This window comes from Anabrus simplex, chromosome 13 (genome assembly GCF_040414725.1).
Source record: "Anabrus simplex isolate iqAnaSimp1 chromosome 13, ASM4041472v1, whole genome shotgun sequence".
Classification (NCBI taxonomy): domain Eukaryota; kingdom Metazoa; phylum Arthropoda; class Insecta; order Orthoptera; family Tettigoniidae; genus Anabrus; species Anabrus simplex.
In genome coordinates, this window is record NC_090277.1 from 36032444 (window position 1) to 36176622 (window position 144179).

Here is a 144179-nt window from a genome sequence, read left to right on the forward strand (position 1 = left end):
GGTTTTACCTGTCATATTTCATTCCAGCAACACTCTTCAATATCATTTCATCTGTCATTCATAGATCATTGCCCCAGAGGAGTGCGACAGGCTCCAGCAGCCGGCACAATTCATATCTTAGCCGCTAGACGCGGGTTTCATTCATTCCATTGCTGACCCGGTCGAATGACTTGAAACAGGCTGTGGATTTTTTCAGAAGGTGATTAAAGCCGTGGAGGATAGTAGATTCCTTGTGATAAGAATTGTGACGGACGTTCGCAAAACAAACGTCTTCATATTTAGACATTTTTGGACAACCTCAAATATCCAGACGATAATATCCCAATCAAACTAGAAACAGGAAATCAAATCCTAATTTGGGGGTACTTGGTTCGTGTTGTTGAAGAGAGGATGGAGTGTGACATTTGCGTCAGCAACATCACAATGCCTAGAGGTTCGACACCGCTAAATGGAACTGATTATGGATCAGGGCAGAGGAGGAGTTCGACACCCAAAACCTTGTTTCGTTGCTCTGGTGAAGCATCTGCAGGAGTTCGTTTAAGCTGCTGTGCCTTATTGTCGAAGTCCTTCAAACGCAACAGCGTAATACGATGACTTGCGACGTCTTCTCTTTTAGAATGTACCGTATTTTGTTATAGTGTGAGGTCAAAGAAAATCAGCAAACTGTTAGTGATATTATCCTAACCGTTCGTAAGACCTCTATTAACTGATACTGCGTTGGCAAGAAAATAAAAAGCACGGTACCACTCCAATCCTTCGTCCAGGAAAATGAAGTGTCCAACTGCGACTTCATAAGGTAATATTACCAATATTTAATATTATATTACTGATGTAATTTACGAGCTTCAGTGAGCATGTGACCATACTGCATAGTATTTTGTAGGCTGTCGTAATTAGAATAAGTTTGAAACATTGTGCATCTCTGCCTGCCATGCAGCGGAGAAATTTTGTCGCAGCCTATTTGCAAAAAGTAGTGATGTGCGCGAGTGATGCCTGGAATCGCGGTACTCGACTCTTTCGAGTCCAGGCTCGGGCTCGTTTCGCTTGCGAAGACTCGATGACAGCATGACGTCACACGTTCGCTCTCTTGCCCGCTCTTGGATGGATGGAGCATATGTACAAGTAGTCGCTTAGGTTTAATGGGATTGCAATAGACCGGTACGATATAAATATTCTTAATGAGTGAGCAAAATAAATAATCTGAATTTGATGATGACTTGCGAAAGATAATACTACAACTATATACGCATAATAAAGTATGAAAATATCCGTTCATGGCGTCTCTCACCCATTCCACTGAATATGCCCTATATTCTAATAATGATAGCATAGCTAATCATGATAGCATAGCTTATCTGGCCTTCAGCCCAACTTGGCAGGTTCGATACTGGTTTAGTCCGGTGGTATTTGAAGGTGCTCAGATACGTCAGCCTCGTGTCGGTAGAATTGCTGGCACATGAAAGAACTCCTGGGTGACTAAATTCCGGCACCTCGGCATCTCCGAAAACCATAAAAATGTACGTAGTTGGACGTAAAACTCATAACATTATTATTATTATTATTATTATTATTATTATTATTATTATTATTATTATTATTTAAAATCACCGTCACGGTGTCCGGATCCATGGCTAAATGGTTAGAGTGTTGGCCTTTGGTCACAGGGGCCCGGGTTCGATTCCCGGCAGGGTCGGGAATTTTAACCATCATTGGTTAATTTCCCTGGCACGGGGGCTGGGTGTATGTGTTGCTTCATCATCATTTCATCCTCGTCACGACGCGCAGGTCCCCTACGGGAGTCAAATCAAAATACCTGCACCTGGCGAGCCGAACCCGTCTTGGGATCTCCGGCACTAAAAGCCATACGCCATTTCATTTTTTTCACTGTCACGGTATGCCTACAATCGTCCGAAGGGACAGGTGAGTAGTTTATACTTACGTCATACTTTCTGCAGATGTAATGTAGGGTAATAAGATTAGGCGTCCAGAATGTGATTTATGTACACGAAGCAAATCATCAGACAGAACGTCATTCTGTTCTAGCTAAACAATGAACGCACCGGGCGAGTTGGTCGTGGGCGTAAAGGCGCGCGGCTGTGAGCTCGCATCCGGGAGATAGTGGATTCGAATCGCACTGCCGGCAGCCCTGAAGATGGTTTTCCGTGGTTTTTCCATTTTCACACCAGGCAAATGCTGGGACGGTACCTTAATTAAGGCCACGGCCGCTTCCTTCCAACTCCTAGGCCTTTCCTATCCCATCGTCGCCGTAAGACCAATCTGTGTCGGTGCGACGTAAAGCCCCTAGCAAAAAAAAAAAAAAAAAAAAAAAAAATGAACGCAATGAGCAAAATATCCCTTCCGTTTTGACGTTTATCATTGCAACACATAACTGTGCAAAGGAACAAAACCGAGTATAGTCTTTAGAAGTTGAGTGAAGGTCGAAGAATAGCGGCGGGATGTAAGCAGTCTTACAGCGACGATGGGATAGGAAAGGCCTAGGAAGTGGAAGGAAGCGGCTGTGGCCTTAATTAAGGTACAGCCCCGGCATTTGCCTGGTGTGAAAATGGGAACACACGGAAAGCCATCTTCAAAGCTGCCGACAGTGGGATTCGAATCCACTATCTCCCGGATGCAAGCTCACAGCCGCGCGCCCCTAACCGAACTGCGTGTTTCTGTGGTGATTTGTAGTGTAGTGTGTTGTGTGAATATGAAGAGGAGAGTGTTGGGACGGACACAAACACCCAGTCCCCGAGCCAGGAGAATTAATCAGAAGCGATAAAAATCCCCGAACCGGCCGGAAATCGAACCCGGGACTCGCTGATCCGAAGGCCAGTACTCTGACCATTCAGCCAACGAGTTGGACAATAACAAGTGACACTACAGCACATGTATGTTCCTGAACGCCCTACACATGTATCTTTGCAATAAATTCTCTGGCAGTAATATTGTCATTATTTCGCACAATATTATTACACGTTTTCCTACAAGGACGTCGCGGGAATAATATTTCATAGCTATCAACAAATCCTTGGTGGCTACTTCCAGGCTGCACAGTAATAAAAGTAATAATAATAGTAATAACAATAATAATAGAACGCTGCCGTTATCGACATTAGAAAAGGTCCCCACCACAGTGTGGAAATTGTCCCCATCCCACGCTCATCTTCGGTCCTACGTGCCTATCTTTCAAGTTGACGGTTTGTTAGTAAGTCATAAATATTTTGCCTATGATGATAATAATTATCGTAATAATCAAATTATTGACGACCGATGACTCAATAAAACAAATCATCAGCAGCAAACATATTGCAATCCACATCACAAAAGTATTCTGTGGGTGACCCTGAATGCCGTGCAATCCAGTACAATAGATTATAGTTCTAAGACATGTCCACAGGTAGCGACACTAGTATGCTTGGACTCGAGTCTGGAGTCGAGTATACCGATTCTAAGGGCACATTACTCGATTCTACTCGATTCCGTCGCTAGCCCATCACTAGCAAAAAGCCTCGCATTGAGCAGGTAGTATAGGAGGGCGGAGACGGCTGTGATTCTGAGCCTACAGCGCTGTATTTCCCCGTCCTTAATACTTCACGAAAAATTCGACTATACTCGGTGTTCTTTCCAAAATGTTTTTGGATACTCTGGAGGCGATCCGTTGTTCCACATTCTGGCTGTTAGGAGTGAAGTTTGTTCATCAGATTTCAGTGATAGCAGGGTATAATTTACGTAAATAACGTACATCACCAACATCCGGTTTGGTTTCGAAGTGGCAGGTATGTCTTAGTTAATGTTGATATGCAATTTATTGTTTATCCTGATATGTTGTACAGTTTTATGCCACCTTTAACATTAACGAATTGCGAGATCTATCATTTTACATTGTGTCTGCAGCCTCTAACAAATTGTGGGTACCGGTAACGTTCAAGTATCAGTCATTGACTCTTGCCAATCTTCTGTATCTTAACTTCGTAGATAACTCCATATCTTAGAAATAAGAAATAAATGTTACCGGTAATCTTTTTCAATCAGGTAAAACTTTTTCAGCATTCCACATAATTTGTACTAGCTGTGCTTGGCAGGAATTCAGTAGGCCTAAGTTTTATAACATTATAGTGTATTTGAAATAACTTGTATAGGAGAGATATTTTTTCTGTGACTCCCAAGCACCTAGTCCCCAGAAGTACATTTTATTTTTGTAACTTAAGTCACCTTAACATTTGAAAGATTATTATGTAAATAGCGATAGTCGAAGCATATGTAAATCTACTTTAATTACTCTTTCAATTTTGGACCATAGGCCTTAATCTGCCATTATCTGTGCATCGTTCCTCTCGACAGGGCCCTTGCTCCCTGGAATTCTATTTATCAATAAATCAATCAAACAAAATGTAATTTGGCACCTGCCATTCTTCATTCCTGAAACAGGCAGAGTAGCATTTCATTTGGCTGTGACACAGTCCGATATGACATCATTCTCATCAATCAAGTCAGATGCTTTCTACTGCCACCCTGCGCACGATAAAATTACAGCTAATATATTTGTCACCAGCTAGACCTAAATCTGGATAATCCAGAAAAACTAAAAAATAAATACAGTACATGTTATGTAATCTATTAACATAAGTTGTAAAGTAATATTTTTTTTTCAATTGTAGGCTACAAAAATATCAGAACACTTTTTGTATATTTATGATTTTTTACGCACCAAAATAATTTGAGTTTTCTGTTTTACATTTGTATAGTGTTTGCACGCAGCATGATAATGAAGACGTTTTACATACAACAGTTCTGTCGGAGTGGTTTAGGTCAAGGATTTCAAATAGGCCATCAATTTGTCCAGCTGCCTTGTTGCCTCTCCATGAGTCATTGTATCTTCTGATGGAGCGCAGGTTTCATTTTCAAATTCACTATCAGTGAATTAATAGTCGGTTTCATTCAGAAGAGTGTGGGTTTGTACCCCACTTCAGCCGTCATGGGAATGGTTTTACGCGGTTTCCTACTCTCAATTCCAGGCAAACACCGGGATGGTACCTTTGATAGACCATGGCCAAATTACTTACGATTCCTCTCCTTAACTATCCTTGGCGAAAAAGACATTCAAGTAGAGTCAACACTGTAAAAGAAATACTGTGCAAGTAAAAATACATTTTTATTATTTCCTATCCAGATTAATGAGGGACTGGTAAACAAGGTTCTTGCATAATTCTGTAAAAATTGTTGGTAAATCCATATTGTTTTGGACATTCTTCTGTATCTCTATGAATACATCCTACAGTAGCGTAGCCAGCATCGACTGATGGGGGTAGCTGTTTATAGTTGCATAATGAAGATGCCTGTACGTGTTTGGCGTTTGCATGCATGTGTTTCATAAGGATATTGATACAAGTAAAATTATGCTGATATTCAGATTTAAATACCAGTACATTACCAAACCTTACATTAAAATACAGAACAAAAACAATATGATGAAAGTTTTATCGCAAATGATATGTTTAGATTACGATCTAAAATCTGATTTTCAAGATTTCTTAGAAAGGAGATGTAAGAGATCTGCTTGTTTTACATTTTTTTAAAAATCGGTGAATATTCAAATGAGCCGACTTTCACTTGTTTATTATCAGATTTTGTTAATTTTCTTTTTTTGAAGTTCCATGGGGTGTTTCTAACCCCCCAGTAAACCCCCTCCCTGCCCTTGGCTCCTCTGCAGCCTCCACATTATGTTTATCCAGTTGATAGCTAGCATTCACTCCTCATGAAAGTAGTCTGTCTCTTTTTTCATTTTCATAAGTCATTTCCTGAGAATTATTGGTGGATAGAAGAACTTCTTCAGGACTTGATTCTGGCTTTGAAAACTGTAAAAGGTAGTTATTTCCAATAAATCCAATAAATCTTAATAAGAAAAACCAGTGATGGCCAGAACAAGTAAACCTGGTACCCTTTAGTATTATCTCCCACACTGAATTATGCTCTAAAGTGGTCAGATTTTACCTTTTATTACATATAGGATACTCAGAACTTGCTCAGTTGGTTTTTGAGGGAAATGTAGGGTGTAGACTAGGTATGAATATGACAAGTGGATTAGAGCAGATGTATGAGGCAGCTGTTATACAGTATATATAAATGAATAGGTTTGCTCAGGAAATGGTAGCATACAGAGCTGCATCAAACCGGTCTATGGACTGATGACTCAAACAGCAATAACATCATCATTTGGGAGATATTAAAGTATTCAAAGTCAGTGTATGTACACTTTCCACTTTAGATCCTTGAGAATGCATCCCACTCTTGTGGGGCTCACCCCACATTCACACACCACCCTGGGATGTTGATTTTTGCAGTGATCGTGTATGAAGTTGTGGAAGCACTGGAAGCTGGGCTTGTAGCTGTTCATGATCGGGCGGATCTTGCCTTGTGCACGTCATGCGCTGTTCTGTCAGCTTCAAACTTACAATGAATACGGGTAATTGTACGACATGTTGGTGGATCTGTTCCAAACTTATCCTGCCACCACTTTTGTACCTCCTGAGTGTTCTCATGCTTCCAGTACCAGCTCAGCACAGCCTTGCGTTCAGCAAGTGACAACCTTGCGGCAGTCTTTGTTGCTATTCGACTGTTGTCTGTTGTTCTGGCCACTACCACTCGCACATGTGTGGCCAATTGCCAGTGTCACCTACCTGTAAGGAAAATAAGAGTTACATTATATTTATGCATGAGATTTGTAAGTGTAAGTATTTTTGAACTACTCTGTATATATCATATTATAGTTAGAACAGGATAGTGTTGTGGAGAGCTGCATCAAACCAGGATATGGACCTGGATGTTCGGGATGATAAGTAAGAGGCCTATTAGCTGGAATTTCATGAGGTAGTCTGCAATTTTATTCTGATCAGTAAATATGGTTTAAAAAAATTGAAAGTCATGTCTTCTTCATTTTAGTTGTATGTAAAACTGTATGTGCTTTGGGTATGATCATGATCTGAATCAGAATGTGAATGAATCTGTTGAGAAAACAAACATACTTTACGAGGTCATCCACCCCCTTTCTCTCAAGACATATAGGAAGAACAGCACATCAACAGATCACTCCCCCACTCTCTTGCACCACCTCCACACCACAGCTTCTCCAAAACAAGTCACTGTCCCCTCTTAAAGTCAGCAATAAGCTCCATGCAGACACGGGCGAGCAGTGAACCTCCAGGTTTCCAAAAGGCAGAGTAATGAAATTGAGGAGTAAAGGAGTAAGTACTATCAAACCACTCTCCAATAATTAAAGTCTGAATACTCACATTAATTTTAATTTCTTCTTTTTCTACAGACATCACTTTGCAACTACCATGCCATACATCCAAGGGCGTACCATCATTTAACTTTTTACCTTCAACGACATCAACAGCGGCATTTTCAAAATACAGCAGCTCCTACAAAACAACAAAGGATGTTCCCTCAATTTCTTGGCAAACTGCCTTAGTTGCAAATTGCCGTAACATCAGCACTTTCACAAGATCATAAATTTTGACACTTATTTTATTTTTCTTCAACCATTTGACTGTGAATATATGTACATTTTTAACACATGCTTTTATATCCACAGCAACAACATAAGACTATATACTATTCCTCAACTTCAAGTTTTTATATAGTATTTTAAAACTCTGCTCAGTATTGTACAAATGCACTACAATTATTTGTGAAATGGTCCCTAGGACATTCTTTAAATTTTAATGTGTTTTTATGACATAAAACTCATGTCAACCATTTTAAGTGTGTTTTAAGCCAGATTTGATGTTGAATGAGTGTTAATACCCTTTTGATTCATTTATTTGTTATGAACTGATGATGATTCCAAGGGAATTGAAACTGGTATTCATTTAGTGAATGTTACATAATACATAAAATGTTGAAAGGTGGAATATCCCTCAATTGATTGCTATTATAAAAGTCAAATACCAGCACGGAAATGAAAGTCATAAATTATAATATGATCATGATAATGACTGTCATATAAAACTGTAAGTCTTCTGGGCATGATCACAATATTGGCAGTGTTTTAATACATGAGGTCATATGATTATGATCATGATATTGACAGTCATGTAGAACTGCATGTCCTATGGCTATACAATATCAAAAGTTATGTAATGCTGTATGTTCTATAGCTATGATCACTATATCAGTTGTCGTGTAAAGCTGGTGGTCCTTTGACTATTATTACTGTATCAAAAATCATGTAAAACTAGACATTCTATGGTTGTGATCACTTACCAAGTCTTATAAAATGGAAGGTCCTTGGCTATGATCATGATAACATTCATAGAAAACTTGAGGTCCTGTAACTGTGATCACAATATCAACAATGAAGTAGAACTTGAGGTCTTATTGCTATGAGCATGACGTCGACAGCCATGTAAACGTGCAGGCTTGTTGCTTAGTCTATAGATTACAACCTATATGGGGAAAGAATATTAATAACATGATGAACATTTCTGGCTCATGTTTCAGTGCAAGTTTATTAGAAGCAGTTTACAACCTCAGCACTTTCAAAGTGCACCATTTGCTGTTTGAAATGGATCTGGAAGTAAAGATCAAAGAGGAACCAGTCTTGCATGAAGGAACAGAAACTACTTCACTGGTAAGTGTAATTCCAGATAACTTCATAGTGATAAAATTGTAACTCTTAGTAGTCAAATAAGTTAGGTACATCACAAAGGAAACTCCCTGATGAACGAAGACGTTGAGTGATAGGTTTTGGAGAAGTAAGAGTTTTAATTATATTTCTTTGCTCTGCCTGTTACTACAGTCAATACAGTCCATTGTAATCTTCTGAGTGTGTGGCTTGCAGTTCAGTGGCTCTTCGTCTTGACAGGGCTGATGTCAATCTGAGTGGCTCAGACGCTATAATAATGGCGTGCTTTTTTTTTTTTTTTGCTAGTGGCTTTACGTCCCACCGACACAGACAGGTCTTTGCCGACAATGGGATAGAAAAGGGCTAGGAGTGGGAAGGAAGCGGCAGTTGCCTTAATTAAGGTACAGCCGCAGCATTTGCCTGGTGTGAAAATGGGAAACCACGGAAAACCATCGTCAGGGCTGCTGTCAGTGGGATTCGAACCCCCTATTTCCTGGTTGCATGCTCATAGCTGCGTGCCCCTAACCGCACAACCAACTCGCCTGGTAATGGCATGCTATATTCATGTTGGCAAGCTAGATCCTGGTTCTATCCAGTGGTATGGGATTATGTTGAACTATCCCAGCATATGTGGGTAGTTATTCTGGCATATAAGTGAATTCCTGCACTGCAATGTTCCAGCACTTCAGTGTCTTTCGGAACCTTAAAAGTTGTTCGAAGGATTTTCAACGAATAACTCGGATTTGACAGTAATTATCTACTTCAAAGACTGTGAATTTCTACTTCATAGATGTGGTGTTGCTCAAGAATTGCCACTAACTTAAATTCTTCAATTAATGCACATTGTTCTCAGAATAAATGTATGCTAGAAGAATTCCAAGATATAAGAGCACTGCAAAAGAGAGTGATGCCTAATATATCTTACCTATGAGAGCACTTCTTTTCAAAATCTGTGGCTTTGGTGTTTCTTATTAAATAACCATTTCAAATTTGAATCTGATGTACTAGCCCATGCCTGTTCAACAACTGTAAGTTTGATATTTCTGTTAATGTTGCTTTTCCAACTTGTGCAAATTTTCAAAGTTGTTTTAAAGAAATGAGTGCCAGAGTCTGAGTTAGAATCTTATAAGAAATTACTTTTTTTTTCATAAAGTGCACACAAAGTAATTCTAAATGATTCATTGCATTTTAAAAATCTATAGTTTTTAATGAATTTCATATAAATAATGTTTAGTACATAATAAGACATATGCAGGCATTCAATGCATCTCCCTTTCATCACACAGCACACATCTGGTTGGGTATCATTCATTATTACTGGAAATCTTGAGTCATTGCTGACTTTGGATCATTGATGTTGTGTCCTTTTCCTTCTCACTCTTTCTTGATTTCACTGTTCTCTGCCCAGTATGCTGATAGCCGATGGTTTTGCATATATAGCTGTGTTATAAATACACAGTGTTGTGACTGCGGTGTGTCCAGTATTATTAGTACTTGTGCATGACTCCTCCAGGTGGTGGGGCTATGGGCCCCCTCAATGAACCCAGATGGTTAAACTTAGTGAGAAAATTTAGGTTGGGCTTTGGTTGAACTTTTTTTATACTGTCAGTGTTGAAATTCACAGTCAGTTTTTTGATTGTGCAGTAGAGACCCTTCATGTTACATAGAGGTCCTGAATTTTTTTAATGCTAGTGGCTTTCAGAGGTAAATCTTACGGCGAAGATGGCATAGGCCTAGGAGTTGGAAGGAAGCGGCCGTGGCCTTAATTATGGTACAGGCCCAGCATTTGACTGGTGTGGAAATGGGAAACCACAGAAAACCATCTTCAGGGCTGCCAATGGTGGGATTCGAACCAACTATCTCCCAGATGAAAGTTCAGAGCCGCGTGCCCCTAACCACACGTCCAACTTGGCCGGTGGTTCTGAATTTAATTCTTAGTCAGTACAATGAAATCTCATTCATTTGAAGTCTTTGGGTCACAAAGATTTTACTTAACAAGGGGATGAATACTCTCGCTTTGGTCCGTATTGCAACTCAGGACAGTGACCCTATTCTTATATGATTTCCCGCCATATCACTTGCGTCATGCTGTTTCATTGGCATAGAATTTACTGTTTGTTGCATATGAATTGATGATCTGAGCCATGCTTTTTTGCTAGTGTTCACAATTTCTACAGTATTTTCCACACACTGCTTTCACATGATAGCGTAGTGTTCCTTACATGTTGAGTGTCAGGCAAACATGTTTGGGTATGTGGGAGCACCCAATTTCTTGAACTTCACGTCCCAGTATGTGATCGTATGTTTGTTTGAAATCAGGGAATGTGCAAAACCATTTGCGTGGGCAGTAAGTGTGTGTCTTGAAACTATAAAACCTCTCCCTACCATCTGTTGGCTATTTGTTTAAGTGCCACCTGTTCAATACAAATAATTTACATCTCTAACTCGAGAATATTTTATCTTATAGGTTCTGTTTTGGATTTAGTAGCATTTATTTCAACATCTGTAATGACACATCTGGTTCTACGAGATCCACTTTCCCAGTTACGCCATTAGGCCTACTCCACATTCACGAAGTTTTAATTCAGTGCCATATAAATTTAATAAAAGTTGATATTTCTTGAAGGTTAATAAAAAGAATTCTCTGTCATTTTTATACAGACTATTACTATCAAAATATGACTACAATATTCATGGGCTACATATGATTCAAGTTTCTCTACTTGACTTCAAAGGAACTCTGTCTTTCATATATATTATACTACTACTGAATCATAGCCCCAACTTGCCATATTTATCAAGTAACATGTAATCATTGTATTCATAACATTCAACATTGGTTTTATATGGATAATATCTTTTTAATATATGACTTTCAAGTTCACTATGCCGAAACCTGGTACCCTGCAATGAATGAATAATAATACAGTGAATTAAAAAATTCTGACAAAAAATGTATTGAATAGGTCGATCTCTATATTTTAATTTACTATTTTGTGAATCTTCATTCAGTAGAACCAAACATGAAATACTTATGTTGAATAAGTAAGTGCATTGTCCAACTTTCATTCGTCAATTCCTGTTTAGGCATAACCCCATATGGGTACGTCAGGAGTGCGTTCTAGGCTTACAAAATCATTACAAATCTCACGTGTTGTATATGTAAGTGTGCAGTTCTGTTAGTTTTCTTTTGGTTAGTTTATCCATTAATATCTTTAAATATTTATGAATAAATCAACCAGTAAAAGACTCAGTACAGATAGTCTGGATGATTTATTGAACAAGTCGGACAATGATCATATCGACAAAGAATGGTGTGGAATAATGCAAGGAGTTGTTCTTAGGGGAAGTGAGGTTTAATGATCAGCAAGTCTTAATAATAAGCTTTTAATTAGGTTTAATTAATGAATGGGTGAACAGACCATCAGAATAAATGAGGAAATTCCTCGGTTTATGCTTGTGGATGAATCTTGTCCAATTGCCATCCTTTGCATGTTACTCTGGTGATATGATTGTTTTCTATACGAGTGCCAGGACATTATTGTTTAAGAGTGTACAATTCATGATGACCAATATCACTCCATTTGGGGTTGCACTATTTTACTAAATGTAGAGAACAAGTTAACCTAATATATCATAAATATATCCTAGTTTCAGCAGTATCTTGTATGGTTAAGCCTGTGAATGGTTTGGCACCAGGGAGTAACTTGGTGCTATTAGCTCATGCACTAGGTGGCAATCCTAGGAATCGTGGTCTGGCACTCGGCGTGTTAAAATTTATAAACCAACCATTTGAACACTGGAACTCCAATCCCATCTTCAGCACCAGTTCATTCACATTCCCCCTAACAACCCCACCAACAGTGCAGATATTGTTCACTCGAACATGTCGAAAAAGCTTAATCGTCACACTTCCAAATTGTAGTGTTTTAGGTCCTCAAATGCACGTTTGCTTTGTGATATTTCTACACTCGTTTCTGGAGTGTCTGTGCTCTCAGTATTCTTTAAGAAAAATATTGAAAGATTGGACATGGCAATTCCAAATTATTTATCTATTTCAGTTTTTATTATTTATCCTTTCTTGTTTTATCATTTAGCTTCTCACTCAGTGTCATAGAAGAATATTAACTCTTAATCATCTTGAAACAGAAAAAAAATATGTACACAAGAACTAAAACACCATGACTATGAGTAAATTAAATACAGTATAAATAAAATATAATAACTATGAATAATGTAACTATACACAGAAACTACAGTAAAGGTCAGTAACTGTAAGATTACAAAAGAACAACAATTTCACATTTTTCTTGAACTTAGCAACTTTGCATGCTGTGGGCACACCAAAAGGAAAGTGTGGAAAACTGTACGTTCCAGAGGATGTGTTGTGATGCGACATGGAGAAATTTGGAAAATAAATTATGCTGTAAAAAAAATTAAAGAGAATTCTGAATTAATAATCTGAGTTTCTGTGATGGTGCCAACATTGTTGTTTGAATTACAAATTTTTCTGTGTGAAATTAAGCAATTTAAAAACATGCAATACTATACTTCATGTTTACTAGAATGAAAGATCTTCAAATCAGACAGAATTTTGTATTAACTGGTTTAGAATTATCGAGGTTCTAGGTGTTGTACAGAATGAGCCAAAATATACATTACTGGAAATTATGTTAGTCTTATTGTCATTATCTTACTTATCGAGACGATAGTGTAAATGATCAAAATGTGCTCCATTGCACTGTAGGCAGTGTTCATAACGATCATGCAGATTTTCCAACATATTCTGGAACATAGGTCTGCAGAGTCCCGAAGAACGAGACGATCTTCTGATGTAATGCAGGCACAGGTTTGGATGGGTCTGGACAATTGAATATTTGCTCCTTTAACATTCCCCACACATAAGTATCAAGTGATGTGAGATGGGGGTAATGTGATGGGTAGGGGAACTCAGCCCTGCGGGAAATTACTCATCCTGGAATGGTTTCTTGGGGCATAGCCTTAGTCTGTCGAACGGTGTGGCAGGTCGCCTTGTCTTGTTGGTACCACTGTCTATTTATCTGCATGCTCCTGGCATGACAAAACCTTCTTAGATCCTGAATAAATGGCCTGATCACCATGTTCCTTTGGCGTTCCTGGTTAACAGTATGAGGTGCACCATTATCATTCTCTATGAAATATGGACCTAACACACTGTTTCCTGACACTGCACACCAAATCATCACATGCACACTATGTAGCAGTTTCTGGACTATAGTGTCTGGCCTCTCGAAACCAAGAAAGCGAGTTGTTTGGTGAATGATAAAACCATCCAAGTAAATGTGACTTTTCTCAGAGAACCACTTGTTGAACAAGAAATCTTGATCCTCGTACACCATGGTCAAAAATCATGCACAATATTCCACCCTGACTTGCCTATCATGCTCCGTCAATCATTGCCCAACCTGTATTCAGTACAGAAATCCACCTATGTCTTTAAACAGTCGTCAAAATGACATAGGGCAGATGTTTAATTTCAGGGCTGTTTGCTGAAGAGTTCGCTTTGGAAACTGCAACACCTGATTGAGGACACATCCAATATTTTCATTTGTGGACACAGTTACTGGCCTACCAGACATCTCTTTGCATTGACATAATACACTACCCATACGGCAAAATTTTTTAACAATAGATAGCATAAATGTGGTGCTAGATGTTGGCTTATTGAAGTGTTCACGATATTGTTCCACCACTAACTTTAAACTCGACCCACCTTGATAACCGTTTCCATACGAGCGAAAATAATACTCCACTATAAACACTTTTTCCTCCATCATGAGAACCATTGTCACTTCCATTCACAGAGCACAACGTTCTTTACATAACTAACAATATTCGTCATGGCGATGAAACAACATGCAGATGCTCATGTGTGCGCACGTGCGCACTGCATGAAAATGAGTACTGTATATTTTGGCACATACTGTTTTATCCAAGTCTGAGAACTTGTCTCAGATTGACTCAGCCTACATGAGAAACATTTGGTGCTGTCTGACGTGAAGTTAGGGGCCCTGGTTTAAAAAGCTAAGTATATCGGGCAGGAGGTTGAAATAGCATCACCTTGTAATCTGCAGGCTTTAGACTAAACAGTGGTTGTTTGGTGAAAATTTCAGGTCGTAATATTTACGTTACTGTTATTGAATATTACAGTTGTTTGGTGTATGGATTTCAGTGGGAACAAGCAGTTTGGCTACATGATGTGGATCACATGGTTGTTAGTTTGTATTTGAGATATAATGTCCTTCTACCGGTAGCCCTGAAGTTGCTTTTCTGCGGTTTCACATTTCTTTACCTGATTAAGGCTATGGTTGCTTCTTGCCATTCCCAGCCCTTTCATCTGTCTGTGTCTTTGTGATGTAAAACAAATAGTAAAAGATTATTTGTGATCCTGGCAAACTAATGTGTAATAGCACTGCCTGGTCAGGAGAGGAAAGTAATGGGACATAAACTAGCTATTACATTCTTTAGTGTGTTTCCTTGTTGACACACAAGCTGTGTATGTCAGTTGATTGTAGATCTGTTGAGGACCCAAGTAGTCTAATATAGCTGGAGACTTAATGTACAACACATGAGATAAGAGATATCTTTTATGTTTAGCTGTACTTGCTGGTATAAAATAAATGTTGATTGTATATTTAGAATTATTTTGTTTAGTCGAATAAAACAATTATTATGATTTCTGTAGATTTTTCTTTATGTTACGTTGATATTTTAAAGTTTTATGTATGACAGAATTGTTTCACAATAAAATGTATCCCTGAGCATTCTTCTGACCTGGACCCTTTGGTTTTGAGGCCCCTGTTCATGTAGGAATTTTCATTACATAAGAATGAAAGTCTGAAATAAACTCAGTTACTGGCTGGTAATTAATAGTCATATGTTGGTGTCGTTTTACAGATGTATGTGAAGAGCAAGCCTAATATATATTCTTTTCCACAGGAAAATGTTGAACATTTATCAGAAATGATACCTCTAAAACAAGAAATCAAATCAGAGTCAACTGAGACAGGTTCAACACAGGAAAACTCATTTGAGGTAATGTGCATAACTCTACAAGCCATTGTATGATAATGGAAATACTGGAGAAATCGCTGGACAGATTTCATTACCGACCCTTCATGGCTGAATAACACATTGGACGAAATGAGGAAATTCCTTGGTTTGCACTTTTGAATGGGTCTTGTCCAATTGCCATCCTTTGTATGTTAGTCAAGTGATAACACTGTTTCCCCGTCAAGCATCATCACATTAATTATTGTATAAGTGTGACCCCAAATGGGGGCGTGTGCAAGCACAATTCATAATGACCAATAAAACTACATTTACGGTTGCATGATTTGACCATATATAGATAATAGCTTAGCCTAATACATCAGGAATATATCCTCATTGCAGTGATCACTTGATTGGTTAAACTTGTGAATGTTTTGGCACTAAAGAGTAACTCTGCCCTATTAGCTTGGCACTAGACGACAGTCCTAGTAATTTTTGTCTGGCACTCAACGTGTTAAAAAGTTTAAGTCACCCATTTGAACACTGCAACTCCAATCACATCTATATTGTCCGTTCATTTGCATTCCCCTTGATAACCGTGCCATTGATGAAGATATTGTTCGCTCAAACATGTCCAATCTACTTGATGAATTCCACTTCTGAATTGGAATGTTTTAGCTCCTCTAATGCGCATTCTCTCTACAATATTTGCACCATGAATTTCCTGAATGTCTGTGCTCTCAGAATTTTAAATGTATTGAAAGCATGGACATGGGATTTCCAAATTCTTTGGCTATTTCACGTTTTGTTCTTTTCTTTACCACCCCCCGGTGGCACTACAGCCCTTGAAGGGCCTTGGCCTACCAAGCGACCGCTGCTCAGCCCGAAAGCCTGCAGATTATAAGGTGTCATATGGTTAGAATGATGAATCCTCTCGGCCGTTATTCTTCGCTTTTGAGACCGGGGCCGCTATCTCACTGTCGCTGAGCTCCTCAATTCTAATCACTTAGGCTGAGTGGACCTCGTACCAGCCCTCAGGTCCAGGTAAAAATCACTGACCTGTCCAGGAATCGAACCCGGGGCCTCTGGGTAAAAGGCAGGCAAGCTACCCCTATACCACGGGGCTGGCCATTTTGTTCTTTATCCCTTTTCTTTTTATCTTTTACATTCTCATTCATTGTCCTGGAAGAATATTGACACTAAACCATGGTGCAGAACAGAAACCCACATGTATACTCTGAACTAAAATACCATAACTAACAATCAACTAAAATATTTTATAAATAAAATATAATAAGTATGAACTACATAACTATACACTAATACATAAAAATGAATAACTGCAAGAGTAGAAAAAAAAAAAATTTTACTTCAACTTAGCAACTCTGAAGCACGCTCTAGACACACAGAATTTAAAGTGCAGAATATTGCACATTCTGGAGGATGCATTGTATTGTGATGTGGAGAAATTTTGAAATGAAATTATCCTGCAAAACACTATTTAACAATTAGGCAATTTTGAATTAAAATTCTGAATTTCAGTAATCGGACTGGCATTGTTCTTTGAATTGCAAAATTATCCTATTTCAAATTAAATGATTTAACCCTTCCCGTGTGTTTTCTGGAATATTCCACGCCTACAATTTTTCCTTGTATGTCATTAACGATATATTCCGCAGTATAATTACGCAGGCTGGGATAAATTTACAGATAATTGCAGAAGGTTGCTGGAATGTATCATATGACATTTATGAACACACCTGGAAGTGGAAATGACAACATAAATCATTTCGTTCATTTTGTTCACGATTGGTTTCATAGGTACTTTATTTTGATACTATCAGCTGATGTAAATAAACAGTGTAATGGCAGGCTCGTACGACAAAAATGTGGCTATGATTTCAAGGTTTTGGGACAAATTGGACAATGAATACAGTGATTTTGAAGACAGTTTTGAAAAGATTGAAGTTCAGTATCAAGTGACGGTAAAATTGATGGAGATGGGGGCAGTAGTGATGCAGACACATGTCCAGTATATCAAGGCATGCCTGCTTTCCATGAAGTTTCTCAGTATCTTGCTGGACCTATTTATATATTGCCTTTCAATGTATCCATTCATCATTCCATAAATGTTACAAATAATTTTGATGCCGACACACCACCTATTGTTTACTTTAACCTTTTGTTGGTGATGAAATTATAATGCACTTACAAAATGAAACTAACCTGTATGATGACCGGAAAATGGCAGGAGAAACATCGGCACATTCTCGGTAAAGGAAGTGGGAGCATATTAAAAAGAGTGATATCGAGGCCCTACTGGGCATGATTATAAGTATGGGTCTACATCCTAGATGTGATATAAAGTATTATTTTACAAAGGAGTGGCACAAGTGCATGCCATTTTTTTTTGGAAATGTTTTCCCTTGTGATAAAGTCGTGAGTTTGCATCTAAATCATGATCATGACTAAGGTGACACAGAGATCATAAAGTAAGACCAGTGCTTGAATATATTTCTGAAAGGTCAAAACCTACAGAAAGGACAATTTTATGGGTTTAGCATGGAAGGGCAGGAGGGTTGAGGTAATGTGTACAAAACATAATGGTGGTAGCATTGATGAAGCTCCAAGTAAAATCCCTGGCAAGCCACCAATTGAGAAACCGTTGGTTGTTCATCATTATACAAAGAAAATGGGAGGTGTAGATCGAAGTGGTCACTTGATTTCTAATTACCAGTTTATGCGCAGGACACTAGTTTCGTGGAGAAAACTGTTCGTTTGGTTAATAGAAGTGTGCATCATAAACTCCTACATTCTCTTCATCCAACACCAGAGGAAACAACTGTCACATCTTGCTTACCATGAATCACTCATGGCGTTACTAGTTGCAAATCGCCTGAGGAAAATGGGAGACATCCTGCAAAAAGAAGAGAGTGAGAACCCAGAACGGGCCAGAAGATGAAAGACGAAATGGAAGACCTCACTAAATGGTGAAGGAGGAAAATGGATCTGTCAGGTGTGTTGTTTTCATCAACAGGAACCAAAGAAAAGAGACTATTTACTACAGCAAGACCTGCACGGACAAGTCATGTCTTCATCCAGTGGGGTGTTTTGATTATAACCATAGCAAGAAACAATACTGATAACCTACAGTGTGAGCCTCACTCATCATTGTGTTACAGTCTGTGTTTCTTGTTGCTTCTTTTGTCAATTGTTAAGTCTTGTAAGGACTGTGCTTTTATTGAATGCAAAAGGAACTTATTTGCAGACTGAATTTGATGTGTGTAAATATCATGGTTTCCCTGAATTGATTCATAATCTGTTCTAATTTTCTCTTTTAAAGTGTATTTATGAATTATATTCAAAATTTAAAAAAAAGTTTATGTTTAGGAAATTTTCCTTAAGAAAAGTAAACATTCAGGAAAAGTACATAATGTTTCAGCAACAGTGGAAGGGTTAAATAACATGCACAGCCATGCTTCTTTTTTTTAGGAGAATAAAAAAATCTTCCAATTAGGCTGCATTTTGTATGAACCATTTTTTAATTAATGAGGTACTATTGTGTTCTACTACCGAAGTCTGAAAGTTGGTTTGAGATTCACTCAGCCTACTTGAGAACAATTCAGGGCTATCTGACATGAAGACGGGGGCCCCAGTTTAAAAAGCTAAGTATATCAGACAAGAGGTTGAAATAGCATCACCTTGTAATCTACAGACCTCAGGCTAAACAGCGGCCATTTGGTAGACAAGGGCCTGCCGTATTTGTAGCATGATGTATTTTTTGTTTTTTTTTGTTTAGTGAACATTTCTGGTAGGAACATTTAGGTCATTGTTACTGAATATTAAGGTTTTTGATGTATGAATTTCAGTGCAACATGCATTTTGGCTACATGGTTTGAATTATATAGCTTTCACCTTGTGTTTGATATATAGGGTCTTTCTGTTGGCAGCCGTGAAGTTACTTTTTTGTGGTTTTGCATTTCTGTACCCGATTAATGCTATGGTTGCTTCTTGCCATTCCCAGTCCTTTCATGTTCCATCATTGCCATAATGCATGTCCTGTTAGTGTGATGTGAAACAAATATTGGAAGAACATTTGTGAACTTGGCAAACTAAAGTGTAATAGCCCTGCCTGGCCAACTGTTTAGCATGTCTCCTTGTTGACACACAGGCTGTCTTTGGCAGTTGATTGTAGAGCTTTTGAGGAACCAACTAGTCTTCTATAGCTGGGGGACTTAACGTACAACAGGTGAGGTGGTATAAAATAAATGTTGATGGTTTGTATTTTTAAGAATTATGTTGTTTGTCGAATGAAACATTTATCACTATTTCTGTAAAATTTTCTTGATGTTACAGTGATATTTTAATGTTTTTTATGTATGTCATAATTTGTTCACAATAACCTGTATCATGAGCATTCAAATAGTATGCTTTTCTGCTTTACCGCACACTTTGGTTTTAATGATCCTGTATATGTAGGAATCTGCCCTATATAATAATGGAAGTCTGAAATAAACTCACTCACTGTCTGGTAATTAATAATCATATCCATATCTTGGTGATGATTTACAGATGTATGCAAAGAGCAATCCTAATTTTCCACAGGAAAATGTTGAACATTTATCAGAAATGATACCTGTGAAGCAAGAAACCAAATCAGAGTTAACCGAGCCAGGTTCAACACAGGAAAACACACTTGAGGTAATGTACTTCATTTGATAAGCCATTGTGCAATAATGGAAATAGTGAGGAAAAGGGCTGAACAGATTTCAGTAGGTGACCTTTCATTTCATTGCATGTGATTTGAAGATCGTATTTAAAATTTAAATATTTATAAGATTCACTGACTTGATTTGGTGCTTCCAAGACCTCGCACAGGATATCATGGCAGATTGTATAGTTCATACAACCTCCACTTCATACCGTGTGGGAGCTTGTACAATTGCTACTAATACTGTTGACTGTGTAAATATATTTAAACACAGAGTTCTGATGAGCAGGTAGTAGTTCAGGACCATCTTCAGAGGCAGGTCTGTCCAGGGAGTGGTTTCCCTGCCTATGTGAGTCCCTGAGCACCCTGACCCCTTGTGTATCATCTGCTGAGGGTCCCAGCTCAGGGTTAATAGTGAAAACCTCAATGGGATCTTCAGTGGAGATGATGGATTTTGGAACTGTGGAGATTGCGGAAGACAAAACCCTGCGCTTCGGAATAGTAAAAGTACACTATTCATCAGTAGTGTTTGTTACCCATATTAGGGCGGCTGCAATGGCATCTCTTCCCTATATAAGGGGCTGTCTGAATAATTGCTGATAAAAGCTCAAAAATGCCTTTGTGAATGGTGACTCTGTCATAACAATAGCCTTAAAATGTGTGATTGTAATTACTATTAACACCCTGACCTGGCAGGAGCTGGACAGGGGGAAATGAAAATTATGATGATTTAGATGATGATGACAGACTTTTAATGAGTTGTTATTCCTTTGTTGCTGTTATTGTGTGGAATAATGTGAGAGAACTAATTACCATATTTCACCACATAATTGTCACACTTTATATACCAAATTTTTTTTAAATTATAGGGTGCGACCATTACGCGAAGAATATTTAATACCAATATTTGTATTCCTCATAAAATAATTTATAACTAAATTGTATTTAATACATGTGTAAAGTGCACATAATACTTGCGTATTCTAACAGTCCATGGGTCGATTCAGTTAGGGGTTCGAAGATAATGTGAATACGCCTCAGGTGGAGTCAGTGGAGATACACGAGTCTCCACTCATGGCATGGACATTCAACAAGCACTGGTTTTATTTTATTGTCTACTTAACAATGGGCTTTTATTTCTATAGCAAGGAATTGCTCAATTAATTATGTAGGGCTAATAGCTGGGTGGACTCAGGATATCTTATTCATAAGTTAGAAGTAACAGACTTGAAAGTAACAAGAATGATTGCTGGTACAAACAGGTGGGAACAATGACAGTAGGGTACTTGGAATGGGTATATAAACGCTAATTTAGGAATGAACTCGATTGATGAAGCTGTACGCATAAACTGTATTTGGTGGTGGGTCATGTGAGGCGAATGGAGGAGGATAGGTTACCTAGGAGAATAATGGACTCTGTTATGGAGGGTATGAGAAGTACAGGTAGACCAAGACGAAGATGGTTAGACTCTGTTTCTAACGATTTAAAGATAAGAGGTATAGAACTAAATGAGGCCACAACACTAGTTGCAAATCGAGGATTGTGGCGAAGTTTAGTAAATTCACAGAGGCTTGCAGACTGAATGCTGAAAGGCATAACAGTCTATAATAATAATAATGTATGTATGTAATATAATTTCTAATTTAATAAATGAAAATATCAAGAATTTTAGTTTCTTGAAAGGATTTTTCCAGTTTAATTAATCAACGTAAGTAGAATTAAATAATAATCTTATATCACAACATGACTAGAAATTATGAAAATAAAATTGATATTGAATGCTTTGTTCATTGATATTATCACATAATTACATGTTGATAATATTTAATTTAAATTCAAAATTGAATTGTAATAAAACTCAAACATGGAACTTGCTGAAGGCTTAATATCTCAGTCCATAAAAATTATTCTGTTATCTTTTAATTGTCTGCCAATCATAGAATTATAATGAGAAAAGTTCAGTCATTTCACTCGTCATCACCACTCACTAATCCAAGATTTCATCCTTCTATATTCTATCACTGTTATCATTTCTCGCATGATTTAACTATATACCTATCGACTTGAGTTTCCTAATAACTAGAGGCACAATTTTTTTGCATTAATTTTTGACTGATTTCGTGAGAAGGATACTAAATTTTGTGTTATTTCGCGAAATAGATATTGCCGTATCGCTTTAACTTCACTTCAATAAAATTCTAAAATTAATCATTAAAGGTTTCATTACTATCACTGATCGTTAATTGTGGAGGTTTAATTGATAGACTGTACATACCTGGTACATATTTTTGAAGCCATTTCCGGACTGCAGGGTCGTCTACCTTCTCCAGAGGGATGTTGGCTTTGAGAAGTGTTGCTGTTGTTTCATGAATATTTTTTCATTCTTAGCTTTCTTTTCTAATGAGAGTTCTATTGTTGCCTGCCGTTTCACTGTTCTAGTGCTAAATTTACGTTCTGACTGTTCCTTATTTTTAAAACATTGTTCTCAGACAGCTTTTTCTCCCAGTCAATACGAACATTACAAAATTTACACATTAAAATATTGCTTTCCGAAACGTATAAACCTTCACTCGCAAACTGTTTAGCTCTGCTGTGCACCGTAACACTTGTCGAGCGACCCATCTTCGCTACTTTCTGTGATCATTTTCTTAATTTTACCTGACCACGAAGCCGAAATACACCAGTTAATTGTGCTGCTTGTAGACGTCATTAGGGATTCCAGGATTGCACAATGCCGTGAGGAGACAGGCTGGGGTGGGGTTACCAGGCACCACAAGAACCACATTCCAAACATTTCGTTTGGCAAGAACCATGGAGCCAACCCCTTTTCTCTTAAAGAGATTTTCCAGAACATTAATGATAACATATTTATTTCCTGTTGATGAATCTTTCTTTGCTCTTGCTTTCCTACATACATAATCTTGGACCAAAATGTCAAATTCGTTATTCACTACCGATTTCGCTGTAATATCGCGCTTATTGCAAAATAATTGAATTTTTCTTTAAAATTGCTTTAATTTGCTTTATTTCGCGAACATAATATCCATATTTTCTTAACCAGAAACATATGATTCATAAAGTTATCACAAAATCGCTTCTAAATATTTTTTCGCGTTTATCGTTGATGTGAAAAAATCATGCCTCTAGTTCTAACCTATGTCCATTGCTGCCATTACTTACACAACTAACCATGTATCATTCGGAGACATTGCAATTAGATCTGACAAATAAATTCAGAACAGGAACAGCATCTCCTGGAACCTCATATCTGCTGCTCCTAAAATGTACAATATCTAGCTGATACCATCATAAATAAATAAGAAGATCTGGAAATGATGCACAGCTTTGGTCTTCGCCAGAATTATCATCCTGAAAATATGTAGATCTACTATAACTTACGAAAAATCAATACTATAAAGTAACTACTCAAATGAATACAAGTTCATGCACTGCTTCAGGTGACAACAACCATGCTTAAATATGATATGCTTCACTACATTCATATTAGTGTTATTTATTGTCAAAGGTGCTCTATCAATGATTATTCATTCAAATGTTTAATATTCACATCTTGTCGTGCTATAAATTAACATTTTGATGACCGTATACATGTCTCAATACTTATAATCTTCGGGAACATTACGTGAAAACATTAACCTCAAACCTTATTGCATGTCTATCTCTGGGGTCACTTAACTTTTCATGATGAACACTTTAATCAATCCTTCTCAACCTTAAATTCATTGAAAATCTTGAAGACTACATTACACTCCCGTAATGCCTATTTTCAACAAATCTTATATCACAGCAACCTCATTTTACCATATAAACACTTTATCGATGATCCTATCATTTATAATTAATAATACCTTACATGCCTATTCATAATTCTCCATCCGAAAGAAATACAGAATCATCTTTATTCAAAGAACCATTTCATTATCCAAAATCATGTCATAATCATCATGATATTAATCTGACAAAACACTTGCAACTGCACAACGCACGCATATACAAAATTATCATATAAGAAAACCTTAAAATCAACATTTATATCACATTACCTCAAGATCATCTAGGCAGTACTAGTATATAATTTGAATTATGAAGAAAACATTTCCTTTAACCCTCGAACCGGTAGTTGAAATAACTCTAACCGGTGAGTGTGCACCACACATTTGCAGTACCTGATGTATGTCACGCTGACAGATGTATTATTCACAGATTATGCACATATAATACACCAAAATTTTCATCATGAACTGGACTATTTGAAAAGTGGTTTTTATTTATGCTTAACGTAATATTTTTTAAAATTTTCCATCCCTTAAATGCCCCCTCAAAAATATCAGAAATATTTTTTTAATTACACATCAAATATAAATGACCAATCAGTTTTTCTGAAACTTTTTAAAATATACATTTTGTAGAGTAATTAATTCTGATGATAGGCATGCAAATTTTAAGTGAATAGTGTTAATACTTTAGGAATTATTCAATAGAAAGTATGTTACTTGATAGAGTTCTAACCTTATAAGTTAAGGACTCCATTTTCCCGTATTGAACTGTTCAGCCTATCATATGTATTTTGCAATGCATATATTATCTATACAACTTTTATGATATGTACTCTGCCCACTTTGTGATTTCTAGCTGATGATGATGCCATTAAGTGTCGAAACCGGTACTAGCAATAATAAATAATATGTTGTGAACACCTTGCACAACACTATTTGTATTGAATATTTTGAACCTTCTTTAATTCTAATTCAGAGTTCTAACCGGCGGGTGTTCATAACCTACCTCAGGTGGCACAACACTTATCCATTATGATGCAGTAGGCCTTGAATTTACACATGCATTTAATTCTATTAAAATATCTTCATCATTTAAATCCGAAAATGTAGCCATCGTTTGTGCTTAACACACAGTAAACAATGAAAGCAAGTCACAACAAAATCAACACGTGTTTCAAAGCTGTATGAAATGCGACCTTCATTTGTTTCAAAGATATCACACATAAATGGATGTATTGAACACCGGAACATTCTACATTCCAAGGAGAAAACATGCATGATGAATTCTGCCATCTAACGTGAATATTCACAACTGCTTCTACCTGTATATACTGGTAAAGTAGACCTGACGATCTATCGTCAGCGGTGGTTGAGATAGGTGCACATCTGCCGATCTATCGTCAGTTACCGGTTCGAGGGATATTCATGAACGACCATAAAGAAATCTTGGAATAATTTATGACAAAATGCATGCTGTACAAGTTGAATATTGCATGGGACAAATAACTCCAATGTCTCCTTATTAAAACTTAACCGCAATTATGGATATCACTGAATGTTTACGATGATCACATTAGGTTACTCAAGTTATCTTAATTATGTCACCTCATGACAAATAAAAGAGAAATCTACTGCTATGCATTCTACATGATAGAATAATGAAAGACAGTATCTTGGTAGAAGGCAGTTCGGTTTTAGGAAAGGTTATTCCACTGAAGCCAACTTGTAGAATTCCAGCAAGATATAGCAGATATCTTGGATTCAGGAGGTCAAATGGACTGTATTGCGCTTGACCAGTCTAATGCATTTGATAGGGCAGATCATGAGAGACTACTGACAAAAATGAGTGCAATTGGACTATACAAAATAGTGACTGAATGGGTTGCTATATTTTTAGAAAATGGATCTCAGATAATTAGAGTAGGTGAAGCTTTATCTGTAATAATTGAGAGGGAAATTCCTCAGGGCAGTATGATTCGACCTTTATGTTTTCTTATATATATAAATGACACGAGTTAAGAAGTGGAATCAGAGGTAAGGCTTTTTGCAGATGATGTTCTTCTGTATAGAGTAATAAATAAGTTACAAAATTATGAACAACTGCAACGTGACCTCGATAATGTTGTGAGATGGACAGCAGGCAATGGTATGTTGATAAACGGGGTTAAAAGTCAGGTTGCAAGTTTCACAAATAGGAAAAGTTTTCTCAGTTTTAATTACTGTGTTGATGGGGTGAAAGTTCCTTTTGGGGATCATTGTAAGTATCTAGTAGAAATGGGAGTTACATATTGTAATATGATACTGTATCCTAATCCATAACAGTAAGCTGTTCTAGAAATATTATGTTCCTCCGGAGACTCTTATACTAAAGTAACTGTCTCAGTGAAACCAAGGGTAGGGTAGGGAGTTTCTGATTGGCTAACGGGTATTAGGAAGTACAGCACCTCATTTTAAGCGTGCACTCCTGAGCAGGCGCGAGCGATACTTTAGCAACAGTTTAGTGGTAATACTGATATTCCTATCCTGTTACTTGCTGGTAGGTTACATATATTCTTTAGTTATTCGAAGTGCTTTGTATTGGGATTTTTGGTGGTAATACATACAGTAGTTTAGTTCCTCGGAACAATTAAGCGTGGTCTTTCCACCTTGCATCTCGAGTTTCACTCAGTGTTCTGGACAAAAACTCAATTACAGGGAAAACGGTTTCTTAGAAATGCATTGAAATAAGGTACCCAATAATAATAAAAATATTAATAATAATATTAATAATAATAATATTAATTTTTTTAAATTAAAAATTATACCGGTTCATATAGTTCTGATAATGTGCATGGTACTCAAATATTAGGTCCTGAAAAGCTATCGCAAGTCCCATCATGTGAATCTGTGCATCCTGAAATTTTGTCATCGGCTGCAACCTGTGAGGCAGTGCAGCAGAAGCTGGTATCATAATTTTTACGAGAAAAAAAGAGGAGTGATATATAGTCCCCGACTAGGTCTATCAGTGAGCTAGAGACACCCCAGGGGTGCTCAGTTCGATGACCGTAAGCTCAGAAAAATATATGAAAAGTGGCAGGATTTGCATAGGGTTTGGAAATAAGCATGTTCAAAATGTAGAACAAATATTACACATTTATTGATGAAAATGAAATATTAGCCATCCTAACGGCTACGATAATGGAAATGATCGCTACTTTACGTAATTACTGTGGCTCTCGATGTAACAAAGAAAATGCAAACAAATGGCATGGTACACGTAACTTATCTTCCCTACCATTCTAACAGTGTTTTAACATCATATTGTATTTCCTCGTTTCAGAATTATTAATTTAGTAATTTAAAGTTGAATTCAATTTTTAATGAAAAAAAATGAGGTCTTCACTATCATTCCACGAACAATCTGAAAAATTTAACTAATTATAATTAAGTGTATGATTAAGAAATATTTGAGATTAATTAATTTTACATCATGACAATAAGAATGAAATCCTGTCTATCAAAAAAAAAATTTGACATAAAAATGAAAAGTTGAATTTGCCTTTATTTTCTACAAGTTAACTCGAGACGTCGGATATATCTGTTCATGTCTTCCTACATATCTCCTTGTGAGAACTAATAATAAACTTATAATCACTTGGTCATTAACTGGACAAAAATAATTAACATCATGACCTACGAAAATCGACAAATGAAGAAAATATCCTCAATGTGAACATCCCGTCTGCAATCATTTAACACTATCAAATTGTTGCATATCAACACACAATAAGTACATAGAAAATAAGTGTCTTACAACTAGAAAATCTCTACATCTACTACTAACTACTGATAATATCAAAGAAGAAAATATCTACAATATTTACACATCGTAAAGTGTCAATTAAACTTGCCACTCTCCTATAACATGTTCCCTTGCGTTCAGAAAATAAAGTCACCACGTGAGTACAAAATAATACCTTGAAGAATGAGCATGCCTGGGTTCGAACTGAATATTATTAGAATATTGAACTGAGGATCTGTTCACAAGAACTAAGGTCTTTCAATAAATTTCCATGTACCTTAACTCGGAATTATTGACTTTTACGAACACTATTAGGATATTTTCTCGAATTATGGAGTACACGATTAACATGGACTTGTCTTTATCATCAGAAGATACTATAATCTTAACTAGGCCTCATAACATCTCAAAGATTCCATATTTTCCTCATATCCTGATCAATATCAGGCACAACAATATTGCAACATTAACATGTGAAAAACTCAGTTTCACAAAGATTCATATTGTACGTACAAAATTCTCACAAATTACACGCACAGTGTATCATAACGACGACCCTAACTCGTCGTAACCATTATCACTCACGTGTAGCCATGAAAATCATAAGGGCCTATCATCGTCCTAAAAATACGTAATATACTCCTGAAATTTATCCCGATGATTAACTAATCCATCAGTTATCACATACAATTATGCAAGTACTCTAAATAAATTCTTACACACGATACGGTATTAATATCCTGATGACACGCTATCATAAATTTAAGGTACAAGTAAAAGTCCTAATTCCATGAAAATGTGAAAAATATCATCTTAATAAATTCATCAGGCATGTATCAGCTCATTATCATAATGAAATTCGTACTATAAGAAAGGATGGTTTCGATAACACATGGATCGCTTTAAATGAACCATCATCGTCAAGCTCGTTAACACGTGGTCATGAACTAAGTAAGTCTGCAAAGTAAGCAGCATGTCCCTTACATCTAGAAAACAATCAGTGAAAAGTCGAGAAATAAATCTACTAGATATTTTAGAACAAAAATCTAAGGAAAGATAAGAGTGGAAATAAATAGCTACATAGAACAGATATAGATAAGACGTAGTCGACTTAACTTATGCAGATGCCTTCATATCTTGAAGTCTGGGTCCCCAATCAGCCATGCTAAGGTGAAAATCTCTGCATTTCGTCGCTGCTGACGGTGGTCGATGGCTTAAAACTTCATGGTGAAACACATGGAGTCCATGACACGAAATTCCATCTTCTCCAGGCGATGATAACGAAGAGGTCCTCTTCCACGCTCACTCGTGAGGTAGCTGAAACTTGTACAGATGAGTTAAAATAAATCCTAAACACACACATAATTTTAGGTTGAAAATAAATCGTACTTTATAAATTTTATCTGCACTTTCGACATCTGTTCACTGCACGAACTCTGGTTGTAGATTAATATCATTGTAGGAAGCGTCGAACACAGGAATGGATTCACTATCCCTGATGATAGTATTGCACAGCTGTCCTAAGTAGAAATCCTATAACGATGTCCACGAAGTAACAGTAGATTGCAGGTCAAGAGCATTTCAGCATGTGAGCATGGGTACTTGTAAGCATGTGAGAGCTTGTACTAATATGACTTGCCTTAAATATTGTGCATGGACCTCGTGGACAGAAGTGAAGTCAACTCAAGTACTAAATTCTTCTACGGTTAGACTACATAATTTTTACCATCATTCTAGCCGAAATACCATTAAAATTAAATAAAAATTCAATCTTTGATTTTCATGCTTCACACGTGATATTACTAACACGGTTCAGTAAAATATGATCCATGAGCACTTTCATAATTATGCATATCATGCCATCAATGATATTATAAATATTTCATTTCTCTCCGATCAAATGTAATTGCAGGTGACACACACTGGTTACTTTTTTCTCTCGTCCACTTTTATTTTTATTATTTTTTGTCGATTGTCCAGCCACCCTCTTCATGTCAGAAACTGGTTTCCTATCACTGATCCAAGGCCGCGCATGCCCCTCGCCGACAAGGGGACCTTAGTAGCACACAAACCCATATCCAGTCAGCTGTGACGGTCTCAATATATAGAAAACAAAAAAAACGACATTGGGCAAGCCACTTACACTGTTGTTTACCAAATATCCACAACCTTCTCTATATGGAGAAATATGATTTTGAAGCATTTTATTCTGGATTTACAGAGCAAGTTGGCTGCACGGTTAGTTACATAGCTCTTAGCTTGTATTGGGGAGATGGTGGATTCGAACCCCACTGCTGGCAGTCCTCAAAATGGTTTTCGGTGGTTTCCTATTTCCACATCAAGCAATTGCTGGAACTGTTCCTCAGTTAAGGCCACGGTTTCTTCCGTCCTAGTACTGTCCTATCCCATCGTCATTGTAAGATCAGTCTGTGTCGTTGTAATTTAAAAAACAAATAACAAAAAATACTCGATTAAACTCTGCTTACGTCTTGCCTAGTAAGATTATTACCTCATGACCCATTCCGGCAGCATCTGAAGTGTATATGGCACTCGTTCATCAACATATTTTATAAAGTCTGGTCCTAGTGCAGATCCTTGGACATCCACGAATGCACATAGCAGCCATGGCGCTTTTCATACATGAAAGATTCGAGGTATTGGTTCTCGGAATGTAAATGGGTCATTGTAAACATTTTTCTAGGAATGGTTAAGAATGCAAAGGACGAGCTGGTGAAAGGGACAGTTGCAGAGAAGGAAGCGAGATGAAGATATAGTATTGCTATTTATGAGTACTTACTAAGGTGCGGTTAGGGGCTAAAAAAGTCAACAGGTATAGGGAATGTTCCTTCCAAAAATTGACTTGCAACTTGTATTATGTTACTTTTATATCTTAATACTTCAACCTAATACTACAGTGTAAGGGATACACAGGAACATGATACTGGAAAGTAACCATTTCTCCCATCCCTAGTATCTAGATATTAATAAAAGGAAAGATCTTCATTGGGGTAATCAAATAAATTGGATTGTAAATAAAGGGTACAGATCTCTGCACATGGTTATGAGGGTGTATAGGGGTCGTAGTAAGGATGTAAAGGAGAGGGCATATAAGTCTCTGGAAAGACCCCAACTAGAGTATGGTTCCAGTGTATGGGATACTCACAGGGATTACATGATTCAAGAACTGAAAAAATTCAAAGAAAAGCAGCTCGATTTGTTCTGGGTGATTTCCGACAAACGAGTAGTGTTACAAAAATGTTGCAAAGTTTGGGCTGGGAAGAATTGGGAGAAAGAAAGCGAGCTGCTCGACTAAGTGGTATTTTAAGATAATAACAATAGGTTAATTTATTAATTTGTCCAACTAATCAATACAATAAATCTTGTCTTTGATGAATTACATTGACATGTTAATCAAAGTGGTACGTGTTTCGCCTTACATATAGGCATCATCAGCCATGGGTTTAACCTGATTTACACATGTATGCATGTTCAGTCATCAGCCCTAAGGCTGGTTGGATCCTCAAGAGCTCCGCCATCAGCTGTCATAGATGGCCTTGGCATCACGGAAGGGGCGTACTAGGGAAATGAGGAGTGAGGTAGTTTCCCGTTGCTTTCCTCACTGAGCCAGAAGTTGCTATTACATATCAGTCTGCCAAGCCCGCTGAAAGGCATGCACCAACCGACCCTGTGAGCAACATTTTCACACCATTCATAGCAGGGACTGGCTGCAAAAGGAATGGCATTACTAGCATCGCTCATACCTCTGCCACTTTCATATTGTCAAAGCCAAGGGTGAGACAGAGACATATCAATGAAAGTAACAAATTGCTCTAGCCTATACCAGAAGACTTAGTGCACTGTAAACAATAGGTCCTGCCAGCAAAGGCAGGATTTCAACATAAATAAGATAAAACTGATTTATAAAAATCCTTGTAGAGAGTTGAAAGAAAATTAACATATAGTAAAAGACTAGTACAATATTAATTTTAAAACCAATAATGAGAATGACGATCAGAATTGTATTTTTATACATAATGTTGAATAAAATAAAGTTGAGAGATGGTCAAGTGACCTGTGATAATTTGTTTATGTAAGTTAAAAGTCAATAGCATATGGTGATGATGTGGTTCACTTTTGATGCAGAAGTACAAGGTTGTCGTTGAAGGTTAATATATGATGTTTATATTTGACCTCTATGGACCATCTCATTTGATATGATATGACGTTGTTGAGAATATGGGTTTGTTGACAAGCTGGTCGAAAAGGTAATGTCAGTACTCTGTTAATGTAACTACAATGTGTTGTTCCTGATAGTGATCAGTGTGAAAGTGGATTTTCTGTGTATTTTGAAAGAAAATCCTTTTTTTCTCATGACTATGTCTAGAAAATTCAGTGATCTTTCTTCTTTCTCTAAAGTGAATTTTATATTGGAATACAAATTATTCAATATATTAAGAATATGTACTGTACCTCTTTACTCTCTTTTCTTAATGGACTTTCCTTATTTCTTATAGCCTTCTGCAGACATTAAGGAGGAAGTGTTCATAGAACAACGTGCAGTTCATCAGCTGGTCCCACTCATCAAAGGGGAAAACAAGTACGTACACCACAAACCCTACACTGATTACAGTATTTTGTTTTCCTATTTGTTGCCTTACTCAGAAGTATTTTGTCTCCACGAATTTGTCATTTTCACCTGTTCAATTCCATTCTTCTCAAGGTTATATTTAATCTTGAATACCTTAAGAACTAGTTGCTAGATTTAAGCAAAATTTTCAGGAACTTTAAGAAAATCTTTTATCTATTTATCTACATAGTTTTATTGAATACATATCTACAAAAAATATATGTGGCAGATCAAAAGTATTTCTGAAGTAAGATTGCCTATAATACCTTTATGCAACTGTAAAACATTTTGTAATTATTTTACTGTCACTGCATCATTTGTCATCTCATTGTTATCATCTGAAATGTCATCTGCAACTGTTTTTCTCCAAAGCTTCTGATTTTCCCCAGAAATGTTGTACCTCTTGTACTACCTATTATCAAACAAGGTAATTATTTCTGAGCATCGTAACTAAGCACGCAAGTACGTAAACTAAAGTTTCATTGAACGGTACAGTGTTATTGTAAATGACTTGGTTTTAGAAACAATGGAATCGTCATCATCACAATCGTATAATGTATCCAGCTGTTCGTTAGAAACAATGGAATACACACTATTATTATTGTTCAGCGAAGGTTAGATAAACTCTCAGTGTTTTGCTCTGCATCGATTATTGTGACATCAGTTTCCGTTAGATGGCTGCCACAGCAGTGTTTACAAAATGGCAGTAAATGGTAAGGAGAAAGTATTTTGTACACTTGAATATCATCTATATCAGTCCCTGACCTTATTCCATTGCCATTTTCAACAACTATTTGCAGACAATGTGCTCTATTTGCGGACACTGCTTGTTTGTGTAAAGGGGAAAGCGGTGGGCATCCCACTGTGTCAGAAGTGCGAGTGAATCCTATCAGGAGTGCTTATCTCTGCATCCCTAAGAAAAAGACTACAAGAGACAGCAGGAAACTGAACGTACCTCAAATCAGTGTTTGTTCCTCCTCTACCAGTGAATATTCTGGAAATGAAGCAGCGTATTGAAACAGTCTTCCTAAACATCACCACTGACATGTTGGGGCAAGTGTTGGAAGAGGTGGACTGTCAAATAGATGTGTGCAGAGGGAGAAATGGTGCACATATTGAGCATTTGTAGTGTATGTAGAAAAAATGTATGCATTACAGTACACAGTAAAACAAGCTTTATATTTCTTTGTTATTTCCACTGTGTATTGTGACTTTTTTCAAATCCCAACAATCATTTGGAAGAACCCTGTGTATTTGTTTTATTGATTTATTCAATGTGGCTTCCTTCAAGTGTCAAAATTAGGGCAGTGTCCATCGTTATCTACAGATATATTAAGGGATGGAATATCAGTAATACTGCACATTAATATGAATATCAAGTAACTTGCTCCCACATGCCCACACAATCATCATCGGCAATCACTCACGAACGAGTATGATAATCATCCTGTTGTTCCTAGGGATGTGTCTTCAGAAAGCTGATTGGTCCTACCTGTAAAATACATACTCTTCCACAATTGCTGCACATAATGTTTATACATAGTACTTAACTGTCAATGAGGCACATATATATAAACTCTGTATGCTTTGTTATTCACACACTTAGCTGCATGAAACATGCATCAATCGGTAGGTTTCAACAGGAATACTCAACCATATTATTTGAATTTAGGTGATGCATCACTGTCCCAACTTTGATTGGTAATGAATTCCAAAGTCTGGAGCCAGTCACAGTAAAATAATTGTTATGCATAAGTGAAAGGTAAAGCATAATAGTATTGGTTGAGTCAGTGCTTGTGTTACTATAAGATACAGAGAAAAGTGAGATTTAGAGGAAAGGTACTAAGGCAGCGTGCTCTGTAAGGTGTTCATGTATTAACTCTATACAGGCAAGAGCAATATTTATCTGTACATGAACCAAAAATATGGCAAACTAAAACTCACTCAGAATTATCAAACACTAGCTATAAGCATGTACTGTATATTTACATAGTATTAATTGCCTAACTTGAATATTGGATGTACTCTGCAGCACATGCTCTCTAATGAATATCACCACTTTGCACTCTGTACTCAACTGTGAGCTTGTTACAGTCTATTGGTGCATGTTTCCCACAGCACAGAAGATTCTTGACATGCTCAGTTGGTGTTGAGTGCTAGCATCAGAATCATATTTTTGTGGCACCCTAGCCACATGGATGTATTATGAACAAGGTAGCTGATATCTTGTAGCTATTACTTTTAATACCATATATGCCTGCCTTTGGGGTGCACCTGGTGTGAGTAGTGAAGTGACACACTGCTGTTGATGCAGCAGAGAGACCGGGGACCTTTGCCATATAATTGGCAGCTGTTCATATATTGGGTTACTTATTAACTCTCTCCATCATATACTTAAATAAAATGAGGAACTAGCTGTTAACAAAGATTTTGACTGCTAAAAGGTATTCATTGCATTGGGTTGTGATGGATACTGCTGGTTCATTGATATCATATATTTTCACAAAAATGTCTGTGAAACTCTCAATGTGGACCCAACTGTCAGTTTTGGAAACAATGATCCTGAACATTATATTTCAATTGAAAGACAGCAGTATATGTGCAACGTGAAGACTGTTGCAACAAAAAATTCTCTCATGGATATAAAAAGTTCGAAGTTTATGGTTTCTTCACAATTTGCTTTATGTTGTGCTGAAATGGACAGTTCTTAAGGGAAAAATGGGGTGGCAAAAGTCTGAGTAACAAGTGAGCAGCGTTGGCCTTAAGGAACTGATGTGAAAATGGGAAACCACACAAAAACCATCCTCATTGCTGCTGGCAGTGGGTTTTTTAATTCACCATCTTCTGAAAACAATTGCACTGCCACGTGCCCCTAATTGCATGGCCAACTTGCGCAATATGGTCTTGTTTTGCAAGGAATGGGAAGAGTCTTACGTGCGGTTCTTAATTTCATAAACAAGTTTAGACTAGATGCACAGGAATTGATTAGCACCTGTGAAATAATCATAATAGAATCTATCAAAACCCACAGTCACCATACATTCCGGACTAGAGTCCTAATGTAAACCTATCTGTATTCATGAACTATTAGAAATGTATATACAGTTTAGTTCTCTATTTTTTTGGCTTGTTAACTGATCAGTAAGCTACCCATGATTGCATTTCAAGAATGGAACTGCCTCTCTTTTTTATGCAGATTTTTTTTTACTTTTTGCTCTTTATTCCACCGACGCAGATAGCTCCTATGTTGACAGTGGAATAAGAAGGGATTATTTTCCATGGTTTCCCATTTTAATACCAGACCTACCCTTGGGGTGTTCCTTAGTTAAGGTCATGGCAGCTTCCTTCTCACTCCTAGCCCTTACCAATCTTTTATTGCCATTGGACTTATCTGTGACAATGCAATCTAAAGCAAGTATACTATGATATCAATGAACCAGCAGTATCTATCACAACCCAATGCAATGAATACCTTTTAGCTGTCAAAATCTTTGTTAACAGCTAGTTCCTCATTTCTTTTAAGTATATGATGGAGAGAGTTAATGTGTAACCCAATATATGAACAGCTGCCAATTATATGGCAAAGGTCCCCAGTCTCTCTGCTGCATCAAGAGCAGTGTGTCACTTCATTACTCACACCAGGTGCACCCCAAAGGCTGGCATATATGGTGTTAAAAGCAATAGCAACAATAGCGCAGTGTATCTGAGTTGTATTGTTTTTTCTTTCATTGCAGAGTGGTAATACCTCTTGTATCTGAGAGTACCTCATGTTCAATTTGTGGGAAGAGTTTCAAGACTCGAAAAGGATTGTGGTCACACAAAATTGTACACAGTGATGATAGGCCTTTCTCCTGTGTCGTTTGTGGAATGACTTTTAAAACTGAAGCAGTCCTCAGAAGACACAGCATTCGGCATAGCAATGATCGGACTTACTCCTGTTCTATTTGTGGAAGAGCCTTTATATGCGCAAGTGAACTTCGAGCACACAATATTACACATAGTGACAAGAGACCATTCCCGTGTAATATTTGTATTATGAGTTTCAAGAAAAGCTCAGCACTCAAAAGACACATTGCCCGTCACAGCAAAAACGGGTCATACTCATGCTCAATTTGCGGAAGGGCTTTTATATGTCCAAGTGACCTTCGAGCACACGGAATCGCTCACAGTGATGAAAGGCCCTTTTCCTGTAATATTTGTGGAGTGTCCTTCAAAAGTAATAAATATCTACGAATGCATAGCATCAGACATGGCGACGAGCGTCCGTTTTCATGTTCTTTTTGCGAAAAGACTTTTGTGTGTGAACGTGACCTTCGAGGACACAGTATTATACACAGTGAAAGTCGTCCATTTAACTGTAAAATTTGTGGGAAGAGCTTTAAAACACTCTCCGTTCTTAAAACTCACGAAATGATACATAGTAATCATCGTCCCATTTCCTGTACGGTATGTGGGAAGACGTTTAAGACTCCTGGCGTGCTAATGCGTCACAGTGTTATCCATAGCGAAAATCGGCCATTCTCCTGTGTAATATGCGGAATGGCTTTTAAAACATCGGCTAACTTTAAGAGACACAGTTTTAAACATACTGAAAATCGTCCGTTCTCATGTCCTATATGTACAAAGCAATTTAAGACTATGTACCATCTTAGAAAGCACGGTAGAATTCACAGGGGTAGAATTTATGTAGGGCCCGTTTTAGCAACAAACGTCATCAAGGGAAATGTAACCGTTAGTGATTAATTGTCATCAAGATGTTCAGCATGAAATAGTTTAAATACTAATCATAGTAAATTACTATTAATCATACATGGTCTTAGTTCGATAGTCAAAGTGGTTGTCAAATATGTTGGAGTGAATTGGGAGGTGATTGTATATCCTGACGTCTATTTAATACAATTATCTGACTTCTACTGGTCAATTTAGTAATAACACCATGGTATTAATAAATGAAGGCATAAATATAAGTAATAATTGCGAGTGTTGTAAGTTGGTTCAGAAGTAGTAGCTACGGTACGAATCAACTGTTACATTTGAAGGTTCCAGAGAATTAAGATGCGACGGTCAAGATCCCGCCAGAATGATTCCAACACCTTGTAGAGTCGATGCCTTCCCATATTGTTGACGTATTTACGGCTTACGGAGGAGCAACTCGTTATTAATATCCATTCATTGTCTTCCCATTACTTTTGGCTACTCAGTGTAAATTGTAATACTACTGTATGTTAAGTGAAATTAGAACTTCAACAAGTTGGAATATCAACAGAGAAAAAAGTATTGAGGCATTTTAAATTAATTCATAATTAGGGAGTAGAAAGCAGTTAGATATTCAGTAATAATAATAATAACCTCACACAATATTTCCGCGTACACACGAACTGTTGCTGTGGGAACATAGTGGTGTTACGTGCATCGCTGCTGGGGACAACAGTGGGGCATGTTTGCTCTTTATGGTGAAGATTGCTCTCGTAGTTACTGTTGTACTCGTGTGCGACATCTAAATGACTCGTATTTTGAAAGGTTTTCCAAGTTATTTGAACTAGGACAGTTTCCAGAGGTTCCTTGTTCAACAGGAGACTGTCTTTCATTGAGGTTTTCCTCTACTGCCCAACAGAACCTATCCTAAATGCCATTTGAACAATCTTATGTTAATTCTGTGTTGACGTTCCTTCAACTATTAATAAGTTTTTTAAAGCTAATTCCAGTTCGTTTGTGTTGAATGATCCAACTACCATATCTTCTGCATATAGGGTAAGTGTAGTTCCCACCATGTTATATTGGATATCCATGGTGTTTGCATTGGCGATATTGAACATGAGATGGGTGGTTTATAGGATTGCCGTGATAATTGTGACTCCATCATCAGTTTGTTCAAATGTGATTGATAGATTTACTAGTGGTTTGATTAGATTATATGTGTTCCCCATCAAGCTTTTGATCTTCGTTGTTAAGATTTTTCCTGTTTTGAGACCTCAAGTGCCATCCTGTAGTCACTGAAAATGAACAATGTCTTGGTCTCGGGTATCTTAGTGCCTCATCTAAATTTTATAACGGAGATTGGAAAGTTGAATAGCAGCACTGCTGTGGGAAGGGACAGGGCGGGTTTGTTCTTTAAGATTCATCTTGTAGTTACTGCTGTTACTGAATGTATAGTACACTTGCCAGATGTAGATCGAATTTGGCATTGTGGTATATTTCCTTCTGTTTGGCCTTCATTATTTTTATGAATATCAAATATTTCGTGTCGTTTGATGTGTCACATTTAAATTTTTTCGAGTGCATTCCTTTAAAAAAAAATTATGATCTGTAATATTTCTGAATAAGTTACCTGAATGTTGATTTCCTCTACTGACCTCTGTAAGGAAAGGTTATTGTGGGCTTCTGACTTTTTATATGTACTGAGTGTTCACGCCTTGTTTTTTGCACAGAATAACGTTGAAGTAGTTTTTCCATTCCTCCGGTGGGATTTCCTTAGGTCTTTGAGCTAATGTTTTTCAGAGGGCTGCAAAAGTATCAGCATTAGCAGGTTCTGGTAATTTCCTTGCCCCTGCTTCCAATGCAGACCGATCCTTTTGATTCCAGGAGTTTTTTATATTCTCTCTTGTGTAGTGCATAAATTTGCAGTTCTTTTGTGCATAGTGTTATTTCCTGGTGTAAAGATACGAGTTCTCTTTCTTTCAGAACAACATTCACTATCAAACAAAATTTGGGATAATCTTCTATTCTTTTGATTGAAATGGTTGCTTCTTTTAACATATCTGTTGAGGTATCTGACTGCTCGGTATATAAGTCCTTGTGAGAGATGATCTGCTTTGTTTAATTGCTCTTTGTTGAGTTTTTCTAGAAGATTGTCTTCTCCCGCCTGAAGGCTTGTAGGTTAGCCAGGGTCATTCATCGTGATATCAAATATACTGGAATGTGCTTTCTCATGGGCACTGTGCATGATGCTCAGAGTCCTTCTAGGTTATGAATAGTAATTCCTGTTCCATTTTTAAAACAATATCCGTCTGTGCTTGTTGTATTGTATGTGTTTTTGTCTGTCCTATTGATCAGGGTGAAGCTTTATTCTGCTAACATTTCTAGTATTAACTTGGTCATTTGATTTTTTTATTGATTCAGCAGTTTATTTCTTCAGCTGTGATACTTTTTGTGACCTTTGTACTAATTTTCATTTTGACTGTTTAGAGTCTCTCTCTGATGTTTTCTTTGCAGGTTATCAACCTTCATATATAGACATAGACTGCCTGATTGATAGCTGATGTCTGGACTGAATGTGTGTATTCCTCTTCATTAATTCCTTTCACTTTAACTCTCGTGGTTCTCAAGAGAACATTATCCCTATTTGTGGTCTGGCCGTTGTAGGTTTGCAGACTTGTGTTCATCAGTGTATCTCGAATTCCAGTTACTTCAAGTTGAAATGTTCTTGTTTCTACCAGTAGGCCTACCATGTCTATTGGATGGTTTCTTGCAGTAGCGGCAATTGGAAATTAAAAGTAGGGGGGCATAAAAATGTATATAAAGAAAAGTTCCTGGGTCCAATGGATATCACAGAGGGGGGAGTAGACATCAAAATTGAAGGAAATTGCTATAAAATATTACTGTAAGTAATACATGTGTATTACAATTAAATAGAAGTACGGCATGATTATACAATTCAAGAATAATTAAGTATTTGACTATAAACTAAGTAACAGGCACTAGGTAGAATGAACAGACACTGGCTGAGGGAGAATACCAGATTGACGAAGGCAAGTGGGTGACCTTGGCAAAAATATACCCCTGCTACCCTCCGTCGCAGAACATGTGCTACACTTTGCTCCGTGTGTTGAAAAGACAACAGGGTTTGTACAAATTGCTTTTATTTTAATAATTCCCAGTTTCGCGCGGCTGAAAATGGAATGAAAGTTTATTTTTCTCCAAACAGTGTGGGGGAGACTGCACCCCCTCCCCCTACTCTTTCTTGTGGGAAATAATTCTGTTGATTCTTTAGTCTTTCTGTGTTCCATAACATTATCTTGATGGTCTTAGTCTTATTTGAGAGAAACTTCTTTGTTCCCCTCATGATGTGGTAATTATTTATTAGAAATTTTCAATTTAGTAGATTATTTCTGGAAATATTATTATGTAATTTCAGAGAATTCATTCTGTAAAGGTTTCAGAAATGAAACAATTCCACAACAAACAAAGAAAAGGAAGACCTGAGTGAAGTGGACAACTAAGGAGAAAGGAAAAGGCAGTGAACACTTTCGTTTATGCCTGACACTGTTAGCGAAACATGGACGACAGACTTATTGCAGATTTTATCTGCGATTCTTCAATGCCTCTTTTTCCATTGTTGAAGAAGAACCTTTTTTCAATCAATCATCAATGATCTGTATTTAGGGCTGACGCCCAGGTGGCAGATTCCCTATCAGTTGCTTGCCTAGCTTTTTCTTAAATATTTTCAAAGAACTTGGAAATATATTTAGTATTTTCCTTGATAATTTATTCCAATCCCTTTCTCCTCGTCCTGTAAATGATTACTTGCCCCAATCTGTCCTCAGTTCCATCTTTATCTTCATGTTATGAACTTTGATAACTTTACAAGCTCCACTCAAATGTATTCTTCTACTTATGTCATCCCACGCCTACTCTCCACTGATATCTCAAAACAAATTAACGAAGGGAGTAGCTCCAAACAGGACAGTCATGTGCAGAAAGACTGTTGTTTCTCTTAGAATTAAGAAAAGGTATATTAAGGTAAGTTGCGGTAATAAGGCCCAGCAGGTATTGTGCCTGTTTACATCTCGTAGACAGCTTTCAAAATGGCGCCGAAGGAATGTATGGCCCATCTGATCTATGAGATACAAGGAATATATATGTAGTGCGATATTATAGAAGGCCATGCATGTCTGGGAACGGACAAATATTGAAGGCACTACGGGACAGTAGAGAGTCAAGTGAATTGTTTTACAAAAAAATAGAAGCAAAGGGATTGTTAAAAAACTTCACTTAAAAATCTGCATCGCAAGAGTGAAGACATAACCGGTAAACGAGCTATATACTGAAGGAAGATACAAGAATGTAGAGGAGATTCTTGAAGAAAAGGGATCGTCGTTGTAAAACAAATAATATAATTCACCGGCCGACGAACCAGAGTTAATTGAAGTATATAAAAAAGATAATTAGCAAGATATAGTGATATACGCCTAGAAGGATCCCAAGAGCAATCGCGTCGCATTCTGTAAGGAGGGATCAATTGAAACCCAAGAGAAATACTTTCATACGACAAGAAGACTACCTTGGTCTAATTCAAGAAGGAAGAAGAATAAATTTTTGAGATTTTCCCAGAAAGTGCCGATATAGATATATATGTATCTACGGAGAACTTAATCCCGACGAGATCAAAGTTATATCTCAGAGGGCAAGAAAAAGGAATAACAACTGGGGAATTATTATTGTGAGATGGATTATATCATGACAATTTTCTGCTCCAAAATGTATATTTTTGTTTCCACCAGAAGTAATATGATGTGTGCCTGCTAAACATGCATGATGGACCAAATTGGGGAGAGGCACATCCCAACCAGATGACCAACCCATGATGAGGAAGGCAACGGCCAACCAGATGACCAATCCATGATGAGGAAGGCAACAGCCAACCAGATGACCAACCCATGATGAGGAAGGCAACGGCCAACCAGATGACCAACCCATAGTGAGGAAGGCAACGGCCAACCAGTTGACCAACCCACATCCTGACCGCAGAGCTAACGACATCCGAGTAGAGGAGGAACAACTGGACCAGATGTAACAACAAGCGAGCTCAGTCTTTACATTTTTAGTTACGTAGTTTTTGATTTGCGTATACATTTACTTTTGGCATGTGTTGATAAGTTGGTGATATAAACCATCTAATTAAGAGTGCAAATGAATAATGGAAGTGAAGTGTGAGATATTTAACGATCAAGCAGTGTAGAATGAGATTCTAGTACATTGCATATACGCCACCGCATTTTTGGTCAGAATAACTAGTGAGTTACGAGAATTTGAAGGAAGTGTCTTTTATAACAGCTGATAGCAATGATTTAACACATTGTGGAATTTCGATAAATATCGTACTGGTTATACTAAATGTTAACGTCATGTTTAGTCCGCGCGTTTTAGATGAATGTGTAGAATCACGTACTCTTTGCTCCGCGACATAAGAGTATTGAATTTAGTTTGGGGTTTTGATATATAACGTTATTGAGATGCGTTTACAAGAAAGGCAACTGTGACATATTTGGCATGGTAATATAAGAGTAATCGCGACATGTTGTAGTGAAGGTTATGATAATGAAGTTGTTAGTTGAATGTTGAAATCATGTTACAGTATTGGTAACTCGGCGAAATAAGTCAATGTATAATGAAATGCGGATGTTTATTTATGTGTTACGGAGAAGGCAAGGATTGCCTGAATCTAAGGAAATACCATGTCACATTTATAAGAGGTAAGGATTTGTGTGAAATGATACATGTACCTGAAACTGAGCACACCGCGGCAATGACATAAACTAAGGTATGAGTGATATACATTGAAGTAGAATTGAGATTTTAATGAGATTAAATGCAGTAGTAGATGCTGTATTTCAAGTACGAGAATATTATGATATATTCTATAACGGTGTTCATGGCCAAATGCAAATATGATATTTATAGATGCAGTAATATATTTCCGAGCATAAATATGTAGTATTTACATTCTGACTGCCCTAGTGAATTGAGTAACTTACGAAGATCAGTAATATTATGGAATATGACGAAAGGAGAGCACATTGAGCCTGAAATAGATGTGTATGTGAACCAAAAATTATGTGGAAAGCTAGATAGATAACTTGTTCATTCTGACACAGAGTTTATTCGGATTTACATTCTTTAAGAGAATAATGGATAGGGAAATGGTAAGCTAGGAAACAGATTTAACAGGCATTAGGGAAATATGCCTTAGCCCGTAAGTCGTTACCGAAGCACACCTAAGAAGAAAGACCAAATTAAATGAGTTCAGATTATGTTCAAATTTATGTTCAGATTTGTGATCAGATTTATATTTATATTCATATTCAAACTTAGATCTATTTCTTTATTTTACGTTTCATTCTGCTAAACTATACATTATATTCAGATTTAATTAGCCTAATTATGATGATAATAAGCAATGTAAACATCATAACGATATTTGCGTCAACTTAATGACTTGTTTTCAATGAAGACTGTGGATGCCCAGTGATCAATTGTAAATATTAATATCCATTTTTGACTTCATTTCGGAATTGGTGTAAATAGCTTAACATTGCATTTATTTTTCTTTTCTACGAGCCACCGGTGACTCTGAATTATTATCTGTACATAGTAACAAAGCAAATACTGCCCTAAATCACATTACTTTTTCTTGGGGCAATCTTTTATTCAAATAAATATTATTATTATGTTTTCTAGAATTCTTGTGTGATGAGTTCTTTCCCTTTTACGTAGTTGATAAGCTAGTTGGTAAGCTAAGGAAGTAATTGACTGAGTTGATGCCTGACTGGAATTTATCAAGGACTTACATTCTTGGTACTTTAGTCAGGTGAATTAATTATTTGGTATTACATTCTCGGTGAACCGGCATTCTCTTCGAATTCACGTTAAGCGTGACCTAATGTAAAATCTTCAGAGTTTACTCGAGAAATGGATACCCTGAGAAGAAATTGAGCCGCTGGGAAAATAATCTGCTTACCGTTTTCCAAATGGGGGCACAGTTTTAAGGCCCACTGTTTGATTTCCGTATTTGCCGCTTCTTTAGTCGGTAGTGAACCTATGTAATAGACAAGAAAAATGTTCCACCGATCAATACATTTATTGTGAATGAATTATTGCACTAGTACCGGTTTCGGCCTATCTTGGCCATCATCAGCTAGCACACAAATTTACAGTCATTAGACAAAATTACAAAGATGTTACGTTAGAGCATCCGGATGTCTAATGAAAAATGGAAGTAAAATATATTGCAGAATTTTGCGTTAAAATATCTCTGATTAAAAGTGGTGATGGTTAGAATAAACTAAAACCTATTGATTGAGCCTGGACATGAGTACGTAAACACATTAAAATATATATGCCACATCATAAGACACTAAAAATATAGCATATTAAACACATTAAAACATGGTATATTTTAAAAACGTCTATTAAAATTTGAGTTCATGTTGCGTTGCATTCATTCTTCATTCTCGTCTATTACATTGAATCCAATCAATACGGAATACGAAACTTATAAATAATAATACGGAAGCCAACCAGGCAAAACGTAATGTATACAAATACCAAAACCTAAAAATCAAGCTAATGAACGCAACCAAAAGCATTGCCTTCTTGAAGGAATGCCTTTCAAACAACTTAACACCGAAATTTCTCCAGAAATACAATAACAAACATAGACGAACTGCTCAGACACGCAAAACACTAAACAAGACTAATGAAATTTGGTTAAAAGAAGAAATAAAATTCCTATATCGTAAGAAACAACATCTCAATAATGAACTTTATTCAACACATCTCAAAGTATCCCATGAACTCCCACATAGCTATTGGTATTACTTTCAACAAATTTCTAGAAATAAAATAGAAGATTTAGCCATAAAAAAACAAAACACATTAAACAAAAAACTGGAAACACTGAAACAACAAAGCAAACCGAAACCATTAACCATAACTGAAAATAAAGATCCTTCTCATCTTAACAAGAATTCCCAAGATAAATTCCACCCACCCGTAAAAAATCTCACACTAACCGTATTTGACGATGTAGAGACGGCTATGTTGAGCAGGGGGCCCAAACATAACTGGGGTAATGCATCATCCTATCAGAATATTATAACTGCCGTTACCGAAACAGAACTCGCTTTACAGAAAATTCCGTACGATATACGAGACGAAGTTAGACACGAAATCAGTAGAAAGATCCCGCAATATATTTATAATGTTCACAATAATAACCTAAAGGTGAATACCACCAATAAATCGAACCTAAACAAACTCAAAAACAAAATAAAACAGAACAATCTACTAATAACAAAAGCCGACAAAGACAACACTACGGTCATTAAGGATAAGAATGAATACACAACAAAGACTAAAGAATGTTTCCAGTACAACACTTTTTCAATTTAACGCCGAGATCCAACCAATAATATACAAAGGAATTTAAAAAATCTGCTCAAGAACACACACTTTATTCTCACCGAAACAGAATGTGCTAAACTTATAACTATGAACCCCCAATTACCATCCGCAAGGGCCTACCCTAAAATGCACATAGAAAATGTACCCATGAGACCGATTATAAACTATAAAGCCAGTCCAACCTATAAGTTATCACAATTCATTCAGAAATTTTTGAAAAAGCATTATTCATTTTTAGCAAACAAAACAATACAAAACTCAATAGATTTTTGCAACAGAACCAAAGAACTAAAGATCGAAAAACATCATACCCTTACTTCATTTGATATGACAAACATGTACCCTAACATTCCTATTAAACAAACAGTCAAAATAATTGAATCTAACCTAAAAAGAACATAGTAACTTGAGCACCTTAGAAATAGAAGAATTCGTGATTCTCCTTATATTCGCCTTAAACAATAACTACTTCAAATTTCATGATACCAAGGATTACCTATGGGATCTCCTGCTTCCGGAATATTAGCAGAAATATATATCGACTACCTAGAACACACGTCAATTAATAAAATAGATAATATATATTTTTGGTGTAGATTTGTCGACGATATTTTCGTAATTATAGATAATGGATTCACTGATGCAGATACTATATTAGACAAACTTAACAATTTAGACCCCCAAATTAAATACACTAAAGAAACAGAAAATAACCGTACCTTAAATTACTTGGACTTAACAATAACCAGGCATGACACTTATCTTACAAGATCTATAGGAAACCCACACACACTTTAAATACCATAAAAATGACTCCGTTCATCCTAACACACATAAAAGAGCAGCCTAATTTAGTATGATACATAGAGCTTTCAATATCCCAATGACAATAGAAGATCGAAATAATGAATTAAAATTAATCCACGACATAGCCAAATACAATGGATACAGCAAAGAAATGATCAACAAAATCATCCACAAAATAAAATCCCAACCTAAAAATAAATTAATCAAAACAGCCAAACCGAAAAAAGAGTATGTCCTATTTACCTTCAACAACACCAATATATATATATACTATAACTAATATCTTTAAGAAGCACAACCTGAAAATAGCATTCAAAACCACACACAACAGCACCAACACTATACACAACACCAAAACAGTCAATAATAATAAATACAACCAATCAGGTGTCTACCGTATCAAATGTAACAACTGTGACACAAGCTACATTGGACGTACAGGCAGAAACTTCACCGTCCGTTATAATGAACATATAAAAGCAGTAAAGCACAACCATTTCTCATCAATAGGCCAACATGTAGAATAATCTAAGCACAACTTCACAGACATCAACAATGACATGATGATATTAAACATAAACTCTAAGGGCCCCCTGCTCAACATAACCGAAGATTTCTATATTTCTTTGGATCAATACGCTAACCCCAATCATAACATTAACGACATTACAGAGAAAACCAGTATCATCTTTGACAAAGTCATTCCTGCAGTAAAAAATTACTATCTCAAATTAGTAAACACACGTCATAACAAACCGACGAATCACAAACCTAACCCCGCCCCTACCTTCACAATAGCCACTCCTCCATCCCCTCCACCAACATCCCTCCACACAGCTAACATGAGCCCCAGACGTACTCGTAGCAGAACACAACAAATCTCCAAACATATCGGTACACAACCTCCATAGCAACAACAGTAAGTACTCTTTTCATTTCACACATACATCCAGGCATTCCTTCATACATACGCTATACTCATATTAGCTTTTCTTTACAGATAACAACCATATAACGTGCATAGACGAGAGAAGTGTCATCACCAACTGCTCTAAAATTAAAACCTATCTTGCTGTATATATAAATCTTACCTGACTACATCAACAGTTGAACTGCACAGTACTCAATTTTCAAATTTTAATGACAAGAGTTCTTATAACATACCAATACAAAGTATATCAGCCATAGAACATTCTCGACATTCACCTAATCCAACTTAATCAACACAAGAACCACAAGAGGATTGAAGAATGAATGCAACGCAACATGAACTCAAATTTTAATGACGTTTTTAAAATACACCATGTTTTAATGTGTTTAATGTGCTATATTTTTTAGTGTCTTATGATGTGGCATATATTTTAATGTGTTTATGTACTCATGTCCATGCTCAATCAATAGGTTTTAGTTTATTCTAACCATCACCACATTTAATCAGAGATATTTTAACGCAACATACTGCAATATATTTTGCTTCCATTTTTCATTAGACATCCGGATGCTCTAACGTAACATCTTTGTAATTTTGTCTAATGACTGTAAATTTGTGTGCTAGCTGATGATGGCCAAGATAGGCCGAAACCGGTACTAGTGCAATAATTCATTCACAATAAATGTATTGATCGGTGGAACATTTTTCTTGTCTATTACATTGAATCCAATCAATACGGAATATGAAACTTATAAATAATAAAATGGTAGTGAACATATACGCCTGCTTACTTTCTATGGCTGCTACATGTTGGAGAAAGTGAGAACTCGGCCCTCCTCAGTATTTGGTTTCTAGGCCAGAGTCAAGACGCAGGAAGGTGAGTTGATCTCATTTTAATAACTTTTCTTTGGAAAGGGAAGTACAAAAAGGGAATGTTAGTGCTAGGATAGCATTAAAATAATAATGTATCTACTAATGCATTAAATAAGTAATGAGGCGGTGTATATTTTATTGAATTTGGTTAAGAACACAATATGATTCAATCGAAAACCTTCAAGGTCACGATGCAGGAAATAAGGCCCACGCTTTGCAACATGTGGCCCTTATTTCCTGCAGCTGCTATGAAAGATTTAGTTTCAATTTAATACAAAATATGCTAACCCAATGTTATTTTAGGTCGTAAAGTTTCACAAATATACTAAATAGACTAAAATTATTTTAAATAAGCGAACAATTTTAAATTTTTCATCCAGTGTGCACATTGGTATTGATCTGAATTTGAAGTCGAAGACATGTTATTTCACATGACTTTTGTATTAAAGACTACCGCTGTGATCTCAGGGTAGCCTGGATTCGATTCCCAGTATTGGCACGTAAATTATAAAAGCCAGGAGATCTGGAATGGCGTTATCCCAGCGTCGTGAGAACAATTGTAAGTAGCGGCATCGGTCAAACAACCAAGGGAAGCGTTATGCTGACCATATGACCTCTCCTTCTGTAGGCTACAAGCCGAGCAGCATTTCTCTTGGAAGCTTTCAGTTTTATATTAAAAACAACCCAAGATATAAGCTGGTTTTGTGTTGCATGCCAGGAAGAATACGTGGTGGACAGGCGAGCTTGCAGAACTTGTCGAGTTTGCGTGCATGAAATGTGTGTTGGACTGACTATAAACGACAAGGAAGAATATGTTTGTCCTGATTGCTCATAAGTTTTTGTGTTTTCAAACTTCGTTTTCAAAATGTCAAAGGCTCTTATTTCATACAGAATTAAATGTTACCTTAAAGTAAATTGACTTAGTTTTTTAAATAAGGGAAAAGAAAGATTAAAAATGACTGTCTGAAAATTAAGTGTTTTTTGAATGTTTGTGTGATTTCAATTTCAAGAATTTTATATTTAGTGGTTATGATAATTTTTAAAGCACATTAGCTTGGTTTTTCGAAGTAAGATGAGAGTAAATTATGCTTCCTGTAACTTTTAAAGAAGAAAATTCAGGTCTCCTTAACTTAGCAAGGTGAAATGTTTCATATTATATTTTCAATTTTAAAATTTCAATATAAATATTTTTGAATTAATGATCATGTCTTTTAACACTTCTTATCAACAAAACATGTTATTTCCTCTTCCAATTTGACGTCGTAATTGCCCATAGAGATGAGGTTAAGGTACTCTTCCACTGTGGGCAGGAAATAAGGCCCAGTTACATTAATTACATAATTGTGCTATGTGGGAACCACGGATACATTTACAATTATTTATTTGTGATATCTGGTGAAAAGATACATCAAGGAACATTTTTATTTGAAACTAATTCTTGTATCTCTGTTACTTTAAGAGCAATCTGTAAGTGGGCCTTATTTGCCTCACCTACCTTACTTTGAGAAAAAGGCCGTTGGCTGAATTAAGAAAATTAAGTGCAGTTTCTACAACAGCAGATTGCTGGTCTCATTTTAGTAGAGTGTAGCTGGTTTTCACTGCAAATTGGGTCGATACGGAAACATTAGAGAGAGAGGCTTTCGGGACAAAACACATACGATGTGTAAGCAGGTGCAATCGAGAAGACACTCAGGATTACATTATCCAGCATAAGGCAATATCTTGTGTCACAGGCAAGGGCAGTAAATTTGTTAAAATCTTTCACTTAATTACTTAAACTCAGTTATGATTGATTTATTTTTGAATTTTTATGTTGCCTCCCACTGTAGTTCTCAGATCCTTGGTTATTCTTTTCAGAATGTTTGGGATGAAATAGAAGGAGAAGAAGAAAAAGTTAATGAAGAAAGATAATCAGATGTGGAATTTGTTGAAGGATCTTCAATTCTTCATAAGGATAGCAATGAATTTCATTACAATCTGCCCCCTATGGCTCCGTGCAGTTTTGCGCCATCAGGTAGTAATACACCTCAAACAAGTCTACATATTTTCTTTTGTGACTTTCTCCATTAGGATGGAAGTCATGAATTTTCCATTTTTTAAATATTCGGATGTCTCTAAGTGGAATGTTCTTTTACGGGGACCGACCCCTGAATAAATTTTAAAAGTCATTTTTTCGGCTTAAAATTAGTGCCGAATATCCTGATTAATTTTATATATCATTTGTACGGAATATTCTTCTCAAAACGTTCAAAATTAATTTTGAACTGCATACTGCAAGCAATGAGTGCGGTGGGTGGACGACATATTTGATAGATGAAGGTAATATATCACTGACTTTGAATCTGCCACCCAAGTAAGCATCTCAGAGTTGTGGGGAAAGTTTGGTGTAGTGGACAGCTCATCTGTTGGGAGATTTTGTGTAGTGGCCGACCTGTTCACGGCAAATAACTGTGGAAAATGTAGTATTCCTTTTGTTTGTTTACACATATAGTTTGGTGCTGTGTTTCACTATCTCCTCTGTTTATTGAAACAAATATGGACAGAAATACTGGTAAGGTCTTTAAGAAACGTATATATGTCGGAAAACCTAACGCTATTCTAATTCCAGAAACGAATTTCCAACTACAAGTGCTGTGTGGGCTATTTATTATCATTCTATTTCAACAGATGAGAAACCAAACCACGGACTCTCCCCATCCTCTCTGAACACATGGTGTAAATAAAACAGATACAAAGGAACAGATTAAGTATGTAATCATGTCCACAGTTTACCACCTGCTGTTATGGAAGAAGTAAGACCGACTTTCAAGGACTTATCCGATTCTGTTCTCTTGGGGAAATGCAGGCATGGAAAAACGCAAAATCCAATGAGAGTGTGAATAAAGTAACATAGAGCCGTGTTCCAAAAAGTATATTTGTCGGCATTAAAACTCTTCACTTTGGTGTCTATGATGCTATAGCATCCAACAAAAAGGGGCATACAGTGAAATGTAAAATTCTGAGGAATGTGCGTTTCTAACCTGGAAGGAATGCTGTGACAGCATTTATGAAGGTCGACATGGAAAGTCTTCGAGGTTCGAAAAGTGCTGCAAGAGAGTTAGGGAAGAGTGATAGGAGCAAGAGAAGGAGTGTCAAAAGAAATCTAGGTGATGACATTGAGGAGGGTCCAGATAACCCATCATATGGGCCAGAGATGAACTAAAATATAGTTCTTTTCTTTGAAATAATTTTCCTGAATGTGTGATTTTTTATTCAGTGCACCTTTTCCCAGAAAATATCAGTGATAGAAGCATGAAACTTTTATCACATATTAGATTTTAACACGGTATCTTTTAATTTTCATTATTTGTTCATAAGTTACATATTAAAATGTGTGGAAAGTTTGCAAATATAACTATGCTGTTGAAAACAATTATATTTTAGGAAATAAACTATATAATCCAAAACAGCAGTGTTAAAGCAGCCATTTGTATTCACATGGCAAAGTGAAAAAAATAGAATTGTAGCACCTATAATTTTTCGAATTTAACATTACTAAGATAGACAAGGCCGGTTCTCCTTAAGGTATTATATTTGCTTTACGTCACACCGAAACAGGCAAGTCATATGGTGGTAACGGGATAGGACACGACAAAGAATAGAAAGGAAACATCCATGGCCTTCACCATTAAATGTGCAACGGCCCAGGGACACAAGAAATGAACACAACAAAACAACAAGGAACAACATTAAAGTACTACAAAAGTACCTACATTGGGGCAATAGCATACAATATAAAATGTGGAAGAGGACCCAAAATAAAAAAGGGGATTAAAGGCCAGGATCATAATATAACACTTGAGTGGTTGCCAGGTCAAAGCAACTAAGACTACCAAATAAGATACACAATTAAAGATTAAATCATAACATTTACTAAATGATAGAGACAATCTCATGAATGGTACTTAAATAACAAGATTCAGAATTTCTTGCAATGTATTGAAAATTAAGAAAAGTTAGGAACTAATTATTTAATTGTAAATAAATTCGTTAAAATAGGAGTTAAATATCTAGTTTTAAAATAATTAAAAGTTATGAAGTCACTCTCAGATAGCAAGCTACTCTATTTCTTACAATGTATAAAAAAATAAGCTAAGTCAAGAATTGATATTTTTAAAAATAATGTTTAACTGGATCCATTCCTTAAAAGGTTATAATACTACTGGCCAATAACTTCAACTAGGTAGGCTACAATTAATCTGGTTAACTTGAAATTTGTTTCCAGTCCCTCTACATAAATATTTGAACCATCCCCGAAACACGGTCATACGCAAAATTCTAAATGAAACAACAACAGCAATTAAAAATGTACACGCGTAAATAATTAAATGAGCAGACAAGTAAGTCGCAGAAAGGTAAAACTCCCCAAAGAAGTTACAGATTACAAAAGAGAAAACAATATTAATGTGTCACAATTAACAGAACGACGACACACACAGGACCCTACAGCTACCCAAACCAAGCTATCATAATTCATTAACAACTGGCAAGGCCAGCCAAAATATAGCGTACACGGGATATAAGATAAGGGAATGTGACCCAACAAACTAAGAAAAGAAAAAGAAACCAAAACACATACATGAATTAGACTGAGGAGCGTAAACAAAAGAATACTTAAGGAACGGGAGAAACAAATTTCAATTCGCTCACCGCGGTATTCCAATAATAATAATACCGGTAATAATAATAATAATAATAATAATAATAATAATAATAATAATAATAATAATAACAATAATACATCTGATTGAATTTAACATTTCACTTAACAAATATTTAATAGAGGACCAAAATGCTGTTATTAAATATAAAGTTAGGAGGTCTTGGAAATACGGTAATGTGCGTATGAGTCAGAATATTAACCTATCCCAGAAGGGCAGAAACGAACAATCCCATTACGAAAAATAAACCAGCACATGGCATCATACAATAAATAACCGTGCAATAGAGACCACAAAACAAGAACCAGGAAATATAGGAAGAAATCACCAATCAAAATTATCAATAATAATAAATCCCAACAAAATTAAGAAGCAGAAAATCTAACACAACGATAATCTCAATTAAATAAAACTAATAGAATAATTTTATTCCTCATAGGCACATATACCGAGTTTCCGAATTACCCCGATAATTCTATTACAATTCCCAGGTGGAATTGGATAAAATCTTATTACATTTTAAAAATCTTGACTATGCAGATTATGTTCTAAAAATATCGGATGCAGAAGTGATCCCATTTTAATTTAATAAATAAACCGTTGCCGAATGCTCCATGAATTACAGTTGCAAGGTTGGCTTGACACAACCTTGACAATGTTGCCGAAATTTCCCACGATATCAATACTGTCACGTGATTAAGCTTGTTACTCAGATTCATTTTACGGTAATATCTTCTTCTACAAATAATCCGCAGCAGAAGAACAATTTCGAAACAATTAAAAGGTATCAGTACTTACATCTTTAAGTATCCAAATTAATGTACCAACTCCAATAGCTTACGTCCTTAGGTCATGTTTAAAATCGAACACACGCTCCCTGCCATTCAGAGGTCACCCACTTCACAAAACTACAAATGTAATATCAAATAGAAAACTAAATCACAAGAATTTTAGGCAAAAGCCTTAGTTTACATGGCCATTATCCAGGAGTGTCAGACTCTATCGCACCAACACTCAAGCGCGTTTTCTGCAACACAGGACAATCTACCTCCATCTTGTACAACGGCTCGAGAACAAGTCCTCGGCTATCCGGAAGCAGCCTCAGCTCACAGTGCAGAAGTGAGTTATGCGCATGCGCGCAGTTATCCACTTGCTTATTGAACGAATGGGAAGATCGCAGCTAGTGTAATAATTGCAGTATAACCGTTTAAAATATATAGACACTGTCAGTCACACCAATTAACAGCAGTTCCAAACAATGGATGATAATGGGAGATAAAATCTCAATACACAAAGAAATATGTCCAAATAATTGTGGTTGCCCATATTCATGTCACAAAATGCACGATGTTATTGGTATGCTGTGTATCATACGTTTCCTTAAATGCATTGTTTCGCTACTTTTGTACATAAGTCATTACCGATTCCTTACGAAAGTGTATAGATAGCAGAATCGTTGCGATGTAATCTATTTTTTATGTACCACATATGTTATTACGTTCATCTCGTTGTTCTGTATACATTTCTTCTGATAAAATGGTCTCCAAATTTACGAAGGTATCTAGATATGAGTTCAACGATATACACAGTTCAAAAAATTAGGAGAAGATGTCTTGTATCGTCTGGTATGTGAACATTAATATGGTAGATGGAATTCCAATGGTCGTACAGCATATCTTGAGACCTTAGATACTCAGGGTGTGTCTAATCGAAGTTCTACTCCATCTGTAGGCGTTGCCATGCATTCAACTGTCAGGTGACCCCTCAAAACAAAGTGAATAGCGGTGCGTCCGTCTGTCGTTGTGAGGTATACAGACTACTGCGTACGTAAACTTTGCACGTAAACCAGCACATCCCAGGAGACTTCTTTACGAGGTTCAAGTCGCAAGGGCCGTTACATTGAACCAGGAAGATGGACTTTCTTCGTGTTGTTTTGGATCTCAATGTGTCTCCGTCAGTTATTCAACGCTTGTGGAATCGCTACAATAAGACAGGCCAGTTCACAAGTTCACAAGTTCGTGCACGTATGACAGCCCCACAGGATGACCGATATCTGACAATCTGTGCGTTGCGGCGTCGTTCAGCAGCTGCAGGGAACTGCAACAAACCCTCGGGAAGGTCACTGGAGTCACGGTGTCTGACTAGACAGTAAGCAGCAGGCTAAGAGAAGTGTCCTCGTGACCCAGACGTCCCATCCAGAATGTGTGGGGTAGGCGTGACAGAAGTGTTCGTGGGCGTCCTGTTCCACCACACACTCTCGGAGACCTCGAACAGGCTGTAATTGAAGAATTGGACCTGATACTGCAACGTGACCTACGTTGACTTATACGGAACATGCCACGTAGGTGCCAAGCTATGATAAATGCTCAAAGAGGACATACACAGTACTGAAGCTCTCCAACTGTAGTAAAAATCCACCCTGGAAGACTGTTATCACTTTCTCTTCGCCCCTATTTGGACATTTCCGTCTATGTTATGAAAATGAACGCGAATCCAACGATGTTATTTTATATACTTCAACGGTGAAGAATAAATGTTTAGTTGGCAATATACGTGGTTGTGAGGTATTGTTTTGTGGGGCATGGCATACGTTCAAAAGCATGTTCCCCTAAATTTTTTGAACTGTGTATTTCCATTTTACTCCCTCGTAAACGATATAAACCGTGAAATATTGTTTGTATTTTATCGGATACATCGTGCATTTCAGGACAAAATGTAACATAACAGAAATACTGTATGTCTGGATACAACTGAATGGCACTACTTTAGCATGGCTAGAAATACCAGAAGGGCGTGAATATGACCTGGTCTTATCCTCTGACGATTCTTCCCCGGATATGACATTAATTTCGAAGGAATTATTTTAAGTTAACCATTAATTATTCATTTCAATTGTTTCCCTGGTTTATTATTAATAATTGTTAGTAGTTATTATTTTAATCTTCTATTCTATTTTGGCCATTTAGGGACCACGGAAAGTAACCCTGTTCATCCATCTTGGCCCGTCTTTTCTTTAAAGTAGCGGCGATTTGGAATTAAAAGTGCGGGGGAAAAAGAAAGTGTACAGACAGTATACAGTCCTCGGCTTTATGGGATAGTGCAGACTGGGGGAAAGGGGATTATGCACATAAAAACTGAAAAGAAAGCTACAAAATGGTAAGTTTTTTAATATTTTCTGATTGAATTTCAGCAGAGAGGTAAAGATTGACAGTTTACCAACTTGAGTGCGGTAATAATTGCTTTGAGATTTTGATTCAGTACAATACAAGAAAACTTTCACCGCCGGGCTTAGTGGCTCAGACAGTTGAGGCGCTGTCCTTCTGACCCCAGCTTGGCTCAGTCCGGTGGTATTTGAAAGTGCTCAAATACGTCAGCATCGTGTCGATAGATTTACTGGCACATTAAAGAACTCCTGCGGGACTAAATTTCGGCACCTCGACGTCTCCGGAAACCGTACAAATAGTTAGTGGGATGTAAAGCCAAAATCATTATTGAAACTTTCACCCAAGAAACAATATTACAGATTTATTACAATTAAGTAGAAGCACGGCGTGATTTCACAGTTAAACATCATTTAGTATTTGACTACATTAAAGAGACTGCCAGTGTCCATGACCTTGGCAAAAAAAATAACCTGCTACCCTTCCTCACAGCACATGCATACTGCGGCGCTACACAAATGGGTTAGCCGGGAGGAACGATATTTTGTGCGTATTTCCGTTAATAATTTTGTTAATAGTTAAAGAAAATAAAGGGAATAATTAGCTGATAAGACAATAGGGCTTGTACAAATTGCTTATTTTTAATAATTACTAGTTTCAGCTGGCTAAAATGGAATTAAAATATAACTTTTTCTTCACAAAGTGTGGGGGGGGGGCTACTTCCACCACCTCACCCCCATAATCGTCGCTACTGTTTCTTTATTTCAAATAGCCCTTTATCCTTGCACTTTGCTGCTTTCTCCTCTCTTCTTCTTCTGGAAACTTTTGAAATTTTTAACTTATTTTAATCATCAATGAAGTTTTATTGTTATTTCATTTAAATTAACAGGGCGTCCATGAAGCTGATATTTCAAATTTCATTTTCTTCAGTTCACTAATTCATTGACGATTATTTTGAAAACATGTTTCCTCAAAAATTAAATTGATATTGCATTTTGATATATGCCAGTGATGCAAGTTCAAATCGAAATGTAATATGTGCATCATTCCTTGTAGCTGGGTATGATGTTGTTACCTTTATATTATTTAATTTGGGGTTAAACCCAGGAATAATGTTTTCATTTTCTTAATTTGTTATTTTATAATATTTACTACCGCACGTTCTTTTATTAGGTACTTTTATTTTTCAATTACGTTATCCCTTTTTTAACATTATGCAGGAAAATCATAGGAGCACTTCACACTTGAGTTGCTTCGTGTTCCGAGTTTATTGATTGGTGGATAGGGGATAAGGTAATCATAACACCCAACATATGGGGTTTCGATTATTTAAACACCGCAGTAGCTTATAGCTCGGTTATCTTACTGGATTATAAAGTGGAGCTTATGCCATTTTATAACGTTATCTGATTTGCGAGGTTGAACATCGATTCGCTGTTAGATGTTTTCTGGTCGAGTTATTTTGAGATCATAGAGTAATTCGTGTTGTGTATAGAAAACTATGTAATCAAGCAGAAGCTAATCCTGAGGAATAAATAAAAAATTTATGGAGAGTTGAAAGATAGTCAAGAACAATAGACAGATCAAGAAGAAATTAAGGAAAACCAAGAAGGCACTAATTAATACATTATGTGGTTGAAATATTTCCTCATTGTTCAGGTTTGCTTCGGTGTTTTGCATATCTTCTACAAGGATAGGGGCAGTTTATTTTGAATTCCTTCGCAGGTTTACATGGTGGAGTTATTTATCGAGGTCTTAACGTCCTTTATTTGGAACAGACTACCAACTTACAGGATGATATCGAACTCATTAATGGAAAAAATGCATCTCTAAAGTGTGAGGCTATGATCCTCAAAGTAAACTTCGACAAAGTGAACGCGGATATTAAGCATGTGAAGCTAGAGGTCACGGTATCATTTACAAAAGCATCTAACGAGTTCAGTGAAAGATTAGTTGAGGTAAAGCAAGATTTTCTTCATGGAATGGAACTTACTAAAACAAAGTTAATGAAGACTTCAAAGGAATTCAAATTAAAATAAGGCACCAACTCGGAAGTGTCGGCCTTAACGCTTGATGGGGCGGAGCAGTTTAGAAGAACGTGTGACGATAGATTACAGGCAGATTGAGGTTTCAACATGAAGTTACCCAAGTACATGAGAAGATATCAGAAAGACTTGATGATATAAAGACAATTGATGTTAATAAATATCTGGACAATAATTCTGAAGCAGTCAAAGACATGGAAAATGAGATGAGAAATCTCAAACTACAACATGATAGTGGAAGAGTCGTAATAACATTTATTATTGAGGGGCAGAGTAATGTGGACGAAGCTCTTAAACATTGTCATGATACATCCGCACTTGTCGAAAAACGTACCAAAAGTATGAAAGGAGATGTAATGAACAAGACTACGAGGGACACTGCAGAAACTTCAACAACCTACCAATCACAGTCCCTAGGTTCACCTCAAATTCTCAGTATAATAAAATTACGTGAGGACCAGCTAAAGAAATTTAATTGTAATCATAGTAAAGGGATTTGTTAATGAATTATAGGAACAGATCAGGGATGCAAAAGTCACCGCAGATGGATAGACAGATAGATAGATAGATAGATAGATAGATAGATAGATAGATAGCTCTGCGTCGTAGAAGAATAGACGGAAGTCACGTTTCTAGGTTTAAGGCTTTCAAGTAAATCTTTGATGTCTTTGACAGATTCCAAGGAGTATTTTGGAGAAATGCTGTAGTCCTGACCTCAAAAACAAAATTTAAAACAATAACTAGTCCAGAAAATGTGCATCCTTGACATCATACGTAATATGCATATTATTTCATCAATCATTTGCATACGTTGAGTGAATTAGAAAACATCTATCAGTTTACCGATCAGGCAAATTTGAAGCTATTATAATTTCATTTTGCATCTAATGGTATCACTCCCAACAAAATATACGACTGCTTATAAAAATCATCACATGTGAATGTATCACTTTGCTATAGTGCAACGGTGACCTATAAATCTAACATAAATATCAAGAAGATGTCGCAAGCAATAATTCAAATTATTTACAGCAACAACATGTACTTTAATAATTACAAGAGATGGATGAGTAGAATGTTGAGTTGGCTGCGCCTCAGCCTTCACAATGTAAGGCAGAAATTGCCTCGGTAGCCTATGAGATAAGCATCCCAATATCTCAAAAGTAAATATAAGCGGGATAAAACAGCATATTCTCCAATGCGTTCGAATTTCCTGAGTATGACATGTTGACTCAAAGCTTGTGCTGACAATATATATTTTTATGACTGCTTTCCATAGACTGCGGCTGCATGGAAACTCATCATTAATGTTGGGATTCCCATATTTTACTTATTAACTGCATTCCTAACCCTACGAATACATCTCTTTCATTCTGAAACTGATGAAACTGATTCATAACTGTCACTAATCAACATTGTAAAAGTACGAAAATAATGCAACAAAAGGACATGAATATTGATCATGGTTATGATCGAATCACTTCTGATGAAGGGAATGAAATATAAAGAATTCCTATGGTACAATCTAAAGGAAAACCTGTATCTCTTATAACAAACTTGGTATAAAACATATTTTATGCACACAGAAATAATACCAGTCGTTCAAAACGTTGACGGTGTTTTATCCTAGCCCATCTTCCATTAACGATTAGCCATAAGGAAATCCAAACGTTGTTTTATTGGCACATTCATAATTAGATTGACAACCAGATACTCAACATTTGTGCTCTTTTACACTTTTTTAATTCCCCCACAAGAAAGATAGCGACAGAACTGTAAAGATACAGTTGCTGTAAATTCTGAATGCCATGTAATCGAATGTATCACTAGCGCAACAGGAGAACCCAGATAGCGAATAAAAGAAACCATCTTATTATCGATAAAATACAGAATAACCAGCGGATAATTAAATAGCATATTTAAGCAACAAAATAACCTCTTCCTCTCGTAACGAAGACTGGACTCAATACCCTCGCAACGCATGGCCCAAAGTCATCACGCACTCATCAATGAACTGTAATTAGGGATGTCACCCGGGTGCCAGATTCTACATTAACTGTGTACATGGACTTTTCTTTAATATGTTCACAGAACTTGGAAATTTATAGAACATTTTCCTTGATAAGTTATTCCAATCCTTTACTCCTCGTCATATAAATGAATATTTGCCCCATTTTGTCCTCTTGGATTTCAGCTTGATTTTTATAGACCTATTATGATCTTTCCTACCTTTATAAGCTCCACTGAAATTTATTCGTTTGCTATTGTCAAAACACGCCACCTCTCCATTGGCAGCTCGGAACACACCACTTAGTCAGCTTTTGTGGCTAAATGGATAGAATGCTTGCCTTTGTTCCGATGGCCCCGGTTCAATTCTCGGAATCAACCCCCTCATACTGTTAATTCCTCTGGCTTGGGGACTGGGTGTTTATGACGTCTTCGCTATTCATATACAGATGCCATGCGCCAACATTATTATCATTAATATTAATAATTATTATTAGTATATTAAAATTTTGAATAACACAGCATTACCAGCGGTCGCATCCATGGTTCACTGGTTTATCAGCTTCCTAGGGAGATCAGAGATAGCGTCCGACTAATCATCACGGGTTCGAATTCAACCAACGAAAGACAGCACTAAATATGGAAGGCTGCATTTCATTTTAGCAGCGACATTACTCCTATAACAGCACCCCAGCAGTGATTTCCTACAAGGTTGTGTCTCGGTTATCTATATTAAGTAAGATGTTTGTGTTGGGGAGCGAGCGACGCTTGGTTGTTAGTTAGCGGTGGTGATCTGACGGAGCGAAGCCCAGCACACCAATCCCTCCGGTCCCTCCACCTATTGGACACTCAGCACCATGCCGCGGGAGGTTTAAATTTAATTTAATTTAATTTCGTGTGGCTATTTCTAGCCGAGTGCAGCCCTTGTAAGGCAGACCCTCCGATGAGGGTGGGCGGCATCTGCCATGTGTAGGTAACTGCGTGTTATTGTGGTGGAGGATAGTGTTATGTGTGGTGTGTGAGTTGCAGGGATGTTGGAGACAGCACAAACACCCAACCCCCGGGCCATTGGAATTAACCAATGAAGGTTAAAATCCCCGACCCGGCCGGGAATCGAACCCGGGACCCTCTGAACCGAAGGCCAGTACGCTGACCATTCAGCCAACGAGTCGGACGCCGCGGGAGGTGAATCGAGGGGAGAGGGACGCAGAGTCTTTACTGCGAGATCTGTCTCCGATGCCTTACTCCTAGAAATACGCGCGACGTTATTTCTCATTGCTTTCAAATTTTGTATATGTAACAACGGGTCAGATGCTTGCATTGCGATGTGCTTCAGGTTACCATAGTCCTCATTTGAGGTCTGGGCTTCCCCAGTAGCAGTGGTAGCCCTCAGTATACACCACTTACCTTACCGTTTGTTTATAGTTGAAAATTATTTATGTATTTCAGTAGTATTATTGTTCTGAGAACAACTTTAGTGTATTTGGAGATGCCGTATATATATATATATATATATATATATATATATATATATATATATATATATATATATAACAGGCCATGATCATAGGTCGGAGACCAACACTGATCTGCCGCTGAAGCTAATAATAAGCCAGTGAACGACGAGTCCGATCGCTGGTAATGCTGTAAAAATCTAAATTGTATGTAATAATAATAATAATAATAATAATAATAATAATAATAATAATAATAATAATAATAATAATGTTGGGTCAGTGACTTTCTTATATGTCGATTTGTACATTTTTTCTTATTGTGTCTGTTGGTATTTGCATTGTTGAAGTGATTTTTTTTGTGTTCCGCTTGGCTGCTCTGTTGGACGCCCTTAACAGTGGGCTGGAGAGACTTTTGGACTTGTCTTGGCATCAATGGTCGATTGTAGATTTGAACTTGAGCTACTATGCTTCCACTTATTGCACAGTTAGCAATGAAATGTCGTATGGCTTTTAGTGCCGGGATATCCCAGGACGGGTTCGGCTCGCCAGGTGCAGGTCTTCCTATTTGACGCCTGTAGGCGACCTGCGCGTCGTGATGAGGATGAAATGATGATGAAGACAACACATACACCCAGCCCCCGGGCCATTGGAATTAACCAATTAAGTTTAAAATCCCCGACCCGACCGGGTATCGAACTCGGGACCCCAGTACGCTGACCGTTAAGCCGACGAGTCGGACACAGTTAGCAATGATCGCCGGGCACTATTGTGTGTCTGAACTTCTTATGTATGCTTTATTTGCTTAAATATGGTTAATAATACAAATGTGTGTGCAAAATTATGAGTGTAATAAATGACGATCTGGCGGAAGTGATAGTGTTCAATCCCCTAAATAGGATGAAAAGTGTATTCGGTAAAAATGACAAAGATGTGTGAAAAATTGATGCCTCTGAAATAGAATTGAGGTTTCCTAAACCTCTAGTGTTTGGGCTCGATGATCGCTGCCAATTTCCGATGAGCACTGATATAGACTGACAGTTACTAATAGTGCCAAAAGTAACAATGCTTCTTTTAAGCTGTGCTTGTTCGCAAAGTTTCATGTTTGTATTCAATCAGAATAATGTAACAAATAAGTTAGCTCCTTGAATAAAGTTATATTCTTTATGCTTTATGTTTTCATTTCATACTGATACTTCAAGTATTTATTCATTTATTTGTCATATGTAAATATCAGAACTTAAGTTATATGAGTTTTGTGTAGAATAAGCGATTTATTAATTAATGTATTAATTTTATATACATTTTCCACTACTAAATATCTAAAAATACTCGGTGTTCACTATTGATACATTTTCAGCCTCAAGAATAAATTGTATTTAAATATGTTCCATTATGCAGTTGTGATTACAAAGCAAGAAATTAATAGGGGATAGGTCTGTGTATAAGGATAATTATTTTTTAAATTATATAATATACAAATAACAGCACACTAAACAATTACCTGAAAAAATTCCTTAAAGTGTCCACTACTGGTGCGATTACAGGTAAACGCACCGGTAGTGGACACGGCGTTAGTAGTGGACATTTTGAACTTAAAATACGTATAATAAGTCTGGAGACTGCTCCACTGCCCAAACACTAAGTTCAATTAGTAGACAGAGGAGATACCCACCACTTACCCATTTCCAGTGCACCATGGGAGGCTTTCCCGCGCTTGTTGGTAATGGCGTCTCAGTTGAACTGGTATCACATGTGACTCGGCTGTACATTTCATTAAGGTAGTTGGTAAGTACTAATCACAATTACTCTATTATCAGTTGGTTATACTAAATTGTTTTCATGAATTATTATTAGCATAGGCTTGAATGATGCATTTCAAGACATTTATTTAATGTTTATAAGTTTCCCAAGCCCATTAAATGAAGTCTCCACTACTGAAACAAAATAATGGCATATGTTTAGTAGTGGACAAGAGGTGGCCACTACTAGCGAAAATAAATTTTTTATGTTTACCCAGTGTCGAATTAAAAATCAAATCTCCTATTATTGATTGGCAGACTGTGTTTTTTCTGATGATTTTTAGTTACCGTGTCTAGTCGTGCACAGTGGGTGCCCACTACTAAACGACGAGTGGCCAAGTAGTGAAATGTGGTGTTTCAATAGCGGACAACACATGATATTTCGTACAAATGTCGTTTTTATCCACTATAAGTTATTAAGTTATCACTTATAAACATAGGTCTTCATTAACTTTCTGTATTTGTCTAGGTTGAGAAACATGCCATAGACATAAACACTACGTTATATGAATTGTTTTCATATGTACAATCATATCACTCAAATATTAAAGGTTGTTTGAACCAATTACAAATGTTACAACTGAGGAGCATCATTTCAAAACGTATTAAATGCAGTCGGGGTCGGAGTACCTTTTGATGCGGTTTCCCACAAATTACGGCATGCTCTTTAATGCTGTTGAGTTAGATTGGGTCATTTCGTATTCTTTCCCATAGGAATTCAGTGCTGACAAACATGATTCAGAACAAATCGTATTATGTGCACCACGGCGAAGGATCAAAATGTATTATCTTCACGATAATATCTCCCAGCCTGCATTTATCCCGCTCTTTTGTTTGCCTGTTACCGCTATTTTTATGTCGTATTTAAGAGTGTGTAACTCCTTGCATGCCCTTTCACTTTCAATCACCATGGAAAGCTAGTTATCCGTTTCTTCCAGAATATTTTCCGTACACAGTTCAACACTGGGTTTGGGACACTATCCATGGATGCCTGCAGTTACTGCGCTCGAATGCTTTTTCAGATTAAATCTGAAAAAGACAGTGCTATAAAGAACCGTTTACTAGCTGATTTGGGAGCGGATAAAATTCGCTCACAGGTTTTTCACGAACTCATCATGGAACGACCTGCTGACACAATGTCCTTCTGCTTTTATTTACAAAAGGTACAACCACTTCCTAAATTATCAATTGGTGAAGCGTTCTATTCGCGCCAAATATCATTTTATCCACTGTGTGTTAGAGTTGTCAGTATTCAGAATCCAAAATTGTATGTATGGAATGAGACTGTGGCTGGGAGATGGGCCAAACAAGGTATAATCAGCTGTTACTTCGTTTTTATATGAGGTACATTTCGATAAATCGATCACCTGTATGAGGCTCTTCGCAGACGGATGTGGAGGCCAAAACAAGAACATGCATGTTATTCATGCTCTAGTTTACAGAATACAAACCAAAGCTCCTGCTAAAATTTCCATGATTGTTGTCATCTTTCCTGTCAGAGGACATTCTGTTTTACCCGCAGACAAGGTTTTTGGCGATGTAGACAAGTTTCTTCTTAAGTACTCTGTCATTGCTACTCCCGAGTAATACCGAGAGATCTATCAGTCTGTGGGGACTGTAAAACATCTAGGAAAATAATGGCTTATAAGGGACTACAAGATGCTCGTCAAGCATTTAAAGTAATTGGACAGGATTAAAGAAACGAAGACGGTGATTCCGAAGAAAAGCGACAAAAGTGGTCAGTATCACGTTACAGTAAAGATGGAACCGACGTACAGGTTTGATGACCCCTCAAAGCCATACGTAACCCTTCTGAAATGAGGCATAAGGTGGGGCCAGGAACATGAACCTCCCGTAATCGATAAACCGAGAGCATTACCTGACGCTAAAAAACTGGATGTCGAGAACCTGCTTAAGGCCAGATTTGGAGACAACAGGAAGGAGTTCGACAGGTTTCAGCACTAAACATCGGTTCAAAGTCAGATACTGGTAGGCCGACACATGATGACGACTGTGACTGTTTGCATGATGAAGAAGTGTTACTTGCAAGACTGTAAACATCCGTATAGCATTAGCAATGTGTTAATAATAACATAATTTACTATACATGATGCGCTGTAGCTAACAATAAAGTCAATAAAAATCGTTGGAATAAATGAACATTTCAAACCGTATTATGTGATTAAAAGGCTGTATCAAAACGTATTTTGTTCAGTGAATTGGTTCAAAACGTATTAAATGAAATTTTATAATTAGAAGTATGCCTTCAAATATTGAGAAATGATTTGAATCATGACTGATTTGGGAATATAATCTCAATACCAAGATTTTGCCATTTAGAATTTTGACATGTCTTATTTTGTTAGAAAGTAAAACTTTTTTCATTTCCTGCAAATTATAATCTGTGCACTTAATACGTTTTGAAATGATGCTCCTCAACTGTTTTAAATCATTTTTTGTTCTCAGCATAGAGTTTGTTTGCAGACAGACTAAAATACATTGAAACTTTGGAATCACATTCTCTACTCTGGTTTTGACGAGCTCACAGAGGCTACATAAAGCATTAAGACAGTTCTGTTTCAAACAGGTAGGTATGTTCGTGGTACTCCATGATTCTTGGCAGCTGTATTAAGCGGAACCCCGTGATGGACATCATTTTACTGACCCTCTGATTATACCTTCTTCATAAGACCACCATTTTTTTCTTTTGTGATGCCATGTTTCTCAACCTACTCTTATTCGTTTGCAGACAGATTTCTTTTTTCTCTATCCTAGGCCTAGATATACTTACTTCACTACAGGTCAGATAGTGGTCTGTATAATCGAAAAATCCCCAAAGAACTCGTAGATTCCTAACAGACTTCCTGAATTCGAAGTCGGTTAAGATATGGTCTATTATGGATCTGGTACCCCTAGCCTCCCATGTGTAGAGGTGAATAGCCTTATACTCGAAGAATGTATTTGTAACTGCTAAACACTGGCACAGAAGTGCAGCAAAAGTTTCCCATTCCCATTAGCTTCCATGTCTTCGCAACATTTGCCAATCACCCCTTCGAATCCTTTAGTTCTATTTCCAACTCTCGCATTGATATCGCCCGTTAGCACTATCCTTTACTTGCTGTTGACCCTGACTATGATGGCACTCGATTGTTTCATAAAACTTGTCAACTACACCCTCATCTGCACCCTCACATGATGAATACACTGAGACAATTCTCGTCCTAACTCCACCAGCTGCCAAATCTACCCACATTATTCGCTCATTTACCTGCCTAACAGAAACTATGTTGCGTGCAGTGGTATTCCTGATAAACAGCTCTACCCCACAATCTGCCCTTCTGTTTCTAACACCAGTCAAGTACACTTTATAATCTCCTATCTCTTTCTCGTTATCTCTTCTTACTCGAATATCACTTACCCCTTGTACATCCAGATGCATCCTCTTTGCTGACTCAGCCAGTTTACTTTATTTCTTCCGTAGGCCTCATTCATATTGATAGCTCCCCATCGAATTCCATTTTGTTCACCAAGTTGTTTTCAAGGATTGCCTCCCCTGTTAAATGAGAGTGGGACTCCATTATTACCATAGGTCCGAGGATTGGTTAAAACGTTCTGAGCTCGGTAAATTCATGAAGCAGGATACTACCCCACTTAGACATAGTCCAAGTGAGGATCTCTCTTCTAACGGTTAGGGACTATCGGTGGATTGTGTAGTCCTAGCCGCCTGATCACAAGAAGGACCATGCCTCAGAGTAGGTCCGAGAACCCATTCCTGTTCCATAGCAACTGGTATCCCGACATTCAGGACCACTTACTAGGCCACTCAGCAATTGCCCATTGTTCACGAACTGCGACATGACTACAGTAACCCACGCCATGAACCATCAGTTATTATTATTATTATTATTATTATTATTATTATTATTATTATTATTATTATTATTATTATTATTATTATTATTATTATTAAGGAAATTTCGTGGATCAGAGAGGTGTAAGAAGGTGGTGGGCTGAATGGATGGAAAAGGAAACTGACAAGAGCTTAATTTAATGCAATATATTTTGAAATGTTATTTCTTCCTTCTTGTTTCTCTTATTTAAAATTTGGTAAACAGAAGATCTGAATAAACAATATCAATATAATACTGAGCTCATTAGCTCCAACAACAAGGACTTAAAGTCCAAAATCAGGTACAAAAGTAGAGGGAATTATCAGCATGATAATATACGAGGGATGAATATTATATCTCTGAAACAAGTACACTATTTTATAAAAACAGGTTTGCTCCAATAACTTCCATAGCCTAAGAGTCTGACACCGAGCTCGATAGCTTCAGTCGCTTAAGTGCGGCCAGCCTCCAGTATTCGGGAGATAGTGGGTTCGAATCCCACTGTCGGCAACCCTGAAGATGGTTTTCCGTGGTTTCCAATTTTCACACCAGGCAAATGCTGGGGCTGTACCTTAACCCTTGTCTAGTCGCGTGAAAATTATTACATTACTGGTCGCGCACGGAGGTAACCTCCGGGGTTAAAAATGCTCGTCATTTTCGTCCTTTGGAATGTTGTTTTGGAATGTTCGTTTGCAATATTCTTCAGTATAATTAAAAGAAACCATTTTAAGTACTTGTAGGTTATTTCTACACAGTTTGTTTGTTCTAAAAGCAGAATACTGTAGACCTTAACACTGTGGGATGATCTTATGATATTAAATTCGTGAGACTCGCCATTACCTACGACGATCCCATCATATGAAATATGAAATAATATTTTTCTAAAATAAGTGTAGCAGAACAATACAAGGTTATCGACCTCCAAAATAAAAATAATATGCACTAAAATATAAGGTAATTTACTTACTCGTACACGGAGGAAACGCCAAGGCGATGTCACTCGTCACAACAACAATGATCCCACACTCGCACACAGGAGGCGCGATCACGCCAAAATGCTGACAGGACGAGTACAAATGAACGAGGAGAAAGGTATAGGGATGGGGAGACCCACAGTTCAACTGGGAAATTCAGTACCGTGCAAAATGTAATCGGCACGTAGGAAACCTCCGTGAGCGACTAATTAAAGGTTAATTAAGGCCACGCCCGCTTTCTTCCTACTCCTAGCCCCTCCGGCCCATCGTCGCCATAAGACTTATCTGTGTCTGTGCGACGTAAAAGCAACTTGCAAAAAAGAAAATCTGAGTTGCAAACTGTAATACAGTCCAGCCTCTCAGAGGCATACATTTTTTATACAATGGCAATCTTCAAATGAGGTATTTACAGTCACTTCTGCTCAGTTACTTTCCCAGAAACATAAAGAGGGGCAATGAGTGCCCATACTAAATAGCCATAATGTAAACAGGAAAAGGTTGTAATGATCGGGGAAGAACCAAGTGCAGGGAAGCGAAAACCTGCATTCCTTCTAGAAAACTCTTAAAACCTTAAGTGGACTTACGGCCCAAAGATACAGAGGCTAAGCCTATTCTGGGTCGGGGCGACTAAATGATAAACATTAAATACCATAAACTGTTAATAATTTTAGAGGATAAGAAACTTTAGTCACCCCATACCGAGTCGAATGGTAGTCAACAGAGGGTAATCACTCTTGTTCCTTACATTACATACTGTATTTTCCAGTAGGGATTAAAACAGAGTCCTTAGACTGGTGAAAATGTTACATTTAAAATAGAAATATACATGAAATAAAAGAGCTTTGCAATTTTTCCCTCAAGCTATCTGCCGGAGCTATCACATGTTAAGAAACTTCTACCATTACCTTGAGTTGCTGGGCCTTCCGAAGACCGATCTGCGACCCCTGCCACTTTAGTATACGCACACAATAAACTGGAGCCATGACAATGAACATACGGCCTGAAAACGCCCAGCGTTTACAGTATCTCGACGGGAAGTTACAGAACTATTTACAGATAGGCTGGTTGCTTGTACAGACCCCAAATTTTATTTGGCTAGAGAAATTAAAATTTCGAATTGATTGATAGATACAGGAGGTTGAGGGGGTGGGGCAGAAATATTGACAACCTTGACAAAACAACAAAACAATCTTCAAAACTAAGGTTAGTCACCATTGAAAATTAGCTTTCTCTTAGGAATTAATTGTCCTTAATCCCGCCAGAGGGGGCATATAGGCCGATGGTGGAGACATATATTAGTGGAAAATCGAAGTGTCTTGCATAACAGTATTTCAAGTTCAATTACATAGATGGCCTTATAGAAGGCACGCAGTTTATTTATTTATTTATTTATTTATTTATTTACTTTGCTATTTGCTTTACTTCGCACCGACACAGATAGGTTTTATAGTGACGATTGGAGAGTAAAGGCCTAGGCATGGGAAGGAAGCGTCCGTGGCCATAACTAAAGTACAGCCCCAGCATTTGTGAGGTGCGAAATTGGGAAACCACGGAAAAACCATGAACCACTGTCTCCCGGATGTGAGCTCACAGCTGCACACCCTAACCGCATCGCCAACTCACCCGGTACGTGCAGTTTAACTGGACGGTGAAGTTTTACCACCGGTACAGACCGCCACCCCCCTAAGGTTTTACTACAGTATGAACAGCTTTGAAATCTTGAATCTTGCCATACATAATTTTTGAGAAAACGTATACATGTTGTTGTATCACTTGATAGAGAGTCCTTTCTTGTTTATTTGCTGAAGTAAAGTTTGCGAAGTAGTGGAAGTTTGGGCTGTTGCGCCCAGAGTCGATGGCAAGAGCGGCCGCAGCTGATGCTGTTGCCCAGAAGAAAGTGTTTCCACAATAGGAGCATGCACCGGATCTTCACGTTAGTATTTGGCTATATTGTGAAATAACAAAAGGGCATCAGTCAAAATGGCACTTATGCTAGATGGTTTGAAAATGGAAGGCGAATGTCTTTCCTCCGGATCAACCGAATTAGAATCGCCGGAAAACATTCGGCTTAAGCCACCTGCGACTATATTCTCAGACCCTCGAATGTGTTGCACGTCAAACTGAAATTCTAGTTACCAATCGGGCGATGCGTCCGGTATGACAGAGCCTAGGCAAAACCCAGCTCATAGCCTGATTATCGGTCTCCAATTCAAATTTAATATGCTCAAGGTAAAGAGGGAATTTTTCTAAGGCAACTAGGACGTCCAGTCCTTTTTAACTCATAGTACTTGGCCTACTGTGGCTCTAGATATAAAGGCAATTGACCTCCTTCCGAGTTCATATTCCTGAAGAAGAACAGCCGCGACCGCAGACGAAGGGGCGTCTGTCTCTAAAATTAACTTCTTGCAGAAATTATGCGATACCAAGCCCGGGGCGTCACACAGAGCTAATTTTAGATCCTCAAACGCAGGTTGCTGCGACGGCTCCAATTCAAACTTGACACCTTTCCTGCGGAGAAGGTTTAGGTGTGCTGTCCTATTAGTGAAGTGTAGGAAATCACCATATTGATGAATCTGGCAACCCCTTTAATATCTTTGGGAGGCTTGAAGTTACTGATTGCGTGAGTTCTGGAATGATCGACCGAAACTCCACCAGTGGACACAATATGCCCCAAGAAAAACATAGATGGTTTAGCAAAGCGTACCTTTGACAACTTGACCGTCAATCCAGCTATACGAAGGCGTTTCAGGCTTCCTCTAGTTGAGCGAAGTTTTCCTCAAAGGTCTAGAAGAAAATTACATCATACAGATAATGGTACAGATATTCAAATTTAATATCGGTGAAGAATCTAGTAACCTAGTAAGAAACCCCTCGTCCTTAGGGAGCCCGGAAAGCATCCAGTTGTTTTCATACAGGTTCCAATCAGTAGGGAAAGCAGTCAGATATTTTGATTCTTCTGCCAGAGGTATCTGGTTATAGGCTTGGTTATGATCTAAGATGGTGAAGAAACCAAAAAACATGAATGCAGGTCTGGAAGAGGAACTGATTTTAGAACTATCTTACGATTTAATACCCTCTAATTACTGGCCTGAAGCCGCCTTAAGGTCTCGGAACCAGAAAAATGGGTTAAGAATACGCCAACTTGGAGGGTCGAATTATACCATCCCTCAGCATTTGGTTTATGATTTCCTTAAGGGTCTCCATTTTAGGTGGAGATAGCCTGTATGGAGGAAATATTACGGGGTCCGAATCCGTAAACTCGATCTTGTATTCAGTTAAGCCATTCAGACCAATATTTTCCAAAAAACGTCGAAAAATGTCTGACATAATTTACGAATGCAATTCGACTGATCCTGAGGTAGATGGCTAAGGTCTAATGACATCTCACTCAGGGTAGGCAAAATCATAGAAAATAATTCAGAATTACATTTTATACGAGGTATATGGATATTACCCTATATTTGAATGTGCAGGATTTATAGTCCTGAGCACGTAAGGCAATACCCTAAGGGTGCAACGTTACTCTTTCTACCCTGTAATGTTAAGGTAGCGATTTATAGTTACTATTCTTGCTGTTGGATATTTTGCAGTTCTTTATCAGTGTCGGTAACCTTACAGTTTAGGGACCCTATTCACCGATACGGCGTCTTACATTTCCCGTTAATCCGGCACGTTGGCAACGTTCAGTCGCTGTTCTAGCGTGAATTACGTATTACCATTGCATTACTCTTAAAATCACTAGCGATACATTTGCGAGAATATTTAACGCATATTTTCTTTTTATGTGGGATTGTAAATCTATTTGGCTAATACCAGGTTAGTAGAACTGTGGCATTCTCGGATAATGCATTTAATAACATAGTTTGTGTGAAATGATGAACACATAATTTTTTTAATTACGTTCCTATTTCGTCCTATACTTACGTACAGAATTCGATTGGGATGTATAATATGGAAGAAAAATCTACAAGACCTTCTCCGAAAAGGAAAGCAACGTTACGTCCTGTGACATTTCACTTTCTGTATCTGCATAAATAGGAACAAAAATGGAGTTCAAGCTAGTAAAACGGCGATCTAGAAAGGAATAACGCCGATATACCGAAATGATATATCTTTTCAACAGGCAATTACCGAAAGAACCACGTTTAGAAGGCGGTAAGAAAAGAATGACAAATGCAGATTATTCAAATCTATTATTAAAAAAAGGAACCTCCATTAGAAAATTTCGTCAATCTACATTACTAAGCTTAACTGGCACGAGCAAGAGAAGAAAGAAGCAGCTTTTTATTTCGAAAGCAACATATTTGTTGGCTATAGAGTTCGAAATACCAAGTAATATACGTCGCTTTACTAACTGAAGCAATAAGGAAACACCAGAAGAGTGTAATAGCAATTACGTCACGACTCGACTCAGTGGACGGATATTTTGCATGATACTGCTTGTTATGAGAAGCACTGACCAACTAGTTACTACGTATTCTTCGATAAGGGAACCAGAAAAACATATTTACCCGATTACCAAATTTATTATCCTCAACAGTTAGCAGTTTTGAAACCATACTAAAACTGATTATTCCAAACAGAATCATTTTTAATATTGCAAGTATTATAGAGATAAAACCCTAACCATAAGATGACGACACTAAACCCTGTATTGCAATTTTCTTTTCCGAGAGTTCAACACGTTACCATGATGGTGTGAGCAGCTGAGAGGCACGACCACTTAGACTTGGCGGAGCTATGCTGTGACGACCCAATACGGATGAAAGTCAGCTGAGAGAGGAACACATGGACCCGTTGACCTAAACAAAACCGAGGAGCCAGACCTACTAGTTCCGATGACCTGAGGGAGAACAACAGGAAGAGTCCAAATAAGCAAGTTAAGTTCTCTTTAAGTCGTATATACGTAAGTACCGTAATGTATTTTAACCTTCGGATATATATTAATATTTTGTGCTGTGATAATGTGTGCGTGCGTGTTAACGTAATGAAATATGGTTATGTGGATACAGGTATTCATCTGTAATCAATATTAATTCCATATGTAGGCGCAACTCACCAGTGAAACTCGTTCGCAATATTATCCAATGCGGTGTTTAAAAGGCAATAAGCATGTTTATTTTGTTATCAGTGAAGTGGTAAGGTGCGAGTGGTAATGTTTATATTATGTGTGATGGCTTTATTCATAATATCAGATGAAGAGATCGTATGTAGGGAATGTATATGACAAGATATGAAATAGCACAGCTTAGGATTGCGATATATTATGATTTAATACTATGACAGAAGGAAAGACGGCAAAGATGAGAAGGCTATGGTAGATATGTTATGTATTTATGGAAATGGAGTGCCTAATGAGTTTTGATACGGTTGCTACGCGAAATATAGAAGGTTAATGGTTGAATAGTAGTACCGGCAGGCACGTGTTAGTAGATGATGATGATGATTATTTTATTTGAGAGATTGGTCATAATAGTCTTCTGTGCGATGTTATTATGTGTTGGATATGCATTATGCGGTATATATGAAGTGTACCGTTTTCAAATGATTGTTTTATCCCATTGATATGTAGAGTAGCATAGGATACGATCTCGAAGCCATCAGTATAACCTGGTTTTGGAGTACTTAAGGTCATCTAAAGTGCCATGAAGCTAGTTATGCTAATAAATAGGCCGTCAATGAAATATATTTAACCACATTAGAGAATTCTCGCACATAATAAGTTAATTGCCGAATTTATAAGAACAAATTGGTATACCACTGGTGAATTAGTCATTCATATTTGAGTTTCTAAGTGAGGGTAGAGTCTTCTAACATAGAGATTTTTCTGCCTATGGATAAATTTGTTAAAAATTGGATGAAATACATATGGTAACGTAATATTCAGCCAGAAGCACACTTAAATTGAATCTTTAACCTAATATTGAGATGCTAATTTTTCATATTAACCGTATTAGCCATACAAATGTTATGATATAAACCATTACCACATACAGCGGACTTAATGTTGCTTATTTTGAGACCAAGTAAGATGAAACGTGAAGATCTGAATGACAAAGTAAAATGAAACTGTAATTGATAATGAGAACACCTTTTAATCTCATTGAATAACTGTTGTTTTTCTGAGTGAGTTAAATCGTTTCCCACATTTTTCACTGTGTATACTGACACAGATACTAAATTTAGGACAAGGTGACGTTCATTTTATTAGTCACATTTGAGCTTGTAATTAAAGCATTGGACTTTGAATTATTTTAAGGAAGCATTATAGCTACAGAGAAAGAGATTCCAAAACTTAATCAAATATTTATCTGAACAAACTTTGCGTTTTTCAATCTGATATGATGTGACACTGTATGATAGTAAATGTAATTCTACTTTTATTCATAATCGATTAGATGCATCTAATACCTTTATCTCTAGCGAATTTATATTTTTTCTTTATTAACATTTCTACTCATTTCAACCAATTATTTTAATTTTACTTGATGTTAATTGAATTACCAACGAGGCCAAAGCACTAATATGGACATTCATGGCCAGGATTTTGTCATTATCGGCAAGTTCTTAAGAGGAATACTTTTTTTTTTTACTTTCATTTCAATGACGAGGGGAAGAACCCATATATGGTTGTATAATGTCAACAGGACAGTGTGGAACATCCTAATGTGATCATAGTGAATTAATTCATTTATTATTCAGGGTAATTATTTAATAAATGTGAAACAAAAAAACATTTTTTTATGTCTACTTAGCATAAGAGCTAGATGTAAGAATATTTTAAGCTTTTTATTCTACTTGCGAATGCGATAGCGACTTGTAAGAACCAGTCATGGTACTACATTGGCAATATTCATTAGCGATTACTTCGGCAACACAGAGGTACTTAGAAATTCGATTGATAGCGTGTAGGAGACGTCCTTCAGCCTAGGTTGATTTGAACTTTAACCCGTCGGCACACTTTCTCAAGCGGAACTCACAACCCGAATTGTTACAGAGGCCAGACCATTTACACTTCAGAGCTAGTCAGGAAACTAATGTATCCCCACCTGGACGCGGGAGCGGTGCAGTCCTTTACAAAAAATCGATTCAGAGACTGCTACTAGGTATCGAAAAAGGAAGACGAGTTATCACTCGTAGTGATATGGACCTTATGACAAGAGTTTCACAATTAGATTAATTGGGGGTAAGTGTTCATTTAAATTTTAATTTTGTTTCTATGATAAGATTCTGAGAGTGAGAATCAGTTGAACTAGAAAATATTTCGTTATGAACCTATCCTAACCAAACATGTCTTGTCCGACGTCGATACGGTTTATAGACCCAGCCTTCGTGTATTCTTATTGACTTACGACATATGTGTATGAAATATATTTGCTCATGTGTATTATTACAACGTGGTTTCATGTCAGATTTCTAATCTGTTTACTAGATAATATCTGCCACCTGGGGAACTGTCCTAAATGCAGATCAGTGATGATTGATTGAAATCGACTGGCATGATGTAGGAAGTGGCATTTTAACTTACAGCTTCAATCTGCATTTAGGGCAGTGGCAGATTCCCTATCTGTTGTTTCACTGCGTTCTATCAGTGGTTCTTGAATTTGACTACCCCACTGTTAAGGGGTCAGGGATCCTTCAACCGAATCTGGGCAAAAGGCTAGCCTCCGTCATATTGATGGGTACTATACATGAGTACTGTAAACCATACTGATCCTCCAACAGACACATGGTATTCTACATTTTGTGATACTAATCACAAGGATAATGGAACTAAACGCGTGTAATATGGTTCAAAATTCAGCATCCCTTGGTCTCGTTCCAGACCCACAGACGATTGTATGATTGGTCCTCGAGAGCTATTTTATTTCGCTCAAGTCGGCCGGCAAATCAGGTAGGACCCATCTACCCGCTACCTGGGACGCAGCACGTAGGAGTAATACCTCTCCCCCTGCTACGACAGCATAGTTGGTTCCTGGTTAATCTGCTGTAATCCGATGTCATCGATTACTCCTGGCTTACCGCTCTTACAACTTTCAATGTCTGCCATGCAGAAGAGTAGCATAAGATGACTAGACCCTAATTCTTCTGACCGTAAAATGTTGAAGTCTGTTATATTAGCATGACCCTCTCTACCTGTTGGATCATAACTCAGACGCTTAAGAAACCTCCAGGCTTTCTGGCTACTCTTCCTTCGATCAATCTCCTCAATCGCTCCTGTTATTAGATATCGCTTTTAAGAAATCTTCCCCAGCTTGGACGGCATCGGAGCTCAAAGGATCATTGTCAAAGAGATCACGGTAGTTTCACAATATTTCCCTAGTTTCTGTATATAGTGTGCAACCTCAGGGAATTGAGATACGCGAACAATGCTTCACGATATTTACATAATCATCATATGATTCAGGAAACGGCTTTATATTCAGGACAATCACGTCCAGTGAAATGGTACATTTCTTCCAATCAGCCTTATTAAAATCATATGTTTTTCGAAAAGGAAATCAGATTCTAAAGATTTAAAGATAAGACGTATAGAACTAAGACAAGGCCACAGAACTATTTGCAAATAGACTGTGGTGGCATTTAGTAAATTCACAGAGGGTTGCAGACTGAACGTTGAAAGGCACAACAGTTTGTAATGAAAATATATGTATGAAAAGGAACTGTCTGTGGTCAGATTCCAGCATATATCTGGATATAACAGGATGATGGATTGCTTGCCCCACTGATTTTGCTGATAAGTGAGATATGTGTCTGCTTGCGCAGATACTGTTAAGTTAATATCTGGATTATATCCATGCCTCCATCCTGCACTGTTGAATGATGCTTGAAATTTGTTAGCATGCTGTAGAATTAGATCACATGAATCTGCCCATTCTACCCCAGCCTCTCCACTTTTGTCAGTATCTGGGTAGCCCCATGTTGTATTATGACTGTTGAAATCACCAACTACAAACTTCACATATTGATGCTGGAAGGCTCCACAAATATAAATACCGTACCTGGTGGCTAATTAATTGAGCTCTACTGTGAGAGTTTCTGTGCCATCACGGGAAAGGATCTGGATGCTGGATAGCACTGAGGGTGTTCAACATTAAAGGCATGCCCTTGATATTTGGACGGCGAAGATTCTAGTTTTGGTGAGTTTCCTGCATGCATATTATTAGCAGGTGGAGAAAATTGCGACGGTAAATATTTTGTGCTGTCTTTCAGATTCTTAGAATTAAGTCACTAATAGAAATAAAATAATAAAAATGCAAAATATTATTATGCAAACTTGCGTAAAATAAACCAGTTAAGCCATACATACAGAGGACGACGATGAGCAGAAAATGGGTGCTGATAAGTGTTAAATAAGGTCCGTGTAATCCAGTAAATTCTTCAATGTAGTCCGGTGTATTTTGCTATGTGTAGAGCTCATTTGACCTTGTATTATTTTAGTGAAAGTTTATCACAGTTTCAACTATTAATTTTTGTGCTAAGAAGACACAAGGCAAAATTTACGATGCTTGCATGTGTCAGAAGTGTCACTTTGTTATGAGAAAAATTTTGTCATATTTTCCCTCAGAATGGGATGTTTAATTTAATGCAATTCTCATCGAATTTGTTCAGACGTAATGAAGAACGTGTTTGCAGTAGAGCAGTGAAATTTAGAGGAATATTAAGTACGTAAATTTGCAAGATTTTATGTCCACAGACATAGAATTAGTTGTGTATGCAAATTGGAAAGTTTTGGTCAACTTGTAATTTGTAAATGTCAATAATTATAATTTTACCAGAAGCTACACCCACCCTGTACATTTCAATGAAGCACCTTTGAAAATCCAATCTTAAATCTAAAGCTTGCAACAATGAGCACAATGAGTTTGAACTTTTGTCAACAGATGTCTCTACTACAAACCGTCTCATGCCCTCCGGTGTGATGATGGACTGTTAAAGTAGTTAAGTAATTTTGTATTCCCAAGTTTCCTAAACTGAGTTGATTATTCTTTGTTTCTGGTGTGTCAAAGTTTAGAACACTTCTACCTCTTCCCGCCAACTTAAGATGCTGACCAATAGAAATTTTTTAAATATTCCTTTGTTAGCCAATAGGCATTGTCTTGTATCTATTTAATTATCCAATGAAAATTGGGGGTGTGTCAGGCCTTAGCCCAGAGTTTTCTGGATCCTTCCTCCAGTGTATAAAAGTTGGCGTATTTTTCGACCCAGTTGTCTTATTCATCGCTCCAGTCCAGTGTGTGATAGCGAAGGGAGCAAGGGTGCCACTTCCATGGCAAGAAGTCCATAAGCTCAAGGTAATGGCAGTCCTGGTTTTATTAAGTAATAGTGTGTGACAGCTAGCTCGAGGGGGAAGTTTTCAATCCTAATAATGTAGATTTAAAATATAAGTTCCATGCTTTTAATGAAAACTTCAGGCAAGCCACAGGAACTTAACTGTAATCAGGGAATAGAGATTGTGATACCCTCTCGAATCCCCTTCAATTGGGTTTCGAGGTGACTATGAATATGTAACTTTTTTCAGTTTGTAATTTGCATAACTTAAATTTCCTCTCCATCCAGTCACTTCAGTAGTATAGGCTTTGCCCCTGTATCTTTGGGCCATAAGCCCAAATAGGGTTTTATTCAGCCAATTGTAAACTTGTAGGAGTGCAAGTGTGTGCCTCCAAAATTTTGGGGCAGTAATTGAACCTTTTTTTCACAATGGCCTGGTAGAATGGGTAATATACACCCCTGTTAAACTTTATTTCATACCTTTAATGTAAATATATCAGACTGTTGAACATCGAGGACTGTTATTTGGTTTTGTTAAATGTAGGTTGTGCCTTTGATAGGCCCAGACATTTCTAGAAATAGGTTCATTCATAAGTGTACATTTTTATTGAGCAATGTTGCTCTGGGTATGAATGTAAAAGTTGAATATTTTCTTTAAAAGGCTGTAAAGTTATAAGGTTCAGAGTGCAGGCTCCTAGATAAATTTGTAGAGCAAGATGCTCTGATTATGATGGAAAAGGTACTGGGAGATCCATCTATATCTTAACTTGTTTTCTTGAAAGGAGCCGCAGTGTTCTTGGAGAATGTATAATCAGGGAGCTTCAAGCTCAAAGCTGTTGTTATTCGACCTTCTAAAGTTGTTACCTAGCTTGTAAGTGAAATATTGGTACCTGAATTTATAAAGTTTGTCTTTGAAAAGAAAAATGATGGCTGAGAAAGAAATAGAACCATAATTTTGAAGTTTTAGATCAATCTTCTGATTGCTTCATATAGACCCATTCAGGCCCGCACCTTATTTCACCTCTGTGACCCACAGAATCCTGGTAACAATAATAATAATAATAATTTATTTATATGGCATATGGGTACATCACTAAAATCAATTAATATTTACAATAACTATCTCATACTAATAACAGTAATGATTGATTCCAACACGCTAGTAAATCGAAGACAGGGGAGACTTCGATTTTAATCTATCTCAGCAGTACAACTAAGGTATTTGTTATTAGAGGTTGCCTCAAGATATTTTCTGGTAAGCAAGTTAATCATACAATTCATATCAAATGTTTGGCCTTCACAGATGGTCTAGTTATTCTATCCAACAATAGGCAAGAATGGATTCAGTCCCTGGTAAAACTTCATGCAATTGCATTTAAAACGAATCCAAATCTCATGTAAGAAAACCTGATACATTGAAGGATCTACTTGATACTTACACAAACAAAATCTGGTAACTAAGTTTGGCAAAATTCCTCAGGTAAATAATTTTGAATACTTGGGGAAATCATGCAACCATCTGCATTAAATCATGAGGCAAACAGAGAGAGATTTCTACATTACAAGTTGGCCATACAATCATATGGAAAAGGTACAACAAAAAATCAATATCCCAGAATGCTAAATTTAAACATTGTAACACCATTATTAAGCCTGAAGCATTACACACGTCAGAAACCTTAATCATTGGAGAGAGATCACTATCTACAACTATCGAAAAACAGGAAAGAGAAGCCCTCAGGGAAATCTTCGCCCCAGTATGCATAGAAGGCATGTGGATGAATAGGAGGTCTCCAAAAGTATACCAACATACTGAGAAAATATCAGATACAACTGGAAAAAAGGCAATTGAAATTTGATGGCCATATTCAAAGAATGGATGATAAAACTCACAAAAAAGATATTTAATACAATGCCTCCTCACTAAAAGTCAAGAATAACTGGATAATCAAAAATTAAAAGAACTTCAAGAAATCAGCATACCATTAAAATTATATGGGTCATGGCTAGCTATACAACGCTGGTGAACAAATATGATTCTGCTAAAAACCCAAATTAGAACACCACTGCATGGACTGAAGAACAGATGAAAAACACAGTGAGGGAAGAAGAGAATCAGGGAAGAGAAGAAAGCACACTCATCTGCAAAATAAGTACAATCATCCTCCTTAGTTCGGCACAACATTTTGAAATTATAATAAGTAATGGAATAAGTAATAGTTACGATCCAGGTGGTATGCTTTGTTTTGTAAAAGGTCAGTCTGCAATAAATTTGACAGGAGGTGACAGCACGGGGTTCGGTCTAATGAGATTTGGGGCCGATGTTGAAGTCAGTGTCAACGTGTCTGAAGTACTGTATTTCCAAGAGAAGTGAGAAACTTTGTAACTGTCCATAACTGTTGGTGGTAGATATGTTCTAATTGTCTATGTAGTTATGAAACCTTGTGACTCAGTGAGACATGTTCCTAGTAGATATTGCAGAGTTAACAGTGTAGATAATGCCGAGGTTTCTTTGTAAAAAGGCCTGAGGGAAAATCGTCAGGAGAGAATGTTTTGAAATATGGTAAGGTCCATGGTTTGAACACTGAATAGGACCCTATATCCGGAGGGATCCTTTCTTCATCTAATAACTCCATTAATACCGGTGAAACGCATATCATATTCCACAGAGCTCATTAGACTCGAGTTCATTCGTGATGGCAATAATGTTGACTGAAAAATTGTCTGATAATACAAGGATTTGGACATAGATTTGTGCTGTAGTAAAGGGCCATCTGTGGCAAGATTTGTTTGCTCACTTGTAAAGACAGTGAAGAGTGGCAGGTATAAACCTGTTAGATGAGACAACAGGTGTTCATAATTATATCAGACAGACCCTGTTCGGAAATAGAAGGGCGTGTTACAACATTATTGATGTTAAAATAAACGGGGAGTTATTTGAATTTCAATTCTGTTGCACACGAAAATGATAGAGTGGATTCTCAGTAACAGTTCCGAACATTTGACACTGTATTCCAGTTTCGATGTTTCCATAACACAGTCATAGTTCATATTCCCACTGAGCATTTAAATAATTATTTTGGTGTCAGAAGTATGTCCTTAGATATTTAGGATTTCCACTTCTCGATAGTTTGTAGTGCAGCTATTTGTTAAGGATTGTCAATGGCGTGTCCTCCAGTGGAAATGTAGGATGGTGGTTGAAGTGCATGGAAGGGATACTTGGGATTTGCTCAACCATGCTAGGACCTGTAAATGACGTAGCTAGCACACTGCTCCTAGATGAGAGACGAGAATTCTAGTCTGACACAGAGTCAGTACCACAGGGTATTCCATAAGATGTAGTAGCACTCTGCCATTAGTCCATGCGATACCCGTGATTTATGGCCATGTTGTTCATAGAAGTGCTGTAATATTTTGAATGTTTATACCTTAGTAGGACCATATAAGTGAATGCCGGTCTAGAAAGCCGAGAGGATTCGTCGTGCTGACCACACAACACCTCATAATCTGCAGGCCTTCGTGCTGAGCAGCGGTCGCTTGGTAGACCGAGGCCCTTCAAGGGCTGTAGTGACATATGGGGGTATATAAGTGAACGTAGTTGAACTTTGTGACCAATAATATTTAAGGGTTGCCCATGGGTCGAGTTTATGTTGGGGTTTGATTAAACCTTATAAGATACAATAGCATGGGTAAAATCCTAGTAGTATAGGGTTCCTTTTCAGAGGTTTTCATGGATTTATTTCAATCACCAACTTCAACCTGTTGTTTTGGTTCGTGATATAAATTCATACACTTAATATAAACAATACTATTTTATGTTGTGTAATATTACACCATTAATTCACTGGCACTTGAAGTCCTCTTATTTTGAAGGCTCACTTTGGTCATAAGGCAGGTTTAATTAACTTGAGTGAAGGGTCAGTGTGGTCATCAGGCATGTTTCCTTAACCTTAAATACTAATTTTATTGGATGACAATGATGGCCCAGTGATGTGAATTGGAGGTTACTCAAATTCAATTGGGAGTCCACGTAACTTGTCCTATGCTGACGGTCAGTTAGTGGACAGCCTAAATTAAAAACGGTCCGAAGATCACTACCTGATATATAGATGATTGAGAAATCGGAGGCATAATGCAAATTTCTTTACAGAGCTGAGCAAATTGAATCTCATGTTGTTTTCTAGTTAACCACAAAGTGGTTTTCTGTAAATAGCCCTTCAGGCTTTATTTTGTGGTGGATATTAATTTCATCCTGAAATCATCCAACCGCAGCATTATATTAATGACATTGACTGCAGACCACTGTTTATGGCCATATTTGTAAACACACTTGCCATCATATTTCATTGTTTTTCTTTGAATTAACATAGTCAGATTATGTAAATTTTAATTTCAGTAAGCAGGCCTTCCTAGTCATGTCTGGAAGTGACAAAGAGCCATTAACACCCCCTGAGACACAAGATTTAACAATTCATACTGAAGACCTGGAATAAGCAAATATCAGTTTGAGACGATGAAAAGTGTACAGTACTCGGTATATCTCTTTAACACTTGCAACATTGAGATATAAGGGATTTTAGTGACTTATTTGAGGTTTCATTAGAGAAAAGCGAGGGGCCAATTCTCTCCCACCGGTAAACAAAAATGGAGAAAGTTATGAACAAGTATGCTGCAGCTATCGACATACGACTCCTTACTCACAGATGACTGCTCGAGAATTACATTATCTTCATGAATAGCATCGGCCACTGAAGTTAAATTTTCTATTTGAATTCGTAACAGGTTGACGGACACAGTGTTATCATACAAGAGCCGGGGTTGCAGGTACAGTTTAGAGCTTCTGGTCTTCTCATTATTAAAGGAACACACTAATGACATGTAAGAAGGGGAGCACAGCTGTGCTCAGTCTTCAGCAACAATTTCTTCTACTACATACCCTAGGATGACTTGATTCGGCACTTCCCTTGAATTGTTTATTCAATGTTTGAATATTTTATCCTGCTCTTCTAATCTTTTACCACTTGTCTTTATCATAAGATATTTCTGTGTGCATCCGGATTACTTCTTATCCCGCAATTGGACGGCTCCTCACTGAGAACACTTCTACTGAAGCCCGAAAACAGAAATAGAGTCATCCACCGCTGAGAACTAGCAGATGTCATATCTGTGATTGATGAGGAGAAAACTCATGAAATGTCCTTTGCTTCTTTCACAAATGCACCTTGCAAAATTTTACCTTAAAATTGTCTCTCAGAGAAAATGGCAGAAAAGGATGGACCCTCTCTGGGTACATCATGAGGCGTGCTTAAAAGGTGCCGTTCTGGCAAAAGATATTAATACTTCTCTGCTGTGTGCTATCGCATGTGCATGACTACAACTCTAGAATCGGAGGTCTTGTGAATTTCGGAACTCTCGTACAGATATTAGTGGGACGTAAAGCAAAATAACGTTACTTAATATCCTGCGGCTTCATCCCGGCGTGAAGCCGGAGTGTACTGCAGCGTGCGAACAATTTGTCACAAAACACAGAGCAGTCTGACTTCTCTCCAGTGTGATTCACATGGGCATGGTTAAGTTACATGATTCATCGAACATTTTATCCTATCACTGAGCAGTCGTGTACCAAACACCTGCATGCATTCGAATGAGAAATGTTGGATAGCCTTTTTAGATGAAGTTTTGCCACAGATATTTCACCAGTATGACTTGCCGTCTGTATGTGTTTCGTGAATGCAATTATCGCAGAGAAGTACAATACTGCAGCGGTGTGGCTACTCGACTGTGATCTGCTAGGCCACAACGTCGCATCATTTCGGCTTGTGACCTGCGTGGGAATGCTCGTGACGTGCAAGGTGGGATTTCCTGCTGAATGTCTTGCTACACACATTGCATTAATATAGCTCCTCACTTATGTGAGTCCGCACGTGAGATGATAGGCTGCTTTTGCGGATGAAGATTTTCCGACAAACCTTGCAACAGTATGGCCTCTCACCTGTGTGGGTTCGCATGTGATGAGTAAGACTTTTTTTCTGGGTGAAAGACTTCCCACACGCATTGCAGGGGTAAGGCTTTACGCCTGTGCGAGTCCACATGTGCTGCAAAAGTATATTTTTTTTTTTGTGAAGGATTTCCCACAGTCATTGCAACAGTACAGCTTTTTGTGAGTCAACATATGTTGTGATAGGTGAACCTCTCGGCTGAAGCAGTTGCCGCAGACACTACACGAGTGAGGCTTGTCACCTGTGTGAGACGACATATGTCTCGATAACATATATTTAGTTCCGAATCGAACACCACAAAAATTGCAACAGTACGGCTTCTCGCTTCTGTGAGACCGCATGTGGAGTGCCAAATTGTGACTCAGGCTAAAGGATTTTGTACAAACATTGCACCAATACGGCTTTTCGCCGGTGTGAGAGAGCATGTGGCGTAGAAGGCCAAATTTTCTGCTGAATGACCTACCACATACATTACAGCAATATGGTTTCTCGCCTTTGTGGGTCCGAGCATGATATACAAGGTGTATTTTTTGCATGAAGGATTTGCCACAGACATTGCAAAAATGTGGCCTTTCGCCTATGTGAGACAGCACGTGACGTAGTAGGAGGTGTTTCCTGCTGAATGACTTGCCGCACACATTGCAGCAGTATTGCTTCTTACCTGTGTGAGTCCGAATATGATTAGCTAGGCTTGATATCCGAATAAAGGATTTTCCACAGACATTGCAGGTATTCGGCTTGTCGCCCGTGTGGTTACTTCTATGCAACCGCATGTGCTCTGTCAGCATGATCCTGTTCCTAAGGCATTTATCACAAAATTCGCACACTAGGAGGGGGTGGGTACTAAGGTGTTCGCTCAAGCTGCTTCCGCTGCCAAAGAGCTTTCCACAGTGATCGCACTTGAAGGGACAATAATCTTTGTGTCTCTTCAGATGTCGCAAGAAGTCCAACTTCCCAGCCAGGAATTTACTGCACACATTGCACCTAAAGCAAGGTGCTCTGCCTTCTGGAGGTTGATGATCTGCGTTGCTCATCTCGGGTCTTGATCTACAGTGACAAATTAAACCCATGTTATCAATAGCTCAACAGAAAACTCCACTGCAACTCTCACACAAAGGAATTGCTACTGCACATTCCAGTCACTGATATCGCATTCAGAGATCTCGTTACACATGAACATCACACTCCTGAGGGTAAACATCATCTGAGGACAAATTTAGAGTGTAGCCTTAAATTTCAAAAGCTTTCAACTATTACAAGGATGTGGTGTGTCTTATATCTCGAATAACGATATCATGTGCAAGAAACGTCCGACGATTTAAGAATGTATGAGCTCATAGAAAAAAAGAATGCAGAAGTGGTCCACCCTAAAAGAGAAATACAAGCTCTTTAATCTGGCACACATTTATCTGTTGAAATCGGAATTTATCTGTATTGCTACATAAAGGACAGTATATGCTTTGGAGTTTTGATCTTGTTCAACCACTCTGTGCTTTGTGGCAGGCAAATAATAAGAATTTTTGTAAAAGCCTTTTGTTGTTGAGGTTGTCTGAGAGAATCTGTTGTAAATGTTAATGAGTTGAGGATATTATTTGCTCAGTCAGCAAGATCTGCTGAACCATGGCTAATCTTTTATGAATGTTATTCACTGTCATGCAAACATACCTATTGTATTTGTACATTGTTGCCATATCAGTGTAGCATTCTATTATGTCACAGTGTGGTTATTTCTAATTACATAGTTTTGATATGCAATCAAACAGAACCGACCTGCATACCAGACGGCAGGTTTATACAAGGAAGTTCATACTTACTGCCATGTATTACATCAGTCTATCTTAATTGCTGTCTTTAATGGAGGCCGTATGCAACATGGAAAATACTAATCCTGATGAAATCCTGGAAAAGCTGGAATATGACAAGCAGATGACAGCTCCTTCCCTATCACTGCCACTTTCTTTCCCCTCCAGATACTGCTGTCATAGACATTATGACAGCAGCAAAGAGCATGGCTTTGGTAGTAATGTTTTATTACAATGTTCTGATATCCTGAATTTGAACCCTAATGCAAGCTATCATGTCCTTGAATATTCTAATAGTGTTCCTTTAACACTACAGCTAGAAGGAGCTTGAAAATCAAGGTGTGAGCCAAAATTCGAGATGACAGGACATTGAATTTCACCATCATAGATATTGCTGCTATGTAAAAGAAGGAATGAGATTCCTTTTATTTCAAAAGATCACAGACAAAGTGATTAGTGGAATGATAACATCACTGGATAGCATCCAAGTCTGTGCCTGTCTCCCCACCACAGAGTGGTTCTGCATATTCTAGAAAGAAGAGCGAGAAATACAAATTTCTTGGTCAAAGGTCAGATCAGGCACATGGGAAAAGTCAATCACACAGGCCAAAATACATAGTAACATGAAGCGGCACTCCTCAATTCATGCTCTATGCACTGAATTCATATGGCCCAGTCAAGTGCATGACTTCCTCACTAGCAAAGTAGTGGAAGACTCGACCACATGTTGTTGCTGCGCTCTTAGGAGAAAATAAGTTAATGAATAGAAGGGGGACACTGATTCCAGATATGACAAGCTAGACCTCCTGACCATCACACAAGACATTGATGTTGATACCACTGGACAACAGGGGCAGAAAATACAACAGTGGATTTTGTGTCATACAATATTTGTGGCATATCACACCAATCAAAATGTGCAGAAGTCTGTGGTCATTCTTCTTCATGTAATTATGTGATTTGTGTCACAAGTAATTTATCAGGTTAATTAGCTTTTCAGTAAAATGGTATTTCATTTTGAACTGATAAATATTCTGCACGAACCAGCTACATTCAGTAACACGTGGCGCGTTCCAGGTGACGGATACAGGTTCCACACTGGCCTGCCAGCAGACTTGAGCAAAATATAATACCTCTCGTGGACCAAATGCACACAAAGTCTTTAATGGCAACTTTGGCCGAGATTGAGATGTTCGGTACGAAGCACTTCGTACTCTATCTTTCTGGAAGTTAATGCAGAAACGAGCATAGCATTTCTTCTCTAGAGGAGCAGCTGCAGAAGGCGCCTGTTCTCCATATCCAGAGCAGTGTAACTACCTGCTGTTGTGAGCTCTAAAATGTTTCAAGATAAGCTGGCCATAAAATAATAACGCCACATGATTACAGAAACATGTCTCATGGAATCAGAATCAAGGTTAGGGCGTCCTCATGAAGGGACACGCGTTGGCAGGGCCTAGATAGCATGAAAAGTATGCAAGAGTTACCGTCGCACATGATGTGACAGCTAAGGAAGCGAGTATCCCCTCTCTGTAACGCATCACAGAACTGTCTGGAGGAAGCAGCAAATTAGCCACAACACTTGAGAGAAGGCATACAGGCATCTGTGAGGTGCAGGAAACAGATGGAGTGGAGAAAACTCATGTGAAATGGGGTGCGGTTAGTGGTGGGCACTATCGAACACTTTTAACAATTGAATACTATTCGATTCTACAAGAAAACTATCAAATATTCATTCGATTGTTTTCATTTGGTTTTTCGCTAGCCTTGCATTCAGTTTCTGTAAGTTGTTTACGGCTTTAAGGAGCATTACATTTTATAGTTTCCAGTTACTTTTCCTGTTATTTTCATTCGTTTTACTTATTTGTGAGTCCAGAAGAAAATGACTAACGTGATCGAGTAAACAATGAAATAAACCCATTGAACACATAATATTTCAGTGAAGTTTCAAATATATACCTATGATATACCGCAAAATAGTAATATATTCACAATTGACACTTAAGAATTAGGTTTAAACACAGGACATTTTCTGTAATAATGTAAAAGTAGCCCATTTTAGTTGCATTATTACATTTAATTTGTGATATTTCATAACCTAAAATTCTTACATGAAGATTGCAAGTAGTAACTGTTAGGTTACGACAAAATCGACTGCATTGTACAATTTTTAGATGGATCATAAAATAAATAGGTTACTATGGCGGACAAAACCAAGAATTCTGTGGAAAACGAACGGTTAACAAATCATGTCATACAACACAAATTTTCACGCAGCTTATAAGATTGTCATATGGAAAATGGAAAAGTACAAAATAATTTTGCAACTGTACCAATTACCTATACCCTTGATACTTACATTCCACACAGTAATTATATAGGCCTATATTTGGAAGTAATACCTATATTTTTAAGTGTACCAAACAGTATGATATAGATGGTGATTCCCATAGGGAAAGTGAAATATTTGTCCCGAATGAGTACATTTTCCAGGTAATTAATTTCTGGTTGCCAACATTTCACCCCAGTGTGCTAAGTTGTGCTCATCAGTTGGTAAATAGCACACCAACCAAGACGCATGGCTAGTGCATACCGTGAAGGCCGCTGTGTAGGCTATTTGGAGCCACCGGCAGCCGGCAGTGCCAATGCACTATGAGAGACTGTCTCATTACGAAAAAGTGATGCCTGCCAGGCCATATGTCTACACACTGGCCTAGCACATGCACTAGCCATGTGTCTTGGTGGGTGTGCTATTTACCAACTGATGAGCCCAACGTAGCACACTGGGGCGAAATGCTGGCAACCAGGAATGAGTTAGCTGGAAAATTTATAATGTCCAATAACGGACCATTTATATTGGTATTATAAATTTACTCATTCGGGACAAATATTCCAGGTTCCTTATGGGAATTAACATCTATATCATCTGATGGCCAGGCAGACATCAATTTTTGGTAATGAGACAGTCTCTCATAGTGCACTGGCACTGCCAGTGGCTCCAAGTAGCCTACGCAGTGGCCTCCACGGTATGCACTGGCCATGTGTCTTGGTGGGTGTGCTATTTACCGACTGATGAGCCCAACTTAGCACACTGGGGTGAAACATTGGCAACCAGGAATGAGTTACCTGGAAAATTTATAATGTCCAATAACGAACCATTTATATTGGTATTACCTAACAGTAGCCACTTTGAAATGTCATTGTGCCATTTTCTGTAGGCCTACTTCATCACAATTCACATAAACAACTGAAAATAAAGTATAAAATCAAGTACCTTTACATTATACACAGTAATTGCATATATTTGGAGGTAATATTTAACGGTAACAGTGGACACTTTAAAGTACAATGATATTGCTGCACTTCCTGTAGGCCTACTTTATGAGAATTTACATAACCATCTGATAATAAAGTAGAAAATTAAGTACCTGGGCATTGTACACAGTTATTACTAGGGCTCGGATGTTTAAGACCTAATATTAGCCCAAATAAGCAAGCAAATATGACCTCAAGAGTGGAGAAATATGATGTAAATATTACAAAATATGACCCAAAAATGATTAACCTAAATGTGGACATTTTTAATACATAATAAAACAAAAGGGCAATTCCTTCGATACATATTTGTTAACTAAATTATTTATTCTTACTTTCATATTAATTTTCTGAATATACATGTTTAGCAGTTATTCACAGTCTATTGTCCTCGATTCACTTATCGAAAATTTGTGAATAAATAGCTATAAAGTACCGGTACTAGGTTCGATAAGATTATCAGATCGCACAATATTTTAAAAGTCAAAACATGTTTGCACCCTGTAGTGATGGTTTAAAATAAGAGAAAACTAGAATTCAATCTATTTTTTAAATATTTTGGAACATTCAAGCCCAGATTTCATTAATATTATTAAATGCGTTAAAGTTTAAATTGAGCACCACGAAACGAATTAAGTAGATGTCTTTCATTATATTATGGTAGGGCGGCAGAGCCTACAGTGCAAATTGACATATCTTTTTCATTCTTCTCTGTGGGTGGAATTGAAGTGTATGACAAGATTCATCTTCAAATCATCAGGCGCGAAAGAACTCTGATTAAAACTTAATGCATTATTATAAGAAGAGGAGCTCGTTTCTACATTAGAGAGTTATTGGTGCATATTTAAATCATGTGAAAGGTGCAGTGAAGTCTATACTCATTCTATATAAATGGCATTCCACTTGTATTAACTGCAGATGTGATACCGAGAAGCAGTTTTGTGAACACTGGTTCGCATTCGATAAATTGATTGATTTTGCACAGCTACAGCTGTCGTCAGATCGCTGAAATATGACAGAAATATGACGTTTCTACGAAAATAGCTCAAAATATGACCTTACGACAAAAAATACTCAAAATATGCATGTATATGACAAATAAAAATGGCTTAATTGTGACGATAACCACCTGATTTGCACCAAAATACAATCAGGAAAAGAAAATAGAGACAAAGAAAAAATATGACTTTTCCTAAACATCCGAGCCCTAGTTATTACATATATCTGGAAAATATTGCATTTGTAAGTGTACCTATCAGTACTGGTAGCAACTTTTAAGTACAATATTAACTTATTGCTCTACTTTTCATATGACCACTTTATCAAAACTCACATGACCAACTGAAAATAAAGTATAAAATCAAGTACCTTTACGTTATGCACAGTAATTACATATATTCGGAAGTAATATTTACACCAACTTCGATGGAGAAACAGAAGCCATTTGTCTTGACCTACAACATCTAATTAATAGAGTCAATTTATTTCAAAAAGCAGTCCTACTCACAGATTCTCTAGCTGCCATACAAGCAGTATCCTCAAATATCAAAACTCATTCATCAAGAATTCATGACATTAAACACCTACTAACAAAATTAAAAATTTTTAAGTGAAACATCTCTTTACAATGGATCCCCACACATGTAGAAGTAGAAGGCAATGAACTGGCAGCTAACTCAATCAAGATGATAATCACAAATAAAAAACTTGAATATTGGAAGGAAGAAACTACCCAACTTACTGCAATGAAGAAATGGAAAAAAAATAAATGACCTCTCGGACAAATATAAAAGCAAGCTGAGGAAAGAAGCAGTGGCGATTTTTAGATTGGAAGCAGGACATGACTGCTTAGCTGCACATCTAGATAGAATCAAAATTTACCCGACAGAAAAGTGTACCATCTGCAAAATTACTGGGTCAATGATGGACTCGAAACACCTACTGCAGAACACAGGACTCAATCCAACCCAGCTCTATACTGGACGGCCAGGAACAAGATGAAACAAGAGTCTGTTTCCTAATACATCTGTACATTATTAATGTTATCTGTATATTACTGCTGTTTAGAGATATCAATTTTGTATTGGAAATATTTCCCAATAAAACCATAGGTTACAACAACATTTACGTGTTTAAAGGTAACAGCGGGCACTTTGAAGTACAATGATATTGCTGCATTTTTTGTACGTCTACTTTATGACAATTTACTAGACCTAGACAATCTCTAAATAAATTAGAAAATTAGGTACCTGTGCACTGTAAACAGTTATTACATATATTTGGAAAAATAATACCTATAATTTTAAGTCTACCTAACAGTAGCCACTTTTAAGTACAATGTTAAATTATTGCTGTATTTTCTGTAGGCCTATTTTATCACAATTCACATGGCCAACTGAAAATAAAATAAAAAATCAAGTACCTGTACATTATACACAGTAATTACATTTGGGAGTAATATCTCATTTTTAAGTGTACCTCACAGTAGCCTCCTTAAAGTACAATGTCAACTAATTGCTGTATTTTTGTAGGCCTACTTTATCACAGTTCACACAACCAAACTACAAAATAAAATATATCTATGGATATTACGAAGACACAAATACACCTAAGAAGTCATCTTTATATCTAGATACATTGAGAAATATCAAAAATCAATCAATCACCAATGATTTGAATTTAGGGTTTTTTCAGGGGACAGATTTCCAGTTAGTTGTTAGCCTCATCTTTCTTAAATTATTTTAAATTATTTGGAAATTTATTGAACATCTCCCTTGGTAAATTATTTCAATCCTTAATTATACTTCCTATTAAGGAATATTACATATTTGCACCAACTTAAATTAGAAATGTCTTTGAATGATCAAGCAACATGTATGAAACTACAAACATTGCAACGGTATCAATAAAGCAAAATGTATGTACTGATAAGTGTGAAAGAACAAATACTGCAGCAATACCAATAAACCAAAGGATTTGTAAGTATTGCAAATGCACCAGAATACATGTGTAGTAATTTACCATATACATTTTCAAACAGTTTGCACTACCAATTAATGCCCTACTTATGGTCATTCATATTCTAAAAGAATTGCACTAAAATGTACACAATCATCTACACATCAATGAATTAATAAAAATGAAAAGGTATCATCACTGGATAGCTACGCTTGAAAAAAAAAAGAAAAAGAATATTTATTACTGCTATACATTACAGCAAACATATTAATATTAAAAATATAACATCAATTTCACTAATGTTTTGTCTTCAGATTAATTGACAGGCTGAATCTTTTTGGTTTCCTTTATAAAGAACAGCTGCCTACCTCTTGAGGATGTCTCTCTTTGTCACATTTACAAATTCATGTTTAGAAACAGCAACATATCCAGATTCTTCCCGTTTAGCCTGTTCCTCCTCTAACTCATGATATGGCCTGCTTTTGAAAATACCCTTTCAGATGGGACAGAAGTTGCAGGAATACACAAATACTTCTCAGCTAATCTGCTTGAGTTCTTCCATCACCAACATTTTACTCTTCCAGAAAGCAAGTGGGGTTTTCTTCTGTCCTCATTTATTTATTTATTTATTTATTAATGCCTTTATTTCAGTGGCGAATTTAGGGCTCGAGGCCCTCTCTTCCACTTAACCACATACTAATAAAAATCATAAATAAAATTATGAGATTTAAAATAGTTAAAACCAAACAAAAAATTAATAGAATTGAGAACAAATTTAAATACATTACTAAGTTAATGATAAAACTAATTAATAGTAAGAACTCTTAATAATGACTAATCCTCAGGCGCGCACACATTCATACTTCAGCCGTTCAGTTAGCTATCCTCAGCAGGTAGTCTCGGCAGGTGACCTTAAACCTTTGTAAAGAGCTAGTTTCTCTGACCTGAGCTGACAGGGAATTCCATAATCTGGCGCCGGTCACTACAAACGATCTATTAATTTTATTTGTGCGGTGCACTGGAATAGAAAGAGTGGATCTGGAACGTGTATTTAAGTTGTGAAATGATGATAAAAAGGTGAATTTAGAAGAAATATACAGTGGCTGACTTTCCGCTAGTACTCTAAACACTATCGTTAAAATGTGTAGCTGCCGACGTTTATCAGGTTTCAGCCATGAGAGAGCCTTATAGTATGGGGTAATGTGAACATCGTACCCGACATTGTAAATAAATCGCAGGCAGGAATTCAGTGCTCGTTGAAGTTTAAGTGTTTCTTCTCTTGTCATATCAACTAGAACAATGTCACAATAATCACGAATAGGGAGAACCAGTGTCTGTATTAGTTTGACCTTAAGCTCAAATGGAAATACATCCCTTTGCCGTTTAAGAGGGTGAAGCGCTCTAAAAATCTTTTTACAGATGATTTTCGTGTGATCAGACCAATCAAGTGTTTCATTCATAATTATGCCAAGATTTTTAACTGTTTTATTGTAGGGAATAATATTACCATTCAGTACAATAGGTGGGATTGCAATATTGTTTGAGCAGTTCAGTAATTTTCGTGTTCCAATTATGATTGCCTGAGATTTTGTGGAGTTTAGTATAAGAGAATTTCGTTGTGCATATATACTGAGTCGTCGGAGGTCATTGTTAATATCTCGTATTGTTTCATCTAAGTCTGAAGTCTTGCAGTGTCGATAAATCTGAAGATCGTCAGCATAGAGGTGGTGTGTATTATTTCCTGTCACAGATGGTATGTCATTGATATAAATACAGAAAAGTAAGGGCCCTAGAATACTGCCCTGTGGGGCACCACTAAGTTTCATTTTCCATTTAGAGACCTTGTCGTTTACTGTTACACGCTGTTGATGGTTACTCAAACAAGAACTAAAAAACTTAAGCGCAGCCAGGTCAAAATTTAGTAGTTCCATTTTCTTTATCATAGTCTGAATGTCTATAGTGTCAAAGGCGCTCCTGAAGTCAAGAAGGTTAAGTATAGTAAGCAGTCGTTTGTCCATAGCATTTCTAATGTCTTCAGTAACCTTCAAAAGTGCTGTCGCGGTACTGTGCCCCTTCTTAAATCCAGACTGCAAAGGGTCCAAAAGAGCATTTTTATTTAGGTACTCCAGAACCTGCTCGTATACTAAACGTTCGAAGGCTTTAGAAAGCGCAGGGAGTATGGACACCGGACAATAGTCAGAGGGTGATTGTGGGTCTAAACTCTTAGGTACCGGTATAATATTGGCTGTTTTCCAGACAGTTGGGAAAGTTCCGTTTAGTAAACAAAAGTTCAGTATGTGCGTCAGTATAGGCAGGACAACACCCATAATGTTATGAATAAAAGCAATAGGAATTTCGTCTACACCTGTGGCCTTTGATTTAATCGAGTACAAAGCCTTTTAAACTTGATTTTCTGTGACACTGTGAAATGTGAATGGTGGATTGGCTAGAGGGGAGGGCGGTGAGTCGGTGCAGTTAATTGGGGTAGGTTGAATATTTATTCTACTAAAGTAATCATTCAGTTCGTCAAGTGGAATGTCCGGAGTTGTCGGTCTCTGTTGATGTTTTCCTATTCCCAGAGCTCTAAGTTGGTCCCATGCACGATGAGAATTTATGTTGTTAGCTAAATTCCGGTAATATGCACATTTTTTATTTCTGATTAATTACTTTGTGCGATTTCTTAAGATGCGGTAAGATTTGAAGTCTGCGTCATCTAGGGTTTGCTTATAATGTCGAAATAAAGAGTCACGGTGGGCCATCATTCTCTTGGTTTCATCATCTAGCCATGGACAAGAAGGGCGAGAAACCTTTATTCGACGTTTGGGGGCATGTCTGTCATATAAGTTCTTTACCATCGTATTAAACAAGTTAACTTTAGCGTCAGTATCATTTAGACTCCGTATATCATCCCACGGTAGTTGATAAGCGTCATATTTCAAGTAATCCAAGTTCAAGTCTTTCGTATTTCTAACAGTTACGTACTTTGGTTTGTATTTAGGCACTTTGAGGGAATACGATAAATATATAAGGTCGTGGGTCGAAATGGATGGTACAGGGATTTGTCCATGGGTTATTACTTTACCTGGGTTGTTCGTTATAATGAGATCTATGAGTGTGTGTGATGAACGGTTTGTTGCATACACATGGTTCGTGGGTTGTAGCGGGAGAATAGTCATGTTACAAGTTGTAAACAAATCTACTAATCGTTTACTGTCATGAGTCGTATTAAGTAGGTTACAGTTAAAGTCACCCATAATGATTATGTGTTCATATATAGCCTGGAAGTCTAGTAAAGACGTTTCAAATTCGGTCATAGCAGTTACACCAGGCGGTTTGTATATGACAGAAAACATCACTTTTGGTCTGTTGATATTTACTTCAACGAACATGAATTCCGGCCATGTTCGTACACCCTGGGAAGAAGTACATATCACTCAGCTCTTTAGATCGTTTCTACAGTAAATCGCTGTCCCGCCACCATGCCTTCCATCCGACCGATCGAAGCGTATTAGATCATATCGATCAATATCAACCATGGAGGAAGGGATGCTAGGAGTCAGCCAGGTTTCAGAGATGCAAAGTATATGTAAATTATTTTCCGTTAGTACTGCTTGAATTTCATCGTAATGCGCCGGAAGAGAAAGAGCATTTACATGGCAACACTGTAGGCTGTAAGAAGAGGACGACAATGCTTGTTTCAGCAGAGTACCGGTACTTGCTGGGAAGGGAGAGACCGGGAGTGAGGGATTATTGATACTGACACTGCCAAGGTCAGGTCCAGGTGCACAATAATTGTCTAGCTGAATACTAAGAATTCCAACAAGTAGATTATAAGATAACAATGCATGCTATTTAGAAGAAGGAAAATCACCTCAACTTCCTGGAGAATGAGACAGCTAACAATCACTTGCAGGCACTTCCACACACATTCACACTTTTTTAAAAACACTATAATAATAACAACAATAATAATTACAAGAAACATAATTGTTAACGTTTATCCCACTAAAACTTTAAATATTTCAAATCCGCATTCGTGGTAATAATCTTCTTAGTGCTGTCTGGAAGCAGAACTACAATACGACCATCTAGTGTCCACACATTTCTCATGCCGAATATGTCCCGTGCAGAATTTAAAATTGCCTTACGTGTTCTAGTCAGCGATTCAGTGATCAGGATTTTCGTGCCTTTTAGCTTGCGCTTAGCACCCCACACGCATTCACGTTCCCAGTAGTGAGTGAACTTGACGATAATCGGCCACTTACCTGCTGTTAGTACCTCTGCTGCTGTCCTCTGAGGCTTTCCAATTCGGTGGATTCTATCGATCCCTTCCATGGGCAATTCCAACTCTAGATGTTTGGAGAATACGTCCTTCACTTTTCTATAAATGTCTTCATTTGGCTCCTCGGCGATACCATGTATGAGCAAGCAGTTTCTTCTACTGTACTGCTCTGCCTCATCCAGTAGCTCGTCTTGTTCCTCCAGTTTATGTTGAAGACCATTTAGTTCATCTCTAAGCGACTTGAGTTCATTGGTTATCGCTGACCTAAATTCCATGAATTCCTGCCTCAAGGAAGCTAGGGAATTACCAGCAGGGTTGCTTGTGCTGGAGCCTTGGGAGCCATCAACAAGTTCTAGGCGTGCCTCGAACCTGTTCATAGCTGCTTCAAATTTATCCAGTCTTTCGTGTGCACCTTTGACTGAAGGCATCTTCCAACGTACACTAGTTACTAGTTACAACTTAACACCACTTTTCACACAACTTACGGACTATATATGCTGTTTTAAATGCAGTTAGCGCGGGATAAACCGGAGCACACTCACAGAGTCACCTCAAAGTCCACCATATTACTTATATGGTTGGTCAAGATATTGCCTAAAAATGATAATGGCATTACTCACTGGATTCTCATTTTTCACATAATCTGCTACTTTAGCATCCAAATAACCATGGAGACATTCACTGTCAGCAGGATACACATCTGTTGCAACAGTATCTTGAATGTCTTGGTCAGTAGGGCACTGGGTATTCATTCTCATTCTTGATTGGAAGAGAGCAGCTAAATCATCTGTTATAAATTTTTTTGCATTTTCTGCATTACTGTCTACTCCAAATCCTGCTTTCTTGAAATGGGGATCTAACTTTGTGGCAGCAGGTGGTAGATCCATTTTCTCAACTTTCCCCAACCTCTTATTTATTTCAAACAGTAATGTTTCTTGTAGGGATCTGCCGATAGCTGTACTTGCAGTTTTTCCTGTAATGCTTATTTGGATCCCTCTTACTGAAGGGATGATCGAGGATAGGGTTGGGTACTTTTGGCCAGACAATTCTGTAGTCATACGTTCCATAGGTTTCAATAGCAAGACACAGTCTTCAATTACTTTCCACTGATCTGTTGTTAATGCCATTGAACTACCTGGCAATGATACCAATGCTGCAGATAAAGCCTCTTTTATTTGAAGCAGCCTCTGAAGCAAGTAATAGACAGAGTTCCACCATGTTATTACATCTTACTTTCAAATCAGTCCGTCCCATTTGAAGTTGAAATGATTTGAGTTTGTCACAAGCAAGAACACTAGATTTAAAAGATGATACTATTGCTCTGCTTGCTTGAAGGATACTATCTAGTTCCTCAGTATCTGTCAATGCATGCTGGATAACTAAATTAAGCTGATGTGCTACACAAAGACAGTCCTAGAATGCTCACAGCAGATTTGATATTGGCTCCACCATCAGTTACCACTGCCACCAACTTAGACATTATATTCCACTGCTCAAATATATCTCTAAGAACAGCTGCTAAGTAAGTGCCAGTACGGTTGGTTGTGAGCTGAACTGTAGACAAAACATAACATTATTAATAAAATGAGCTGTTATTGCTGTTACTGCACATATTGCATTAACAATTATATCTAGAAATTATGTCATTTATTTCTGTTTTTAAAAATCTATATTATTGTAGTATTTCATTTATAAAATGTATTTATTAATGAAGTTGTGAATAGAGGGCAGCACCTTGCTTCCGGAACTGTTTTCTGGCACGAGTGACTGGCTAGGGACGCGAGGAGAAGCGCGTCAGACATGTCGCGAGTAACATGTGGAGACAACAGTCTCATAAAATAATGTAATTGCACAACAGTGCTAACATTTTTAAAGTGCAACCAAACCATTGGCAAAATAACAATTACGTCCTTTCAAGTGTAAAGAATATTTCTAGTGTTTTTTAGTGTCAGTGCGTACCTCATGTGTAAATATATAATTGTATATGTCGAAGAAGTACTTACAGTACTAGTGTGTTTTTAGTTCACGTACAACTGAATAAATAAGTGACTTGTGTGCTCTTTATGTTTTACATACTGTATTTTCTTAATAACATCTAAGTGGTCCTCCAAAAGTACTTTATTATGTAGTTATCGTATGCGACCACCAGAGGTAAGGTTAGATCGGAAACGAAACAACAGTTCCACCTCGGTCAAACAACTGTCTTGTGTGAAGTGTTACTTGAAGACGTCCAAATATCAGTTGTTGCAGTCACATAACGTGCTGTATTAAGTTCAACTTGAACAGACTGTTGGATGTTCTGATAGAGGTCTGGAAGTAGTGAACAACTCAAAACTCTACGACTTGGAAGTGAATATCTGGGTTTGAATTCCTTAATTAATTTCTTAAAACCTTTCTTGTCGACTACAGATAATGGTTGCAAATCTGTTGCAATCATTTCAGACAGGGCCATATTCATTCTACTTAGTTTTTCTTCAGACAGTTCTCTTGAATGAACACTTCCAGCAAGTGTTAACTGAAGAGCAGGAACTCTTCTAACCATGCCTGTTGATCCTGCTGATGAAGATGGAATTACTGGTGCACACGGAACATGTTCTGTCCTTGTAATGTGACTAGGAGTTGATCATCTTGATCTCCTGCTCCTTCTCGTTCACTTCTGAATACACTTACATGTTTGCACTTCAGATGATCTCAAGTTTGAAGTATTATTTTTATACTTAAATTCACTCTTACACAGTAAACATAATGCTGTGCCTGGAGTTCTTTTCTCAAAATGGTCCCACACTAAAGATCTATTTTTTCTGTTCATGTTGTATGTTTATTTTAGCAACAAAGAAAAACTAACAAAACCAAGTATAAAGTAAGAAAACGAGAAGAAACCTATAAAACCGAGTAATAAGTAAGAAAACTATAAAACTAAGTACGTAAAAGCTATTTATTTTAAAGTGCACTCTTATTAATAATCAATATTTTGCAAAGACCTATTCACTGAAACAGAGCAAGACATTCATTTCCATCTAAGAATAAGGGGTATAATCAGGATGTGCGCATTGTTTTGAGTAATAATACATTTCAATTGGTTAATGTGCAGTGTTATGATTAGCATGCATTTCAACTGGTTCTTATATCCTGCCGTTTCCTCACAGATATCATGTGTTTGGGTTTGAGAAAGAGAGAGAGAGATTTCTTCCGATATCATACGAACTGAATCGGCTGCCAATCGGTAGAAGTCGTAAATTCATTCACTTACTGAGTGAAGGGAAGTGGAAGGGAACAGCTGCATTCGCTTTCCGAAAATCGAATGAATCATTCAAATACCGTTTAAAACAATAGAATATTTTGATAGTATAAAACTATCGAATACTTCGATAGTGCACATTCGATAGTGCCCATCACTAAGTGCAGTTACTAAGTGATGTGCAACAGAAACCAAAGAAGAGTTAAGGGTGTTGGCAGTGTTATATAAGCAAAATTTCACAGCTCAGGCTCCGAGGTTCGAAAGTATAATTGCATGATGTAACTCATCTACATTGCGGAGCGAAGGAAATTATATTTTTTCAGTGGAATGCTCCAAAATTGCCCAGGCCACGGAAACCAAAGATGCCTTCTTGGCACTGCTTGACAAGAAGACCACCAACTATTTTATCATTGCTGGTGATATGACATGGTTCATGGTTGTGGGTTACTGTAGTCACGTCCTAGTTCGTGAACCATGGGCAACGGCTGAGTGGCCTAGTAAGTGGTCCTGAGAGTCGGGATACCAGTTGCTATGGAATGGGAGTGGGCATCTCGGACATAATCTGAGTCGTGGCCCTTCTTGTGCTCAGGCGGCTAGGACTATACAATTCACCGGTGGTCCATAACCCGTTAGAGCAGAGATCCTCACTTGGACTATGTGCAAGTAGGGTAGCATCCTGCTTCATGAATTTACCGAGCTCAGAACATTTTAAGCAAGCCTTGGACCTAAGGGAGTAACGAAGTCCCACCCCCATTTGACAGGCGAGGGACTCCTTGGAAACAACTTGGCGAACGAAATGGAATTCGATGGGGAGCTATCAATATTAATGGGGCTTATGGAAGAAAGAAAGTAGAACTGGCTGAATCAGCAAAGAGGATGCATCTGGATGTGCTAGGAGTAAGTGATATTCGGGTAAGGGGAGATAACGAGGAAGAAATAGGAGATTATAAAGTGTACTTGACAGGTGTTAGAAATAGAAGGGCAGAGTCTGGGGTAGGACTCTTTATCAGGAATACTACTGCATGCAACATAGTTTCTGTTAGGCGTGTAAATGAGCGAATGATGTGGGTAGATTTGTCAGTCAGAGGAATTAGGACAAGAATTGTCTCCGTGTATTCACCATGTGAGGGTGCAGATGAGGATGAAGTTGACAAGTTTTATGAAGCATTGAGTGACATTGTGGTCAGGGTCAACAGCAAGGACAGAATAGTGCCAATGGGCGATTTCAATGCGAGAGTTGGGAATAGAACTGAAGGACATGAAAGGGTGATTGGTAAGTGTGGGGAAGATATGGAAGCTAATGGGAATGGGAAGCGTTTGCTGGACTTCTGTGCTAGTATGGGTTTAGCAGTTACGAATACATTCTTCAAGCATAAGGCTATTCACCGCTACACATGGGAGGCTAGGGGTACCAGATCCATAACAGACTATATCTTAACCGACTTCGAATTCAGGAAAGCTGTTAGGAATGTACGAGTTTTCCGGGGATTTTTCGATGATACAGACCACTATCTGATATGTAGTGAACTAAGTATATCTAGGCCTAGGGTAAAGAAATTGAAATCTGTCCGCAAACGAATAAGGGTAGACAATCTCCGGGATGAGGAAATTAGACAGACCTACATGGATATGATTAGTGATAAGTTTCGAATAGTAGACAGTAAGCAGGTTCAGGATATAGAAAGTGAATGGGTGGCATACAGAGATGCTGTAGTGGAAACAGCAAGGGAATGCCTAGGAACAACTGTGTGTAAAGATGGGAAAAGGCGAACATCTTGGTGGAATGATGAAGTGAGAGCAGCTTGTAAACGTAAAAAGAAGGCTTATCAGAAATGGCTCCAAACAAGGACCGAGGCAGACAGGGATTTGTACGTAGATGAAAGAAACAGGGCGAAACAAATAGTTGTTGAATCCAAAAAGAAGTCGTGGGAAGATTTTGGTAATAACCTGGAAAGACTAGGTCAAGCAGCAGGGAAACCTTTCTGGACAGTAATAAAGAATCTTAGGAAGGGAGGGAAAAAGGAAATGAACAGTGTTTTGAGTAATTCAGGTGAACTCATTATAGATCCCAGGGAATCCTTGGAGAGGTGGAGGGAATATTTTGAACATCTTCTCAATGTAAATGAAAATCATTCTGGTGGTATTGCGAACAGCCAAGCTCATGAGGAGGAGGAAAATGATGTTGGTGAAATTATGCTTGAGGAAGTGGAAAGGATGGTAAATAAACTCCATTGTCATAAGGCAGCAGGAATAGATGAAATTAGACCTGAAATGGTGAAGTATAGTGGGAAGGCAGGGATGAAATGGCTTCATAGAGTAGTAAAATTAGCATGGAGTGTTGGTAAGGTACCTTCAGATTGGACAAAAGCAGTAATTGCACCTATCTATAAGCAAGGGAACAGGAAGGATTGCAACAACTATCGAGGTATCTCACTGATTAGTATACCAGGCAAAGTATTCACTGGCATCTTAGAAGGGAGAGAGCGGTCAATCGTTGAGAGGAAGTTGGATGAAAACCAGTGTGGTTTCAGACCACAGAGAGGCTGTCAGGATCAGATTTTTAGTATGCGTCAGGTAATTGAAAAAAGGCAGTTGTGTTTATGTTTCTTAGATCTAGAGAAAGCATATGACAGGGTACCGAGGGAAAAGTTGTTCGCCATACTAGGGGACTATGGAATTAAGGGTAGATTATTGAAATCAATCAAAGGCATTTATGTTGACAATTGGGCTTCAGTGAGAATTGATGGGAGAATGAGTTCTTGGTTCAGGGTACTTACAGGGGTTAGACAAGGCTGTAATCTTTCACCTTTGTGGTTCGTAGTTTACATGGATCATCTGCTGATAGGTATAAAATGGCAGGGAGGGATTCAGTTAGGTGGAAATGTAGTAAGCAGTCTGGCCTACGCTGACGACTTGGTCTTAATGGCAGATTGTGCCAAAAGCCTGCAGTCTAATATCTTGGTACTTAAAGATAGGTGCATTGAGTATGGTAAGAAAATTAGCCTCTCAAAGACTAAATTGGTGTCAGTAGGTAAGAAATTCAACAGAATTGAATGTCAGATTGGTGATACAAAGCTAGAACAGATTGATAATTTCAAGTATTTAGGTTGTGTATTCTCCCAGGATGGTAATATAGTAAGCGAGATTGAATCAAGGTGTCGTAAAGCAAATGCAGTGAGCTCGCAGTTGCGATCGACAGTATTCTGTAAAAAGGAAGTCAGCTCCCGGACGAAAATATCTTTACATCGGTCTGTTTTCAGACCAACTTTGCTTTACGGGAGCGAAAGCTGGGTGGACTCAGAATATCTTATTCATAAGTTGGAAGTAACAGACATGAAAGTAGCAAGAATGATTGCTGGTACAAACAGGTGGGAACAATGGCAGGAGGGTACTCAGAATGAGAAGATAAAGGCTCATTTAGGAATGAACTCGATGGATGAAGCTGTACGCATAAACCGGCTTCGGTGGTGGGGCCATGTGAGGCGAATGGAGGAGGATAGGTTACCTAGGAGAATAATGGACTCTGTTATGGAGGGTAAGAGAAGTAGAGGTAGACCAAAACGACGATGGTTAGACTCGGTTTCTAACGATTTAAAGATAAGAGGAATAGAACTAAAGGAGGCCACAACACTAGTTGCAAATCGAGGATTGTGGCGACGTTTAGTAAATTCACAGAGGCTTGCAGACTGAACGCTGAAAGGCATAACAGCTGAGCACCATGTGACACTCGACACTTTACATGTGGAAGGAAACTGAATCACTAAGTTGTTAGTTCAGGACCATGTGTCTCTAAACAAGCAGAAATTAGCCTCATCACTATTTATTTACCTCAGGGTGATATGTCTCTCCACAAATGGAAGGTAATCTCATCACTAATTGGTAAGCTCAGAAATATGTGTCTTTCCACAAGTACACGATTAGGAAATTTTATAAATCTTAAAACCTGTTCCTATATAATTCATTACCAAAGTGACATGACAAATCTTATAAGAAATCATTTAAGTTGCTGAATGATATTTGTAGACTGCTGAAATGAGAGTCACGATAACATAGTGCCTGAGGTAAGATATAAAACAAAGTGGGAAGCAGTAGATAAGATCCGGTCGACTGAATCCTTCAGAAACATTTCAAATCTATGATATACAATGGACTAAGCTATATAGACAATGGACTGTCCTCTGCCTTATATACCATGAAAAAAGAACACACATAAAAAGCTTGTTGCTTTGCTGGTTCAAGAGTACTTCTGCACAAGATATGTTTAGGAAGAAGAAAGCTAATATCAACTCCATCTAAAAATAGAAATATGCATTTTGTGTGTATTCATAAGCAACATTTAATTGTGCATTGGAGAAGGTTATGCGTGAATGGAACAAGAAATGCCAACCAACTATCAAGATCGGTAGAAATATTAAACTCAACTGCCTTGCTTTTGCGGACGATTTAGCATTACTTGCAAATACAATAGAAGAGGCTAAATTTCAAATTGAACAACTAGAAATTATAGCTAAAAAAATGGGATTACAAATTTCATTTGAAAAAACAGAAATGATGCCAACTTTTAAAGTTGATTTACCAGTTATTCAGCTGAACAGTAATAAAGAGATTAAAATTGTTCAGAAATTCAAATATCTTGGGGAAATAATAACATGGAACACAAATGAAAAAGAAGCAATAGAACACAGAACAACTAAATTTAAACAAGCACAAAGACTTACCTGGCCAACCTATAAAAAAAAATCTCTTTCGATAAACGCTAAGCTGAAACACTATAATTCCATAGTTAAACCAGAGGCAACCTATGCTAGTGAAACTTTATTCAAATTAAATGTAAAATCTACAACAGACAAATTACAGAAAACTGAGAGAAGAATTCTTAGAACAATTATTAATAAAAAACACCAAGTTGATGGACAGTGGAGATTGTTGCCTAACAACATTGTCTATCGTGAATGTGAATCAATAATATCTACAATGCGTAAAAGAAGAATTTCCTTTTTCTGTCACATATCAAGATTAGCAGACACCAGGATATTGAAACAACTATTCGATTACTTTTTGAAGAATAAAATCAATAATAATTGGTTCAAAGAAGTTCAGGACGATTTGGAAGAATTGGGTATAACTCGGCAACAAATCAAAGACAGAAAAGAGAAGAGGATTTTGAAGAACAAAAGCATAAGTCTCAAACTAAAAGCAGTTGAACGGAAACAATATACTATATCGGACACACAAAGGGCTTCCAGGTCGGAGAGGATGAAAAAGTTCTGGGAGAAGAAGAAGAAGAAATTAACTCAAATGTATTGATTTCAGTGCTCCAATGTGGGCGTAAAATATGTAAATAAATAAATAATAATAAGATTGTTCTCTAACGTAGCCTATTGTGTCCTGTAACACAAGAATTACAAAGCAAGAGCAGAATTTCAACCTCGAAGAGTTGACGTATTTGGGCGATCTTCAGTTGTGTGCATGGCTCTACCCTGACTAGTGAGAATGTAGGCTGGTACTGGGCAGTTCTGAGGACTAAAATGAATATTTCTTGCCACTAGTTGTGAATGTACAGTAGGAACAAGTCAATAGATCACATAACAGTCGAAAAGACTCTACTGACCCACAAAATCAAATAAAGCTTTGAGAATTTGTAGTTTCCATCAATAATCTGGTATGAAGTGAAACCTTAGGCTATGACTAGCCATTGGAGGACCTGCCAATATAAGGGCTCAGTTAAGAGCACCAATCCGTGATTATACAATAATTTCCGAGGGATTATCAAAGATCATTTCTTACTGTAACCAACAAAGGTGTGAGAGCAAAAAATGAATTACCAAGTAGTCCAACGGCACACCTACAGTTCAAAAAAACACTACTGCATTAAATGTTTGAAAACAGGATATACACTTGTGCTACTTTGTAACGTCAGTGATAAAAATTACAATTTTGAAATAATATTATATCATTACATTATTATTTACCTACTTTTACAAGATAATAAATTCACTTACTTGAATTCTGAAATTTTTTTAGGCAAGCTGAGTAAATTTAAAACTTCACTTGCAGCTGTCCATTTTATTAGTTAATACTAATTGTGTAAATGTTTTTGCAATCAACACACTATAAGCACTTGACTGATAATGAGCACTAAAATGAATAGTGGGAATTGGCGACAGACAACAAGTGTGACCACAACACTGGAACAAACATAAATTCAATACCACAAGATTTTCCTTACACTTACAACAATGTAGAAGTTTTATTTGAAACCTATGATATCTACTCACTGATAGTTTCATTTCTACAACACATTATCTGCTCTGGTGCACACAAATGGAGGAATCTTACCTAACACACAAGAGAACAGAAAAGATCATAAAGAAAAGAATCTAACCAAACAAATAATTTAAAATTACATTTTTTCACTTATCACACTATTGAACTCAGCCATCATAATATTGATTAATGAACCTAATTATGTTAGTTTGATATTATTATATTGTTTACAATGTACATAAAACCCAACAATTTTGAATTTGTAGATTTAATTTATATTCTACAAACATGGCTTTTTCTGTGTGTCACTGTTGTTACAAACATACAGAATTACTGAGAATATCTGCAGGTAATAGTTGCAGATGGCATTACAGATGATAAAATGTGATGAACAAATGATGCAGTGACAGTGATATTTCCACAATCATTAGCTATTTTCTTTACTCCCCTGTTCCCATCTTTCTATACATGACTTGACTTGTCACCTCTTTGTTCATTTTTCATGGTTGCTTAAAGGTATTGTAAACAAATACACTTCAAAAATAACTAGCTCTACCAGAAATTCTTTTTGTAGATATTTATTCGATAAAACTATATGACAGAACATTAAATATGATCTTCAAGTTCCTGAATATTTTAGACAATTTTAACCAATAGAATTTTAAGATCATAGTGTTTAAATGTAACCTTGTAAAGAAAGGATTAAACTGATGAAAATGGCCACATTTTGGAGATAAACCAACCAATCCTGAACACAACTGAATAGGTACAACCTATTCCATACAGTATAGGATTTGCAGTGTACGTACTTTGTTTCTTCTTTGATGTATGGCAACAGCTGATTATCAGTATGTTCTTCTATGAATATTTCCTCCTTAATATCTTCGGACAGCTATAAGTAAGAAATAATAAGAGGAGTACAATAAAGAAGGGAATAAAAATATATAGGCATAAACAAGAAACAGCTGAGAAAATAAATTTCATAGTGGCACAAGAAGAGAATATTTAATTTATCTCCCATTTAAAAAATATAAGACTAGAAAGGAACAATCAAATCAAAATTGCTCTAAATGCAAAAGAGGTGTCTGCACTGGTGGCAAATGGTACACAAAAATGTATTATCATCAAGCACGAAATGTTAAATGAACAGGGAAGAAGACAATTCCCTAAAATACAGTCTTATACAATTTTCACTAATATTTTTTCTAATATACACACAGCTCATCCTTAATAAATTTATATTATTTACAAAATTCTACTCATAAATCTTCTGTATTTACAAACATAATCAACTCATGTAAAACATGTGTAATTACTTCAAATAATACAACTGTTATTAGATTAAAATTTACATTGCATTCATTTTATTTTTTTATCCTTTTCGGAATCTAACTTCCATAATGACCTGCTGCATCTTAACCCAAAGTCCCTTTTGCCACTGCTTTTCAGACAACTGATAAGAGACACAAGACCATGAAAAGGAACACACTGTAGTAGGATAGCAGTAGACAAGGTACCAATAGAAAAGTGGGGACATTTGTAAATATGAAAATTTAAAATTGCCTACATATTTGTGAATATTCAGCAGAGTATATGTACACATTCATGTGGGGATGGAAGCACTTCCATGTATGTGTACATGTACAATTTAAGGAAAAAAAATAATAAATTTATTCAATTAGTTTTCAAGTCCATGTTACATCCAATGATTCTACGCATTTGTATACACACTTCTTGCACACCATTTAAGGTAACAGGACCGCCTCCATCTGGTCCATCATTCTCTGTAAGTCCTCCGTCCACAACTCATAATCCAAGTTGCCTCGTCTGAAGTCGATTAGCACACTCTCACACGTTCTTTTTAGTACGATGGTCTGTAGGTAGGCCTGTAGCTGTTTGCTCACCTCCAATTTGTCCATGTGCTTCTTGAACAAGTTGGTTACTAGCCCGTCCCACGTTATTACCACAGGGACCATCGTCACCTTGGCTCCATTGTACATATGTGAGAGTTCGTTGGCTAGAATCTCGTACTTTCTTCCTTTAGTGGTTTCGGTCTGTTTCAGGACATTTTTGTTTGTGATTCCAACTTCAGTTAATAGGATGTCATTCTTTACAAGGTCATGTATCATCAGATCCGGTTTATTGTGTTCAATGCGAAGCTCAGTCTGTATGATGACGTCTGACTTTATTCTAATCCACTGATTGGATATTACATTTTCAACTTTATAGTTCTTTATTTTCTTAGAATTATTCAGCCCATACTTTTTTGGTGAACATGAAATGCAAGCATCTGACAATGTCATTGTGGCATTTCTTGTAGTCCAAATTAAGCATTCATCCACATTGTGTTGCCAGATGATCTAGTGTCTTGTTGCCCTGGTTGCAGTGTGGGCACCTCTGGAATATACTCCCATGACTAAGGAAGATGTTTCTGTCTTGTATCTTACAGAACATTCCTTCTTCCTGTGGAGATATATTCCCCCTCATTAGCCATAACGATGACTGTTTTACATCAACAAATTTCTCCTGCTGTTTACGGAACAATGTGGAATGCATTGACTTAGCCATGACTGGATCCATTCACATCCGTTTTTGTTTCTGCTTAACTACTTTTACCGTGACATCATTTCCTTCCTCAATTAGGTACTTCCGTTTCAAATGTTCTTCAATCAGTCCAAGATGGGTTGCATTTCTTCTTTCATTTTCTGCGATAAACATCGTTCTTGTGTTTGTTGCCAAATATTTACGTAGTTCAAGTAAAATCAATTCGGCCTTCTCAGAAATATTTTGTAGTCCTCTTCCTAACTCATGTCTTTTCAGGTACAGTTGTTCCATATTACCTGCTGTTCTGACGATATTATGCTCTCTCAAGATTCCTCTCACCTTCAGATCAATGTTGTTAAATTCTTCGTGCTCGTACGGGATCAGGCCAATATAATAGTTAATAGTTGACAACACATACTCATTTATTGCTGCAAACAGGTTTCTCGCGTTCAACTTTGTTTGGCATACATTTGTTACCCGTGATTCGGTCTTGTTGGCTATGATAACTTTATTCTCGGGTTTAATTACATTTCTCAAGTCTTCTAATATTCCTAGGTATTTGTATTCTTCCACGTCATTTACCTTCTCTCCAAAGATATGGTTCGAATTGATATTGTTCGCTGACTTTTGCTGATTGATTGTAAAACCCAAGTTGTTGAGACATTGATTCGTCCACTGGCTCAGCTCGTTCAATGTCTGCACATCTTTGGTGAACAATTTGATGTCATCGATGAAAATGAGGTAGTTGCACTCAATTCTTCCATGTTCATCTGCTTGAATCTTCTCGCAGTTCTTATTTAACGATGAAAATGAGGTGGTTGCACTCAATTCTTCCATGTTCATCTGCTTGAATCTTCTCGCAGTTCTTATTTAAAATTCTGCTTAACGATTCCATAGCAATTACGAACAACTTGGGTGATAGAGCATCTCCTCGTAATATTCCTCTATTTATTTTCACGTCACCGACCACTTTATTTTCACATATTAATGTTGTTCTCTGTTTGTCAAGTGTTCTATTGACAAATTTAATGATGTTTTCTGGCATATGTATCTTCCGTAGGCATTCAATTAGATATTCATGTGACAACGAATCATATGCTTTCTGAATGTCCATCCAAGCAGTACACAATTTATTGTTGTACTTTTCGTTTATGGTTTTGCTTATAAGTGCCTTTTCCTTAGCGCCTTGACATCGGTTGTGTGTTCCCATTTGATTACTTGAGATAATATTGTTCATGTCACAGAAATCATTGACTATTACTGCGAACACTTTGCTGATTAGTTTGAATAAATTCGAAAGGCATGTAATTGGCCTCAGGAGCTGCGGTATGTTTGCATTCGGGACTTTGGGAATCAAATATGTTATCCCAGCATAAAGCTCTTCATCGATCAAGTCTGGGTTTTGAATTATTTTGTAGATTAGTTGTTCTAACCTCTCATGTAGTGCATACATCCTCTTAATAAAGTAATTATATACAAAATCAGGTCCTGTTGCTTTCCAGTTCCCTAGGTACTTTATACACCTGGATGTGACTTCTTTTATCTTATCTCTATCCATGTCTACCTCCACTTCCGCTAGTTCTTGGATCAGTTGTTCATAATCTTGTCTTTCATCATATTGCCAAATTGTAGTCCAAAAGCGTTTGGTTTCCTCAAGATTAATATCTTCACTTACTGTAAATATGTCGCCTTCAAGGTCACGATAGAAGGTCTTCCTATTAAACCCAAACTTTCGGTTTATGTTCCTAGATGCTATACGATTTTCAGCTATCGCTATCTTCTTCTTGTAAATAGCTATTTTCTCAAGAATCATATCACACATCTTCTGAATATCACTACTCTTGTTTGAATGAATTTGAATTTCTCTACACATTCTAATCAACTCTTTACTTGCTCTTTCATTTGGGTGGTGGGCATAAATTATTTCCAATTTTCTATTCAATTTGTTGATCTTGGCTTCGATAGAGTTTTCCAGCCAGATACCTTCTTTCTTTAGCTGTCACCATCTCATACGTCTGTTGGTATGCACACAACACATCATTCATTTCGGCGATCGTGGTTATTTTGCTGTTCTACTCATTCCGATTTTATGATTACATTCATCATTTCGAATATTTCTTGATTTATTTCCTGGCTAAGTATTTTCTTAGTTCTTGTTTCTGCCTCTTTCTTCTTACAGTATTCATCAATATTTGTCAAAAACGTTCGTTTCACTTTGAGGAACAACTCTGTATTCTTCACCATAGATGGCATTTGTATTGCATTATTTTCTTTGAGGTTATCCGTTTCACATGCGTTAATATTCTCACTCAACGACCCACATTAGCACTAGGTGTATAACTGCGCTCTAGTGTTGTTTCCTCACAACTCAAGTGATAGTACCACAAAATTATTGCTCCAATACGCCTTTAGCTGTGATTACATAAAATAAACTTCATTATAAAGCCCGTATTGTCGTGAGTATACTTTGAAGGTTAGGTCAAATGTTCCACCTTTACAATACCAAGATTCTTTATTAACTAAATATTTACATGATTTTTAATTATATTGCGACATGTTTCGTCTACCTTGTAGACATCATCAGCCATAAAAACTTTTGAGAAAAGCTACAAGGACAAGGACAAAGTAACACATTAAAATAATTCGGATAACCGAATATGTCATTTAAAATGGTGAAGAATTCAGAACTGTTTTGAGCACAGCACTTAAGAATACCGTTGACATTAAAATTAAAATTGTCCACATGGGATGATTCAGTAAAAACTTTGCGTTAAAATTCTTCCTTTTTGTGTGATGTGTTAATATATAATATTCCGTTATGACGTAAAGGCTTGATAATGAATTGCACAATGTTCATTCCAATAGGATAATAACGATGTATAAGAAATCCAGCGAGCAGATGTTAAAGCCGTCTTATTGGTGTAGTGTTGGCATTTCTTGTTGAGAAGTTAGGTGGAAAATTTGAACGTGATAACGTAATGTGGAATGTGCAGTAGAGGGCCCTAGAATAAGGCTTCCACACTGAACTAGTCGCTGTCAGACAGGCGAGAACGTAAGTAATCAGATGTGCCGCACTTCTTATTTTTCATTTTTTCATTACTTTACATCTCAAGACACAAAAACTTACCTATTTTAACACTAACAACAGCTATCTTTCTTATTCTAGGGCCCTCTACTGCACATTCCACATTACGTTATCACGTTCAAATTTTCCACCTAACTTCTCAACAAGAAATGCCAACACTACACCAATAAGACGGCTTTAACATCTGCTCGCTGGATTTCTTATACATCGTTATTATCCTATTGGAATGAACATTGTGCAATTCATTATCAAGCCTTCACGACATAACAGAATATTATATATTAACACATCACACAAAAAGGAAGAATTTTAACGCAAAGTTTTTACTGAATCATCCCATGTGGACAATTTTAATTTTAATGTCAACGGTATTCTTAAGTGCTGTGCTCAAAACAGTTCTGAATTCTTCACCATTTTAAATGACATATTCGGTTATCCGAATTATTTTAATGTGTTACTTTGTCCTTGTCCTTGTAGCTTTTTCTCAAAAGTTTTTATGGCTGATGATGTCTACAAGGTAGACGAAACATGTCCCGATATAATTAAAAATCATGTAAATATTTAGTTAATAAAGAATCTTGGTATTGTAAAGGTGGAACATTTGACCTAACCTTCAACGGTTAGCTGTGATATTGTGAACTACTTATTACATTTCGATGTTGTCTAAGCTTTGATCCTAACTCTTATTCGTTTAGGTTAAGTACCTTCATGCAACTGTAGATCGTAATTTTTAACGACACTAAGCATTTCACACAGACTCACCGTAACGTCTGTTGATCAGTGTTTGCTCCTTACACTCTTCACAACTAATACAGTCTGTATTGTGCAATATTGCTTTTATAAGTACCAATTCACTATCATTTAAAGATAAAAATTTCATTGTTCCGTATTGAAATTATTAACATTAAAAATTAAATAACTGAAGTTCAACCAATTCAATACATAAAAGAAAGAAATGTAGTAATTACATTCTTATTTAAATGGGACCGGTTTCGACCCTAGTCCAGGTCATCGTCAGCCGTAAAAACAAGTAGGCGAAATCACACAATGTTTATGAATATTGGAGAAATGGGTCAGTTTCCAATATTCATGAACATTGTGTGATTTCGCCTACTTGTTTTTACGGCTGACGATGACCTGGACTAGGGTCGAAACCGGTCCCATTTAAATAAGAATGTAATAACTACATTTCTTTCTTTTATGTATTGAATTGGTTGAACTTCAATTATTTAATTTTTAATGTCAATTCACTATCACTCGCAAACGATACGTCCTATCACACAGCCGCCATCATTGAATAATAGGAAAAATAATAATGATGATAATAATAATAATAATAATAATAATAATAATAATAATAAATGCTACCTCCAAATCATTACCCAATACCATTCCTTGCTTCTCTTTCTGTTGATCCGTATTTCCACAATGACTAGCTGTTTTCTTTATCCTCTCGTATTCACATATCCCTGTTCCCATCTTCCTACACATGACTTGACTCATCACCTCTTTGTTCATTTTAATGTTCCTATATACATCAAGCTCGATAGCTGCAGTCGCTCAAGTGCGGCCAGTATCCAGTATTTGGGAGATAGTAGGTTCGAACCCCACTGTCGGCAGCCCTGAAAATGGTTTTCCATAAGACCTATCTGCGTCAGTGCGACGTAAAGCAACTAGCAAAAAAAAAAAAGTTCCTATATTCTTTCTTTCCCAAAACACTTCACTGTAATACCAAATAATCCTGCATTACTCCTACCACTTTCTCAACAAGTGCACAATGCTTAAATACAACCATAGAAAAATCCATCATCCCCCTCTGTACATAACATTAAGACCAAAAAGTGTAAATCAATCAATCAATCAATCAATCAATCAATCAAACAGCACTTAGGACTGTTGGTTGTTTATGTAGAAAAAATTGTGGACATGTATGAAACAACTTCCTTGGTAAATTATTTCAATCATTAAATCATCTTCCTGTAAGTGAATATTTGCAAAAAATTTGTTCCCTTGAATTCCAACTTATCTTCATGTTGAAACCTTTCCTACATTTAAAGAACATGACTTAAATTTATTCATCAACTGATGTCATTCCAAGCCATCTCTCCAATGACATTTCAGAATATACTGCTTAAATGAACAGCTTGTCTCCTTTCTCCAGTCTTCCCAGCCAAAACTTTGCAACATGTCTGTAACACAACTCTTTTGTTAAAAATCACACTCAGAAAATGGAGCTGTTTCTGTGGATTATTTCCTATTCTCTGATCAAGTAACACTGTGACGGTCTCATACTCTCATTGTGGCCTTATATGCCTTCTCTTTACAATGCCTAAATAACCTCATAATCATATTAAGAGATCTGTAAATTTTATTTTCAATCCTGTTTATGTGAATACCACGAGGAAGATCTAAACGTATTGTGAATATCTAGGTACTTACAGAGATCCCCATGAGGAACTTTCACCCCATCAACACAATGAAACCAGAGAGGACTCTATTTGTGAAACATAGAACTTGACTTTTCACCCTGTTTACCAATAAAACATTTCCCGATGTCGATCTTACAATATTGTCAAGGTTTTCCGCAGTCACACACAATCCTGAAACTCATTTATTACAAAGAGCTTTATCTCTCATTAACCCCTATGCACCTGTAAGCGAACTGGTACGCGCTCGAGCGCCTGGGCCAGGACTCCACAAGCGGACTGGTACGCCGGGATGCAAGGTCGCATATTGGAGACATTTGTGACATCTGTTTACATTTTCCGGAAATATTTCTAATTGAAATCTGTTCTTGGTGTCTCAAAGTGTCACCAGAGTGCTCTGGTATGCACCTTTGGCAAAGAGAATTGATTAAAATATCGATCGAGAAATCTGTATTCTGTTGTTGACAAGATGGCTGACTGAGAAAGAAGTTGCTTGCTCGTGCGAAATGCTCAGTAATAGTGAAATTCAAAGCATATTTGATGTTTTACACTCTGATTTCAGCAGTATTACTGAGGAAGAAGTTATTAGTGATCCTGTGTATGAATGAAAACGAAATATATCACCAGAGATCTTTCGCGTAGTAATATCGTACGACATGGAATGCCGAATGACCTTTCTCCTGCCCCTCAAGATCCGATTGCGACTGCTGGATTTGAGCCTACAATCTTGGTACCTGGATGTGAACACTTTACCACTGATCCTCAGACTGAATCTTAATGATAACAATAATATTAATAATAATAATACACCGAGAGAGACATACGGCTGTAAGTTCGAATTTGGGATATAGGTTCGAATCTCTTCATTCACTTACTCGTGATTTGTTTCCCATTAATTCCTTATTTCCAAATCAGGAAAATGTTAGGTTCATGTCATATTGGTTTCCTATTATTTCCTTATTTCAAATCAGGCAAACGTTAGGCTCGTGCCGTACAATTAAGGCCATAAGACACACTAAAGAACTTCCGAGGTGAGATAAGGTAATGAAAAATTTAAGATTTCAAAGGGATTTTTTATGTGTTATATTTCTGTAAAGTTCTGTTTTTGGTGTCATGAGCAATAGTGTGGAATTTCTCAATAATATACAACAGGTCCCGTGATAATACGCGCAGTCGATCACCCACTATACTGTTTTAACCGAAAGCTTGCAACACCCAGGTTGCATACTAAAACGTTGGCGGATTCCTAGCAATGTCAGAGCAAAGGGCGGGTGGATGCATATGGGTTAAAGTTCATTATTCGTACTGTTTATGTATCAGGAAATAAAGGTCTCATAATATTGCCGACCCAATCCCATAATTGTTATAGGATCAAATAAAGCTTCACCTACTCTAATGCTCTGAGTTCTATTTTCTAGAAATACACCAGATGTGGCCTAATTATTAGGGTAAAAAGGAATATTTCTATCTTTATGTAAATTATCGACCTTGACAACCTACTCCTTCAACATGTTTGGTGGTAAAGTTACCCCTTGGGATATCCTTGACCTCAGTAATGTATTTGTTTCATATAGTGGCTGCAGTGAGAACCACAATGCAATTTCATTTCTCAGATGGTTTTGCATAATTTTTGTTGGTGCTCATGTTCTGTTGATTATCATCTACACCTGTATACTGTTGTTGTATGGGAGTAAATAATGTGACCTATTGTTAAAACTGTGCATTCTGTAAGTTACCTGCATTATTGATAATATTCATGAGTTCAGCTGATATTTTTTAAGACTGGTCCTAGAGAACTGTTCAAATTTTGAGGTCATGGGGAGACAAAAGGACCTTTCGGCAAGAAGGATAGGCATTGTCAAAGAGCTACTTGTTGAGAAACATTATTCACAGCAAGAAATAGCTTCTAGATTACAAATATCACAGCATAATGTTAGCAGAATTTAAAAATTTGAAGACAAGAAGAAGACAAAATATCAACAACGTGTTGGAAACTGTGGGCAAAAGAAGAAACTAACCCCAAGGAGTAAGAAAAAACTGGTTCATTTGTCAGTAAACAATCACAAGGCTACGAGTTAACATTTACATAAGAAATTAGAAGAGTATGGGTCATTCGTATCAGCCAGGACTGTGAGACAAGAGCTGTTTAATGCCGGAATGAAAGCAAGACAAACTTGAAGGAAAGCAAAGATTATGCCTGCTATGGCTGCAAAGAGGTTCCAGTGAGCCAAGAATCTCCAGAATTGGTCATCTGATGACTGGAAACAGGCAAGTCCATGAGAATACCTGTAATTCCTAAATTATCATTCATTATTCAATTTTTAACACAATCTAACTGATGTAACCATACAGAACAAGTATGAAATTTTTCTTTGAAACTGTACAGCTTATTGCATTTACTGCTAGGCTTATTTGTTTAATTAATTTAAGGCTTGTTTTAGTGACAAATCAGTATTTAGTGTCAATATGTCAGAAGAAAAGACGGAGAAATATTTCATCCAATTGTTTGAAGCAGAGAGTGAAGCATCCAACTTCAGTGATGGTCTGGAGTGTGTTTCTTTGGTACGCCTGTGCACTATTTTATATGTCATACATTATATGTTATATGTTACTATTATACGTGACCGAAGGAACTACGAGACTTGAACAGTATACTCATGACGAATAGAACAACAAGTGTGAGGACTCATCGAGTTCAAGCGCGCCACACCAAGCAGCGCTAGTGTTTGGTAGGTCCACAGTACTGATCAGCTGGTCTTAGGAATGGTGAGACAGGAAACATATTACTCCATAACTGGTAAGTATATACACTGCATTTATTTTATAAATGAGAGATTAAAATTTAAGTACCCTGGCAGAGGACAATGGAAAAATATCATACGTGGAAATAAGAGCTACGACCTTCATCACATGTTGCAAAACACACAAGTTACTTGAGTGTACATATACATAAATAACACAACTCCCAGCATATTAAAACAAACACCCATGAACTGTGGTGTGATTGGGGGTGTGTGACGTGACGGTTGGTATGGGTTGGTCTGTGTCGTATTTTAGGTAAAGTATGTACGCTCAGAATATGATCTCGCCATGCACCAGAATGGGGAATGGTAAGACAATACATCAAGAAAAACACCAGGCATAAACTAAGATACTGATCCAACTGACGCAGTACCAATCAACGCACGTGATGGCGTAGCGAAAGGGGTGTAACAACTCTCCAAAAAAAAATATATATATATGTCCGTCCGTGCACAAGTTCTCAGGTAGTTTTCAATTTTCAAGGTGAAAGGTTTTCAGCAGAGCGCATAATGGAAGCATTTTCACTGAGTCCATATATTCAGAGGAACTGAGGTAGGTACAAAATTTTTGAGGGCAAGGTAAGGCATACGACAACAAAAAAAGGGCAAAGAAGAAATAGTTTTTTCATAATAACAATATATTAGCAAAAAACACCCAGAAGAAACATTTACAAGCCAAAGAAAACAACAATCATCCAAAGGTCAGTTAGTTCTGACTTCCAAAAGAGAAAAAACAGATGGGACGACCATATTAATTTTCTGATTTGTTTTTCAAAGAGAACAGCTAGACTCAAAACCTTCAATAATAATACAACCTCTTTTACATGAGGAGTGTCCTACACAAGGAAAACAGAAGTTTACGTATGAACACGAAAAAACATTAAAATTTAGAAAGACATATGGGCCACTGCACAATAATACATGTAGAAAAAAAAAGGGGCGGAAGGGATGCGGAATAGGAAGGTGGGGAAAGGGGAGAGACGTGAAAGAAAACGGTACCAATGGCTGCCAACAGGGATTTGGAAAATAGGATCAGCCAGTATCGATGAAATTCCAAATAGCAAACAGAAGCTAGGTGATAGATCAATTGATTCTATTCATGCGTTTGCTCGGGAAAACGGTTGAACTTCAATGGTCCATATCTCAGCAATCACTTGACGTATCACAAAGTCCAACTTCGGAGTGGGATGTTAATGTAATTCCAAAGTAAGGTACCGCTATCAATAGCTGCAGTTAGCTTATTATCAACATGAACTGTCATTGGTAGCCAGTAACGGCAATTTGAAAATTAAGGAAGTGCAGCATTAAAAGAAAGTTCAAAGTACAACATGGAAAAATAAATTAAAGTTTTCGCTCACCCGTCCAGCAGTCGTAGCCTTTCAATGGTAAACAAAAGCACATTTTAAAAGAAACATTGCACACAGTCCAGCTGGTAGCAAAATAAAACCAAGTCCTCCCTCCACACAAATCGTCGTGTTCATCCCAACTCGCTGCTCAAGCCCAGAGCAGGCCAATTTATATTCAGGTAGAAGCGTCCAGAAAGGACGAGAGCATACAGTACCCAATGCGCAGCGAAACAGTAGGGGAAGGAAAGAGGGAGGGTAAGCAGCACGAGCAGTTGAAACTGGACGGGCGAAGAGAGCACAGGCAGGTTAGTAACGGCATATGCAGCGTAGTAAACGTAGAATCCATAAAACAGTAGAAAAATTCGGAGCACGTTATATACTCCCAGCAGCCGGAGAAATCCGAAGGATTGGGTGTAGAAGCGAGGAAAGTCCATTGATGCTCCAGAGGGGCGCCGAACTCAGGAACACGAAGAGTGTGTCGTCGTCGAGGAGGCAAAAACAAAAAGCAAGAACAGGCATGAGTTACAAGTAAGAAGAGAAGAGAAAAAAAGGGAGGGGCAGAGGGGAAGGGAATAAAAGAGAAAGAACGATCCGGATCGGAAAAAAAGGGGAGGGATGAGACGAGAAAAGGAGAGGGGTTACAAAAAAGGTTTACAATAAAAGTTACAATATGTATATATAAGTGGCCGTACAAAAATTTTACAAAAAACTAAAAAAGTTAAGTAAATGAAAGTAAAATGACAGAGGAGTATTTAGTAAGATGGTGTCCCATAAAAAAAAGAAACCCATCAGGGGAAATGATCGATGGGGGAGCCGGAGGAAGTGACGAAGTGTGTGGAGGGAGCATGACCGGGTGAGCGAAAGAAAAAAGCAAAGATATGAACCACAGAAAAAGAAGGGAAAGAAAAAAAGGGGGGGGAAACAAGGGTGAACAAACGCAAGTAAAGAAAAAACAATAGTACACTAGGAAAAAAAGATGAAATAAAGTATGAATTGTCCATCCCTGCGGCAAGCCAAGGGTTTAAGCGGAGAACTTTTTGAAGAGGGAAAAATGAGGCTTACGAATATCATTAGGATTGTCCAAGGATTGCAACAAAGCTGTAACAGGGGACGGAAAGGAAAGAATGCGAAAGGGCCCAAGCCAACGGGGAGAAAGCTTAGCAGATAAGTGTTGAGAGGAGGAACTGATGGGATGGTTTTTGAAGAGAACTAAATCCAAAGGTTTGAAGGTGGGAGAGCGAACGCGAGAATTGTAAGTTTTTTTATGGAGGTCTCTGGCTTGAAACAACTTTTTGAGAGCATCTTGCAAATGATCAGGGGTGAGAAGATGAGGTGGTGTGTTCAACAAAGAGGACAAATCCCATGTCAAAGAGAGAGGGGTGTGTAATTCACGGCCTAAAAATAATTTAGCCGGAGTATAAGAGGTTGAATTATGAACAGTAGCGTTTGATGCCAAGGCAAAATAAGGCAATTCGGCATCCCAAGTCCGGTGATCATGTGAATGAAAAATAGATAGAAGGGATTTTAGATTACGATGATACCGCTCAACGATGTTAGCTTGAGGGTGGTAGGGGGAAATATTGATTTTCTTGATCCCATGAGAAAAACAAAAATTATAGAAGAGTTTAGAAGTGAAAACAGTAGCATTATCAGACACCAACATTTTAGGAATTCCAGTGATGGGGAAAATTTGGGTAGATAATAAGTTAATAATTATCTGGGAAGAAATAGTTCGTAAAGGACGAAGAACAATAAATTTAGAAAAACCATCGAGTAAGGTGAAAATATAAGAGTTAGATTTCGAAGACTTTACAAGAGGTCCCACAATATCAACATAGAATTTCTCAGCAGGGTAAGTAGGGGGGGAGGCAGCATAATTACCATAGGGCTGATGATTGGGGGGCTTATGTTTCTGACACAAGTCACATAAGCGGACCCACGAATATACCTCTTTCCGCATCTGAGGCCAAAAGAACTGAGAAGCAAGACGAGCATAAGTTTTAGACATGCCAAAGTGACCCCCAACAGGGGATCCATGGAAATATTGAAAAACCATTTGTCGGAGACTGGAAGGGAGAACGAGACGAGGAGTGGCGCGCGGAGTAGGTTTGAAAATTAAAAGCTGATTGTGAAGACGAAAGGGTCCAGAATAATCGGGAGAAGAAAGATCTTGACAAAGTTGTTGACAATAAGGATCAAGTTTTTGATGATCAAGACATGATTGAAAGGAAAGGGGAAAATTAATAAGGGAAGAAATAGAAGTAACAGAGTTGATAGGAAGTTGATTAAGCTCAGAAAGATGAGATGAAGTATCATCAAAAAGCCGAGATAGCGCGTCAGCAACAGAATTATGATACCCGGAAACGAACTTAAGAGAAAATTTGAAACGGGATAGGCGAAGCAACCATCTACCGGTACGTCCAATTTTGGGGGCATTATGTAATAACCAAGAAAGGGCCTGGTTATCAGTACTAACTAAAAATTCGCGATGGTCTAAGTACTCCGCAAAATGCTCAATGGAAAGAATGAGAGCTAAAGCCTCCCTTTCATACACAGAATATTTACGTTCAACGGGGGTAAGAAGACGACTGAAATAAGCAACAGGTAAAGTTTGATCGTTCTTGGTCTGCTGGAGAACAGCACCTATGGCAACATCGGAGGCGTCAGTGGAAAGTTCAAATTTAAAATCAAAATCAGGGATTTGCAAGAGGGGCCTGAGAGAGCTTAGATTTTAACGTATCAAAGGCGGTTTGTTGAAGAGAAGACCAATGAAACTTGATACCTTTACGTTTAAGCAGATTGAGGGGTTCGGAAAGTAAAGAAAAATTGGGAATATATTTGGCATAAAAACCAATCATCCCAAGAAAAGAACGTAATTGCTTAAGATTAGAGGGAGGAGGTATTTTGTGAATGGCAGAAACTCTTTCAGGGTCGACAGCCACCCCCTGTGAACTTAAGATGTGACCCAAAAATTTAATAGATGTCTGGGCGATAAGCACCTTAGAAGGGTTGACAGTTAAGCCGACTGAGCGGAGGCGAGTCAACACTTCACGAACATGGAGTAAATGGGTTTCAAAATCTGAAGAATAAATAAGAATATCATCAATAAAAGGAAATAAGTATTTATATTTTATATCAGCAAACAAGGAATCCACAAACCGCTGCATAATTTGTGAGCCAAGATTCAAACCGAAAGGGACTTTTTTGAATTGATATAGTCCATTCGGGGTAATAAAAGCCGTATAGCGAGAACTAACATCATCTAAAGGAATTTGATTATAAGCCGAATTTAAATCAAAGATGGTAAAAAACTGAGCATTTGAAAAATGTTGAAAAGCAGATTGCAATTTTGGCATGGGATAGGCATCATAGAGGATGCGAGAATTTAATTTTCTATAGTCCACTATAAAACGAGAGGATCCATCGGGTTTATCGACGATGAAAGCGGGAGAGGCATAATTAGAAGATGATGGAATAATAGTCTCAGTTTGAAGCATTTGATCAACTAAGGAATTCAAAATTTTCATGCGAGGGGGACTCAAAAAATAAGGAGAAGAACGAACCGGGGTAGGATCAGTAAGATCAATGTGAGCAGAAAAATTTGTAACGGTGCCCAAGGTAGGGGTAATGACATCGGAAAACTCTTCAAGTAAGGACTGAACGCGGTCAGAATGAACAGAATTTATAGGTAAACATGTAGAGGGATGAGAAAGAGGGAAGTCAAAACTATGAACCAATGGAATAGACTTAGAGGAAAAATGAAAGGAGACCGTAGAGTTGACCGAATCCAATATAAGTCCAGTATGGGAAAAAAAAATCAAAACCTAAAATAATAGGTGATGATAAGGTCTGAACAACCAAAAAGGTAAAAGGCCAAGAAAAATCTTGCATCTTAATATTCAAAGAAATAGCACCAACGATTTCTAAAGGTTGATTGCAGGCAGAAAGACAACGTACAGTAGAGGGAGAATAGGAGAGCTGAGGACATAAAGATTGCAAAGATTGAAAAAATGGCAAACTAATAAGAGAAACAGCAGCACCAGAATCTAACAAAGCAAGAGAGGGTAGGTTATTAACGGTAACGAGAACATGAGAGGTCGGAGGTAGGAAAGAGGTAGAACAAGGCGAAAAGGAAGAAGAGGTGAAGGGAATGGGTGAAATCACAGAGGTAGGACGAGGTGTCTGAAGAGTGTGGGAAGGCAGATTTTCCCCATGAATACGCCGACTGCCTAGCGGCGAGGGGGAAAGGCGTTTCCCACAGGCAGAGTGGTGCAAAACTTAGAAATATGACCTGGTCCGTTACAGCGAAAACAGACAATGGGGGAACGAACATTAGAAGGAGGCAGAGCAGAAGATGATGTGGAGGAAAAGGAAGACGGAATAGGCGGTGGTGGAACGGAAGAATAATAAGAAGTATCGCTTAACGCAGACAAAGCATGAGATTGAGCCAGATTATATAATTGAAGCATAGAAGTTGGAGGGTTCAGTGCATTAAAAAGTTGTCGAAAGGAGGGAGTAGCATAAAACTGAACAATCGAAATTAATTCAGCAACATTGTGGGCAATATTTAGTACATCACTATAAGTAGTGATAGAATCTAAATAATCATGTGCGGATTCAGTCGGAAGTTGGTGACGACGAATGAACTCGGTACTGAGTTTAAAACGTATCTCATAAGGCAAAAAATAATTATGAATAGCATTACGTAACTCATACCAGGTGGAAAAATGAGATATGTTATCCAACCAAAATTTAGAAAAAAAACCCGTGGTCTTAGCGGATAACAAACCAAGCATTTGAGGAAAAGAGGCTAAATTGAGATTGAGAAATTTACGAACAGAGAAAAGCCACATAGTAAGGTTACGAGGATCAGTCGCTATTAACTGCGGAAACTGAAGTAAAGATTGTTTGATAATATGAACATTCAAGGAACTGTCAACTGCACTAAGTTGGGGAGTGGATGGAGAAGAATGGGGGCCTAGATCCGGAGCCATGTTGTGATGGTGAGAAAACGGGAAAGATTTGTGATCAGAAAACGGGTTAGTGGATGAAGGAGTCGAAGGATAAGAGAAGGAACTCGGAGGAGTAGAAATAGAAAAAGAAATCAAGTCATTGACGGGAGGGTTAGGCAAAGAAAGATTATGATAAGTAGGAGGGGGAGAAGAATTGTCGTCACCCAAAGGGAAATTATCAGAGAAGCATGCCATAATGGAAAATTTGCTACAAGAAATGGAGTAATGAGAGAAAAAGGTCTGCTACCATTTGTGGTGTGATTGGGGGTGTGTGACGTGACGGTTGGTATGGGTTGGTCTGTGTCGTATTTTAGGTAAAGTATGTACGCTCAGAATATGATCTCGCCATGCACCAGAATGGGGAATGGTAAGACAATACACAAAGAAAAACACCAGGCATAAACTAAGATACTGATCCAACTGACGCAGTACCAATCAACGCACGTGATGGCGTAGCGAAAGGGGTGTAACAACTCTCCAAAAAAAAAAATATATATATATGTGTCCGTCCGTGCACAAGTTCTCAGGTAGTTTTCAATTTTCAAGGTGAAAGGTTTTCAGCAGAGCGCATAATGGAAGCATTTTCACTGAGTCCATATATTCAGAGGAACCGAGGTAGGTACAAAATTTTTGAGGGCAAGGTAAGGCATACGACAACAAAAAAAGGGCAAAGAAGAAATAGTTTTTTCATAATAACAATATATTAGCAAAAAACACCCAGAAGAAACATTTACAAGCCAAAGAAAACAACAATCATCCAAAGGTCAGTTAGTTCTGACTTCCAAAAGAGAAAAAACAGATGGGACGACCATATTAATTTTCTGATTTGTTTTTCAAAGAGAACAGCTAGACTCAAAACCTTCAATAATAATACAACCTCTTTTACATGAGGAGTGTCCTACACAAGGAAAACAGAAGTTTACGTATGAACACGAAAAAACATTAAAATTTAGAAAGACATATGGGCCACTGAACAATAATACATGTAGAAAAAAAAAAGGGGCGGAAGGGATGCGGAATAGGAAGGTGGGGAAAGGGGAGGGACGTGAAAGAAAACGGTACCAATGGCTGCCAACAGGGATTTGGAAAATAGGATCAGCCAGTATCGATGAAATTCCAAATAGCAAACAGAAGCTAGGTGATAGATCAATTGATTCTATTCATGCGTTTGCTCGGGAAAACGGTTGAATTTCAATGGTCCATATCGCAGCAATCACTTGACGTATCACAAAGTCCAACTTCGGAGTGGGATGGTAATGTAATTCCAAAGTAAGGTACCGCTATCAATAGCTGCAGTTAGCTTATTATCAACATGAACTGTCATTGGTAGCCAGTAACGGCAATTTGAAAATTAAGGAAGTGCAGCATTAAAAGAAAGTTCAAAGTACAACATGGAAAAATAAATTAAAGTTTTCGCTCACCCGTCCAGCAGTCATAGCCTTTCAATGGTAAACAAAAGCACATTTTAAAAGAAACATTGCACACAGTCCAGCTGGTAGCAAAATAAAACCAAGTCCTCCCTCCACACAAATCGTCGTGTTCATCCCAACTCGCTGCTCAAGCCCAGAGCAGGCCAATTTATATTCAGGTAGAAGCGTCCAGAAAGGACGAGAGCATACAGTACCCAATGCGCAGCGAAACAGTAGGGGAAGGAAAGAGGGAGGGTAAGCAGCACGAGCAGTTGAAACTGGACGGGCGAAGAGAGCACAGGCAGGTTAGTAGCGGCATATGCAGCGTAGTAAACGTAGAATCCATAAAACAGTAGAAAAATTCGGAGCACGTTATAGAACTATTTAAAGGTAATACTCCACTTACCAATTCAGTTTATCGGTTACTGGACTTTCAAAAGTTTGCGTGAAGATTTGGCGGATGTTTGAGATTGTAAGTATTGACTAGGTTAACATTAAATGTATATTTTGTAAATTGAATGTAATCACTGTCGTCAATACGGACCAAAAATGAGATTAATGACTTGTAATTGTAAATCTCGCCGGATTTCCTTCATTCTGAAGAGAAATCAGCACTTCAAATAATAATACACAAGTCTGGGGATTATATCCATAACACGTTGAAGACAACAGCCAGCTCCTGAAGGATCAACTGAAATTTTGTCTGTAGAATTGATACAATCAAAAAATATTTCTCCCCACATCGATTTTGAGTTCATTTTTCCACTATTTACTTTCTTGGCCTGGAAAAGATTGTCACATATACTTTTTGAAGGGCATGTTAAAAACAATGCATCATTGCTTGAACTGTAGTCTTTTATTTTGGAGAGAACTGAAAATGTACTTTGGTTATTATCACATAGAGAATGGGCACAAGGCGAACACTTAATAAATTTAGAAGAGTGATTAACAACGTACCCAGCCAAATGGTACACTAAACAGTTCTCAATTGAAGAGTTTCAAACTGCACTATCAAATTCAGGTACATAGCTCTCAGACACTCATATATTTACTGCATCTCGAACCACAATGTTTTGCTTAATGGAAGTCTCCACTGATTATTTCACTGTCTCATTATGCATTTCAACATTCCGTGCTAACATATGCACCTGATTAACATATGAGGTCAAGATCATCTCCCATTTAGGTTCGCAATTTCCTCCTACATTTAAAGCCTGCTTTATAGGGATGTAGACACATTGAAGTTGATGCAAATTAAGGAAATCTATTGTCGACGGACGATCATCAGAACTGAAAGAATGCATAATTCTGAAGTGCCGTTCCAAGGGATCCTGGGTGAGTTTCCTGTTAACACATACTTATAATCTCTTTCCCAAAACCATTCACACATTTCCAAAGTACTCTGTAGGGTAACCATCAGTGATTCCAAGGATCTATTGGATGCAAAAGTGTTGTTAGTAGAAAATTCAACTTACTCACTTGAAATATCTCGCACTATAACATCTCCCGCACTTTACTACACATACCTTGCCAGTACTACTGGAGCACGTGTTGGACACCGTCACTTGGAGTGCTCACAGTGGCGGATGCACGTACTACCACACTATAACGGTTGAGTCATCACACTTGGTTCTTCTATTCGCCGTGGTATAGTATCAAGAACCCATCTGCTACCTCAGGTACAAGAGTGGTTTGGCCTAAGTGAATTTATATTTATGCAAGATGGGGTTCCTAGCCACAAAGCAAAAAAAGTAATGGAATTTTTAAAGGAAAACAACGTAAAAGTGCTTGATTAGCCTAGAAAGAGTCCAGACATGAACCTCATACAAAATCTTTAGGCAACAGCAAAGAACAAATCCGAAAATCAAACATGACAAAATTTCGCTTCATTGAGAAGCTTGTTCAGATCTGGTTTCATGATGACGATTTAAAAAGTCAGTGTAAAATACTGATTGAGGATATGCCCAGTTGAATCAAGTAGCTCATTAAAGCTAAGGGAATGCATACCAAGTAGGTACTAAAGTCATAAACTTAAAAATTGGTAACATCTTTTGTGTTCAATTCTCAATTTTTTTAATGTTTACTCTGATAATTTGGCCATATCGTTATAGGCGCCCATTTTGTCACTATTTTATCTATCCCAACTGCACTAAATTTGTCAGTAGTCTCCCAAGATCTACCCTATCAAAAGCCTTCGATATTGTCAATCGTAAAATCAGTTTCATGGTCCGTATCGCACTTCAATAGATTCACAATTAAGTATTTATTTATTTTCCACCTAGTCGATACAGTGATTGCTTAAGGCAATTTTAAAGGTCAAAAGTGGTACATGTTTCGTATATTATCAACATCTTCAGCCACATAACACTGTTTAGATGAAAAATATATAAAACTGACAAAGTAATGCTTAGAGGAAGTGTCCTTAAAATTAACACTTCCTCTAAAGCATTACTTTGTCAGTTTTATATATTTTTCATCTAAACAGTGTTATGTGGCTGAAGATGTTGATAATATACGAAACATGTACCACTTTTGACCTTTAAAATTGCCTTAAGCAATCACTGTATCGACTAGGTGGAAAATAAATAAATACTTAATTGTGAATCTATTGTCAATCGTGATACATTTGACCTCCTGAATCTAATATATCTGCTATATCTTGCTGGAATCTACAAGATGAGCTTCAGTGGAATAATATTTCCTAAACTTGAACTACTTTCTATTGAACCAGTTCGTAATTTTGTAAATGTGTATAATATAAACAGAAAGAATGCATTCCACGAGCTTGCATGCAACACCAATGTGTAATTACTGGCTTTATGTTTATCACATTTTCTTTACACACAGGGGGCTACTACACTGATTCTTCATTCATCTAGAACAGCTGCTTCATAGATATAATAATGAATTGAGCACTACATATTTGGTTCTATATCTCAACGAACTTACTTTCGTATAAGGCCAGAAATTTTACCAATCCCAGCAGAAGTTCCAGTTTTAAATTTTTGTATCTCATTTTCAATGTCTTTTGTTTTGTAGGTCCATGTAGATATTGCAAAAGTAATTTCAAAAGATTGGGTGAAATTGTCAACTGCATCAGGTACTGCAAAAAACATTACCACACCATTGGTGGCACATCCTATGCCTCACAAGTGACGGGTGCGATGCCTATTTGCTGGTGAACAGTGCCTTTTTTACATGATGCAGGACCCATGCCCATCGACTAATACAACATACACATTCCCATGCTGTATAATTGCTACTTCATACCTTTCTCAGTTGTCGACATTCAACATTGTATACAGCAACAGGACATAGTACCATGCAGTATATTCTGGACTTCAGATGTAGTGGCATCCTTCAGTCACAGAGTGTGCCTGGGACTTCCCTTCATCTCATCCATGCTGCCTTCATCATAATTCGCACTTCAACAACTATGCCACTGTCTGTCTGTAGGCGAGATCCTAGATACTTGAATCAACTTGGATGGAGCCATTAGATGGTTCGGATGACTCCAGGTATTCACTCTTCTTTTTGTTCATTCTAAGGTTGTATTGTGAGAAACAGGTCTACCAATCTTCACCTGGATGTTGCAGTCCCATTCTGGATCCATCAGCAGGTGCAACATCATCTGAACATAAGTGAGAGTTGGGAACACTCCTTAGCAGGTCCCATATGGTGGTCTCCATGCTGAGGACAAAGGGCAATGGGGACACAGTGGAACATTGGAGTATACAACAACTTTCACTGAGAAGCTGGCAATGCAACACACAAAACCTCTGGTGTTCATGCATAGCATCTTGATCCAAATTATAAGCATTTCTGGTTCACCATGGTCACGAGTGCAGACCAGATCACCCGGTGTGGAACACACTCGAAAGTCATTTCCGGATCAAGGAAGGCAAGGTACACTGCCTGCTGATGCTCTCAGTGCTTTTCAATTCCATGAGATGTTCCAGCACCCTTAAGGAAGATGCACTGGTTAGCAATAATGCCTGGGCAGATGACATTCCATGTTAGGCCCTTTTCAACAACAAGCAATAACACCAACAATTTCACCCAGTCAATAATGAAGGATACTCTGAAAGATCTTCTCATGTACAATTGTCCCGTGAGGTAGATCATACGCAACACTCTACGTTCACGGCAGTAAATTAACAAGAAAGAAAGGAAAAATTAACTGGAACACAAATAAGTGAATGAAGAGAACAAGCGGGAAGCGAACCCTGAGTTATATCAACAACTCAAAACTAAACAAGAACAAGATACTTACCATAAACAAGGCCAAGAAAACCCACCCGGAACTAGAAGAAAGAAAATCTTACCTGGTACCAACTAGTTAATTTAAGAACAACAACACATTGATAGGGGAATTTAAAACAAATGATTTATTTAGTGAGTTAATCTTTTAGAAGGTTAGAGAAAGGAAATAATCAACGCAGGAGAAATTAAAAAGATATAAATTAATTTGAATTAAGATATCAAGTAAATATATTTTAAAACTTAGGGTGATCAATCCCAAAAAATAAAGGAAAACACTAAATTATTAAATAAGTGAGGCCTCATCATACCAGCAAAGGTTAGTTTGACACAAGTATCAGTTCACATTGAATCCATTTTAAAGTCTTCCAGATCCACCGAGCTCTCACCAAGGGAATAAATCAAAGAAGTGGAGAAAAAATTAACATGACACATAGTACCCCGAAGAAACCGAAGGATGACCGAAATTAAAAATTAAATAGCCTAAACACGAGGACAATGTCACCCAAGAGAAGAGAAAACAATCAGAATAAAGCATAATCACATCAAGGAACAAGAAACTCGAACCAAAAACTAACTCAAACACAGCAAAATTAAATAAATACTGTGCACTTGGTTAGAACTCAACTGGATAGATTGACTCGCTTAGAATGTTTTGATAAGGTAGCTAAATTGATACTTTACAAGCTTTACCCACGCTTTACCACATGAGCGTAAGGTATTCGAACTCCGATACTTCTTAAATTATTTTACATATTTCACCCGAATAAAGGTTTCAATGATTTCTTTCAAAATGATAATAAAAATATCCAAATTTCTTTTAAAAGGCCGAGATCTACCATTCAATTAAGAGTCCACCATTACTACACGATGGATACAGAAGTTGATTGAAGCTGAAGAGAATTAGATTCGTAGAATTGCCGAAAATCTTCACTGAATTAGGAAGGCGTCAAGACGCCATTTTTAAAAACTTACATTCTGGATGATGGAGCGATGCAATGATTAAATTAAAAATACCAACTAGAGCAGTTCCCGCGTTGATTAAAGACGCAAGATCATAAGGAGGGCAAGGGAGAGGCCCTTTTCACTCTTTTCTTCAAGTCACATCCATAACGAGAGGCGGAATGCGTTCCCACCAGACAGGCAAGAACCGTACGTCCATCTCAGTTCACAACTCACGCCAGACTCCTTCTCAATAATCGGAGATTAGCTTTTCTTCTGGAAGCGAGCTCTCATTGGTTAGTGGGCGGAACATCGTAGGACGAAAGCTCAGGTAGAGAGCGCCTCATACAAGGTTCATTTCTTCCCGCAGTTTCAAGGAAACACCGCGAGAGCACAGATCAATGCACATTTTTAGTAAATAAATTCTCAAGCAGTACCGAACCGAAAAGAAGGTAACTCCAGCAGATAGAGATAATTTGTTACCAATTTCCACGGGGATTAGCCCAGGTCCAAAAACGTTAGGAGAGAAAAGACGAATAAATTTGACACCTCGGTGTCACAATTGGGGGGGAATTGGACAGTAATTTGCACATCCTGCTGGATTGTCATTTTGCTTAAAAATAGGCACAAGGATTTTTGTAGCCCAATGACTGGGATCAGAGCCAGAGTCAACTCTAGCACTGAACAAGCTTGTCAGCTAGTTAATAATGAGTTCTTTAAATTGCTACAAGATCGAAAAAGACCAGACTGCCTAGCTACCAAGGCTGTCTACATAGACATGACACCTGATCTCACCACAACATTTCTCTCCGCACTTTATAAACTTAGTTCTTATATAGGTCAACCCCTGAGCATTTACAGCAATAGCGCACAACTTCTTCAGAGCAGCTAAATAAATCAAGGCCCTTCTGCAAAACAACCATCAGAAAACCAACTCTTCACACAACTGCAGGCATGGGACTGAAATGGCATTTCATCCCTCCTGCAGCACCACACTTTGGTAGAATCTGAGAAGCAGCTGTCAAGAGTCTGATATATCACCTCAGATGAGTGATGGATTCTTATTGCTTCACCAACAAAGAATGGACCACTCTTACAACACAATCACATCCTCTCACCAAAGCTAAATGATGACCCTTTTGACATTTCTTACCTAACTACATCCCATTTCCTTATAGGAGAGCCAATTACTACACTCCCTGATCATGACTATACCTCCTCTCCCATCACAACCTTGCCCACATGGCTATATATTCAGCAACTAACCCAGAACTCCTGGAAGAGGTCGCAAAATGAATATATCTATAAATAGGCAATGAGATACCCCATAGCAACGTAGTCCTACTGAAAGAAGACAACACACCTGCTATGAAGTGGACGATGGCACTGATCAAATGTGTATCCTGGTAGTGATGAATTCATTCACGTAACGAATGTTCAGGTGAGTAACGGTGAACTTTCAAGGCCTACTCACTAACACTATCTCTTATGAAGCATGAAACAGAAAGGCAAGATCACCAATTAAGGGCTTATTTATTCACTGCAAGTTTATTTAATATTATAAGTCACAATGGACTAGTAACACCATAGAACACATTAAGGAGAATAAGAATGTTTTTCACTTGCCATGAGATGGCTACAATGTGTGCAGTATATAAGTGAACACTCACAATAAGCAAGCATATCACCTGTAAATTGTATCTACAAATAACTGTATTATCTAGAAATAAATAATTATTATAATCAATAAGATTACAAAGGTGTTTCATTTGGAAGCAACTAGTAAAATATCCTGTAACAGTAACAAAAGAATGTATCTTGTAGCTACTTTGTGTACAAAACTATTTACAAAATCAAAAGTATTAGTAGGAATGATACCAGCTCCCATATTATATACAGTCGAGGTCTCATAACCACTGCACAATTCATAATACAAGATCGTGGAACAACTTCAAGGAAAAGTGAAAACTAGGTAAATAAACAGTCAATCTCACAAAAAAAGTATATTTTCCATAGTACTATCAATCATGAGCACTGAAATGAAGGGTCAAACACTGATATTTGTCGAGCCATTTTCTAACAATTTTCATTACCTGGTGATAGCTTATCAAATTATGTACATTACCTCAAGAGTTTTCCTGCTCTGTTAACTCTGATTTAACTTCTTCTTTCAGAGCTATCACTTCTGATACATATTCAATATTTTCCTATGGAAAATAAGATATATTAGGTATGCTCATAATACACATGTACTAATATAATCAACAACAAATGAGCAAGTTAATTCATTAAATGCTAGTATTACAGTTACTTTCAAAATTTCACTAATGTTCAAGGAAGATTTCTACCACCAGAGGACTGTTATAACCAAAGGCTGTACTGAGAATGGGGTTACTATTCTTGCTCACTCCTTATGTCAGAGAAAGGATGAGAATGAGACCAAAATATAAAACGAGAAGCATTTTCTAGCCATATCAGAAGATATCCTACCAGGGAAGGAATCAGGGCCATCTCGCACAGAACTTGGAAGGAAGCAGCCATAGACATAAACACTAAATTACATGAACTATTTTCATATGTATAATCATATCAATCAAATCTTAAAGGTTGTTTGAACCAATTACAAGTGTTACGACTGTTTAAAATCATTTTTTGTTCTCAGCTTAGAGTGTTTTTACAGACAGATTAAAATACCTTGAAATATTCGAATCACATTCCCTACTCTGGTTTTGCCGAGCTCACGGAGGCTACATAAAGCATTACGACAGTTCTGTTTCAAACAGCATATTTCAATGCTTCCAAGTGCAAAGTAAAAAAATAAACATCAAAGAAGCAGGCTTATCAGTCATATAACAGCAAAAGCCATGATGTAGCCCAAACAAAAAGAAACCACAAATGAAATATTTTACTACTACAAGGATGTTATGTAGTGTTCTGTGAAGAACTGTGGGGATGAGAACACTGTCAGTGGAGAAACAGCAGTGTTGGAGTGTACATCTGCAGTTTCAGAAGCACTTTTATGTTCTACTACGAGACATTTAAATTTCTCACTTGGATTCATAAAATCTTATCGGCACTGAAGGGGGGAGGCGACTGCGATCAAAAGTTTATGTTCTAATATAAGTTAACTTACTAATAAAAGTGAATTAAAGTATAGAGTTCTAAAATATACTGACTTAGTCCATTAAATATAGAAGAAAAAGAACAGTAGCCAAACTAAGGAATGGATAAAAGGGATGCACAAGAAGGAGAGCGAAATAATGACAAAGAGGAAAGAATACTTTTGTTTAGTGTGCCTTTAAATCCTCAAAATGTCAGAGCCCACTAAGAAGGGGCATATTTAAGAAAATTTTCTAAGAAATCATTTATTCTAGAGTCCTTAGACATGGTTCTCTATATAACACAGAATCTGACCTGTACTTGAGGAATAAAATGAGCTAATCACCATTCAGCCTTTCTAAATGAATTCAACGTCTGAGCAAAATACTTATTTTGAGAGAACGTACATTCACATTTTGAGCTATTTTATCTCTCGTATGCCAAAGCAAAATCTGCTCTTTCCTTAACATACATATCTTCCAGCACATTCTGGATGTGAGGGTAACCCAGAGTAATCACACCTGTGTTGACATTTAGTTTAGCAGACTGGTGTATTCAGACTCAAAAACACTGACAAAAAATCTGTTATTTAACTTCTTCTATATTAATTATGATAGGAGTAATAATTTTTAACATGTGGTGCTAATGGTGGTGCAGTAGTGTTGGAAGATATTAGTTTTCTAAAAAAGTACAATGGGCCAACCATCCTCTATTATAATCAGAGGGGAAAAACAGAAGAGGTGGAACCCCTAAACCAAAGTAATTTCGATACTGGGAGTAAAAAATACAGACTTATCTAACCCCAACCTTAACACACTCGCTAACAGTTTCCGATACTGGCACACATTTCTTTAACACAATTTTCATATCTGTAAAAGTTTGATGCAGTAGTGTTATAAGAAATATTAAACCTAGAGTTCTTGATCAGGAGTGCGCTCATATGCCAAGTTCAAGTCTGTCACAGAACATAACAAGAAATATCAACGGGAGAGATCTTGAACAGCAGGATATGTTCAAACACCGTTCTCTTCTGTAGTGCCTATAACTCAGAACTCAGAACTCAAAAGCACATATTTATTCTGAGAATAGCATTCATTAATTGCAAAATTTTAGCTTTAAGCAACTATTGGGCAATATCTCATTAGTAAATTAGCAGTTCACAGTATTTGCAATAGTTTATTACTGTCAAGTCATAGTTATTCATTGAACATCTCTCTTCAAACTGTCAATGTTTCCAAAGACCCTGAGGTGCCAGAATGATGTGCAGGAATTCACTTTTAAGCCAGGAAAACTACAGACATGTGCTGGGATAATTCAGGTTCTTCAAATACCTCTAGACCGAACCTCAATCACACTCACCGACATGAAATTAGCACGTCATCAGTTTACCCTCTGAGCTATCAGATGAAAAGCCACTGAACTGAAAGCCACACACTCAGAAGATTCCAATGGACTGAGATTGGAGTATCAAGATACAGAGCAAGGTAAGATGAAGAAAATATCTTGCATCTTCTACAAAATTTTCCACTGCATCTCCACCTTCATCAAGGTGTTTGCTTTAGACGAGCTATGCTACATGCTCACCCAACATTAGCGTCATTGAAAAGAAGTTTAAATTATGCAAATCACCAGGAATTTCTTTTGGAGGAAAAAAAAAAGGTCTCCATGAGAACCAGGGACCTAGTGGCCATAACATAATGTCGAATACCACCCGCACTGTTTTTTCGAAAATATCGCTTCGAAAATTGGGTGACAGTCTTATTTTAAATTTTGGGAAATTTCTCTTTCCAAACGCGCATAAATCGGGTATCACCGCTGGCACGGCTTGGCAACAATTATCTCTCCGCTCTCAGTATATGCTACTTCCACGCTTGGCGTCAGTCTCACGCACGTTCTCTGATTATCAACATGAATTCCACAAACCATTTGCGATCTTTCACTGTGAGTGAGAAACTGAAAGTAGTTCGGGAAACTGAAATTATTGGAAATCGTGCAGCCGGTAGGAAATACGATATTAATGAGTCGTGTACTCGCGATTGAAGAAAGAAGAAAAATGTCCTATTAACATGTAGTTGTGATCGTAGAGCTTTTCGGAGACTGAGTGTACAGTTTCCAGAAACTGAAAAAAACTTTATAAATATGTGACAGAAAGGCGGGAATTGGGATATGTTATGTCAACAGAAATGTGTCAGCTAAAGGCATTAGAGATTGCAAAGGAACTTTCATTGGAAGGGTTTAAGGCAAGCCGAGGATGGGTTTGTAATTTTTACAAAAGAAATGGTTGAGCGTACGAAGGCGTACCTCAATTTCACAGCACCTTCCTGGTGCCTACGATGAGAAGTTATTGTTGTTTCAACATCACATAATTCGGTTGTGGAAGGAAAATGCATATTTGCTTTTCCAAATTGGCAATGCAGATCAGACGCCAGTCTACTTTGAAATGCCAGTGGACAGGACTGTGAATGTTAAGGGTGCAAAAAATGTTACCATTAGAACAGGTGGTAATGAAAAAACAACTGTGTACGGTAATGTTGTGTATTCTCGCTGACTGAACCAAATTCCCACCGTACATTGTTCTCAAGCAAAAGACACTTCCTAAAAATCTACCCGCTGGTCGTCATCGTCAGATCTCAGAACTCCGGCTGGATGGACAGTTCATTTGTGGAAGGCTGGGTAAAAGTGTGTCTGGCAACGTCGGCCTGGTGCATTATTGGGACAAAAGAGCTTGGTTGTTCTCTATAATTACCGTGGCCACACAACAGAAACTGTGAAGAAAGATATCAAGGAGAGGAAAACCGACCTAGCAGTCATACCGGGCGTGATGACGTCTATCCTACAGCCACTGGATATCTGCGTGAACCGTCCATTTAAGGCAGCATTGAAACAGCTCTATACAGAATGGATGGTAGCTGATAACCACACACTGACGCCAACTGGTCGCATTCAGCACCTGGAAGTTCAGCAGCTGTGTTCGTGGATTTTGACGGCATGGAATCGTATCCCTGGAGACCTCATATGGAAGAGCTTCAGGAAATGTAGCATTACTAATGCTATGGATGGCAGCGATGATAACATTTTGTGAGAAAGTAATTTTTTTTTTTTTTGCTTTACGTTGCACCGACATAGATAGGTCTTATGGCGACAATGGGATAGGCCTAGGAATGGGAAGGAGGCGACCGTGGCCTTAATTAAGGTACAACCCCGGCATTATCCTGGTGTGAATATGGGAAACCACGGAAAAGCATCTTCAGGCCTGCTGACAGTGGGGTTCGAACCCACTATCTCCCGATTACTGGATACTGGCTGCACTTACATGACTGCAGCTATCAAGCTCAGTGAAGGTGATGGCAATGAAAGTTCTAAGTTGGTACTGATGATGATGCTGATGATAATGAATGAACTCAATGGATATTGTTCTGGAAATGTTTGTTTACTTTTATTTCTAACTTCTAATCATTTGACGTATGTTAGTAAAGATTGCAAATAATTTTGATTTCACTTTCTTTTTTTAAATGTTGTTCTTTCAAAATAAAGGTGTGGATCTTATTCGCTGGCGGGTGGTATTCAAGATTATACGGTACTTCATACTAGTACACATCATTTTCCATCACTTCAGCATCTACTAGCACGACATTTGGCCGATGTAGGAAGTGAAGTCAATTTCCACAAAGTAAATACATAACCACACACCCTCCAGAAATCCATTTCAATAACCAACAGAAGTAATCAATTAACAATCAGTCAATGGGTACTTAACACATGAAATGCCCTGAAGCCTCTATCTTGAGACACTGCTAATCACAACTTTGTCACTAGCTGGTCCTAACCAAGGCTCCTTCAATATCAAGCCCACAACATTCATTCAACTTTATGCCACCATCAAACATAGAATGCTATGCCGTCTCCCTAGTAGAATAGAAGAGAACAGAATAGAATACTCCCGTCTTCCAGTTGCCGCGTCATCCAGTTCATTGTCCCTGCTTTGTTGGTTGCCACACACACCTGTGGACTCAGATTTATTGCTGGCACTCACTAGACTGCTGGTCTTCCACATAGCTGACGCATCAGGGCAATGTCCCAGCTAGCGGAGCTGACTAACAGTCCATATCCTGCTCCAAGAATCGGCCGCTATTATAAGTCTGTTTCCGTGGATAACTGCTTTCAGTCCCAAGTGCCACACCTTTCCTTGATGAAAACGCAGTGTTCGCATATTTTCCATTTCTTCTTGGTCCAATTATTTCTTGATCCATATTTTCGTGCCCTTCAGGTTTTTCATGTTTTCCAAACATTTTCGAGCCTTCAAACTACATACCATACATACTTTTACTGGTCTTTTCCCCATATTTCTTCCTAATCTTAAGGCACTATTGATATCACTCTCGTTGCACTCAACCTTCAAACTCTCCCTGATTAGGGAAAATATTCTACCTAGCATATCATTAATGTTCTCTCTTTCTGTTTCTGCCAACCCATAGATTATTATGTTTCTCTGCCTATCTTCCTTCAATCGTGTCTTTTCCTTTTCTTCGAGGTTCCTTAACCTTTCTTCTAGCTCCAGTACTTTCGTCCTCTTTTCATCTATTTCATTTTTATTCAGTAATATGCTCTCTTCGATATCCTTGAGTTCTGATTGTATGAATGACTTCAAATCCCAGAATTCACTTTTTGTTCCGTTAACATTTCCTTTGTCTTCTCTGCTTGGCATTCTTGCATGGCCTCCTTGAGCTTCTCAGTATCTTCCCATGACAGTCCAGGGCCAGGAATTATCTCCACTCCACCGATCACTAGTGGCAAAATCACCACATCTAATAGAACTACTGCTTGTGTAATGTTGAGACCGTTTTTTGCCATTTGTGATGATTTCACCTTCCACTAGCCCTGCCATCTGCCTATAGCACACCTGTATTGATCAACTGAAACTGCCATTTTAGCACACTCCTATACTTTCCACATGTTCAGCACTACGTCCGTTCACCTCGCGAGCTGAATTGCAACTGGGTCTCCCTAGTAAATGCCAGAGGCCAACTGTCCAATTGTCAGCCATTATCTGGTGGCTTATGCAACCAAAACCCCTTTCCTGGTCCCATGATCAACGTTTTTGTCACTAGTTTGACTAATAGATGTCATAAATGTACATCAATACTGTGGTTTGTAGTTCCTAAGCGTTGGCAGCTTCGTGTAGCACGCTGTGGCATATTTCCAGACATAGAAACAAAACAGAGTCGTACTACTCCTAGATGCTCATGCAGCAAATGGTGACTGCTGGTGTTAACACTGAGGAAACATACAGTAAATTATGCCCATGCCAAACTTATTCAGCTACTAAGGGTTAAATTCTGACCTCTATAATGTTATCTGGAATGAGACTTACAAGTGGTGCATTCATTGTTCCTTCAAGCCAAGCTGGTTCCTCTTTGATCTTTACCTCCATGTCCATTTCACACTGCAACTGAAGTAGTTAGAAGCTACTGGGATTGTTGATTAATTCCAGTGACCTTACACTGAAACATAAGCCAGAAAAATATATTATTTTATTGCTGTCATTGCTAATTATGTTATTTCTCAAAAGACTAAGCAACTACCTTGTAACTTTACATGACCGTCAATTTTACGATCATACCGAAAAGACCCAAAATTTTACATGACTGTTGATATTGTGATCATACCTATAGGACATCAAGTTTTTTGTGACTGATACTATGATCATAGCAAAGGACCTTCAGTTTTACACGACTTCTAGAACAGTGATCACTTCCATGAGAAATATAATTCAACATATCAGTTGATATCAAGATCATAGTCTAAGGACACGTAGTTTCTTTTTTTTTGTTCGGGGCTTTGCATCGCACTGACACGGATAGATCTTATGGCGATGATGGGATAAGAAAGGCCCCGGAGTTGGAAGGAAGCGGCCGTGGCCTTAATTAAGGTACAGCCTGGTGTGAAAATGGGATACCACGCAAAACTATCGTCAGGGTGAGAGTGGAATTCGAACCTACTATCTCCCGGATGCAAGCTCACAGCTGCACACCTCTACGTGCACAGCCAACTTGCCCGGTACACCAAGTTTTACATGGCACCTTATACCGTATCCATAGCTATATAAAATAGTTTTTTTATATGGAACTAAAACCACACCAAGATGACTTTCTTGTCGAAAATCCAACGTACAACTATTCTATTTGCATACCACTCTGATCATCCGGGTCCATATCTTGAACACTTTCTACTATTTTTATCCATTGCACTTCACTTCAAAACTAATTGAAGAAGTTCACACTGCCTTGAGATTAGTTCTATCAAAATTTTCCTTCTTAGGATCGAATTCTCTCAAACCATTCTCCTCTCATCCAGCTGATTCACTATCTCTTTATTTGAGACATGTTCTATCCATCTGATCTTCAACAACTTCTGATACATGGCATTTCAAAGGTTTCAACACTGTTTTTCTCAGCACCAGTTATTATCTACGTTTCAAATCCATATGATGTCGTACTCCTACTCAGTATAAACATAATTATAAAGTTTTTCAATCTGTTGAACCTGAAGAACATGATGGAGAACAGATGGGAGTTTAGGCAGGATTTAGTGATGATATTTATTGATATTGAGAAGGCATATGTCAATGTACCATGGCACGTAGTCTTGGATGCATTGATAAAAAAGAAGGCAGGGAGAGGAGAAGAACCAATTATAGAAGTGACAAACGAAAAGTGAGTAATATGAATACTACAATAGGACAAACCAACTGGTTCAAAGTAGAAACAGGACTTCAAAAACGATGTGTTTTATCCCCTCCAATCTTCATTATATTCATGGATAAAATCCACAACAGTATACAAAAAAAATAGGCCTTACTCTTTGCAGATGACACAGTAATATGGGAAGAAGATGAAATGGAAGTACAAGAACAAGATACTGTATGAAATCAGGACATAGAGGAAAATGGAATGAAAGTAAGTGTGGAAAAGTGTACGACATTTGTGGTGACGAGAGGTAATGGAGAAGGAAATGGGAATATTGAAGGAAATGGAAGACCATTAGAAGTTGTGAAGAGTTTAAAGTACTAAAATTCACAATTAATTTATTGAAAACCAACTATTCAGTACTTTTACAGTCTTGATGACTATAATATAATAATTATATTAAGGTTGTTATTTTACAAGTTTCACCTGTCATAGCAGGCATCATCAGCCATAAATTCCATACTCTAAGACAGAGCTCTGGAATGGATGTTATATTTAAAATTATTCCTTAAAAATTATTTGTTTACAATGATTTACAATGATGTATAAAAACATTATGGTCACAATTTGGATTGAATTGGTTAGTCTTTTCTTAATGTTTTAATGGGGTATCATATTATGTTCCCACATATTAGAGACATTGTAAAAATATTATTGGCACACACAATATTGATACTGGGTTGACAATTGAAGTCAAGTAGGAGTCAAAATATCTACAACAGATTTTTCAGCTTAAAATGATTTGTTTATTAGCTAAAATCTACTATAAGTGAAAACGTTGATTAAATAGCAAGCATAGTAGTGGAGGATGCTTCATCAAGTCTCATTCATGTGACAAGTTATTCCATCTTCTCTTAAAATATGCAAGTACGCTGCCTGGGTCGTGAAGCTTGTGAAGTTATCACCGAGTAAGTCTGAAAAGGAGTTGAATGGGATTCTTAGGTGTAAATGAAACTGCCATGTGATGCGTATTGAGGTCTGTGAAATAAGACAAAAAAGTGTGCGAGTTGCTAAAATTAGAGTTGTTCACTAGTGAAATTAATCTTCTTAACACAAAACCTTTAAACATTAGGACAGATGTCCGGCAGCATTGCTTATGTATGGTGGTGTGACAGTCACTTTACCTCTACTCCTCGTGTTGTAGGGGTGTCATTAGTGGCGGGGAGTATGTTGGGTGAAGAGGACTGGGCGGGGCATTAAGATCGCTGATGGTATGCGCAGGGCAAGGAGTGTCTAAAGAGTAAATGTTAAGAAGATAAATTCCACTAGTGAACAACTCTAATCTTAGCAACTCACACATTTTTTCATCTTATTTCACAGAATTAACATGCAACACAAAGCAGATTCATTTACACCTAAGAATCCAGTTGAACTCTTCAGACTTAAATGGTGATAACTTCACAAGCTTCATGACCCAGGCAGCATACATGCATATTTAAAGAGAAGATGGAATAACTTATCACATGAATGAGAATTGATCCAGTATCCGCCACTAGCTATGCTTGCTATCTAACCAGCATTTTCACTTTGAATATTATTAATAAAGACTCTCATTTTAATCAAGAAATGATTTTAATCTATAAAATATTTTAGCTAATCTGCAAATCATTTTAAGCTGAGTGTTTTGATTCTTGCATATACTGAAAAATCTGTTGTAAATATTTTGACTCCTTTTTGACTCCAATTCTCAACCTAGTATCAGTATTATGTGCATCAATAATATTTTTACAATATCTCTAATAGATGGGAACATAAGATACCCCATTAAAACTTTTGTTTTTGCTATTTGCTTTATGTCGCACCAAAACAGATATGTCTTATGGTGATGATAGGATAGGATAGGAGAGGGCTAGGACTGGGAAGGAAGTGGCTGTGGGCTTAATTAAAGTACAGCCCCAACATTTGCCTGGAGTGAAAATGGGAAACCACAGAAAAATTATCTTCAGGGCTGCTGACAGTGGGGTTTGAACACACTACCTCCCGGATGCAGGCTGACAGCTACGCACTTCTAACCACATGGCCAACTTGCCCAGTCATTAAAACTTTAAGAAAAGATTAACCATTTTAATCAAAGTTGTGATCATAATGTTTTTATACATCATTGAAATATTGTAAACAACTAGTTTTTGGGAATAATTTTAAATATAACAGCCATTCCAGAGCTCTGGTGTATAGTATAGAATTTATGGCTGATGATGCCTGCTGTGATAGGTGAAACATGTACCATAACAACTTTAATAGAATGATTACATTATAGTCATAAAGACTGTAAAGTATTGAATAGGTGGTTTTCAATAAATTAATTGTAAATTTTAATGAATTGCATTTTCAATACAGCCTAATAATGGAATTAATCACTTGCAAGCTTCAAATATTTGGGGAGAATAATTGCAGAAGATGGGAACATAAATTAAGAAATTGGAAAGAGAATTGTAGAAGCCAATGAGTTTTACCAGTGTGTGAGATGTACTGTATAATCTGTAACTGGGACGTCCCAAAGGAAGGCGAGAAAATTTTACACCCAATGTATTACACATCAATTTTTATATATGCAGGAGGCACATGGACAACAATAAAACATGATAAAAGCAGAATCCAAGAGGCCAAGATTCCTTACAGAAATAATAGGGAAGACAGGAAAGGATAAAATCAGAAACATAGAAAGTCATAGCAGAAAGACATCAGGGAATGCCCAAAAAGAGGTGAATGGATACGGTGAAGAAGAGTAGAAACAAGAGGAGAGGAAAAGTGGAAAACATATTCAAGGAAGGGAGTGGTGGAGAGAGAGGAACTGAGGAAGTTCTTGATTCACATTTCAACCCAGAAGACAGGAAATGGAAAATGAAGAAGAATCTGTTGAACTAAAGACAAAAATGTATACAATACTGCTGTAAGCTCATTTCATCGAACAATGCCACCAACCTTTACTTAAGAATCCTTTCTTTATTTTTCTGTGCATGTCATGTCTAATAACACAACCGAGTGGTATTTGCCAGAGCGCCCCTTCAAGGGAATTCTGTGTCAAACAATTGGTTTAAATGTTCAGCAGTTTTTATTGTTCCCCACGTGGTACAAAGCTTGTCTGTGTTGAATAGCTTGAGTAGTGCCTCACAGAATTTATTTCAACCAATTTAGTTCCTGTGGCTGATTGAGTTGATTCTTGTGCATAGCTAGGGAACAGATTTCTATGTAAACACCTATCTATTCAGGAAACTATGATCAATTGTATTTTGTATATTTCAATGTATTGGACAATACTGAAGTGTGCCATATTTACTTTGTTCTGGCCATCACAGGTTATTCTACTAATGTATTATTGATTTACTTTCAAGTAACTACCTTTAACAGTTCTTTTTTCTTTTTTGCTAGCTTTTTACGTCGCACCGACACAGATAGGTTTTATGGAAATGATGGGACAGGAAAAGCCTAGGAATGGGATGGAAGCATCCGTGGCCTTAATTAAGGTACAGCCCCCGCATTTGCCTGGGGTGAAAATGGGAAACCACGGAAAACCCTCTTCAGGGCTGCTGACAGTGGGGTTCGAACCCACTATCTCCTGGATGCGAGCTCACAGCTTAACAGTTTTCACAGCCAAAATTTATTCCTGAAGATTTTTCTTCCATTCCTGCTAGTAGTTTAATGTTGCATCAACAAGTCCAAGGGAAAGGGATAGGATTACGTATGCAGCAGTATTAATTAAGGATAATTAATGATAAAATGGGGAAACCACAGAAACGATTTTTAGGGCTGCCGATCCTGGGATTTGACCCCATGCAAACTCACCACAACTCACCCCTGAAGATCTTTTACACACCAATAATCAGGAAATACCTTATGAAAGAGGGGCAGCCTACTGTTACCTAAATCATCACGAGTAAATACCGGATATAGCTGTTGTGGGGTAATGATGTGATACAGAAGAATCTCCATAACAACACTGATATAACAAGATACAGATATCCTAAACAGAAACCTCTC

At 37.5% G+C, this 144179-nt stretch overlaps 1 protein-coding gene across 1 annotated transcript; it reads left to right on the plus strand.

Annotated features, from left to right (window-relative positions):
- The first annotated feature begins 3478 nt into the window (after positions 1–3478).
- Positions 3479–50363, plus strand: LOC137502908 (uncharacterized). Its single transcript, XM_068230102.1, has 6 exons — positions 3479–3776; positions 8503–8632; positions 15605–15700; positions 20231–20359; positions 32463–32545; positions 50226–50363. Exons 2-6 carry the CDS (start codon positions 8567–8569, stop codon positions 50242–50244), a joined length of 393 nt encoding a protein of 130 aa, XP_068086203.1. The 5' UTR covers positions 3479–3776; positions 8503–8566; the 3' UTR covers positions 50245–50363.
- The last annotated feature ends 93816 nt before the right edge of the window (positions 50364–144179 follow it).

Coding starts and splice junctions, on each gene's coding strand:
- LOC137502908 (XM_068230102.1), top strand. CDS start 8,567: ATGGATCTGGAAGTAAAGATCAAAGAGGAACCAGTCTTGCATGAAGGA. Junction 8,633..15,604: donor GAACAGAAACTACTTCACTG/GTAAGTGTAATT, acceptor TCTTTTCCACAG/GAAAATGTTGAACATTTATC. Junction 20,360..32,462: donor CACAGGAAAACACACTTGAG/GTAATGTACTTC, acceptor TATTTCTTATAG/CCTTCTGCAGACATTAAGGA.